The sequence below is a fragment of the Sphaeramia orbicularis genome, chromosome 17 (assembly GCF_902148855.1).
Source record: "Sphaeramia orbicularis chromosome 17, fSphaOr1.1, whole genome shotgun sequence".
Classification (NCBI taxonomy): domain Eukaryota; kingdom Metazoa; phylum Chordata; class Actinopteri; order Kurtiformes; family Apogonidae; genus Sphaeramia; species Sphaeramia orbicularis.
In genome coordinates, this window is record NC_043973.1 from 19,708,675 (window position 1) to 19,828,574 (window position 119,900).

General features: G+C 37.0%; 3 protein-coding genes across 9 annotated transcripts; 1 reads left to right on the top strand and 2 right to left on the bottom strand.

Annotated features, from left to right (window-relative positions):
• The first annotated feature begins 3,700 nt into the window (after window positions 1-3,700).
• LOC115436923 (ephrin type-A receptor 4-like) lies at window positions 3,701-32,159 on the top strand. Its single transcript, XM_030159926.1, has 19 exons — window positions 3,701-3,866; window positions 4,580-4,647; window positions 7,872-8,069; window positions 8,319-8,429; window positions 8,832-9,186; window positions 17,012-17,167; window positions 17,828-18,346; window positions 21,636-21,760; window positions 21,903-22,062; window positions 22,162-22,273; window positions 22,987-23,045; window positions 23,376-23,489; window positions 23,581-23,766; window positions 23,863-23,924; window positions 25,556-25,765; window positions 25,941-26,117; window positions 28,293-28,480; window positions 28,678-28,863; window positions 31,203-32,159. Exons 1-19 carry the CDS (start codon window positions 3,713-3,715, stop codon window positions 31,318-31,320), a joined length of 3,258 nt encoding a protein of 1,085 aa, XP_030015786.1. The 5' UTR covers window positions 3,701-3,712; the 3' UTR covers window positions 31,321-32,159.
• Window positions 32,160-39,446: 7,287 nt separating this feature from the next.
• Window positions 39,447-64,516, bottom strand: LOC115436929 (phosphatidylinositol 4-phosphate 5-kinase type-1 gamma-like). Of its 6 annotated transcripts, none has more exons than XM_030159933.1 (19): window positions 64,174-64,516; window positions 61,219-61,247; window positions 60,921-61,010; window positions 60,605-60,735; window positions 60,398-60,515; window positions 56,630-56,782; window positions 53,888-54,187; window positions 53,417-53,625; window positions 53,252-53,335; window positions 51,793-51,841; window positions 51,522-51,606; window positions 50,791-50,967; window positions 48,031-48,187; window positions 47,370-47,399; window positions 45,303-45,371; window positions 44,668-45,211; window positions 42,435-42,509; window positions 40,793-40,876; window positions 39,447-40,704 (listed from the first exon to the last, which is right to left on the bottom strand). In XM_030159933.1, exons 1-19 carry the CDS (start codon window positions 64,265-64,267, stop codon window positions 40,702-40,704), a joined length of 2,481 nt encoding a protein of 826 aa, XP_030015793.1. In that variant the 5' UTR covers window positions 64,268-64,516; the 3' UTR covers window positions 39,447-40,701. The 6 variants fall into 6 exon arrangements, with proteins under 6 accessions (XP_030015793.1, XP_030015792.1, XP_030015798.1 ...); XM_030159932.1 differs by having other exon boundaries at window positions 40,793-40,879; XM_030159938.1 differs by lacking the exon at window positions 64,174-64,516 and adding an exon at window positions 61,584-61,705 and having other exon boundaries at window positions 40,793-40,879.
• Window positions 64,517-69,972: 5,456 nt separating this feature from the next.
• LOC115436948 (phospholipid hydroperoxide glutathione peroxidase-like) lies at window positions 69,973-76,050 on the bottom strand. Of its 2 annotated transcripts, XR_003937887.1 has the most exons (8): window positions 75,953-76,050; window positions 74,725-74,819; window positions 74,483-74,627; window positions 74,144-74,295; window positions 72,233-72,257; window positions 72,055-72,114; window positions 70,199-71,864; window positions 69,973-70,162 (listed from the first exon to the last, which is right to left on the bottom strand). XR_003937887.1 is itself a non-coding variant. In XM_030159972.1 (7 exons), the coding sequence occupies exons 1-7, from the start codon at window positions 76,016-76,018 to the stop codon at window positions 71,832-71,834; spliced, it is 576 nt and encodes a 191-aa protein (XP_030015832.1). In that variant the 5' UTR covers window positions 76,019-76,050; the 3' UTR covers window positions 69,973-71,831. The 2 variants fall into 2 exon arrangements, 1 of the variants encoding a protein (XP_030015832.1); XM_030159972.1 differs by having other exon boundaries at window positions 69,973-71,864.
• Between the last annotated feature and the right edge of the window lie 43,850 nt (window positions 76,051-119,900).

Below are 119,900 nucleotides of genomic sequence, written 5' to 3' on the forward strand. Positions count from 1 at the left end.
GAGCTATGGTAAATTACTTGATGTATAATTATGTGAGCCCAGCAGATTCTGTCCTCACTGTCTCCTCCTACATCCCATCTGCCCTGTGTGTCCAGAGTGTGGGTGACTGAAGTAGCTGCGGGGGGGTAGGGGATGAGGAATTATTGTGGAAAACTGTAAGAAAACTTGTGATGTAACAGTCTGAGTTGCACTTCTGCTGTTCAAGCCAACACTGTAACATCCACGGCCTCCAACAGAATGAGTTGTAGAAGATGAAGAGGGGAAAATATAGACTGAGAAGACCTCTGTGACATTAGGAAGCGCCCAGAGGTATTTTAGTCTGGCAGAGCTAACTTCTGGCCAGGGAGACTCCGGAGGATACAGTGAGCCAGAAAGAGGTGAGAAGAACAGAGGGGAAGAGCGTCAAGCGGTAGAAAGAGGAGTATTTTTAGGGTGGTCTGTTATCTGTGGAGACGAGGGCGTGCGGTATCACAGCCGGGTCACATCGCTGAGGGGGAAACAGCACGGGCTCTCCGCCGAGATGGCAGATAAGGAGGAAGAGAACAATGAGATCTCTCTCCGTCTCATATACACACACTAGCACGTCCACAAAGCCACACATGCACACTCTGTAACCACATAAACAGGAAGACACACTTATGCTACACACTGTCTTCCAAGTAGATACTTAGAAACATGAGACATGTTCAAAGATCACGTTGGAACGGAGCCTCGGAGCTCCACCGCCGACCTGAGAGTGTTAACCCTCTTCACTCACCTGTTTCACTCTCACTCTGTCTTCCCTGCGCTATTCTTCCCTTCTTCGTCGTAGCTCTCTAAAGATGTAAATGCCAGCAGAACAGATGGATGGAAGGAACATCTCATCACTCTAGCACCATGTTTATGCAATCACACACACGCATGCATGCAAACACGCTACAAAAACACACTCTACATATTCACACACAAGCGCCTGTCAGTGACTTCTTCAGTCTTCAAAATGGGCGCATGATGTACACACAAACACACACACGCATGCACGCGTTTTTGGTGTTTTGGCATTTTTGATGAAACCTTCTGTTCGCTTCTTCCTTTGTTTATACTCAACACTCACATGCATACGCACAGAAGCACATCCACATGCGTACACACTCGCATGTGTGCTTGAGTAATTCACCAGACTAGCAGCTGTTATGGAGAGAGTTGGGTACTAATGAAAACGCCTCAGACATGCTAATGACGCTTTGTCGACCCAAGGAGTTTAACCACACACACATACACGCACACACACACACACACACACACACCATACAGATTTAGAATATCTGACTATTATCTGTCATATAACCCAGAGAATATCAGTCTAGTCGTATGAATATTAAATCGTTTTAGCTCCCAGTGCGATGTAAGCGCTCTGTGTAGGACTGCAAGCCAAATGAAACTCTAACTCGCTCCAGGAATATCTTAACGAGGGTTTGAGGGAAGATCCTTTTTCAACACCCAACACCCCCCTCTACACCACCACCTACCCACCCAATCAAATCCTGGCAGTGCGCTGCTCCTCATCTCTCTTCTCTGCTTCTTTTGTTCATCTCTCTCAACCGCCCACACACCTACCGTCCCTCGGGCTTTTCTCTTTACACTCTCACACACACATGCATGCATTTACATTTGGCTACTTGGTATGTACTTTGTTTTATTTCTTCCTGTCCCTTCCATTCTCTTCATCATTGCAATACCCTTGAGATACAGGTTTACATGTGTGTGTTCGCATACACACAAATACAGACACGCTTTTCCTATATTTAGTGCTTTATAATACAGATGTGTGGGCAGCAGCCATCTGAGGCCCCAACCAGGACAAAAAAAGTCACTGTGTGTTTCTGTGTGCGTAGAAGTGTGTTTGTGCCACATAGGGCTAAGAGCCAGACTTTACGTAGGGGTTCGAGGCTGGGGGCCTGTTGTCGAAACCCCCTCCAGAAAGCTCGAAATCTCAGGGGAGAGTGGGAAAACATCCCGATGGTCATCAATCAAAACTTCGGTGACACAAATGACCAGAAAACAACGGACCATTCTCTATCCATGTCAGTGTGTCACCTCCGCCCCAGAGCCATGTCCCACCCACCTGCGCCGCTGCCCCATAGGCCTTCGCCCTGCATCGCTCGATGTGATTGGCCCATCGGTCCCTGAGCGAAGTCGTGATCCCCTCTTGGCTAATTGGGTCTTTGTGATTGCGCAGTCTTTCGTGGAACTGGTGGAGAATGAAACGTGAAAACGTTATTATGGTGGATGGGGGAAGAGTGGCAGGTCGAAATGGAGAAATCGTTTTTGGCGACTCAAAGCGCCAGATGCTCTTCCTGGGTCCATTATGATGCCTTACAGGGGATCGAGATGGTTTCGGCATAGCAACTGTGAAGACACAAAGCGTGATGGAGACCGGCTGAAATGTAGACCCACACGAACATATACATATAAATGCAGGCGCTTACTGTTTACACATATAGTCCAGTTTGATTAAACATTTTCCCCAAATCTACCCCAGAAACACCAAATATCACCATTTGGTTATATCTTAAAAAAAAATAAGAAACCCTTATTGTAGCTTACCTTTGCAGGGTAAACAAAGGGTAAACAAAATGGAGGACCTGTGTTTTACTTAGTGTGTTTACAATACACAGCAGATATCCAAGAACCCACTGCATCAGTGCAAAGGCAAGTACTTACATATTCAAGCTGTGCTTCTACGCAAATGATTGTTCACTAAGTCTTAGAGCGAGGGAGAGTGTAGGAGGACAGGTCATGAGCCTGCTCTTTGTTTGATCCATCACACTCGAGGCTATAGTCCTTTTGCCTTTTTGTTCCCAACTGCTTCAGTATTAAAGGATGATTCTGCTCCTAAAGCTGGAGTCTTAATTCAGATTTTTTTATAAATGGAATAATCACATTGTATGAGAATAACTGAAACTGATACTGAGATGTTTAGCTCTGTATCTACCAAAAAGAACCTTGATCCTTTATGGGGGTTTCTCCTTGTCTTTTCATGAATTATCGACAGGTGGCGTTGTAGTCACACTGTTGACTGCTCCTCCTCAGGACAAAGACCTTCCAGCTGCCTCAGATTCTGTACAGACAAGCACCTTCAGGCACTTCAGTCCTTTATCAGGATGCGGACTCACATACATCTTATGGAATTTATTTGACAGGTTGTGTGATTCAAAAACAACCCCTGCGGCTGCTGGCATCCTTTAAGGCTATCACTTCTGACATGGCACACAGATAGGCTTAGGTGTCAGTGCGTTTTTGAACTATATCTTTGGGAACTGACCTCGGATCAGTTGTTTTAAGTGCGGTCTTAGAAGAGTTGAGTTTACATGGATAATCAAGTACAAATATGGACATTATTCTATTGATTTAAAGTTAAAAGAGCCATTTAAGTGCAAAAATGCATATTTAGTATTATTGTCAAAGACAAGGTGATTGGAGATATCACATCATCATATTCAGAAACTGCTTAAAATACTATAAAATAAAGCAGTGGAGTCATAAGTTTGCCCTCTGAGACATTGTTAATGTGTTTGGATCTTTCTTCCATGAACCGTAGTATGTCATTTTGCTCATGTCATTTGGATTACCATTAAGGCACGCATCTGAGTGAAAGAGACCGCCCCAGTATCCGCTGCATCCAACTCGCTGTTCACACTTGGGTTCATTCACACACACTTTTCCCACCGGGATGGAGCCGCTCGAGCCAACGCGCAGATCGAACGGGGAACACACACGCGTCCACACGGCACACATGGCAAATATATGGCGATTATTTTTCACCGTCATCTGGATAACGACGAGAGTTTCAAGTTCGAGGACTAGGATTTATCCACCCAACGAAGGTAAGGAGAGAAGATAGACTCATGTGAAGTATGTGACAGATTTCCGCTGGTGGACGCAGGGAGCACCGCTGTGTGCGCTCCGTGTGCGTCCTAGGATGGAGAAGACAACCAGAGGGCCAATTAGGAGGATTTTAATGCAACTTAGAAAACTATAAAGTTGTATTTTTTTGGAAAACTTGTGTAGATCTGTGTCATTTTTTTTTTGACGTTGATGTGTTAGAATGTTAGAAAATTTTTCTAGTGCAGCCATAAAAAAAAACGTTTGTTACTGATTTTATGGCCGCAATTACGCACAGACTAATGTACTGAAAGTGTTAGAGGTTTATCATTTATAGATCATAAATATAGAACGCACCTTGAAACCCACACTTTTATGCATGAATGACGTTTACCACCTTCAAACTAGAATAAAAATGTTAAATATTGGATTTATCCCAGTGTGTTCTGCTGTGACTGATGGTTTGTAAAACTGCTTACACACTGTACAACTCCACTGTACCCCATGTTTTCTGCTAATCCTAAATTTAACCTATAAGCTTAGAAGTGAATACTTTTTTTTTTTTTTTTTTTTTTTTTTTTTAACTTGGGTTCCATAGATGAATGTTCAAAGAGTAAAAAATGCATTTGTCACTGCTTGGATGTGATATTTTGAGATTTTGCTGAACTACCTTAGGCTGTTGGCTTCAACCCACCTGCATGTGCATGCATTTTAGTGACCCTGCTGGACACCAGGACAGTGCCAGGAGAACTGAAATGGGCAGCCAGTCCTTCAGAGGGAGGGGTGAGTGGGAGCTCTTCTCTTTAACATTTATTTATTTTGTACAGAAACGTTCATTTCAACCTGCTTTTTCTTCGGAAAAAAAACTCACACTCTCTCCCTTGCACACACGCATTTGGTCTGGAAACTGTAAATAATCATCCCACAGATTCTGAAATGAGCTGTTGTTCACCAAGCCTAAGTGCTAATATGAGATTGCTGGCATTGTGTTTGGCAAATGAAAAAGCTTTAACCAGCTTGGTGGTGGGTGTCATTTTTTTTGGGATTTTTACTACCATGTAATTGCCAGATTGATTCCTAGAAATATATATTTTCATGTGTCGTCTTCTCTTTGTTGTGATCCGCCATCTGCATGTTCACTCTTCCTCTCTTTCCATTACCCTCTCTTTCTCTCTCTCTTTCACCTCTTTGTTGATTTAAGAGTTATTGGCGAACTTGACTCTTATTTCTTCAGTCACCATGCTCTCATTCTCTCACATGCTGCTTGATTGACAGGGTCCTGGTCTGCACGCACTGAGCTTTTGATTACAGGCACCCCCCACCTTCCACATCCTTTGGCTTCACACACTTAAATACATACACACATACACACACACACACACACCAAAAAAAGCCATCTCTGTATGGTTGGGACAAGTGCAGAGCTTTTTTTTTCATGTGACAGCTGTGATTTCTGTCTACTGACAAAGACTCTAAAGGAGACTAGACAAGGAGGCATCATACCCCATGACAGCTTTTTCCACCCCTCCTCCTCTTTATACACATACTCCACAAAGACACAGAGTCATGTACTGTATATAGTCACGTATAAATACTGTAACACATCAATATGCACTACAGAAGACACAACCGCATATTCAAATCATTGCCATATGTACTTTGTAGTATGTGTCAGTCATATGTTAAAGATGTTACATATTTTTGATTATTTAACCCTTAAAGACCTAGATCTGTTTACCTGGTGACTTTCACATGATTCACTCCACTTTCTCTACATTTAATCTTTCCTAAATGGTTTATCACCATTTACTATAATATTGTCTGTGTTTGCATTTTGCAGTGAAAATCAGATATTTTCCTGTATTTAAGCTAGTGACCATGTAAGTGTTCATTACAGCTCTGAATAAATTTGACGGTTAGAATATCAAAATCAAGAAGAACTGAAGCCAAAGGAACATTTTCAGCAAAATATATCATTAACTGAGCTTAAAAACAAGCATCTACAATCACTACCATTTGTCAAACTTCATGACTTAATGCTGAATCAGTGTTGCCGAAGAGGACGGTGTGTCCATGTTCACCATCCGATGCAAGTTAAAAGCTAAGAAATTGCATTTTACCTGAATTATTTCAGTATATTGATAGGATTAGTATTGCAGTTATCAAACATTGTAGATCAGTTGATGCTTTTGGTTGCTGGTGGCTGTCAAGGTCTATGAGGGTTAAAGAGACAGTATGTACCATTTCCACATTAAAATATTCATTAGAATGAAATGGCATAACGTGACTATACACTACCTCATTAGTAAACACGATTTGTCCCTCAGTCCCCGGAGATAGATTTTCATCAGCAATTGATGAAAACAACTCCCATGATCCTACAGGACAGGAAAAACTCCACATCTGTCCCTACTGTTTTAATAGTGAGCAGAAATATCATGCTGTGTGTCTAAATCTGACAATAAAACTGTAAAACTCATCGACCATTGTGTAAAACTGGCAATAACGCAAGATAAAGTAGATGAATAATTATTATGTAGCTCACTTAAGATATATGAAGGTCAAATATAGTCAAATAATAGTAATTTATTTTAAATATGTGCTAGTTTATATCTCATTATTAGTGTATCTGTGAGAAAATAATATTGGCCAATACAGTCAGGCTCACTGACACATCGATCTGACTCTACCACACACACAGTTACATGCACCACACTCCCGGACACACAACACACACACACACACACACACACACACACACACACACACACACACACACACACACACACACATCCTGTCATTTTGTCATTTTGTGACTCTCTCTTTTTCCCTCTTTCGACACGCCACATTTAGTGTGTATACAGCTCTCACTAGTAGGGAGAGAGCAGATTATTATTCAGTGGCAATAAAAAGCCAATTTAGAGTTGGGAGGCTCAGCGGTCATTTGAAGGGTCACAGTACAAGGCAAATAGTCAACTCTATTGAGATGGATGGTGTAGCGAAGGTTGAGCCTGTTTCACTTGTATGGAAATGTGTTTGTAAAAACCTTGGAGTCGCAACAAATCCAAACCCTGCTGAACACTGCAAACCATTGATACAAGAATGAATGCTGCCCTGAGACTTTTCAGCAGCACATTAGAAGATGCACCCCAGTATTTAAAACCTGTGTGGGTGCGAATTTATGTGTTTACTTTTTTTTCCTGTATTTATGAGGGCAAAAAAAAAAATCTTTAAATGGCTCTTTTTTTAATCAATTTCTTTTTACACTTTGCTGTGTGTCTAAATTGTGTTCTAGAGTTTATTTTGGTTAAGGCACTTAGATTTAGTTGAACTTGCCATCTGGGTCTAAACCTTGAAAAGCTTTGCCTTTTTCTTCTTCTTTTTTTTTTTTTTCTTTTTTTTTTACAATTACTTTGTCCATCAGGGACTGTTTTGAAAAGTCTCCATCAATGCTGCTTTTAAGTGCTCTAAGGAAACTTTGTTGTTTTAAATTTTGTCAGTTGCCAAACAGCAGACTTCCATGTTCACATTATTATTTCAACAATGTCCATGGGTGTGATGTGTGTTTATTTCTTGGGCTACAGTTACTGACATTACTTAAAAGCTCCCCTACTTGGCAGCAACATCTTTAATGTCTTAAGTATATGTCTTAAGTTATTAAGTTTGTTAAATAAATCTGTTCTGAGCTGCTTCGCCACATGCCAGTTTTCTAAGTTTCGCATTCAGTGTTCTCTGATTAATGAGCACTTTGATGCAGCATCTGTTTCAGTGAACCCTCAAGTATCTAAAACCTGCTTTTCACACTGTTTGCATGAACTAAAACCGACAGATGTCTTAAGGGAAAATAAATAATTATTAAAATGATGGTGTGTATTTGAAAACAGTGTAGTAAACACAAGTGTAATGTCATTCTGCGATGAAGTGCATTGGTAAATGTCTTGGCTATAGCTATTGGAGACATTTCCAAGTATAGAAATGCAAATCTAAACGTTTGCCTCCATTTTCAGTGGGAGGAAGTGAGTATTATGGATGAGAAGAACATCCCCATCAGAACATACCAGGTGTGTAACGTCCTTGAACCCAGTCAAAACAACTGGCTGAGGACAGACTGGATTCCCAGGTCAGGAGCTCAACGGGTCTATGTCGAGGTCAAATTCACTCTGAGAGATTGTAACAGCCTGCCAGGGGTCACTGGCACCTGCAAGGTAGATAAATCTTTTTTTATCTCAGGTTTGGAAAGAGAAGCACAAATTAACATAATTGAATGATAAAAAATGATTTCTGGTAGAGGTTCGACTTCCTTAGATTTACGCTTGTAAGTTGTCTGACAGACTGCTGCTAGTGGAGTTTTATATTCATATGTTTTGAGCACGAAATCTCCTTGACTTATTATCATTTTAAGAGCAAACAAGTGGTCTCAGTCTCTGTTTTTGAATCCCTCTTTTGTCTTTTAGGAAACATTCAATCTGTACTACCATGAGTCAAATGATGACAGAGAGAGCTACATCAAAGAGAGCAGCTTCATTAAGGTGGACACTGTGGCGGCAGACGAGAGCTTTACCCAGGTAACACCAAACAACTGAGTCAGGCTCAGACTTCTTTATGCATCCTCCTCCACTCACTTTAATTTGCTTTTGTCTTCACTATAACCCCCTGTGGCACCCAGCTGAATTTTTTTATTTGGTTTATAAGCACTTTTATCTTTGATGATGATTTAGCTACCTAGGAAAGGTTGCTGGGGCAGTTTTGCTTAGTCGTTATTAAAATTACCTCTCATTTTGGCGATGTCGGCATTAAAGCTTATTTTACCTTTGTAATCAATAAAGTCAGCTCAGAAAGCCAAATGCTGAAATTGTGAAGAACGGCATCCTGATTTGATTTGACTTTCTTTTGCAAGCAGAATTTTTAACGGCTGACACGCTGCACATGACATGTTCAATTGGTGTAACCAGTCTATTTCTATCCAGGTGGATGTGGGAGACCGCATTATGAAACTGAACACAGAGGTGCGGGATGTAAAGGTCACAACCCGGAAGGGCTTCTATCTGGCCTTTCAGGATGTCGGCGCCTGCATTGCTTTGGTTTCTGTCAGAGTTTTCTACAAAACCTGCCCCCTCACCATCCGCAACCTGGCAACATTTCCTGACACAGTCACAGGAGCTGACACGTCCTCTTTAGTTGAAGTCAGGGGGTCTTGTGTCAACCAGTCAGAGGAGAGAGAGGAGCCGAAAATGTACTGTGGCGCTGATGGGGAGTGGCTGGTTCCCATTGGTGGATGTCTTTGTAACCCAGGATATGAGGATAAAGGTGGAGCATGTAAAGGTAAGTGATGCTAGTTGCAGAGCATCTGTAGCGTAAGTGGATTTGTTTCTTCTTGTGTCAGTCTGACTCATCTGTTTTGGACTAGTGCTTCACTCTCTTTGTGCTCCTACTTGGAAGTCCCATGTCTCCATGAGTTGCAATTATTAGTGCTCGAGTTAACAAGCTCCCTGCTAATGACAGAAAACATTGAGAAAGAATTGCTTTGTGCACTAATTAACACCTGCGTGATTATTTTGTGGATTGTTTTAATTATTTTGAAGGGTAATGTTCAAAAACATGGCTTTCTCAAAGAGACACAATGGTTGCTGAAGCCAAACTGTAAGCAGCTATTATAAGTGGACATTTTGTGGGCAGAGAATTATTCAGTATGAATGTAGCAGAAGTATGTCTGCAAATGTGGTTTAGAGATCAACTGGGAATGGAAGGCTGCAAGTTACAATTTGTTACAGTTGTATTGATTTTTATAGCTAAAAATAGCAAGGTATTTCGTAGTTGTCAAATGTATTCATAAGGATTCATTGCTTTGGATTTTCATGGTTAGATAATAGCAGTTAATGAATCCAAGTCCTAATAAGTCCCACACTGTTACAGTCATTTTAGTAGAAGCTTTCAGGTCTCAGTGAGAGGTGTGCTGACATAACAACAACCATCTGGACAAAAATGTCTCTATCCTTTACAAATCTGGTCTGAACTTTACAGAAACCAAAGTGCAAGCTGTTCACACCTCTCACCAACGTACAGTACATGTGGCGTTGATGACGTGTAATGTTTGGATGCGACTGTTGTGATAGTGAAGGCTACTCAATGTGCTTGTTGGTGAGAAAGCAAAAGTGGGGTGAACGGGGGCCAACAGACTTGTTGGAGACGGTTTTACAACATGGTGTGACTCCCCCCATTCAGTCACATACGCAACAGACACACAGCATATTCACTCAAACACACACACACACACACACACACATACACAGATGGACAGAGTCCAATGGAGAGATATAGGGGAGCGAGTCACTGATCTGCTTCCTCAGTTTTATTCATGAAGGCTGTCCCAGCAGGCTAATTGTATAACAAACAGACCCATAATTCAAAGAGAGAAGAAGAGATGCTGAGCTAGAGAAAGACATAGAGATGGACATAAAGACTCAAGGTGCCAGTTGGCAATACAGAAAAAAAAAGTTTCCTTTTTTTTTTCCTTTGCAGTAAGAAGAGTGGTAGCCAAAACTCATGATAGATGTTCACCACAACCTCCACCTCATTTGCTTCATTTGGTCCTTTTGTAAAGAGGAGGAGGTTTTGGGGGTGGTCCCTGAGGCCTGAAAGATGTTTCTCCTCAACTAGATTTAGGAGAGACCCTTGACTCTGTTGAACCTCCAGCAGATGTGAAGTGCCATCTATCTATCTGCTGCTTTCTGTTCTCCCTTGCTACTCTCACAGTCTGTCAGGTTGTTGGCTGGGCTCAGCTGCCTCGGTGGAAATCCATCAAACTCAGGATGAATACCGAATGCTACTCAGCGAAAACTCTGACCTCGCAGTATTGGATAGACGGCGAAACACTTCTCCCATTTTAAGTCAAAAATTTGCAGAGAGAGAGAGGGGGAGCGAGATGTGAATAAAACAGACAAGCATAGAAGGGAAAGTCATATAGATTACAAGGAGTTTTAGATAATCAGCCGCTTCTTCCATCGCCAAGGTCAGAAGGTGTGTGGAACTTGTCGATTCATGTGGGTTCATTCAGTCATTATTACAGACTCATTGAGAGCCAAGCGGTTAAGGTTCATGAACATAGTACTCCCAGCCAAGACAAATACTGCAACTTACTCTTCTTTTTGTATGAATTTAACAAGGTATTTGTGTTAAGTAGTGAGTTTTTTGAGGTGCTGTTAGGATTTTTTTTTTTTTTTTTTTTTTTCGTTTTTGAACAGAGGCCCACTCAACATGTTTGGAGTTTTGTATATAAAGCCAAACTAAACCTCTACTGGCTCAAACATAACATTTAGCAGCCAGATTTGTGAGTGATTTATATATATATATATATATATATATATATATATACACACACACACATATATATATATATATATATATGTATATATATATATATATATATACTCTCATCTAGTTTCAGCAACAAAAACCAAAACAGTGAAACTTAAATACATATAAAAATGTGAATATGAGCTTGTACGTATATCCAATTGATACATTTAGTATGAGTCCTAAGTTAGATTTGTGTTCATAGAAAAATAGAGTTTCAGTGTGCAACAGGCACACTTTGCTTCTGGGTAAATATTTTCTACAGTCTGCCATATGCTTATGCATTATTTATGCATTTTAACATCCGTTGAAGTCTAGTTGATTTGAACTGAACAGAGCTGAAAGAGGAGTAGACTTAGTTGTGGTGGTGAAATGTGAAAAGTTCATTTTCAGTGTTGACACAGAGTAATGAGGATGGAGAGGATGAGAGGAGAGGCTCTGGAGAGGAAGAGGGGATTAGGTGTTGAATGGGGGAGAGAGGGATTGAAAGAAGGCCACTGACAGCAGAAGGCATCAATGCAGAGCCGAACCCTCCCCCGCTGGGAGTTCGTCATCGGGTGCAAAGGGGACGAGTAGAGAAACACAAGAGAGGGAACTCCCCCTCTTTTCTAAACCACTGGTTAAGACTGAGGTCATGACTGAGCCTGATGAAGATGTCAAAAACTGTGAGTGACAGCCTCACACACATATACATAGAGAGTTTAGCTTCGGAGTGCAGGGTCATGACCGAGGTAGATGAAGACGTCAAAAGTTTGACAGCTGCGATCCGTCTGGGAGGATCGGAAATGAGGGAGGAGAGACGAGAGGCGAGTGAAGAAGAAACAACAGAGAGAATTTAAAATGTGGACGGCTGGAGAGGCGGAATGAAAGAAGCGCCTTCTCCTTTTTGTTTAAGCGTCTTTCTACTGGCCTCCTTTTTTTGTCTTCTGATTCTGCTCAGTTTTTGCTCACCACCTTGGGAGGGCTGGAATGTTTCTGTGTGTGTTTGCATGTGCATGTGTGTTTCTGTGTTCTCTGTGTCCAGAGAGATTTCATGGTTGCTCATCTTTCCAATGCACCTGCAGTGTCTCGTCAACAGCAGAAAGTGTTTGGATGAGAGGAATGAAAAGAGAGTGAAGGAAAGCCGAAAAGCAGCGGCACTGAAAGAGAGGTTTCATAAAGAAAGAGTGGACGGATGATAGAAAGAGTGCGTAATCGCTGTATTCAGTCCCTCTAATTATTGCATCGCATTGCTGGACTCTGGACATGTTGGACTGGTGATACAGTGTGTGTTTGTGCACACATATATGTGTTGGTGTGTGTACTGTATCTCTGATTTCTGTCTAACAAAGCCCCACTTCCCATGTACTCACAGTTTGGAGGAATGCCCAGGAATGCCTAGAGAAGAGCGTGGTGGGGCAAGCCAAGGGGAGGAATGTGTGTGTGTATGTGTGCATGTGTATGGCAGGTGACAGCACAGGGAAAAACAGGGGAATGGTGGGATTGTCTGAAGAAAGCCAACCCCAGGTGGGGGGAAATGTTTTGCATTCCCCTGCAAAGTGTGTGCGTGCCATTGTCTCCCTTTCCCAGGTTGTTCTTAATGTATCCGAGGTTTGCCAGCTTCCACCCGGCCGTCTGCAGCTTGCTGGCATCAGAAAAAGCGCAGATCTCCCTCCCTGTCTTGCTCTCATTATCGCTCTTTTCTCTTTTCCAACTCTTCTCCCTGATCCACGGTCAGGGGTGGGGGTGTTGGCTGGTGGCAGGGGGTGATCTGTGTGTGATGGGGAGGGGTTTTTGTTGTGGAGGCCCTTTCACATGCTAATGTTCGCACAGTTGGCTTTGGGCAGATACACACAAATCCACACAGATTTCTCATGAAAAACACCATTTTTTCATGTGTGTATATTTTAATTTAGGCAACCTTAAAGCTGTGCCTTTCTCTGAGCACATTCTTAAGGTTTTAAGTGCAAATTGAAAAGCCTGTGCACACATGATATTTGCATACAAAGCTCTGTTGGTATGTCAATTTTTTGTATGTGTGTGTGTGGGGGGTGTCTTTTCAATGAATACATACAGTATGGCAAATAGATAAGGATCATGTGTTACCTCAAGGCCTTCTCTGAGGTTTAATTAAGAGGGCATGACCCTGGTGATTAATAGTGTCCCTCCTTCTCCAGTGACAGTCTATCAATCTGTCCATCCATCCGTCAATCTGTCCGTCCCTCCATCCATCACAGAGACAGGTGTCAGACTGGAACGGTCAGGGGTACTTCCTCCATCTACACCCCTCTGCTGGGAAGGGACAAGGGATGATGACAGATAACATTGGGTCAAGGAGAATACACATACCCACACACACAAATGCATGCTTACAGTGTGCCGACAAGGCTCTCAGTTGGATTCGCAATGAGCTGCATTTGCATTTTAGGTAGAAGAATGCATATGCAAATGCAGATGATGCTGATAGTAATCAAATGGCACCTTCCCCTTCTGTGTCTTCATCTCGCCCTCCTCCTCACTCTCTTTTCCTCTTTGTCTCTAGCTCCTTGTCATTCTTTTTCTCTCACCGTCTTTGCCAATCAGTCTACTTCGTGCTTTAGACACTCTCTGTCACGTTCTCCCTCTTGTTTCAAGCCGCCGAACAGCTGATTACAGTGTATTCTTTCTGCTGCTAACAGGGAGAATATGAACCTTACTCATAAAAGTGTCCAGATTGAGGATCATTAACCATATCTTATCAGTGTGCGTATGTTTGTGTCCACATTCTTTCGCAGAGTTTACCAAGGAGCTGGCTGAGCTAAGGGTCTGCAGAGTCCTCGGTAGCGTAGGGTTAATGTCGGGTTAATGACACCATCATGAGCTCTTATTCCAGGTCAGCACTCTGTCCCCTCCCCTTCTAAAACCAGTTTTAAAGACACAAAAGGCTACAGACAACAGAGAGAATAGAGACATGAGTGGGTGCTGAGGAAAGTTTATGGCTTCAAATGCTCGCTTCTTTCTTTCGTTCTTTCTCTTCCTCTACCATTCTGTCCTCTGTGTTGGAGACAGAGAAAGAGGAGTGGCTGGGACCAGGACAAAGCCAGTGTCCTACCCCCTGGCAGAGCCCTGTTTAGCCCTATAATCAACCCCTGAGTCCTTAGCAGGCCAAATACTTTCAGCCTTTCTGTGTTTAACTCCCTCTCTGTCCCAGCCATGACTTACTTACTTTGATGATTAAAAACAAAAGAGTTTGCGGTTTTGCAGATTGCAGTATATTATCTCTTTTGTGATGAGTCATTTACCAGATGAAAGCCACCCTTATCAGCTGGAGATGTGTTTATGAATTTACAGGTTTCGGTGGTGCAGATTTTAACTGTGTGTTTGTGTGCGCTGTTATTTGAACCAGTGTCATTATCACACTGTAAAAGGCTGCTAGCCAGCTTTAAAGCGATGCAGAAAGTGTGAGAGTTACCAGAGACACAAAGACAGATAAGTTGAGGTCGAGGAGGAAGTGCACAGGGAGCAAATGAGGGTGGTTGTGAAAAATCTGAAAAGGCGAGCAAATGAGTGTGTGAAAGCAAATCTATGGAGGCTCATGCAGATGGGGCAGGATGGTCGTGTAAGTAGATTACAGAGGAGACTTCCGCCCTCTCATCTGCAGAAGAGAGTGTCATAAAGCATGCTGACAGACACACACTCACACTCACACACATGCACATCATTCCCACATTCCAATCCACTCCTACTGGGATGTCTTCATCTCCCTTGGAAATGTAAAACAGCTTGGAAAAAAAGAGCAGAACTGGGAAAAATGGGATTGAGGAAGGAGAAATGAATAGGGCGTGATGATGAACAAGAAGGTGCTGAAAAATGATTGCCGTTGAAACAAATGCAGGATTTCCTAGTGAAATTAAAGAGAAAAAAAATGTCTCTAACCAGCCACGCTTTGCCATCTCCTCTGCTTCACCAGTGGATGTCAAGCAGTATAATTATGCACTCATTTATTGTATTGTTGCTCTGTCAATGCATGAACTCCTTGGTATACAGGGAGAAGATTTTTCTCCCTCCACTCTCCCTCTGTCTCTCTGTCACTCTCTTTCTCTGTTTCTCCTCTTTCTTATGTTTAAATGTCAATTATATTTGTGTGGGCTGCCGACACTGTGGAGTTTTGATATATTCAGTTCTAATGTTTCTGTGTTGCGTGTGGGGGAGCTGATCAGTAAGTGTTCTTTTAGGTGTTTCTTTGTTCATTGGAATCAAAAAAGAAGTCGATGTACACTTTGCCTTTACATGTTTTGTCTTAGTAGTTTGTTTTTTTTTTAAAGTGTGTTTAAATATCCATGAAGAGTGAAACTTCATGTGTTGATTAACTTGTCAACCTTGGCGGTTAGTAGGGGTCAGGGATCAGTTGACCTTCAATCAGAGATAACCAACATTGCCACATGGGAAATGCATTGTTCCAGAATATTAAAGTTAACGCTGAGGGTAACTATTGTATGCAAATCATAACCAAAAGAACAAAAACATAGCCTATATTTATCGAGATAAACAATTTTTTTGACACTGCCTACAACTTTAGCCACATTTGTTATTTACAAAGTAAAGTTGCTAACTTGGTTGTATGGTGCGTGGGGGTTAGTCTTTCAGGACCCACTCAAATAAAAATGTGCTAAGCATAGCAGTTCAATAAACTAAATGCAATAACAGGAGCCTATAACAATCTGATTTATAGCCTGTTTGGCAATTAAATAAATAACCTGCCTACATTATGGTCTTAGGTTGCATCTTGCTTGCTGTTGTTGCTGTCTGCAAATATACATATAGAATTGCTCCCCTTGCATTGAATTAAAAGAAAACAACAACATTTTGCCCAAGAATTATGTTAATCATATGCATAACAAACATAGGTTGATGGACATGTGAGAAGAGATGGTAAACAGATATTAGGAATCATACTTTCTTATCATGAAGGTGTCAGAACGTTAATTGAAGTCCTGAGATAATCTAAACTGTTTACTACTAACTACTAATACTAAATGCTACAAATTTAGAAAATTATCATATATTTTGGCTTCATTGATTGTATGTCATACACAGGGAACAATCATCATGGAATAGAATTAATTATTATACAATTATACATCTGGCAATGCTGATGACTTCTGCTTCTTCAACTTGATGAATTCAAATAATCTGACCAATAATGTGAACCTATGGTACTGTGCAAATGTCTTAGACCAACCTTAGGTTGTATATATCCAGATTGTATTAAGATACAATCTGTATATAAGGGAAGTATGTACAGCATCATAAACAAAAGCTTCAGGGAAATCAACTTCCGTAATCCAAAGTAATTCTATTTAATGTGACCTCCCTTTGCACTTAATATGTCTTTAACCCTTCTGTTCAGACATTAGGAGCTTTATTACAAACATTTTCTGATGTTTTTTACCTTTTTTCATTCAACACATGCCAGATGTTTCTGTTTGTGCCTTTAACCTGTAGATCCCATTTAGTTCAGTATTTTGTTTCTTTCAAAGCTCTGCACATATTTCTAGTATTTTCTTGTTGTATCCGAAGAAAAGAGAATGAGAAATAACTATGTTCAACCCTGCAAAAACAGTGAACCTAGAGGTGGGCTAAGACTTTTGCACAGTACTGTACATAATGTGAATAAAGCAAGCTACAAAAAACACCTTTCAACGAGTTCTTTGCACAGAAAAACCACTATGAAATGTTAAAATTTGACCTTTTCGTTGTTTATTTATTTTTTCCAAGTAGGAGAGGCCCTTTTTAAAGTATTCCTCTTTCTCCCTTTCACTCTGTGTATCTGCAGCTTGTACCGCCGGCTTCTACAAAGCAAAATCTTCAGATGTAGGATGCTCTAAGTGTCCGCCACATAGCCACTCACTCAGAGACGGGGCGACCGTCTGCGACTGCCACTCTGGATACTATCGCGCTGACACTGACCCTCCTGCTATGGCCTGTACCCGTAAGAACACACACAAACACAGATATATGCAAGGAAGACAATGCATAAGTGAAAGCACAGACTCAATGTGTGTGCAAACAAAGGCAAAAAAGCATGCCCATTGTATCCCCTTCTCTCTATCTCTACCAAACAGAGAGAGACACTAACTTGTCTGAATGCCACCTCTGTTTTGTGATGCCATTACTTATGACTAAGCCACCATCTACATCCTGTCTGGGAGCGATAACTAAAGACATTGAGAAGTGAATAAATGTCCTCTATCTCTCTCTCACTCTCCATCTGTCTCTTTCGCTCTCAGTCTCTGAGTAGGTCCTGTGTGACAAACTTGGAGACCTCAGTCTGTGTGTCGTAAACTTAATTATGCCTATATACAGCGCATGGTTTTCTTGGCCTGGGAAAAATGAACGCGCACACATACACGCTGTTTCTCTGACACACACCAAAAAAATACCACAGAAGAAAACATCCAACACATCAAAAACATCTCTGAACAGTATGGTTTTCAGTGTGATGCCAGATGTCTACATTTTAACCCACGCCAACAGCTCACCACACCCCCCTCCTAATCCCAGTCTACTTCCTCTTCCTTTATGTGTGTGCAGTATGTTACATATTGTACTTTTAATCATGCTCAGACTCCCTGTTTTGTTCCCCCCTCAGAGCCGCCATCAGCCCCACAACAGTTGATCTCAGTGGTGAATAAAACCTCAGTGGTGTTGGAATGGAGCCCCCCTCGAAGGCTGGGTGGACGAAGTGACACCAGCTACAGTGTGGATTGTCTCATCTGCCAAACTGGTCTGACCGGCACTAAAATTCTGTCGAGAAATCACAGCGTCTCCCAGCCCGAGGCTCAGCACAGTGGCATGGCAATGCAGTCAGACCAAGGGATTGTGGGATCTGATGTCCAGTCCGGGAGAGGCGTCTTCCAGAGCAGACCCGGAGAATACCCCAGACTCGGTTCGGACTCTGGATCTGGATCTCAGCTCTGTCTGCCCTGTGGGTCAGATGTGGTCTTCTCTCCGGGCCAGACGGACTTGAAGGCCACACGGGTGGTCGTAAGTGAGCTCAGAGCCCACACGCACTACACTTTCATCGTCCAGGCAGGAAACGGGGTCTCCCAGATCAGTGGTGCAGGGACAGCCCAGAGTGTGTCTGTCACTGTTACTACCAACCAAGCTGGTGAGAAGAAGTGTTTTTAATATGTTTGTCATTTTGTTGACTGGTGCAGTAACGCAAAATCTGCTTAGAACCGCTGTGGATGTGAAGTGGGTCAGCAAATTAGAAACTGCTGTTCACTACATGTGGGCCTGCAGGGAAGCACAGCCTCATGGTTGACATTCATAACTAAGGAAGCATGATAGAAACATGCTCTGTATAACATCAAAATGGAAGAAAAAGTTAGTTCACAGCTCAATCATTTCACTGGGCATGGTTGTGTTTGTGACTTTTTTGGCAATTCTGAAAAATAAGAAAAGGTATTTTTGACCTCACCAAATTTATTCTCCAAGGCCTTGTTGAAAAGGTTTTCTGGAAAAGTCTAGAAGACAGTTTCAAAGTTCATCTGTAATCCGTTTTAAAGCTGCGTATGACTTTCGTCACCAATTTTTCATCAGATCTGTAAAACCCAAGTCATAGCCTAAGTATCATAAATCCATAAGTCTTTCTGTGATTACGCACATGAGTCTCTTCCCTCACGGTGAGCAACTTCGAAGTGTACTCCACCATAAACAATCCATTTGTTTACAAACAGAGCCGGTAGGTCACTTGGGCCTTTTCGGAAATTTGTCGCAATGTGCTTTGTGGAAAGCGGAGTTCCATGCAGCTGCAGTAGCAAGAGGCAATGAAGCCGTTACCATGTTTGTTGGTGCTGTGAACATTATGCGGCTGCGTGTAGCTCCACCTCCCACAATGCACGTCATGATGAATTTCTGAAAATGCCCGAAGGACCTACCGGAAATTCGAAAATTCACACAACGTGCATTGTGGGAAAGACTTATGGATTTATGATACTTAGGGTATAACTTGGGTTTTACAGATTTGATGAAAAAATTGGTGACAAAAGTCATACTCAGCTTTAAGAAAAGGGAGAAAAAAAATTACCAAAAAAAAGGTGTGGATTGTTTTTGATTTGTAGTGAATTTTAAATAATAGTGACACATTTTGCAGAAAGTATATTATAAATGTCTGATTTAACAGCAAAGCTGATGTTAAGCAGTCCTGAGGACAGATGAACTCTTAATGCTCTTGAGGAAACACAGCTTCATGACACTTTGTGCTTTCTCTAAAACTAGACACTCTTGCTCTTACTATAACTGTCATAGTTGCCATAGTCATTACTCTGTCCTCCTACACCTAACAACAGCTGAATTAATTGTAGGGATGTTCTCCAGAGGCTGTCAGGAAGCATACTAAAAAATGTAAATCACTGACTAAATACAAATAGACAGAACTGCTCAGGAAAAGAGTAGATACAAGAGAATAGAAAATGACAACACCTCCTTTTCAAAATAACTGAGCAGCATAATGTTGACACATAAAAGCATCATTGTATCTAAGGGTGGGATTTTTCTTGAGTCAGCTCTTGTCCGTGGAAGTGCTTGAAAAATCACACAAATTTTATGGTGTGTTTCATTTTAGCTCAAGAGGTGTCAGAGTGTGTGTAGCGTCCTACACACATGTTCTACATTATTTTGAGCATGTGCTTTTTTGCGTGCTGTTACATCTCAACTGTCATGGTTTTTAAGGCTTTACCGTGGCATTTAGAAACCGGTACACCTGCTTAGTTCCAGGTGCCCCGGGGAAATAACTTAGCAGTGTGTGCACAGCACGAGAGCGTGTCTGGGATATGTCAAGTCCAACCTGCACCACCATATGGCCCGATATCACATAACAGCCACAAAAGAGGACAGACTCCTATAAAGGGACAGAAAATTGAAGGATGTAAGAGGAGAGAATGGGGAGAATGAGACTTTCCTCTGTAGAATAGATAAAAATGAGATTTAGGTCAGTTCTCAGGTACACTGGGTCAGTGGGAGTGTTGACAATCAGACACTATACTTATTGTGTATGAGCTTTATCCAGGAATGTAAAACTATGACGTTATAAAGTATCAGGAGCAGCACAATAGGCCAGTGGTTCCCAGTGTTTTCTGACTACAGACCTCAGCTACACCTTTACCGACCCTTTTATTTCTTCTCATGTGGACTATAAATGAAAAGTTTCAACACTACTAATTATGTTCGCTGTTTTTTTTTTGCATTTTTTGCACACACCCACACATATCAGCTTTTTATTTATACAGTTAGCCAACTAGTTTAATATTTGTTTCTTTAAACTTGGAATAACTTCATAGTTTAACTGACTTAAGCATTTCTCTGTTGCTGTTACATTTAGCTTGCTATATGCAATACTATTCCAACTTCTGTACCTGCAGGCTCAGTGGATTTTTTTTCCTACTTTCAACTGTAACATGTTGAATTAAAAGGGTTCCATTTGACTCATGTTGACTGTCAGCTTCTAGTTATTGTCAATTCATAATGTAGGATAGCTGTTACAGCGTATTAATAATTTGTAATGCTTTGAAGGGGCAGTGTATGAGATCCTCTATTTAAATGAACCTTCTAACAGCTCAGTGTACTCGCGTTAGATCAGTGGTTTCTAACCTTTTTTGGCTCATGACCCCATTTTAATGTCACAAATTTCTGATGACCCAAGACATTCAAACTGAGACTTTTTTTTTTTTGTTAAAATTAGTAAGTTTTTGGTCATGTAATAGTTTACTGTACTATGTTGCAAATGTTAGAGGACATTTAGTCTATGTAATGTATGCTATTATGGATGGAGGCAGTAAAGCCAGGTGTAGATTACGGCACAAAGGGAGAATTTTATTTTTCTTGGTCAGGATATGTACAGCCAGTCCAGCTTGGATTTACAAGGCTGACAATTAGTACTGAACAAACAAGAACTCAAACTATGAATTATGAAAGAGCTGCAGCATCTGAAACTGACCACAATGAACATTTGACAGATAAACAGTACCACAATGCTTCAGTTTTGGCTTCAGTGTTTGTCATGTCTTTTATGGATTGGGATTGTCTCTATCAATTCGCAATATATTTTTTTTTATTAGTAAGTTTTAATTTTTATCCATTACTAGAAATTTCAGGTGACCCCATTTGAATTCCAGGTGACCCCACATGGGGTCCCGACCCCAAGGTTGAAAAACACTGCGTTAGAGTTAAATATGTGAATATGCTCTATCTAAAACAACCTCAAATGTGTGAGGTTTCATGTTTTTGTTGATGCTATTGAGTCTATGCTATTGGGCTTATTTTTTTTTTTGTATTTTTTTTTCATGAAATCTCCTCTACCTTTACCCATGGTTGGAAGTCATTGCTGTAGACAACACAGGATGTCATTGTACAAAGTTATGCCACCAACACTGATTTATGCCTCTCATCTGACTCAGCTCCCTCTCCAGTGTCGTCCATTCAAGCCACTGATGTCACTAGGCACAGTTTGTCGTTGTCCTGGCAACAGCCAGATCGACCCAATGGGGTCATTCTGGAATACGAGGTCAAGTTCTATGAAAAGGTGAGGAGCCCACAGGTTAATGCAGCTCAGGAAGGTGTCTAGAATGTCAATATATTGGCATGCTGTTTGTATTTCACTGATGGTGACAATGGATTTGCAGTCAGGCATTGAAACGAGCCCTTTTTTTGTCTCTTCTAATCAGGATCAGAGAGAGAGGTCCTACCGCATAATGAGGACCTTCTCTCGCAGTGTTGATGTCACAGGTCTCAACCCGCTCACTGTATATGTGTTTCATGTGCGCGCCCGGACAGCTGCTGGATATGGAGAGTTCAGTGCCTCCTTTGAATTCTCCACCAATTCAGGTATTCCATATATAATAGTCACTAGTTTTGTGAGCTATTTTTAAATTTATTATGAGGACAGTCTCATTTTCTGGCTGGTGATTTCTGTGCCCTTCTTAGATCCCTTCCCTCTGATTGGAGAAGGAGTGAACTCGGCCTTCCTGCTGCTGTCTGTCAGCGGGGTTGGGATATTATTGCTGATATCTGCAGCTGTCTTCATCATTAGCCGCAGGTATACACACACAAATATGCACACATTGTTATCCATAGAGCCAGGCATGCTCATCTATAAGCTTGTTAGATGGGCTCAAAGTTTCCCATCAGTACACCTCAACACATCGCTGACGTCAGTTGAATGTATGTGTTACCTCTGCCATAACTACTGCTTTTGACAGAGGTGCCACGATGCATACAGACAACACAAACACAGTTCCTTGCCATTGTGTGTCTAAATAATATGTGTGTTACCTGGAGCTTTTAAAGGGGATTAGAGTGGAGACAGTGATAATCCCTTTGTCCCTGACTTGTCATTACTGTCTCTTCGGCAGCACAGCTTGTGTGTCAGCTTCCGCTGGTGTGCACACACACACGCCCGTGCGTGTGCTCACAAAAACATTCACACACACCTGCTCAACCACAAAGGTGTTTGTGACAGTTTCTTTGTTTAATGGAAAACACCTTTTATCTTGCGCTACCTGAGGTATTGCCCCTCCTCTCTCTCTCCTATAAATGCTTTCATCTGCTCGCTCTGCCTTTCCTGCAGCCGTTGCTCTCTGTTCTCATTGTCATTGCTTTCAATTGCGGCAAATCCTGAAAAACCCAATGAACATACAGCATTAACAGTAAAGTATCACAACAAAAAGATGACAAGTAAAACAGATGGTGACTCTGTTCTCTTTTCTATGCATATCAGTTAAATGTCCATCATTTATTATTTTTCATCAGGAGGAGCAAGTACAGTAAAACAAAGCAAGACTCAGAAGAGGAGAAACACCTTAATCCAGGTAGATACACACACATACACACACACACACATACACACACACACACATACACACACACACGCACACACACACACACACACACACACACACACACACACACACACACACACACACACACACACAAACAGTGCTATAAACGATAGAGACAGATCAGTAGACGCTCTTTTTCACTTTCTTCTCTCCAGTCCACCTGCACACATCTTACACACATATTGCCAAGGACATTTACATAACATATGCAGCAGTTATACAACTCATTTCTCACCAATCTCTGCCTCCATCCTTCTCCTCCCTCTGTTTATCTTCCCTCCCACCTCTCCTCCTCAACAGGAGTCAAAATCTACGTGGACCCGTTCACCTATGAAGACCCCGATCAGGCAATCCACGAGTTTGCCAAAGAGATTGATGTTAGCAGTATTCACATTGAGAGGGTTATTGGCATGGGTAAGCCTGGCATTAAAGCACACACACACACGCAAACCCACACACACATGCTTACTTGGCGCTGACACTGCTGTATGCTTTGTGTGTGTAGGAGAGTTTGGGGAGGTGTGTAGTGGTCGGCTGCGTTTGCAAGGAAAAAGGGAGATTTATGTGGCTATTAAGAGCCTCAAGGCAGGATATTCTGACAAACAGAGGAGGGACTTCCTGTCTGAGGCCTCCATCATGGGACAGTTTGATCATCCGAACATCATCAGGCTGGAGGGTGTTGTTACAAGATGTGAGTTGCTGAAAATAGACTATTACTTGGTTGAGTAATAACAGTAAATTGTGCTTTTTCAATGGATTCAATATTTTTTACTTTTTTTTTTTTTAGGTAAGCCATTGATGATCATCACAGAATACATGGAAAATGGATCATTGGATGCTTTTCTTCGGGTAAATCCAGGCTTTTATGCTGCCTTGTTGGCGCTATTAAAAATAAAACATAGGGGTAGGTGGTGTGACAGATGTCCACAAGCTCACATTACAGAGATTTGTCGAGATTGTGTCATAATATTTTGCCCTACTGATGTTGTCAAATTTCTCATGAAAACTACAAAGAGCATCAAATAACATGAACCACCACTATGTCAACAATAGTACTGTATAGTAGTACTGTATAGAGTTATATACAGCTGGAAAAATTACTTGAAGACCTGCTTATAATATCAATACACTTGTAATTTATCAAGGTGTTATTGAACTCAGCTAAGGCAACCATGACTAAGGTAGAAAAAATGCAAAAGAGAGGTGGATGAGGTGGTCACTTTTTAAAAAAATCCAAATTCTAAGTACCATTTAAAGTGGTAGAGAATGTGGGTTTTAAAAGGCTAATGTGGACTGTAGAGCTGCAGAAGTATTTTTCCAATCCTGCCATTCTCCACCTTTTTGCCAAGTGCTGGCAGAGGATTACTGATAAATGCCTGGTTAAGTGCATGCTGGGATGTTGCTTCCACATTTTCTTCTAAAGAGCAATACTTGAAATATTAGTATTACTTTATTATTCATGAGCAAGGACCACAACTTCAGTGGAATTGGAATTCATTTGCAACAGTTACAAAAGGATGATGTTGATGCATGTGACGATGACAGTTGCTCAGGGGTGGGGGGTCCAGTTCTGCTGATGCCCCTGGGGCCTAAAAGAGAGGATGACAGACAGAGGAAGGAGGGGGGGTGGGGCATGGAAGTGAATACAGACAGGTGTGTAGGGTAGGTAGGAATTTGTAGGCATATAATAGGAAGTAGAGGGTTTGAGCGTGGACCCACTCTGAACTTCATATAAAATGATCTCCAATTAATTTAGTAATCAATTTGTTGGACATCTCTCGATTGACTCATTTTAATGATCTAATAGACATAGCTATTAATAACTTTAACCCTGTAAAGCCTGAACCATCAAAATCATTGACAGAAAATAATATTGGTCCTTCTGAACAACCAAAAACATTTTTTTTCAAATATCAATTTCCATGTATGATTTTCAATTTTGTATTATATTTGATACATCAGGTCTCAATGCTCAAATATTATTATTTTTGAACAAACAAAAAAATAATATAACACAAACCTGTCTAAGAAATTGGTAATTCCTTTCCAAAACTGGCAAAGTTCTGCCTCCTTCCTCATTAATGACAATCCTGTAGTGTCACTGGAAAGGCCTCTGGTGAACAAATTCCTCCCCCCTGGTGGATTATTCGTCCATGTATCCAATTGTATACATCAGGTTTTTCAAGACAAAAAATATCACACTGATCATGTAGAGGGCTTCAAAACTCATGTATCAAATATGATATGTTCTGCATTATAGGGTTAATATGAAAATAATAATTTATAGTGGCGATACGGGTTTGTTTTAGTGTGCTGTTAAGGAATCTGTTTCTAGTCTAATACATATGTGAGCAAAAATCACTACTGATATGATGGAACATTTTGTTAACATCTTTTGTGAGATTGCCCCCACGCAGATTTCATGGCTATACAACTACCGTCCACACTAGCCTGATTTTCCCTCTATTTTAATCTTCCAGAAACATGACGGCCAGTTTACAGTGATCCAGCTGGTCGGCATGCTGCGCGGCATCGCCTCTGGTATGAAGTATCTGTCAGACATGAGCTACGTACACAGAGACCTGGCTGCTCGGAACATCCTGGTCAACAGCAACCTGGTGTGTAAGGTGTCCGACTTTGGCCTGAGTCGGGTTCTGGAGGACGACCCAGAGGCCGCCTACACCACAAGGGTAAGACACATCCTAAGGGTGCCATACTGTTTAAGAACAAGCATAAAATGGATTGGCAGACAAAACAGTTTCCCTTAGTTAGATAAATCATACACTGATTAATACATTTCTTAATTAATTTAATCAATAAACTCTACCATTCACTAATTCAACGTGACTTTTATTGCTATTTTAGGAGGCCACTGGGACTTATCTTTCCCCTGGAGGGAAGATCCCTATCAGATGGACGGCTCCGGAGGCCATCGCTTATAGGAAGTTTACTACAGCCAGTGATGTGTGGAGTTATGGTATCGTCATGTGGGAGGTGGTTTCATATGGAGAGAGACCCTACTGGGACATGAACAACCAGGATGTGAGTAACTGATCTTGGTTTGCACATAAAGGAGTGAGTTAATTTTCTATATTCTTCACCTGCTAAAGTGATACCCACAGCCGGAGATCTAAGCCTTTTAAAGAAAACAGCATAGGAGTGTAAATAAGAAAAGCTCCAGTTTAACCAAATTATAACCCACATTCTCTGAAGTGCAAATAAAAGTGACTCTGCCCAAAAAGTTCTAATTATTCTTGCAAGTATAGTAGGTGAAAGTTGTACCTGGAGGTGACTGCACAATCTAATGAATGTTTTCAGTCAAACTCAATTTTCATTTCCAAAAAAGTGGTTTGAAATATGGTCAAAGTGGGGATTTGCTTAAATGCTATCTGTCTGATTGCTCATGTGGTCACCCCATGCAGTTTGTGTGCAGCTGTCTAGCAGAAGTCTGCAATTTAGTTGGCAAGTACAGTAAGAGGAAATATGTTTATTTTAAAAGTATCCTGATAAAAATAATTTATGTTTCTTGTCAAGACCTGTCTCAACAACTGTTAATTAGAACAGCTTCTGAAGGTTCTGACAATCACCAGCATAGAGCTCAATTAAAATTTATCTGAGTTTGTGTGCAGTGACTTTCTGATGAAGTCAAAATAACTTTACTTCTGTGCAGGCCATCAGCATGGTTTAAATTAACCCAGTTTGAAGAGGAAAAAAAACAATAAAGGCGCTTCTCTAGGATATTTTGGGAAAGGGCTTTTAGAGGAAAATGAACCAGCATGCTCTTGCAAACAGTTGTCCTCTGTTTGACATACAAAATTCCGACCCTGTGTAAGTGACCTCTGCTCCATTTGAAAAACTGCAAAATTTGCTTTTTAAGCAGTAACAGCAGAAAGCCAGAAGACTGCTCACCAGTCACAGGACATTTGACTGAAGATAAATGTTGATACATCATAAAAGCACTAGAAATTGCTGCCTAGTGCTCTCCTCCTGTGACGTGCACACTATATAAATTTAGGCATGACTTAGTTACTCTAAACAGTTTCTGAGACATGAGACAAAAATCCTATTTCAGAGCAAATTTGCAATCACTTTGCCATCAAAGCTGGTTAAGTTTGAGGGGGTCAAAGAGCCAATCTGGCGTATGGAAATTTTCAAACATGATTGACTTCATCTGCAGCACTCATGAGATGACTCTCATGATGAGCTGTACTCTAGATATGCTCATGTTTATTCTGGTGTACAGTTGTCCCACAATGCATTGCTCAAAAGACTTAGAGGAGCTGCCTACAGCTGCAGAACGTTTAAATAAATTGCAGACGGTGGTGAGACAGCTCTGAGAAGATCTTGGAAAACAACAGAAAAGTAATAAATCTTTGGAAAAAGCTTGTGCTTCCTTCTTGTGGAGTGTAATTGGTGGTGGTGTAGATTGTTAGTGGTGTTTTTCATCATTTCCCATTCTAAAGAACATTTATTGTAATTGGTAGTTGCTAACTGACACTGTATTGTGATAAAAGTAGGATGTAGATAAAGTGTCCAACTATACAGCTCTGAAAAACATCAAGAGGTGATTTGTTTTCTTATTTTTAGAAACATAAAATTAACCATTTTGTTTAGTCTATAAACTACTGACAATATTTCTCCAGAGCTCTGAATAAAAATATTTAGAGAATCTATTCATAGAAAATGAACAAAATACAAAAAAAATACCTTAGACCTACTGCAGAGAAAAAAAAAAGACTTTATTCACAGAAATAACAACAGAGAAGAAAGATTTATTTTAGGAAGAGTTCAGAAATCAATATTTGGTGAAATAACCTTGATTTGCAATCACAGCTTTCATCAGCCTTGGCATGCTCTGCACCAGTCTTTCACATCACTGTTGGGGCTGATTGCCACCACTGGCACCAAACCTAAGCAGCTTGGCTTTGTTTGATGGCTTGTGACCATACATGTTCCTCTTGATCAGATGTTATAGGTTTTTAATGGGGTTCAGATCTGGAAATTTGGAGTGGGGTCTTAATTTTTTCCAGAGCTGTAGTAAGAAAAGGAGAAAACACTCCAGCCACCACCAGTCAATATGTGTGTGAAGTACAGTACTCAAATATACAATACTAAGATGGTCCAATCTTATGAGACTCGGACCAAGGTTTCAAGAACATTTACCTGCGATTTGAGTGTGATGAAAACACAAAACCTCTGTGTCTGTGTTTGCTGTAGGTTATTAAGGCGATAGAGGAGGGCTACCGCCTGCCTGCTCCAATGGACTGTCCTGTGGTCCTGCACCAGCTCATGTTGGACTGCTGGGAGAGGGAGCGAGCAGAAAGACCCACCTTCAGCCAGATACTCAACATGTTGGATAAACTAATCCGCAACCCCGGGACTCTGCGCCGAACAGGAGGGGAGAGGTACAATCAAAAGATAAAGAACCAAGCACAAGATTTTACAGACACAGAAACAAATACATGCATCACGCCTACACCTACTGCTTTCTATTATATCACCAGATTCTAACACCATGCAGAGTACCTATTCATTTAATTATAATTTCACACTTCTATTTCAGTAAATTACTGACTCTCTGTCTCTCTGTGTGCACACGCAGACCTACAGCCACCATGTTGGAGTCGGGGGTCGGTTCGGAAGTGTGTGTGTCAGTCGTACCAGAGGTTTGCATGCCCGAATGGTCGGTGTGTGAATGGCTGCAGTCCATTGGGTTGGAAAGGTACAGAGACACACTGGCAGCAGCGGGATACACCAGCCTTGACAGCCTACTGGCTCTCACACACCAGTAAGTTTATTGCAGCTCATTTCTCTGATGCCTTTTTCATCTCATAATGACATAAATGAAACATAAACATTAAAAACTGGATTAAATTAAATGTCATACTCTATACACTTACGATATACTCATCACTAGTAGGGCTGCCCCTGAACAGTCGTGCAAAGGTTAGTTGATAAGAGCCTTAATTAAGCAACATTTGAGTGTCAGTCACGCACAGATAAGATAACATTAAACCAATTATTACCACTTTCACTGGTGTTATTAACCTGTAAGTCCCCTTGAGTGTGCATATACTGTAAAATATATAGGCATAATATAAAGGCAGAGTTCTATTTGTCTGTACAGTTGCACAGATTCCACTGTGTTTAGAACATTCTGTCTCAGCCCTAGAACTCATACCACTTTTCTGGTCAACGGTATTTTAGGTAAAGATGAAAGATTGCAATTTCCAGGAGTAAACACTTGACAGCCTTGGGGTCGTTGTAGAGGGACCAGAGGCTGTGCTGTTTGATTGGAGTCCTATAGGAACAAGTGGCTCAGTTCCATGAACAAACTCGGGTGACTTCAGTAATGATCTGTAACATCTTATCCATAGACAAATTAACAAAATGATTGTTTTATGATGCAAAAGTGACACCTTGAGGTGTAGCAGCAAGTGAAGACCATTTACAGCTGATTTAGAACTGATGCCATTGACTCTCAGAGATACACCAGTGGCTGAGCAGGACTCTCTAGAACAGGGGTGTCAAACTCATATTGTTCTGGGGGCCACATTCAGCCCATTTAATCTGAAGTGGGCCGGACCAGTAAAATAATAGCCGATAAATAATGACAACTTCAAATTGTTTTAGTACAAAAAAAAAAAAGACATTCAGTTATGCCAATATTTACGTTTACAAACTATCCAAACAAAAAGGATGAGAATAACCTGAAAAAAATGAAATTTGTTAAGACATATAAGTACAGTCTTATCAATATTCTGCTTCGACTTATCATTTATACATATGCATTACAGATCAGATCTACAAAGGCACAAAACATTTAGTAACAGGCAAAATATTGTTAAAATTGCACTGAATTTTCTTTAGGCATTTCCGGTTGTTCATATTCTTTCAGGTTATTCACATTTTATTGTTAAAGGACAGTTTGTTAATGTAAACATTTTCATAATTTAATGTTTTTTGCACTAAATCAAAGAGAAAAAAAAATGGTGTTGTCCTTATTTATAGGTTATTATAATAATATTTTTGAGTTTGATGCCCTAACTTGCACTTTGTAAATTCATCCCGCGGGCCGGATTGGAACCTTTGGTGGGCCAGTTTTGGCCCCCGGGCCTCATGTTTGACGCCTGTGCTCTAGAAGAAGAGATCCTGTATCTCAGAGGAACATTCCTTGATAAATAATGGATACAAGAATAAAATATTTATTTATTTGTTTGTTTGTTTGTTTGGAAGAAACAAAGTAAAATGAAGCAAATTAAGACAAAAACAAAATAACATTTCAATGAACAGAATCTATCTTCAAGTAAATGCAAGTCTGAAATTTGCATGGTCGAAAAGGAGTAGGATGAAGTATAAACTTATTTAATCCTACCCCTCAAGTGCTTTTACACCTTTATCGCTAACTTAATACAACAATGAAACAATACATTTTTCCTCATTTTAGCATTCAACCACAACAAATACATAATGCAGTAAAAATAAAATGCACATGATAAATACACATGGATAAAATTGGATTTTTTTGTCTTTGGATAGAATAATGTTATCCTTGTCTCCCAAAATAACATATTTAAATAATGAAATTATCATCAGTGTGCAACATCTAATCAACTGATGACTGGAACTAATGACTACTGGTACTGGTACTGGTACGTTGGGTATGAAAATCATTGGCCTGGGGCAGCCCTAATTATAATGACTACAATCCATGAAGTTTTCTGTAAAAACACTGCATGTCAGGGAGGTGTCACTGAGCATTCTCAGTCATGTGGTTTCTTGTTTGTGCTACAAAATGCAATTTTATGTGTTTTTACAAGTTCCACAATGATAAGTTCTATGGAACAGAAGAATAAATATATCTGAGTAGCACAGAAAATGTAGAATTATGGCTGTAGCTCATCATTAATCATTTGGTTTGTGGTTCAACAATAGTTTAAGTGAAGAGACTTTGACATGAGAATGATGCTCGTTCAGACATCCACAGATCTTATTTTGGCCTATATTTTAACCTCTGTCTAGTTTTAAAGTCTAAAATTGAATTATAATGAAAAGAAATCTCACCCCAGTCCTTTTCTCTGTGCATTGTCACTGTTTGGGTTTTAACATGCATCTTTGCTTTTACAGGGAGATGGACAGACTTGGAATAATCACACCGACACACCAGGACATACTGTTTGCGAGTGTGCAGCAAGAAATGTTGTCTCAAATGCAGCACATGCAACACACAATGGTTCCAGTCTGAGCCAGAAGAATGGATATAAACCTGTTTTGAGAATTTCATTTACCTCATCCATGCACTTTAGAGGGACTTTTCAACAGTGGAAAACAAGGAGTGGAGTAAACTAAAAAGGAGAGGGAGTAAAGCAGCACTTTTGTGAACTTCATCCTGTGGAGTTTCCTAGAACAATGATCTGGACGTGGCCACAGATAACATTGAGCTACTGAGAGTTTAGGCTGAAGCCTCATCCTCTTATCCAGTTTCTATTTCCATTATCTTATTTTCTGTTTTGTGAAGGCTGACATGTAAGGCTGTGCATAAGCAGAATGGCTTCCAACTTTTTATTTTGCTGCTTTGGGCTTGACTTGAAAAAAAAAAAAAAGAAATGTTTTGTGTTTGCTTGTATGTCTTTATGAGTGTGTGAGTGCGTCATGTGCGTAGTGTGAATGGAGACAACATTAAATCTCCCTTGTCAAGGCGTCAGCTATCTAAAAATCTTAATATGCAAAGTTCCCAGAAACAGTGGGAGAAGCCGGACAGAATGTATTATGACTTCTTACTAGTTTCATCCCGGAGGATAATACTAACAAACTGTATGATTTGCTCATTTTTTAGTGTTCATTTGTTGTTTTTTTATTTTTGACTGTATGAATTATTGTTTCTGTTGAATTAGACAGTTAGATTAGAATGTTGTCCATCTGTGTCAAATGTGTATGTCTCTTGTTTGATGCTAAGAATTAGCTACATGGAGCATTTTGTTTATTTATGGTCTTTTTTTATCTAGTTTGTACATTGTAAAATAGAAACACTGAGGAGAAATTGTAATGATTGCCATATTGCATTGCAATAAATGCCAAAACCTATCCATGTATGCAGGTTTTAATCTGGTTTGCGCAGAGCTTTTGCATTTTAATGTATTTAATGTACAGTATACAGTGTAATGTAGACAGAGTTTAAAATGAAGCCTTAAGCGCTTTGTGTTTATCATTTCTGAGTTTGGCAGGAGAATGTGTTCTTTGCGAAACTTGAGACTTAGTCAGAGGCGCCTGTAACAAGGAAAACAACTCCAGAAGAACACCCAGCTAAAATGCTGCTGGTGTAATCTCCCACACGTTGAGGTTTGTATGTGTGAACAAGAGGACAGACAGAAAAAAGAGAGAAGAAAGAGTCAGAGAGAAAACTGAGAGGGGAAAGAGAACTTGAATTAAAAGGAGAAGAAATTAAGAGTGGGCTGTCACCGTGAGCGTCTGTGTGGCATCATGTTTTTTGTCGGCTAAATTGGGCTGAGTTTGCAGCACGGACTTGTCGAATCAGCAAACATCTGTCCCCCACTACCACTCTCGCATACACATAACATATCTACGCACAAACACACACACAACATGCACAGACACACACCAGGGAGTTGATTGGAGAAAGTCTTTGATACATAAAGGAAAGGAATATATGATCTGGATTCTGGCAAAAATGTCAATGTTTTTCCAGCCTAATGAGAGTTGCCTCCATACACACAAGTATACACACAAACACACCGACACACTCATACCACCCCCTGCCTCACTCCCAATACATTCAAATCACACACAGCAAACAAAATGCTGATGGTGGGTAATGAGGCAGATGCCTCTGAGAAAGAGACAGAAAGAGGAAGAGAGACGGAGGGAAGGAGTCGGTTTGGCTCGGGGCAATGAAACAGGCAGCTTCTGTCAAATAATGAGAGACTGACACCACATTTAGTAGGTAGCCTTATGATGTACACAGACTGAGTCCTAAATGGAAAGTGATGGAGAGGCGTCTGTTTTTGTAGGAAATAACTGTTAGACAACCCCTTTGATGAAAGAGAACACATGCAATTATGCACACATTCATTTTGGTGATACCTGATTGGTTGATTATGCAATAGTGAACTGTTCTCTCACCCCTTCTGCCCATTTGCAGTCCCCACTGGAGACGGCAGCACAGTTTTATATTTTTAGACTTGTGACCATTACAGTACCTATGAGCAGTGTCAAAAATAATAAAGGATTTCCATTACCTCCGTGCAGCCTGACTGTAGATGTTCTGAATTGTGATAAAAGAATCAATTATGGGGATGAAAAGGACACAGTTTAGGGCTGAATCCACATCGACTCATGCTAGCCTGAGCAGAGTAATTTTAACCCTAAAAGACACTTGTTATATTGAGAGGGGCAGATCAAATTGAATCTTTCTGTCTCTGTGTCTCAGTGGGAGGCGATTGTGGGTTTTTGTCTCCAGATTAGGGCGGGTATAGAGCTGGCTAATCCTGCCCGCTCTTCCTTGTGGGAGTGGCAGTGGGGTGTCTTTGTTGGGCGGCCAGCCGTAATCTAATGGCTGTGAGATTGAGCTTTATACACGAACACGCTCACTCACACACAGCCGGAGATACACAACACAAAGTCTAGATTTGTTTCAGGATTAAAGGCATCACCTCAGTGACTGACACAATGCCACAGGCATTCCCACGGTAACCCTGATGAGGTCTGTGGATGTGTGTGTGGCTGCATGTGCACAAATATGTGTACCTAGTTGTGTTTAGGTGGTGCTGATGAGAAATGCATTGCAAAAAGGACAGAAGAAGACACACAGACTGGAGAGGAGGCACACACACACACACACACACACACACACACACACACACACACACCACTCAGTCCCTCTAGAGAGGCAGCTGCCCAAGTTGGCAGGCCATGTCCCTCTCATTATGCTGGCCAGTCACTCGTGTCCTGGCTCGCTCTCCCCTGCTGCTGCTGCTGGACAGGTAGCATCTGACACACATTAGCCCGCTATTAATGACTTCTGCCGCAGCCATTATCACACACTTAGGGAGAAACATCCCCAGGGTGCCATTTTTGCAGTGGCATGCATTATAAATCTAAAATCATCCAATTTTCTACAAAGTTCTCCAAGCAAAGCACTGTTGTGTAAGACAAGACTTGGGTTTCTTAGAGTGAAATCTCCTCATGGTTACACTTATGAGTCAATCATCATCCTGTTCTTTTTGTTAAATCATTTGTGTCTCATGGTACTTTAAGTCCAGGATGTCTGTTTTAAGAGGTGTCTATTAAGGAGGGTGGGGTGTGGCCAGTGGACCTCCCACATTAGACTCATTGTGTGTCCGTGTCCCAAAGGGAATACCACTGCGATTAACATTAATCCTACAAGTCTGAGCACAAACAACACAAATACCATCTCGGGATCTCCAAACACAACAGAAGGCTCACCAGATACCTTCCTCTACCCTGCAATTTGTCTTTACATGGTCACAGCTGAGTAGTCAGAGCTGAACGTAAAATGAGTCATGAGTTCAGTGGGAATTGTCATTTTTGCACAGAATTTTCACTCATTCTCACACCACAATACTATGACACATTTTATTTTGTAGAGAAAAAAGTGTAGCTCCTGCAATTTGGGTTTCGTACTTAGCCGTTTTCCAATTTTGACAATATTTTGAGTACATTTTCATAATTCAGTTATACTCTTGTGGTGGCATTTCTTTTTACCCTAAACATATAATTTATTTCTTTCAGTTCATGAATTCTAAAACCTCTTTTTCCATTCAGATTTTCCTTTCCACTGTCAAATAGATTTCTAATTCTGCGACTGAGTAACATAAAAGTACAAACAACCTGTCTGTATGTTCTATTTTGTTATGGAATAGTTTTCCGAAGGGTGATTACACATTTAAGCCTCAGATCTCCATCATTTCTGAACTGTCTTTGTCTTGTCCATCTTCCCACTTCATCTGATATCTATTAACAGGTCAGTTTTTTTTTTTTACCATCATTAGCATATCACAAATCTTTGAAAGTTTCATTTGTGTTATCAGATCATGGCATATTAAATTAACATGTTCATGCACTGTGGTAGTAAATCATTAATAAATCAGGATATTTTTCACTTCACAATAAAGCTTCTTTTTACTATTTATAAATGGTAGTAACTCATTAGCAAAGGGTTTAATATGGCGATTGATAAACTGCAGATAAGTGTGATTAAGTACAAAAAACTGCAGGCAACCTGATCTTGCCAAATAGTGAGCCCAAAGTAATACTATGTAAACTGTGCTAGAACTTCTTTATAAGCATTTATGAAGCATAACTAAGTTAATAACATGATTATAAACCAATTATAGGGTCTTATTACATAGTAGCTCTAGATTTTTTGGTATCAAACCACTTCCACAGCGTTAGACAGAAATATAAACAAAGGAAAGTAATCACTTTCTTGTGTGTGTGTGTGTGTGTGTGTGTGTGTGTGTGTGTGTGTGTGTTGAGGGGGGGCTAACTACACAGCTTCAGTAATATTTGTTCTGAGATCAGGCACATGAAAGAATGATTTTGTAGAAGCAGAGTAGAAGGGAAACAGGTCATTAATGGAGAATATCACAGGGACACAGACAGAAATATGATTACTAGTGTTTGGACTGAAACTCAAACTACTCTTAGTGCGTACGAAGCGTGTGTGTGTGTGTTCAGAGCAATCATCCGTGTCATCCAATTTCAATATTAAAGCTGAGACTTTGCAGAACCTCTACAGCTCTGCAAGCCTCCAGGTTTGATAAAGCTCTACAAAAGTACCATGCCGCATTTATTTTCTATTTCACTATTAGGAACGTCAACTGAGTGAAAGCCCCATGAGCGGGAGAGACAGATGGAAAAGAGATGGGTAAGGCAGCAGCACACCGGTGGAGAAAGTTTTGTCCTTCATCAGCCCTCCATCCCTGTATTCCTCCATCTCATTAAGGATGGATAGATGATCAATAGGAGAGAAGCAGTAGAGGGGGATTAGGATTAGAAATCGATGGCTTTGTTTTCTTCAGCCTGCCAAAGATAAACACTGCCTTAAGACACTGACAACGCAGCACAGAGACTTTCACGGCTTTTCATCTGTGTGTGAGAGGGCACGACATTCTCTCAGTGTGGACAGACAGACATCTGTTTGCAGCCTCTCACACAGAGTTAAAAAGAGACGCTTCGATCCCTTCATGAGACCAGGAATAAGGGGGATGGGCTCAGATCCAACCTAATAATCATCCTCTGTAGTGTGATGCACACCAGACTGCTGTTTTTGGACTTTTCTCTGTCGAAATGTTGAACTGTGGGTAAAAGATGCAGGTTGTGTTTTACATTAGAGATTCTGACCAAGTCACCATTTGAAGAAGAGACTATCTGGAGACAGCTGATGAGGAGCTCATATGATAATGTTCTCACTGCAAAGAGAGATGACGCTCCTAAAAACCTGAGTAGGCTGTGAGGAGCGAGGCAAGGCATTCTGGGTAGGTGAGGCTTCACCTCCCACACAGAGACTCAAAAACATACCCCTGCTTTGATCTCTCTCTGCTCTCTCTCCTCTCCACGCTCTTTTCTTTTCACGTGCACACACACACGTGCACACACTGCACAGTGGCCCTGTTTGTAGTGGCTTTCGGCCCTCTCTTCTTTGAAAGAACAAAGACATTTGTTTATGTTTCCTGCAGATGAAAGCTCAGCTTTGTGACGGCCCATTTCACCCCAGGTACAGATGCCGCAGCTCCATAATTTTTCTTTAACTTCATATTCTGAAGTAAAAATGAAAGAATGTTTCCAACTCTGTCACTGTCAGTTGTATTTACTTCTTTTCTACTAAATATTATGTTATTAAAGTGTTTTCAGTGATAACAAAAACAATGAGATTTTGTTGCAGGTGATTCCTATCCCAGCATGCTCTGAGAGTGGGGCAGGAGGAAATGAAGAACAACAAATAGATGGAGATTCATATATCTTAAAAGTCTGTTAGGAAGGTGTATGAAGAAAACAAAAAAGCCCCAAATGGATGATACTTTTACCTCCAGACCCTTCTATTGTTTGTGCCACCATGATGCTCTAATTTTCCCTCAGTGTCCAAACAAAGTAGGCAATATATTATATGTTTTAATGGTCCCCATAAAAAACAACAATGTGCTAATGTGTCTCTCAACTTACTTGTATTTATTTCCCCAGCCAACTCTGGCTCACAGCCACAAACCTAATTGGATGAGAAATATTCAGTATAAATAGGTTTGAAAAACACTGAACAGTTTCCAAAAACAGTGGGGCAATGTTTTTACCAAACATAACCTTAACAGGAATCAATTATTTGCTGTGAATATAGTGAATTTATTGGAACTGTTTTAAGAGTCAGGCTAATGCACACTATGTGATGAAAATGAATACCCACAGCAGTGCTATAGCTGAAAGTGACGTGCTTTTAGCATCAGTGCCCTGAGGAACCTCATATGAATTTGTCTGCTGCACATACCACTGTGTACACCACAGAGCCTGGAAAAGTTAAATATAAGGAAATCTGAACAATGTGGTAGAAGGAACAAAGCAAGTATGTGCATGTGTGTGTGTGTGTGTTTGAGAAGAAAGAAAAGAGAGGGACAATTTGGTAGGTGGTCGCTGATCCTTGTCCATCACACATTCCATCACAGAACGACATGGCTGACTTGTCACTCTGAGTGGCTTTCGCATCTTGTGCACGTGTACCTATACACGCAAGCACACACACATACACATTCTGTAAGGAATGTGAGGAAATGCTGTTCCCACTCAGCTGTCACACATTTACTCTTGATTGTACTTAATTGTACTAATTTTTGTTCTTTTCTGTGTGGATGACCGAGTGAGAGTGAGAGAGTCTGTGTTAAAGCCAAGTAAAACCCCAGAGGAGTCTTCTGGTTGAGGCCATATTGATCCATGTCTGTTTTATTCCTGTTTATTTTTAGCAGAATAGCCTGTAAAGAAAGAAGAAAACTATCCACAGCAATGCAATCAAGATTCTATACCATTATGTTTGTGTGTGTGATGTGGGGTGAGTTATGAAGGCTTTTAATATGAGCCTTCCTTTTATGGTCCATCAGCGCCTCTATAACATGATTTATGACCTATAGTCAGCTCATATAATGGCTGTCTGTTTTACAGTAAAACTAATAAGAGTCTGGAATTTTATATTGCCCAAAATACCAGTTGGGATTCCAATCAAGATGTGTCAGGATTGAGAAATACAATTCCAGAGACCCTCTGGTGCCATCTAGTGGCCTATTCATGTAAACATACAGTTAACTTGAAATAATCCTTAGTGCTGTGCTCTGACAGTGAGCATTAACCCTTTCATGCATGAATTCTGAAAACCTTAATCAAGATTTTTTATCCTGAGTGTTTTTATTCCTCTTCAGGCATGAAAAAACAATGCAATTGAAATTTTTGTAATCTATCTTTCATGGAGTTATAAAAATGTCCTCTCAGCTGATCACCATGCATTTGATTTTAGAAGCAAAACAATATACTGTGTGAAAACTATGAAATAATAAAAACATTTTTAAGGCTGCTAATCTGGTGTTTTCTCACATTTTAACATACTCTAATACTAGTTATTACTGTCTTCATGGAAATAATATGCAAAAAAAAAAACTGTTAATTACAGTCTAATAACAATTAACAATTGATTTACACTCAAACATGTTTGTGGGTCAAAACACGGTATTCGAAATCTGTCTGACGGGACATTTTAGAGACAATCTGACAGATAAGTGTTGCTAACTGACCCACATTTTTACTTTTAAATTCATTTTTGCTTTAGTTTGACCATGAGGGATTATCCAAAACAAGAAGCTACTTTATACTGAAACAAACATTGGAATGGCGATCAGTTAAAGTTCGCTCTCTGATGGGACATGACTGTGTTTGGACCCTCATGCAGATCAGGTTTATCTAGAACAGCAAAGTTACAGTAATGGTATGAATGTCAGTGTATGGGATGATGCATAAGCGTTCACTGTGCTGTCTGATATGGAATTAAAACGATAAAATCCATGAATGTACAAGAGAACAGATGGAGAGTACCTGTCCACTATAGTGACCACTATGCATGAAAGGGTTACAAAATACTAAAACCACACAATTATTTTTTAGACAATATAATTTATTTTCTTTAACACAGTGATCAGCTACAAACACTGTTGCCTGCAAACAGGCGGGGTAACATCCGCAGACTTCAATAATACATAGTAATGTTAACAGCAGCACCTATCAACAGTCAGGAGGTCAGTGGTATTGCATCACCACGTACAGAAGAAGGAAGGTACTGCCTGTTACCAGAGGTTTTTTTTTATCTGTTCAGTCTCTGTCCTGTTATTTCAGATTAGCTCATTTATATTTATATTAAAAAAATCTATTAATTTATGATCTGTCAGTTAAGATGACTGCATTGTCCCTGTTTAACAGCTGACATGCTTACAGCTGGTGATAGACTTTACAGACAATAACAACTGATGGAACGGACATCTTCTGACAATCTGACATAAAAGCAGTACAAAAAAAAATTACACATTTCCCAGTCACATCATATGCATGCAAAAACATGCACACCGAGACAAATGAGCACATATAAAGATACATGCATGCACACATTTACAATTATAAACATCATTTGGATTATTTTTGTCTTCTTTGTTCTAAATTCCCCCAAAAGTGACCTGATAGCTGCTTGGCTGCTATATTGTTTAAATTCTGAAAATATATTTTAAATGATTACATGTGACCAAAATAAGTCACAGTCAATAAGGCATATTGAACACGACCATTCAATGTCAGATTTTTTTTTCTTTCTTTTTTTTTTTTTTTTTTTTTTTTTCTTTTACATCGGACCGACACACACCACTGGAATAGGGGGACACTGTGCGTATACAGCACACAAAACATTAACTTTCTGCAACAGAGTGTGTTCTCAAACAACAACTTATGACAAAATAACAAAATGTATACAATATACAATTCCAAAAAAACCTCTCAGCCACTTAAAGTGCTAAAAATCAATTATTCACAGCTTCAACATGCCCCTATGACAAAAAATAAATGCTTGAATGAACTCTGAAGTAGTTTTTCAGCATGAGTCAGAGGAATCAATAAAACATATTTCATATTGCATAGCCAAAGCTGGCACAGTGCAGCGCAACCCATGAACACTTAGAAATCTCTACACAATACCTGACTCGAGGACCACATAATTCACAGCATCATTTGTATATATTTCTCTGCATAATATCAGTTAGATTTTTTTATGCTTAATGATTTTTTTTTTTTTTGTGCATATTTTTATCATTGTCTGTCTAGACATTGTTTTGCATGTGCGATTGTGTGCGCATATGTGGTTTTTTTTTTTTTTGTATGCTAGTAATGCATTTAAGTTAATTCCTTTAGTCTCTGTCACAGTTGGCAAAGCAAGCTTCTACATGCAGCCTGGGCAACCCGCATTAAACAGTATTCATTAAATCTTCATAGGTTCTAGTGGCTTTATAAAACCTCACAGCTTCTACATATGGAGACAGCTTCTGGCTCCACCCATCACTGCTGTCTCCTCCATGAGTTACTGAAGGAGCAAACAGAGAGAAACAAAGATGAACAGAGACGAAATACTCAGCGTTTGAGGATAAATCATGGATGAAATGAACACTCACTGTTTCGCTCTCCCCGTCTGAGCCTCTTCTGGACTCTGAGCCATAGTGCAGGGGAGAGTACACCCAGCTCCGATCCTCCTGAGTCTGCTGTTGGAGATTTTAACCGACACACAGCAGCAGCCGAAGAAGAAAAAGAAAAAGAGGACAGATAAGCTGAGGAGCCATGTTCAGTCATGATGAGACACGGCAGACATTGTATAGTTTAAAACTGCACTTTATGCTGTAGAAATATGTCTTGATGTGAGAGGTTAAAGGGAATTCTACAGGGTCTAAGAGTCTATATTCATGATATTTATTCTTTTGTTTTAATGTGAACAGGGAATCTAACAAATTAATCTGATTATTTCTGTTTTTTCTACTGGACATTGTGAAAAATTCTTAAATCCCAATATTAACATTATTCCTCTGGACATGCTTCTTGCTCAGCAAATGTTCTAAATGCAGCCTGTTTGTTTGTTGTGTTGGATTTTCACCTTCTAAAATAACTGCCTGTGTCATTTTTTCAGATTTTTCAGGAACATGAAAAACTTAAATAAAAAATAAATAAAATTAATTTTAAAAAAAGAAAAAAAGAAGAGAAAAAAAAAAAAAAACGTAACCAGACCCCACCCTCTTGACGTAGGCCTGAGGTAAAATCACATGATCTGTTCAATGGATAATTTAAGCGTTCTTTCCCAGAAGTGGCCAGTATCATGAGGAGATGATTTAGGCAAAAAATTACACAGGCAGTTATTTTAGAAAGGTGACGACTTCAAATTTATGACAAACAAATGGTCTGTGTTTAGAATTTATCATTTTTCCAGTTATATATCCTTCTGAGACCCAGGAAAGTGAAAGTTTTGGCTTTTTTTTTTACATTAAACAATTGTCTTGATTGGAAACTGCATAATACAACCGTTTTTTCAGATACGTTTTTTATCATTATTTTTATGTATTTATTTATTTATGGAACGTCCTTTGCAATGAACAGCATTTAAAAAAAAAAAAAACAAAGCTGTGAAATTTTTGTCCCCTACAGAGGACAAAAATGCATTGCTGGGTCTCAGGAGGACATAATTTTAGTAAAGAAAACTACCTAAATATGTTTTGTCTTGATTTCATTATGATAGAGAAAACTAATCAAACAAAACACTGAATAAAATGAGATTCAACTTTTTCATGACATCACTTAGTCCTAGATTTATTGATACTTTATATGCAGGAAGTGCAGCTTTAATAAACAGATCAGGCAGGATGTTTTCATTGCAGCCAAGCACTGACAAGACTAACCAGGTCATGAGCTACAGACCAGATACCTAAGAAACTCACAACTATGCGGACATAGTCAATCCAAGCTACACTAGCCTAACCGGAGATGCAAGAACAAATATTTCAAGTTATTCTTAACTGGTAACTTTTCTACATTTAGAGGCAGCATCATTTAAAATACATAAAAGAAGCAGCAGTATTCATATTTAAAACACTTTATGCAGATTTGAGGCCTAAATAAGTCATATGAAAAGCCCGTAGCTTTTTGCCAAATGATTTCTGAGCATCCATAAGCTGCTGTGCGTGTGATAATGGAACAGTTACCAGCAAAGTGGTTTTACTCTGGAGCACCTGCTAGCAGGATGAATGACAAACTAACTGAGGGGTGACTTACATTGTAACTTGAGCTAGAGTTTAGCTTACGACGGCCAAGAATCGGAGAGTACACCCAATATCTGCCATCTGCATACTGATGAATGAACATACACACACACACACACAGACACACACACAGATGAGGACACAAATGCATAGGGTGCAAAGTAAAGCACTGAAGGAGTTTTATAACAAAAAAGGAAAAAAAAGATGAGATGATAGAGGCAGTTTGTGACAGAAATGAGGAAGGAAAGATTGTGAAAATGGCGACTTCTCCATTATATGACATAAAATTACACAAATGAGGAGAGCTGTGGGTGACACTGAGTGTGTTTACATGTGCACTAGCATCATCGATAGATAGTAGTAAAACCAGAACACCAATATGCATGTAAACGCACTGAGCAAGAATGCAGATTGACAGATAAAAACACACCATGCTGTGGAGGAGAGACGCCCGCGGTGCTTTGCTGATACATTCAAAAGCATGACCTATGACTGGGAGCAGCCTCATGCTTTGGAAGGAAGCATTTTGGACAGCAACAGCAACAGCAACCCTCATGACACGTGCACACGGCAGCACACACCCTCCCCCCTCACCATCATAACTCTATCACGCTGTCCTGACTGGGCCACTGCAAGAGACCCAGTGGATTTGAAAAAAAAAAAAAAAAAAAAAAAACACAGGGAGAATGAAGTCTTCACTGTCTGGAAGAGGACTGACAGCACTAAAAACAACTTCCCACAGCAGAGGTGAGACATACGTTCACTCAGGTACTGTACTTCAAATACACAACTGAGATACTTCACTGTTAAAACTATTAATATTATGGTGTTTTATACTTCCATTCTTCCACATCTCAGAAAAAAAAGATTTCACTTTTAACTCCACCACATTTGTCTGACAACTTTAGTTACTTTGGAGATGAAGACTGTACATAATATATAACAAATAACACATGGCTCAAAATTAATTCAGTGGTTTCTAACATTTCTAGGTTCCAAAGTTTTACAAAAAGCAGTATGTAGAAGTGTCACATTTCAGATTTCTGTTAGGAGCTTAAGAAATAAGTAATCAGATCTTTCAATATCTCACAAAAATGCAAAGATATGGAAGTCCAAAAACCTAAAATGGCTAAAACACTAAACTAATCAAACTAAAATTACTAAAACTTAACTTTAAAAACCTTTTCCTGTTTCCTCTTCCATTAAACAATATATGAAAAATCCTACTTGAGTATGTATTATTAGTAGTACTTAATATTATTATTATTATTATTATTATTATTATTATTATTATTATTATTATTATTATTATTATTATTTATCCAGTTACATAACAGGGACAGCATTTAAATCTGAGTGCTGATCACATGATTAATTATTTCATGTAGAATATGCACTTTTACTCATGCAAAACTTATCTGAATACTGTTCTAATATACAGTGTTGCCCATAAAGTTGGAATAATTTTGTTTTCAGACACATTATTCTTTTTATTCCTATTTATACACATCACTAACCACCTGATCACAATCAAGGTGTACAAGTATATTTGCATCAGTTATTAATCAGTATTGCAAAAAGATACCCCCAAAACCATTCCCAAAATGTTTCTTTGGCCATCTTATTACTAGATCTTGCAATCTTCAAAATTTGAAGAAAATCGGATAAAAACTGATAAAATGGCGACCCAATAAGCGTGAAAACGTGCACAATTTTATTGTTATAAGAGAGCAAAATTATTGTATATAATGTTTTGTAACTAGGTATTAAATGTGGAGGCTATTAGGCTGTAGTGTCCGTACACCGAATAATTTCTGATTTGACAGGGGTTGCGTACAAGCCTGCGAAATTTTTAGTAGACACCATAATACAAAAGTATTTTGGACTTCAAAAGAGAAATATCAGACAAATAAAATGGCCTGTCTGAGTTTTTGATAGAGCATTATTATTTTTTATCTGTATGTGCACCCTTTCTGGTACCCTCACTTTTGACCAAGTACGATGATTACATACTGAGTCCAGTTACACTTTATCTATCAAGATTAAATCATATTGTCATAATCATTTCATGAGAAGAGGTAAAAATATTTTATTTCAACTTTAGAGGCAACAGTGTACTTATAAATTTGCTTTACATAGATACTGATATAATTGTGCCTCAGTTTGTTTATGTGTTTTCAGCCTGTCTTATTATCTATTTTTTGATATTGTGAGAAAAAAAAACGATCACGACAAAAGGCACTTACAAAATAGATGTCGGACACCTGCACCTCCCCATCCAATGAGTTGTGGCTGCTGGACACAGACAGCTGATTGGACGACGTATGAGATGCCTGGCGGGGCACCTGGGGGCTCGGAGGGAGGGAGGAGGGAGGCGTTGAGGGCAGCTGGTGAGAGGAGGAGTGAGGAGATGCGGGGCAGATGGGTATAAACGCCGAAGCAGGAGGGGGGAGGGTGGAGGAGTTTGGAGCCGAGGGAGTTAAAAAAGAGGGTTGTGGAGCTGAACGAACAACCGGGGTGGACAGAGTGTGAGACTGGGCCGCTGTGGGAGAGGTGAGGGGTTTGGTGGACGGACGAATGGATGAAGCAAGTGTCAAGGATGACTGAGCAGATGAGGGAGAGGTGGAGGTGACGAAGGAGGGAGGAAGGGTGGAGGAGGAATGCGCTGAAGACGGACTAACAGAGGGCGGGCTGGATGAATGAACGACTCGGGGCTGATCGTCAGGTGACAAATGGGTGGAGGATGTCATTTCTATCATCTTCGTGAGCTCCGTGCTGTTTGGGATTTTACTGAATAAAAAGAGACAAAAGACACTGTCAAAATACTGCTATGAAGACAGATGTAGTCCAGGTGTGATATTTATTTTGTGTCTGTGTGTACCTGAGCTCAACCTCCACAGTTATGGTGTCCTGCTTTTCCCCATGAACCTCAACGATCTCTCTTTGTGACCTTGAAATGCACAAAAAAAACATCAGTCAGCACGGACGGAGTTTACAGAACAGCTTTGGTAGGCTTCATTTTCTTTTTTTCTTTTTTTTTTTTTTTTGTATACAACAGATTACAGACTACATGGCCTTGACTGGAATGCATAACATACAGTCAGGTCTGTGTATATACTTGGATAGTCACATAAATTTTGTTAGTTTGCTGCTGTACACTGTCTGATTTATTTTTTTTTGGGCTACTTTTCTTGCATTGACACCTTTTTGGATGCCATATTGAGAACAGCTATGCAATTCAACACTTGGAATCAACTCCAGACCTTTTATCTGGTTCATTTATTATAGATTAACCAGGAGAACAGACCATATCTGGACATAAATTGCTTCTGAGTCAGTTATCCCATTACTTTTCAGCCTTTGAAAATGGAGGGACTTTGTTTGAAGTGGTCGTAATCAAGGTTAACAAAATGATGAAAACTAGAATTGTAAAAACATTTTCGTTAACTGAAATAAATAAAAACTAAAATTAAAAGAAAAAAAAAGATAACTAATTGAAAATGTATTGTGTGTTTACAAAACTAACTAAAACAGATAAAAAATTATGGATAAAATTCCCTTCGTTTTCGTCTTTGTCAATGTTGGATTGATATGAAATCGATTTATTTCCCTCAAGTAATTTTAGCTGCTGGCACCATATGATATTTAACGGTCCGTCACATGTCGAAACTTATGGTTTACAGTTGTCTTCTGGTCCCCACTCTACATGGAAACATGGAGACTAAAGTTGGGAGAAAGCAGCAGAGTCCTGTCTGGGATTTATTTGAATACGACGGAGAAGAAGGGAAAAGATATCTAAAAACTAAAACCAAACTACAACTAAGCATTTAGAAAATAACAAAAACTAATAAAAACTAGCAAACCTGCTCTAAAAACTAATTAAAACTAACTGAATTAGAGAAAAAAAGTCAAAACTAAATAAAACTAAACTATAATGTTTGGTTGAAATTCCTAAATGGTTAGTGCAATATGTATGTTTAACACCTTGAATATGAGCTCAAAGTCCACACTGTTTCATTTCCACTCCGCTGTGATTATGTATAGAGGTAAAATTACTAAATTTACCAAAAATGTTGATATCATGTTTGCTGTGGTATTATATTGTCCCTGTAATTTCCCAGTTTAGGATAAATAAAGTACATCATTGTCTGAGGACTCTCAGGAGTAACCATCTCTCCCAGAAACTGCTCGTGTCATTTTTACTGACGTGCCATGGAAAGTATCCTGACGTACTGCATCTGTGTGTGGTATTCGAGCTGTACGGCAGCGAACAGGAAGGCGCTCCAAAGGGTCATCACCATGGCCTAGAAGACCACCAGACCACCAGACCCTTTCTTCCCAGGAGGATCTCTACAGTTCCCACTGTCTCAGGAGGGCGCAGACTATTATAAGAGATCCAACCCACCCTGGCTTTCCACTTTTTGAACTTGTACCCTCTGGCAGACGTTTCCAGACACAAAAGGCCAGCACAAACGGTCTATAAAACAGTTTTTATCCCAGGGCCATAATTGCACTGAATACTGCTGGACATTAATTAATTGTGTGGAATGCTGAATGTTGTCCAGAGTATATGATGATATTTTATGTGTCTTTTATACTTCTAGTAACACTCTTTTTTATGCTGCTTTTTTTTTTTTTTTTTAGATAGTTATGCCGTCAGGGTTTTCTTTTATATTTTAGTTTTTATATTCTTTTATATACATTATTTATACTTTTTTTACGGCACCTAGGACAATTGCATTTTTTAAATTTCGTTGTACCTGTACAATGACAATAAAGACATTCTATTCTATTCTATTCTATTCTATTCTATTCTATTCTATTCTATTCTATTCTATTCTATTCTGTCTCTCTCTCTATCTATCTAGATATTTTGTCTAAAAAAGGATGAAAACCCAATTTTAAATTTGAGTAACATCCAATAAACAACATAAATCTTTTTCCTTACGAGCATTTTGTTGCCTTGGAAATCACAGACCTAAAATATAAATGACAGCAGAGAAGGCTGCAATAAACTTTCTATTTCTTACAGCAAGAAATGAGTATGAAAACATACAACATACTGTATAAATAATAATAACATACATTCAGTGCTCTTTTGATTATGCAACTTGATGCCTGTTGTAACTCCATCCTATAGTTTGTGGACAGAAGCTACACTGTGTGCATCATTTACTATAATGCAGATATGATTATGATTGTGATTATGTGAAATGTTTAAATTCCAGAGTAAATAATGCTAAATAAATGTAATTCAAGTAATTACTGATTTTAAGAATGTACCTGATGTAAAGACCTAAAATAGTGTAAATTAGCACGAAAAAAAAGCATTAACACTGTTCTTGTTTACAAAGTTTTCCAGTTTCTCCACTGCCCCTGTCGCTTATCAAAGTGTGCAGAGAAAAGTCACAAGTAAAAAAATTTAACTGTACTCTTATCATCTATTTAAATTGCAACTATAAGTAGAGCATTTTTTTTGCATTCTAAATACATGTATCCCAGTATTCCACTAAAGAAGAAAAGCAGAAGACAGTGTTTAAAGAGAGAAATTATACTTGTCCTCCTGTACTCTGTGATATTGGTGCTGCATATTCGCATATTATTCTCACCTGGCTACACTTGGGGAGAGCATTTGTCTCCTGTAGCGTGGGTGCTCTGGTGTGTCGAAGGGGGTGGTGGGCAAGGAGTTGTTAGAGGAGAGGGTGGTTGCAATCGACGCTGTGGTAGCATCTTCAAATGAAGGTGGTGTGCATGGTGGCTCTCTTCCTAATTTGTATATACAGAGGATATAAAAGACATTATGAGGTGTGAGGAAAGACGAAAATCACATAAAGTGTTAAAGAAAAAAATATGCTACAAGAGGAATATTTTAAAAATGTTGGGTTTTTTTTTTGCCATTTTAATGTAGTGTAAAAACATATGTGAATTTAATTATTACTGCGCTACTATATATATTTTAACTCACTTAAATGATGCTTTTCTTAAGGTTTTATCCAGACGGATCTAGACTTGTAAAAGTTTTTACTATTCCTGCTGTGCAACTGGGATCAATTGAGGTTCACTTCATTTCAATTACAGAGAAAATAGAGCACTCAACTGCATACAATTGAAGCTGATAGTGTGCCAAGATTCAGACAAGCACAATGAACTGAGGTAGAATGCATCTAAGTAAGTACTTTTAATCAATAACTGCACCTGCGTACACATTTGCAACTTGGAGCTTCCATTTTATGCATCTTTGTTCTTCTGCTCCACCACATCACAGTAGCAAATGTTGTACTTTTTTCTCCATCTAACTCATTACTCTTCAGGTCTCATCCTTTATCCTTTCCCTGCATCTAAATGTGGTGCTGTTTCTTAAAGAAGTCTTGGATAAAAAGAGCTATATGTAGTATTTATACTGTAAAATATTCAAAAATGACCTACAAATATTATTATAATGTATTGGAATGAAGGGTTCTGATGTTATGCTAAAGAATTCAATATACTGATGCAGAAATATGCACTGAATTTATTCACAGCCAACAGCTCATGTGTCACTGTAAATATATGTGGCCACCAGAGGGAGTAATGAGTCACTCTGCTGAAAAATTGATGATACCACAGTATACTGTAGATGTGTGTAATCAATGAGCTTCACACCACATTCAGTGAGTGATACAATCTGTGGAAACGTAGAATTAATTCACTGGAGGCTGTGGTAGCTGTGGGTGATTTGTGCTACACATCATCTCTCCAGTATAAGCCCTTTAACTGGAAAATACCACAGCTGACCTTTTACATAAACATAGTTCATGTAGGATAGTGATACTTAATACATTGGTGATCTTACACCACAGGTGTCAAACATGCGGCCCGGGGTCAAATCTGGCCCGCCAAAGGGTCCATTCTGGCCCTTAAGGATGAATTTGTGAAAGCAAAAATTACACTAAGATATTAACAATCAAGGATGTTAAAATAATTTTAGGTCAGTTCAATCTAAAGTGGGTCAGACCAGTAAAATACTAACATTATAATCTATAAATAATGAAAAAAGCAATTTTTTCCTCTTTGTTTTAGTGTAAAAAAAGTTAAATTACACAAAAATGCTTATATTTACAGACTAGCCTTTTACAAAAAATGTGAATAACCCGAACAAATATGAACAACCTGAAATATCTTAAGAGAAGTCTGTGGAATTGTACCAATATTCTTCCTGTTCCAAAATGTTTTGTGTATTTGTAGATCCTCTATGACCTATAAGTTGTGATTCCCATGTATAAATTATAACTATGGCGCAATATTGTTAAAATTGCACTTATTTTTCCTAAGAATTTTCAGGTTGTTCATATTTGATCATGTTATGTTCAAGTACAGTTCGTAGATGTAAACATTTTCATTATGGAATTTTACTTTTTTCTCTCAAAAGCATAGAAAAAACTTTGGGGTCGACATTATTTATAAGTTCTTATCCTATTATTTTACTGGTCCGGCCCACTTTACACCATATTAGGCTGTATGTGGCCCCTGAACTAAAATGAGTTTGACACCCCTGTCTTATACTGTTGACCAAATGACCTAATAGTAATAAAAAAAATAGTGATGAGCTGAGTTTTAAACATCTACAAGTGTAAAATGCAACATACATTTTAATAAAGCAGTAAAATGAATCCAAAAACATCATACATAATAGTAAAACATTAACAGGGACAATTTCACTGCATTTATCTGAGTTAGTTAATCTAAAAATGTTGACACAAACCAGTGCTTGAAATAAAGCCTCCTATTTTTCACTTGGAATGAAATAACCTCAAAACCCACACACAGTTTCCTATTTCATCTCCTGTATAAACTATCATTGAGTTTAACCTGTTTAACCCTGACCATATTTTCAGGGGAAAAACGCCTAAAAAGACATACCCAAAGTAAATGAAGAATTACTTCACAATAATAAGGTTCATATGGATGTTCTTGGTGTCTATGGACATTTAGAGACCTCACAGAATCTATTCCCATTGTTTAAAATATTGTATCTATTACTATGCCCGAGTAAACTGTAACAAACTAAAAGAGAAATTAGAATTTTTTATCCTCACCTGTTTTTTTTCGGCTGGATTGACGATAATATGCATAAATTAATTGTTCGTGTCGGAGATTTTTAATAGCGTATATTTCACCCCACAAAGATTAAAAATCATGTTTGAACATTAAAGTTTGCACTAAAATACACTTTTGATGTACTTTTCTTAACATTAGGGTCTAAACTTTGAGCAAAAGTTGAAAAAAACATCCATTGTCCTGATTTATTATATTTTTATAGTAGATGAATATTAATATAATTTTTTCAGCCCATGGGCGGGCCGATAGGGCTAAAGGGGAATAAATCTTACCATTATCCTCTAGCATGGGGAAGCTGCGAGCTCCTCGTAGGTTCTCCAGGTTGTCCTGGTTTTCCCGCCTCTCGTCACTGACTGAGGGACGTTGTCCTACTGATCCGGTTCCGTGTGCACTGGACTTGGACATGGACAGAGCCCCTCGTCCCCTCTTGGATGGAGATGGTCGCAAAGCTGTGACATCAGAGAACAGTTAGAGAACAGTGTTCTGACTCAGATTGATGATAATATGGAAGAAAATTTGTGTCCTCATTATTGTCACAAAACATATGATTAACCCATAAAGATCCAGTACTATTTTTGTGGCAGTTCCCAAATGATTTTTTCTTTATTCTTAATTTTTCCTTGTGATTCTTCACCAATTATTCTAATGTTATGTTCAGTATTTGGCATTCTTAAGTGGAAATCAGGTATTTTCTTATATTTAATGTACTGATCATGTAGATGTCCATAAAAGCTCAAATTAAAGTAGAGTTACTATATCAAAAACAGACAAGAAAGAAGAAAAAGTTACATTTTTCAGTAAAATCTATCATTAACTGAACATAAACCAAATATTTCCATCCACTGTCGTTGATCCAACTCACATTTTACACCAGTTATTTACATGGATTGATAGGATTAGTGGATCAACAGGTATTTAACTTTTTATTTCAGTAAATGATTTTGGCTGCCAGTGGATGTTTGGGTCTTTATGGGTTAAAACTGACGCACATCTGTCAACTCACAGCAGCTTTTCTTGAAGACAATGGAGCTGCAGAACTTGTAGAATCTTTCAGCATAGAAACCAGGTCTGTGAACTGACACTGTGTCCTGTGAGGGTGAAGATGAATTAAACAGAGACAGTCAAGGTCATTTTATTCATATCCAGATTGTAATTCACTGACATGTTTAATTTTATGTAGTTAAGAGATCACGTGAATATACTCATCGACTTGGCTCATAATGTTTTCACATGGATACACAGTGTTACATAACAGTTGTGTCAAAACTACTCACTCCATCGTGGATGAGAGACTTCCAAGAGTGCTCCAGTTTCTTAATTAGTCTGTCAGACAAGACAATTAAATTATTTAGTTCATCTCATTCACAGACACTGTGGTTACCTGGCAACTTGGGGGTGAATTATCAGATACAGTCTCACTTACAATGTGGATATACACTGCAAAATGTTGTTTTCAGTGACTCAGCTTTAATATTAGGCCCATAGCCCTGGAAAAACCACCTCAGGGATTAGTTTGTCACCATTATATCTCCTCATGTTTTACACATCTCGCAGACATTACTGTTAGCTTAAAGGAGTGATATTTTGCTTTTTTTTAAAAATGGAATTATGCATTTTAAAACATTTCCCTGTGGTCTACATAAACTGTAAATGCTATGTTTGGGTCTGAATTTTTCATTAATTCAACTCCACGGGTCCATTTTCAACCCTATTTCTGAGTATTGACACCAGAAAGGTCGTTTTGAGCGCTGGCCCTTTAAATGCAAATGAGCCACTTCACGCCCCGTCTTTGTTGTTGGCTGTACTGCTTTAACCCGTTCAACCAACAACTGAACATTTTAGGTAATCGGCTCAAACTTTGGATGTATTTTCAGTTTTTACGACAACCGCTGCTGCTGATAAACAATTATGTCATACTCGGAGAAATGTTCGTCGGAGGTCTTGACCTTACATGTGCAAATGCCGTGACGTAGCTAGTTAAAGACGTAACAAATTAAGCAGGAATTAAAACAAGTTGTAGAAATCCACTCGATTTTTGCCCAAATGAATATAAAGACAGCTTTGCAGCACCTGGAGGGTTCAAATTCAAACTTTTGGAACTATTAGGGTCCAAATACACAAATAAATGTACCAAAGACTAAAAAAAGTGTGTTTAGCAAAATATGACCCCTTTAAGTCATTTACTCACTTTTTAAAGGTACAGTAGGTGACATTTGTGCATGTCTGTGTCCTTATATGAAGTGTGCATTGCCAGATGTTTACAGAATACATTTCTAAGTTAACGGTACCTAATATTGCACATTGTCGCAGTTGCAGAGAAGCAGAATAGACGCTTAAGACACCATAGAAGAAGTATAAAGGGAAATTTGGCCCGATTCCTCCATAGAAATCATTGAACATCTGTTATCACGAATGTAAGTAGTTTTAAGGTATATTATAACCAATTCACACAAACTGTGTAAATTGTAAAAAAAAAAAAAAACAAATAAAACAATAATAATAATAATAATAATAATAATTCACACCTAAATTTCATATATTGCATATTGTACCATTCATAGACTTAAAGTACAAAAAACACTAGTGACTTATCTTTGTCTTTTGAATTAAATCCAGTGTGATGTAAATCCTTATTGCTCGGTTTAAGTTAAGAATCTACTTACCATCCTTACAATGATATATGAATGAATAGTGACACTAATAAATGACTTTAGTGCATTAAGTGATACACACCTGTACGACTGCAGAATGTCAATGATTCCAATGAACAGCAGCAGGTTTTCCCCTTTACTACTCACAGCTGGAATCCCCCCCATACTGCAGACAGAGAGGAAGCATTCCCATCACATATGGATTTAACCAGATAATCAGTGTAAATGTTATGAAACCGTGTCTTACGTGTCATCGTGGTCCAGTGTGTCCCTGCACATGGAGTCTCCCTGTATGGACTCCATGGCAGTGGTGTACAGGGACCTCTGGGCTGCAGGCCTCTTTTCATCCCCACCTCCTGCAGGTGAGCCCTGGGCCTGACGCTCTTTCTCTGACTGGGTTTTATTGTGGACCCCAAGTAGCAAACTATAATCCATAATCTTAAAGCTTTCCAGAACCTGACATGAAACACATAGTTACAAGAATGTCCTCAGCTTCACAGATATAACATGGAAAAAATGAGAATGTTCATTAAAAATAAGACACCTCAAAGCCTTTTTCTATTGCACTTGTTCCTTTTTTCTTAATTCTATCTTTTAATTGATCTGTACTTCACGTTTCATTTCCTCTTCAACTCATCTACTGAGCAGATAGATAGTTTCCGTGAGGCTCTACTGTGCTGCTTTCTTAAAATGAAAAATGGAATTTTAATCTTCTCACCAGACAATCCCTCTGCAGAGTTTTGACCATGGCATTGTATGTGTCCTGGTCCAGTGTGAGGCCTTCGGGAACGTCACTCAGGAAGTCCAGGTCTTTAAAAGTGGGTTTGGATTTTTCTCTTTCCTTCTTTGACGCTCGCCTTTTATATGTTGAGCCTTTCAGGTCAAACTTGAGGTGCATCCGTACAGAGCGTGGCAAAATATTGTTCATTACAACAACTCTGATGTTTTTGCCCCCACATTGGACACAGTAGAGGCCGAAAAACTTTGGCAACAAAGTCCTTGGGTTCTGGTTCAAATTCTGCAGAGGTGTGCATGCAATAATGGAAAAAGAAGAGCAAAGGGAGCAGAATGAGGTGAAAATACAGTAGGTTATTCAGTAAAACAACATGCATTCTGTGCATTTTGTCATCTCTCATCAAATTTGTTAATCATGTTAATGTTTAGTGTTTCATGTCTCGTCTTTGGTTTTCAGTGTTTTGTCTTTGTTTGATTAGTCACTTTATGTAAAGTTAGAGTTTGACATTTTGTCCTGTCTTGCACTTCCTGTTTTATTTTGTACACATCTCTTCCCTCTTGTTTCAGACTCTGACTTCCTCCCTTTGTGTGTTTTCCTGCCAGTGTGATTGTTAGCCCCATCCCTGATTGTTGTCACCTGTCTCCCCCTACCTCATGTTTAAATAGTCCTGTCTCCCTTTGTCTTGTGCCAGTTCGTCTGATTCCGTCATAGTGTTCACATCAAGCGGCCAACCAGGTGTTTTCCATGTCTGTCAGGTTTTTGTTTCAAGTTTTTCTGATAGTTTTTTGTTCATCGTAGAGATAGTTTTTTAGTTTGATATATCCTCCTTGAAAGCACTTTTTGTTAATCACTTTTTCCTTACTAAAATACTTTTGTTAAAACCTTCAGTTTTTGGGAGTCGTGCATTTGAGTCCTCCTTTTTGTATGTCAAGGAGTTCTAACACATTTTTACTGCAGTAACCTGCACCTGCATGACAGCGTGACCCATCCACAGGAGTTAGCCTATGCCTGTGTGCATTTACTGCTGCATGTGTGTCCTGTTAAGTACTACTTAGAACAGGTCTTGGCAAGGCACAATGTCTCTGCTCTTACTTATTACAAAGCCCCTGGCTGGCGTCACTCCCGACCAGGGTCAACAGAGGTAGGATAAAGAGGATAAACCTGACTAGAAGTTTCAGCTGTTACGTTACTCTAAAGCATGCACTCAGACGCTCTTTCATAAAACCTATGGCTCAAGATGATGTTCTGTTTGGGATCGTAAAAGAATAGTAATTATAAAACACTGACCTACCAGAAAAGATCTGAGTGCATTATCTTAGTTTGACTTTTGGGTATGTGGTCATTGTCATTTATCTGTCTGTTGGTGTGTTTAGAGTGTGTGTGACAGACTGCAGTGGGATGAATAAGAGCGAATGGTTGGATGTGAATGAATATTTCATATAGATGGAGTTATAGAAAAGCATTTTACTGTTTTTTTTTTTTAATGCTTTAGTTTTTATTAATGTCTGTTTTTTTAATGATAACATCAGCCTGCCCAGGGACTACAGGTGGAAATTAGCACTAGTGCTACAACCTGGCACACTGCATCTCTCCTTTTTAAGGTTCATGTATATTGTTCATTGTCCCTGTCTAAATAAATAAATAAATTAATTAAATTAAATGAAAATGAAAAAATGTTTATCAGCAGGACACATCATGGACAAACAGGACAAAAACTAAAGCACTGACTTCAATGAAACTTGAAGGAAGGGAGGGATATGGAGCGGATCCATAAAAAGAAACGAGTTTGAAACTGCTTAGAGCAGGGGTGTCAAACTCATTTTCTTTCAGGGGCCACATTCAGCCCAATTTAATCTGAAGTGGGCCAGACCAGTAAAATAATAACATGATAGCCAATAAATAATGACAACTGCAAATTGTTTTAGTGCAAAAAATGACAGTAAATTATGCCAATATTTATGTTTACAAATTATCCAAACAAAAATAAGGTGAATAACCTGAAAAACATGAAATTTGTAAAGAAATATAAGTACGGTTTTATCAATATTATCCCTTTACTTATCATTTATGCATACGCATTACAGATCAGATCTACAAATACAAAAAACATTTAGTAACATGCAAAATATTGTTAAAATTGCACTTAATTTTCTTTTCATTTCAGGTTGTTCATATTTGCTCAAGTTATTCACATTTTATTGTTAGAGGATAGTTTGTTAATGTAAACATTTTCATAATTTAATGCTTTTTTGCACTAAATCAAAGAGAAAAAAATGGTGTTGTCATTATTTATAGGTTGTTATGATATTATTTTTGAGTTTGATGCCCTAACTTGCACTTTGCAAATTCATCCTGCGGGCCGGATTGGAACCTTTGGTGGGCCGGTTTTGGCCCCCGGGCCGCATGTTTGACACCTGTGGCTTAGAGCCAAAGAATAACTATAATAAAAATTAGTTTCACCATTAACTGGAATCTCCTGACAAACTGACCATCTGGTAATAATTTTTTTTTTTTTTTTTTTGTGCTGAACAAGGGAACCTTCCTAAAGTATATGAGGCTCCCCTTGATATTCTTCTGTTGTTTGCTTGTGGCTTAATAATACTGTGGAATGAAAAGAAGAGCAGTATGGGCATTGGTGGAGGTCTAAATCTAGTCATGTGATCAATTATTTATTATGTTCATGGTGCATAATGTAACAACAGTGAGCAGCTTGCATTGACTTACCATGTAGTATCCTGGAAGCAGCTTCTGCAAGAACTCCGCCTCCTTATGTTGAACAGTTTTGATGATAAATTCGTCATCACGTGTTACATAGAATATGGAACCACTGGCTCCTGGATTTGTCAGCTCAATCAGTGGCTCATTACAAAGGGAATACTAGACAGAAAAAAAACAAAACAGAAAGATGAATACAGATTAAAACTGAAACTGCTGCGTGACAATTTAGAAAAAAAAAAAAAAACTTTCAATACATTTCAACATGCTGAAGCTATTAGAACAGAATACATTTTTAGGCTCCCCACAGAGTTTAAACAAATACGAGGCCATTAAAAATCTACTCTAACGTTTCTGTCTGTCAAGTTTGCACTGCAGAGTTACAAAGCTCTGGTGATGCTTGATCTAGTTGAGTATGCAAACCCACTCGCAAAGTAAAAAGGGGAACTTTGTGAAACGAAAGTCTTTTTGGTACAGAGAATAAAAATTGCAATGTGGGTGTGGGTGTGAAAAATTACACATCTAAAGTTTTCACTGTAGTTACTGTTAATAACTCCAGTGTAGTCGCTATTTTCACTGGCAAACTTTCATCCTTTGTGTACTGGGGATGATTACTGGTGAACACATATGCTTGAGTCATATTAAACTGACACCAATTATATTTGCACATATAAGCTTTACATGTGGGTGCATTATCTGGGGATTTCCATCTATCATTAATAAACCGTTTAAAATACTCATATTCATATAGATACAGATGAACTTTATTGATCCCCAGGGGGAAATTCACTTACTTCACATCATGAAATCTGTTTTAGTTAAACTAGAAGCTGCTGATGTTTCCTTAATCTTTTATTATAAAGACTAAGAAGTGTAAAGTTCTTAAGGTTAATACATGTAGATTCAAATAAGTTAACTTTGATGGGTTTGTCTAAATAATGCAGCGGTGATACATAAAAATTGCAACCCCACCCTCAGACAGCACAAACTACTCTGTCGCTTGACTGACAAGAAGTTTAAAAAAGGAAGCTTTAGTCCGTTAATCTCCTGGCACAGGGGCCAATGTGAGCTTAAACGTGCTTCTCAGTGCACTGTACACCAGCATGTGTGACCATGTGTGTATTGTCACATGTTTATTTTTGTTTTTTAATATGTGTATTATTGTCATGAAAAGGACAGAGTTTATTTTTGTTTTTTAATATGTGTATTATTGTCTTGAAAAAGGACAGAGTTGATTTTTGTTTTTTAATAGGTGTATTATTGTTATGAAACGGACAGTTTATTTTTGTTTTTTAATAGGTGTATTATTGTTATGAAATGGACAGTTTATTTTTGTTTTTTAATAGGTGTATTATTGTTATGAAATGGACAGAGTTTATTTTTGTTTTTTAATATGTGTATTATTGTCATGAAAAGGACAGAGTTTATTTTTGTTTTTAATAGGTGTATTATTGTCATGAAAAGGACAGAGTTTATTTTTGTTTTTTAATAGGTGTATTATTGTTATGAAAAGGACAGAGTTTATTTTTGTTTTTTAATAGGTGTATTATTGTTATGAAATGGAAAGAGTTTATTTTTGTTTTTTAATAGGTGTATTATTGTCATGAAAAGGACAGAGTTTATTTTTGTTTTTTAATAGGTGTATTATTGTTATGAAAAGGACAGAGTTTCTTTTTGGTTTTTATAATTGCACTATTAATGCTACGAAAAGGACAGAGTTTACTTTAATGTGAAATGCTGCTGCAAAATGGACAATCTATCCTTAATATGTATAGCAATTTTGTGTTTTGTGTAGGAATTTAGGGTAGGTTGAAGGATGGGGTAAGGGGGCGGGAGATTATAAGTTAAATTTCATCCCGCTCCTTTTTGAATGTTGGACTTTCTTTTATATGATCCTTTTGTTGTTTGGTTTTAACGCAAATTTGAAATAAATAAATAAAACAAACAAACATGCAAACTTTGCTAAAGCTGCTGTGCAATACAACAACAATATGATTCCCTTTCAGCATATTGTGGTTCATGTGGTCTCAGAGGACATGAGACTCCTGCATTTATGCATTTAGCCTTTGCCTATGCATTCAGGCTGTAGAAAATCTACCCTGTGATGCAGATTTTGGTGTTTTCACACTTAGGTTAAATAGCATAAATGACAGCTGTAATTACTAGTCAGATTCTGTCAGATACAACCTGGATGCAATTCTATGCCTCTATTCCATGTGTCACTTTTCCATTTCAACAGGAAACGACATCAGGTCATGTATATTTATATTTAGCTTTTCTTCTTGAACTGAGAGAGCTGCGGATGGGAGGTGTGTATTTTCAGATTCTGGTGGGTTTTTTTTCCCTTTGATTTTGACTCCTGCAGCTTCAAGGTGTTGTAACACAGAGTTTATTGTATCAGGGTTTACAGTTTTCTTTTTCTGAGGATGGACATTTAATCTTTATCTTCAGAGCATCATTGAGAGGCTCTTTCTTTGATAAAAAGAAAACATCAGACGAACCTCTCACAAAGCTAAACCAAGATCTGCTCAGTGATATGATAGTGTATAATCTGTATCAGATGAAATGCCACAAATGAAATGGATTCTTCAGATCTCTGAAACAAATGTAAATGAGCAATGATGTTTGGAGTAAGAATTATTATGGATGCTTAGTTACATTTTGTGTTCATTATAGTCCAAGATGGTTGAATTGGCAAAACAACAGGGTACTTTGAGAACAATTAGGCTTCTGAAAAGAAAGAGAAGATGAACGTCTTTTGACTTCTTGTGCTCCAGTAAACCCAAACGTTTCAGTTGCACTAGAACAGGGTTGTCAAACTCATTTTCTTTCAGGGCCCATTTTCAGTCCAATTTGATCTCAAGTGGGCCAAACCAGTAAAATAATAACATAATAACCTATAAATAATGACAATTACAAATTTTGTAGTGCAAAAAATAACCAATAATGAAACTATTTCTATCCAAAACAAACAAAAAAAAAGATGTGAATAACCTGAAAAAAACTGAAATTTCTGAAGAAAAATAAGTAAAATTTTATCAATATTATGCCTCAACTTATGATTTATACATGTGCATTACAGATCAGATCTACCAAGACACAAAACAGGCAGAATATTGTTAAAATTGCACTTATTTTTCTTCAGACATTTCAGGTTGTTCATATTTGTTCAGGTTATTCACATTTTATTGTTGAAGGATATTAGAATTTAATGTTCTTTGCAATAAATCAAAGAGAAAAAATTGGTGTTGTCATTATTTATAGGCATAACTTCATATGATTTTTTTCACTTTAAACCAAGAAGAAATTTTAGAGTCATTATTTCTAGGTTATTATGCTATTATTTTTGAGTTTGATACTCTTGACTGTTAATATCTTAAAGGTAATTTTTGCATTTTGCACTTTGTAAATTCATCTCGCGGGCCAGATTGGAACCTTTGGCAGGCCGGTTTTGGCCCCCGGGCCACATGTTTGACACCTGTGCACTAGAAGATAGAGACTATGTTTTCAAGTGATTATAATATTAACGAGAAAAGCACTCGGAGAGCGCAGACCTCCACCAAGGCAGATCAGTGCCCCCCCAACCCCATCACCACCAAAATTTAATCATTTGTTCCTTGTGCCAGTATCAACATTTCCTGAAAATTTCCTGAAAATCCATCCATAACTTTTTGAGTTATCTTGCTAACAGACAAACAGACAGACAGACAATCCCCAGTGAAAACATAACCTCCACCATTACACTTGGTGGAGGTAAAAATAAGCAAAATCTCTCACCAGGTAGTCATCTGGTCGGATCCCAAATAGCTCCCGGAAGTAGCGGAAGGCCACAGGGGCGTAGGTTTTAAACCTGAAGTCTGGGTAGTGGTGGGCTGGAGTGAGGTTACTGCCCTCGCTATGTGGAGAAAAACACAGTAATGACAGATCTAGTGGGGTATCCACCCACAGAAGCACATAAATATACTTTCACATAAACACACACACCTGGGGAAGAAGATGCTTTCGACCACATAGAAGTCCTGCATCAACACATCCCTCTCAGGTTTAGAGCTGAGGTTGCCTACTGTATAGCCAATACCCAGCTGGATGGCCCCTTTCAAGGCTGAGGAGGTGGTCTGTGGGTGGCAGACAAAAGAACAAAAGAGTGAGGCGTGGGTGGAAGGTGGCTGATGAAACTGCGAGACCAGGAACGTACTAAACATAACAGATGCACACTGACTTCAAGCAGAGAGAACGTCACACAACAAGAAACAGACAAAAGAGAGACCGAACAGAGACAGCTGGAAAGGTAAAAGCCTGCCTTCTTATATGTTGTCTCTCCAGAAGCATCGACCCTCCTGTGGCCAATCTTCTTCTCGTGAGCTTGGCCTGCTCCGAATGGGGACGGCATCTGTCGCAAACAACGAAAAGGGAAAGAAAATGCATATGTAGCGTATAATGCCCTATCACAAGTAACATGGAAACAACGAATCGTCACACACACACACACACACACACACACATGAAGTACACGCAAAGAAGGCTGGAATGACAAGAAAAAGAAATGAGAAGAAGAAAAACAAACAGAGACAAATATATAGTGTGAAGTAGCCTCTCACCTCTGTTATCTGACCCTTCCTGGATGGATCTATGCACAGAGATATAAAGAGAAGGGAAGGAGGAACAGGTTAAGAAGCCTCTACATCAGTACATTATTCAGTGTGGTTTAACAAGTAAATATTTAACAGGGAAGGCCAACTTCACACTGTGTTTGGCCATGATTCACTCAAAAGGAAGAATTAAGTGTGTTTAAAGAATGTATTCCAGTCTACAAAAGTTAAACTGCATGATTTTCTCTGCAAACTTTGTAGGATTTTAGTTCCAATATCCTCAACGCTAATTTAACCAAAATAATGTACAAAATAAGGACTAAAATAGTGTTAATTTAACAATGTCCACACCGATAAATTCAAGATAAACTCACCAAGAGAAGGGTTCGGTGCTTACAGGTTATTAAGTATTTCCAAATCCACAAAGGAAAAAAAAATTTATATATGCACCCACAAATTCAGTGAGACCACTGTAATGTGCAGTCAGTGTTTTCTATTCCTGTCCCACTAAGATTTGTTCTGAGAAGGTAAAAAGTCTATTGGATTGACATCCTCTCTAATCTGAGTGTTGCCATTGGCCGATGTCTCCAGATAAGGTTGTGAGCCAATCACAAATGAGGATTAGAAAGCGACAAGAAGGATGTAACCTAACAGAATTTGTTTGCGTCTGTACGGAAAAGAAGATGATCTAGTGACAAGGGGGTAAGACGAGTGACAGAGATGTACACAGAGCCATTCATGGTGCTTTGACAGACTACTACGTTTGCCTCATCATCATCATCATCATCATCATCATCATCATCATCATCATCATCATACTAAATTTCCGGTCGTGTGAGGGGAAAGATTAAGAAATGGCTGCTGACAGAGCAGGGATAAAGAACCTTTAAGCCATGTTAAAGTCCAGCACACTGCAGCAGATGTTCCACCACTAACAGAATACAATAACAATCCCTATCCCTATTATACCAGAGATGTTGCAAAAATTGCACAGAAATATTATTCCTATTATTTTAGTGTTTGGTTCATGGTGTATACAGGGTGGGGAAGCAAAATTTACAATGAACATTTAGTTGTTTTTTCTCAGCAGGCACTACGTCAATTGTTTTGAAACCAAACATATATTGATGTCATAATCATACCTAACACTATTATCCATACCTTTTCAGAAACTTTTGCCCATATGAGTAATCAGGAAAGCAAACGTCAAAGAGTGTGTGATTTGCTGAATGCACTCGTCACACCAAAGGAGATTTCAAAAATAGTTGGAGTGTCCATAAAGACTGTTTATAATGGAAAGAAGAGAATGACTATGAGCAAAACTATTACGAGAAAGTCTGGAAGATACTATTAAAGAAGAATGGGAGAAGTTGTCACCCGAATATTTGAGGAACACTTGCGCAAGTTTCAGGAAGCGTGTGAAGGCAGTTATTGAGAAAGAAGGAGGACACATAGAATAAAAACATTTTCTATTATGTCAATTTTCTTGTGGCAAATAAATTCTCATGACTTTCAATAAACTAATTGGTCATACACTGTCTTTCAATCCCTGCCTCAAAATATTGTAAATTTTGCTTCCCCACCCTGTATTTGTGGTCCTTTTTCCAGAAATGAGCAAAATATACTGAATTGGCACTAGCAAATCCAAACACACCCTCTTTATTTGAATGGTTTGTGTGTCTGTGCCATGTCATTCAGTCACAGAACAAGCATGGCTGTCCACACCTGCAACCTGCAGATTAAAGCCTGTCAGACGGAACAATAGGAAGGAGTATCCTGGGACAGGCGCGTACACAAAGAGTCTCCGAGGGATTAGGGTCAGGCCAGCATAATGTGCCACTGAGCTGCAAACAACAAACACGAAAAATGCATCGTATTGTGCCTGATTATTACTGTGCTAAACAGACTACCTGCAAGACTTTTCACAGTATGTGTGTTTGCTTTGTGACTGGATGTATACTACCTAATAATGGAACAATTATGTCGACTTACAAGAGGTATGGCTGGAAGGCCGTGTGTGCCAGACTAAAGAGGATTAGAACTCTCCCTTATCAGTTGAGTAAATGGCGGCCGGTTGTTTTGATATTAGTGAGATGCTAAACACAGGAGTAGATTTTGATGCCCGGAGGCTAAGAACATTTCACTCCCTGCACATGCATAATCTGTTGGATTTAATAGTAATAATAATCATCATCATCATCATCTACTCATAAACATTCAACATAAAGCATGCACACAATACAATTTATTAAAGCTACAAAGCTCTTGGGGACAACAGCTTCCTTTTGTAACATAACTACAGTAAATCTGTCATATGTGTCTTCGTATTTGTAGTCATGACATCCATAGTGATTCTTGGAATTGATACCCCCAGGGGATTAGTGCATGGTTTATGTTATAATTCCACATCAGATTATGCAAGGCACTCTTCAGATTTAGCTAAGAGGAAGATGGAAACAGTATTATGAATTATGAAAACATATAGAGAGGTAAAGCATGCTGCAAAGTGACATCAGCTCTTATGGCTGCAGGTCAGGTGTCCCCTACTGTGGTTCTACCTTCAGAGGACTGTTTATGGGTGCACACTTAACCATGGGAGGCAGTTATTTACAATGTTTATCCTTAGGTGCACCTCTGCCTCTCAGTTACTGAACCTATGGGAGTTGCAGTGACTTGAATCTTGACACTGTTATCTAACCATCAATTTATTATTAATTTCCACAGCTTAGGTTCCTCTAATTACAGTTTTCTAGATCTGCTTTTATGTCTTAGTGTTGTTGTTTTTTTAATAAAACTGCCTTCAAAAGCCTAATATACCCACATGCTTAATGCCCACTTATTTCCAACTTTCTACACCCACCCCCCCTCCTTCTGCTGCTGGTACTGGTCACTGGCTTTGCATTTATTCGCACCAAAATATTGACAGCAGAATGAAATATGCTGATACCAACTAAACATACGCACCGGTGTCCCCCAGGTCAAGCTGTAGACAGAGGCCGGATGCCGTTGCTTCACTCTGACTCCCATCATCCCCGGTTTCCGCAGTCCTTCCGTCCATCTCCAGGACGGTTCCTGCCGACGACGCGCGGCCGTGTCCTTCTCACTGAGACCCAGATGATGAGGCGGTGCGCACGGAACTGCAGTGAAGATGTTCTAGAATGTCACCAAGCTCAGCATTAACCGCTAGAATTACTGCGTATCCCCATGGTTGCATATCTATCGGTTTATGTTGCCAAACACTGCGAGTCTCATCCAGAGCCAGCGGTGCTGATCATCTCTGCCGCTGCTGTGCGTCATCATCCAGACGCAAGAGCGGCTGAGCGTACTGCCGCTCCAGCGTCACTCACCAAGGAACAGTCTGCGATACTGTCAACATGCTTATAACAGACATACACGTCATGCAGTGAATGAAAAGAAGAAAATCTCCCTCAGAGGTAAAGCAGTATGGAATTCAACTTTTTCTAAAAATTGAGTGGTCAAAAGCATGGTCATTATCATATAAATACTGTGTTACAAATAAAATTAGAATTTTACATCTCAAAATTTTACATAATATATATCCCTCCAACGCTATTTTGTGTCGATTTTATGATGTGGAAGAAATATGTAACTTCTGTCAATCTGAATCTGAATCTACTTTACACTTATTCTTTTTATGTGAACATTCTTCTAATTTTTGGTCCAAAATTGAAAATTATATCATATCTAAATGTAACATTAAAATAAATATAACATCCCAAAATGTAATTACTTATTTTAAACATGATACTAACAATCTAGAATTTATTGTAAATTTATTCATAATATTTGGAAAATTTCACATGCAAAAAAACAAATATAATAAAATGCACCCAAATTTTAAAATCTTCCTATTAGAATTTGAAAATTATATTAAATCTTTAGAATTCATTTATAATAATAATAATTTTTTAAAAAGCATTAACATATTGGCTATTTATAAACAATTTTTCAATACTGACTGAACTCTCTGTTGCATTTATTTATTTATTTATTTATTTATTTATTTATTTATTTATATTTGTTAGATTTATTATTTATTTACTTTTTCTTTATTATTATTATTTGTATTTTATGCCTTGTATTTTTAAATCTATGCATTAGTTTCTTAAACTTATATGTTCAAATGCTTTTTCTCTTTTGACATCTTGATGTTTGTTTAAAATTTTGTACTGTATACTCAAATGTTGTTAATAAAGTTGTTATAAAAAAAATACTGTCAACATGCTCTACACTTATTCTTCTTATGTGAACCTTCTTTTAATTTCTGGTCCATAATTGAAAAATATATCATATCTAAAAGTAATAAGATAACTATAACATCTCAAAATGTAATTACATATTTTAAACATGATATTCACAATTTAGAATTTGTTGTAAATTTGTTCATCTTATTTGGAAAATTTCATTCATAAAAATAAATATACTAAAACACACCCATATTTTAAAATCTTCCTATTGGAATTTGAAAATTATATTAAATCTTTAGAATTTATCTATAATAAAAAACTCTAACACCCTGGCTATTTATAAACAATTCTTTAATATTGACTGAACTCTCTGTTGCATTTCTTTATTTGTTAGATTTCTTATTTTTATTTATTTATTTACTGTTTTTATACTATTATTTGTATATTATGCTTTGTATCTTTAAATCTGTGCATTATTTTCTTAAACTTATATGTTCAAATGCTTTTCCCCTTTTGATATCTTGTTGTTTGTTCAAATTTTTGTACTGTATACTCAAATGTTTTCAATAAAGTTGAAAAAAAAAAATACTGTCAACATGCACGGTACACCATGGACTTAGACAAGCAGTTTCTGACAGTTTTTTTTTTTTTTTTTATTGTTTCAAATATAAATGGTGCACAACAGGCTGCATCTGTTCCTCATTCATTCATCTGCACTTATAATAACATTAATTCTACATGTATGTGTCAGTTAGTTTCCAAATATTTTTTTTTTTACATTAAATAACTGTCTTGATTGGAAACAGCATGATGCAACAGTTTTTAAGATACTTTTTTAAATTTACATAATGTCCTTGACTTTTGATTATTATTATTATTATTATTTTTTTTTTAAGGTGTGAAAGTCTTTTCTCCTACAGAGGACAAAATGGATCTCAGGAGGATTAATGCCTTTAGTGTGAAAAACCTAATCCTAATTTCCTTCCTTCCTTCCTTCCTACTTTTATGGAAGTTACAAAAATATTTTTTTCTCTCCATGAAGCCTTAAGTGTTTTATCACCATTTATTACAATATGATCCTCTGCATTTTGCATTATTTAAATGAAAATCAGGTATTTTCCTGCATTTAATTCACTAATGATCATAAAGATGTTCATAAAAGCTCAGATTAAGGTTCAAGGTTCACTTTTATTGTCATTACATGTAGTGTGTACATGAAACAAAATCAATACTCAGGTCCAGCAATGTACATGGTAAAAATCCTATAAAATGAATCCTATATTAAAGATAATAACAATAAAATCTAATAATACCAGTAAAACCTAAAACTAAATAATGAATAAATATGCATTAAAGTTGAGGGTTATTATATTAGAAACAGAGAAAACTGAAGAAAAATTGACTTTTGCAGAAAATCTATGATAACAAATTTGAACTTTGACCTACCTTTCCCAAATTGTAATGACATCTATTCTGGGTCACTGGCAATCTATAAACCCAATTTGGTATGAATTGAACCAATAGTTTTGCTGCTAAAGTGTTAATAAGCCAAGAAACAAACTGAACCAAAAACAATATCCCTTACCTCCCTTTCAGGGGGCGGGGTAATTATGTCAAAACAGAAAAAAATGGAGAAAAAGTGACTTTTTCAGCAAGCAGCATTTGCAGCATTGCTAACTGAACATAAACCAAACATCTGCATCCACTGTCATTAATCCAGCTCCATAGGTTTTACTGGTGAATCAATGTTGTAGAAGATGACAGTGTTTCCACGTTCACTACAGAACCTCTGAATGTCCAAATGGGTCATATTTGATGACCATGAAAAGATGACAAACTGTATTTTACACCAATTATTTATATGTATTGATAGGATTAGTGAATCAACAGGTAATAAACGGTTTAGACTGGTAGATGATTTTGGTCACCAGTGGTTGTTTGGGTCTTTATGGGTTAAATTCTACAAAACTAAAAGTACAGTCGTATAAAAGTTTTAAGGACATCCTTTTCATTTTACACGATCTCAAATATTGTCAAGACTTATTTGTGGAAACATCTTTTTTGTGTTTCAAAAGGTGTGGCTGCATCAGAAAAACACAAACAAATGCAAATGATTTTGTTGTTGCTGTTTAATGTCAACAAGGAAAAAATAATAAAAGTAAATTCTTGTGTTTCAACATGTCATGTCCTGGATCTGTTTCATTATTTAACTGAAACATCCAGTTTTGACGTTGATGGAACAGAGCATGTGCAGAGGGGAACATGTGGGTTTGGAGAATGGAACAATACTGGCAGAGTTCAATGACTTAAGAATGATTCTGAAACTTTTTTCCACCACAAATGCAAGATATTTTAATTTTTCCTACTTGATAGAGTTGTTATTTACCTATTAGACACTGGAATAATGTAACTGTTACTTTGACTTTCTTCTATTATGACAACAGAGGACATGCCTTGGTTTCCTACATGCTGTCTAATAACTTATTTTACATTGAGTTGATATTGTTGATGGTCAGACTTATCAGACTTGACTTGAATTATGCTCCAATCTCTCTTTTATGGCACTACATTACCTTTACGGCATAGTCATATATAAAGGTGACTACATTCAATAACATTGTCCAAAATACCACAGAGCAAAATCATCCCACCTTCACAACAAACGAGTCTTTACTCTGACAGAAAAACACATTAACTGTTCATAACACTGAGCATAATTTTGTAAGTTTAAGATTTCAAGTTTGATGTTAATTATCCCATAAATTTCCCCATGTGGGACAAATAAAGGCATATCTTATCTTATAAAAACCCAGACATCCACTGGTGACCAACAGCATCTACTGATCTAAAATGTTATATAACCTCTGACTCACTAATCTTATCAATCCATGTAAATAATTGTTGTAAAATACAGTTTGTCATCTTTTCACGGTCATCAAATATGACCCATTTGGACATTCAGAGGCTTTGTAGTTACCATGGAAACACCATCATCTTCTCAAACATTGATTCACCAGTAAAAACCATAGAGTTTGATCAATGACAGTGGGTAGACACACTGGGTTTATGTTCAGTTAGTGATATATTTTACTGAAAAAGCCACATTCTCTTCAGTTTTCTGTGTTTTTGGTATAATAACCATCAACTTTAATCTGAGCTTCAATGAACATCTACATGATCACTAAAAATACCAGATTTTCAGTCAAAAATTGCAAAACACACAGCGTAATATTTGAGTAAAAAGGTGAGAAATCACTGAAGAAAAGTTAAATATAAAGAAAAAACTATTTTGAAATTGCCACAAAAGTAGCACTGGGTCTTTATGGGTTAATGTTTCCATATCATTTTCATTACTTTGGTACATACACACAGATTTACGTTGATCAAATGTGCAGTTTCACCATCCTTCCAACAGAGAGCACTATCTAATCATAGAACCAACCGTCTGACAGCATTCATAACTGTTAATGAGGCAAAAGACTGAGACACAAACATGACACTGTGTTTAATATTAAGGCAGTTATAAATTCTAATTGGATCATATCTATCTGATAAGTTAATGCTGCTGTCAATTGCACTGCCTTTTCAGAATCCATTTTTTATAAGGTTTTGGGTCAACTTCATTAATTTTTGATCCCAGACAGGAACATTTCACTCCCTGCGCAGAGGTGCAATTTGTTGGATTTGATAGCAATAATCGCTGTGCAAACATCCCACACAAAATATGCTCTCAATACAACTTGTTGGCACTGAGGGAACATTTCTACAGATGTACAGGTTAATAAATTTGACATGTGTGTCTGGATAGATTCGTCATCACCACTCACTTATCCGTACAGTTGGGATAGTGTTTATTATATAATTACATAGATGGTAGAGGTTTCTATCATTTGTACTAACAGTTACAGTAGTGGTATATCCACTGTTAATACTTGTATTTGTAGTAGTAGTATTAATAGTTATGGAGATTTGTTCTAGTTATTGGTAATTATACTAACACCAGCTAATCTACTTTTTAACAGTTCAAGTTCAGTTTGTTATGCATCAATTGAATCCGTGTGTCTCCCCCTACTTTGCCCCCTTCTCCCCCAGTCTCCTCCTTTAACCCCAACTGGTCAAGGAAGATGGCAATCCTCCAGGAGTGAGGGTCTGGAAATTGGCTTGAGAGTCTAGTTTGGACCAGCTCCATATGTAAAGTGTCATGAGGTAACTTTTGTTATGATTTGATGCTTTATAAATAAAATTTGACTGATTGCTGGATTGAAGTTCTGTCAGTTACTGAGTCAAAATGTGCTTTCTGTGGTCATAACTTTGACCAAAATCTAATAAGGACATTCTTGAGTCCAATTCAATGTGTCAGATTTTCCAACATTCTGTCCAACTTTTCTCAAAAAATCTTGTTTGATATAAGTTGGACTGAACAGACCAACACACCTAAGACATGTATTTTGGACACAAAAAACAGATACAATGGTCACCCTCACACAAAACTACTGCTAAACCTGAATGCAGCTGAGTCACTGGAGCACACAGAAATCAAACAAAAATAATATTCAGCAGAGCATTTATTTTCCAGTGTCAGTCACATGATGAGCAAAATAACGATCTTAACATGCAGCAGTGTTCCCTCCCAAAGGTTAAGTGTGAATAATATCAACAGCTACAGATACAATGCTCAACAGAAATGAGTACACCCCAACGGATTTGTCAGAAAACCTTTAGTTTCCTTTCAGAATTAATATTTTCTATGGGACATGATAAAAAACAAAAAACAAACAAACAACAAAACAAAATAAACAAACTCAGAAATATGGACCAATGATTGCAAACACCATTTGCTGATTTGCACACAAAAAAGTAATTAATTCAAGACCATGTTGTAAAAATACACCCCACTAATGTTTTTGGAGCCAAGCTATATTTTAGACTATGAAATTCTCATTAATTGTTTAACTATTCATTAAAGAGGCATCTAGCAGATAGTAAAGTAGAAAATTAAAAACGCTCCCATGTCTCACTGTCAATAATTCCACCATATGGAAGACAAACGTTACAAGACCTGAGAAAGCGAATCATTTCTTAAATAGATCAGAAACACTTCATTTATCAGTCAAAATACTGTAACAAAAGTGATACATCACTTCCAGGCCAATCACAGAAGTTAACGCCTCAACAGGAGCATTTTCTGATGAGAGGTGTTGAAGAAACTTGCTATAAATGTTCACTGCAGTTAGATTAAGAATGAAGGAGTCGGAGTGGGGTGTTTCCCATGATACATTGCAGCATCCACTGCAGAGGAATGACATGCATGACTCATCCATGACGGAAGCCTCTCCTAAATCCTTTGCACAAAAACACCCACCTAGAATCTGCCAGAGCCCATGCTGAAAACAATAAAGACTGGTGGGACTCTATATTCTGGAGTTATAAGATAAAGATGAATGTTTTTGGAACTGATGGCTTCAAAACTGTATGGCATCATAGAGGTGAGGAGTGTAAAGTAAAAACACATGGTGCCTACAGTGTCAGTGTCCTTATGTCAGGCAGCTGCATTTCACTGATGGCATCATGAATTCTCAAACATACTTCTCTGTATTGACAAAGAAGATGCTACCGTCTCCACATGCCCTCAGTAGTTGTGCACTTTTCTAATGTGACAATAAACCAAAATGCACATCTAAGTCCACTGTTGGATTTCTGAAGAAGAGTGGAGTGAAAGTAATTCAGCGTTTCCTGATCTGAACCCAATCGAACACATGTGGGTGAATTCTGAAAAAGAAGACACTCTTAAAGAACAGAAAGAACTGAAAACTTTCATATCATTCTGGGCCATCCTTAAAAATCATGGAGATCATACAAAATACTAGATGTAGTAGTCTTCTGCATCCACTAATATGAGTAAAACTGAAAATTTAAGCTACATTATTAACCTTATTTTCATGTTATGATGTAAGAAGAGGTTCTATAAAACTCCCTCACGTCAAAATTTAGGAAATTACTGTGTTCTTTGAGACATTGATTCAAATCTTACTTCTGAAAGGGGGTGTACTCATTTATGATGAGCGCTGTCAATCAGAATTTTAGTGCACTGTATGTTCAGAAAATACATATGAACATTCCCTTAACATTCAAAAAGGACTGGACAGCATTTGTACCGGACACAAGGAATGGCTGTTTTTAGTTTGACACGAGACGCTAAAGGTTTCCTCTTGATTAACTAGTGATTGTCCTCTCTTATGGTCTTGGAGGCTTTGGTGTGTGTAACATCTGGTTAAGTTGCACGCTAAGATCATCAGGCCTGCCTTCCCCACTTTTGGGTTTACAGACAAGCCGTCACAGGTCAGACACACACACACCAACACCAAAAGACCATCAGAGAAGTCAGGAATCAAAGAAAGACATCAGACAGGAGTTTTACAGGTATGTGGGCAGGTCCTTCTCCACCGCCTAGAAAGAAAAATATGCACGACTTAGACTTGGTATGAGTAAATACAGTTCACCTCAATAAATGTCAAATAAAAAAACCCTGGATAAATCTCTACAAATCAAGAATAGTAAATAGACACAAGATATCATTACAAAATATGCAGCATTTTAAAGTCATGTGCTTCAGAAATGTATCATGAATGTCACTTACAGATGGATCTTCATTAGGACCATATCTCTTCACCACTTGTCCCTCTCGATTTATTAGGAACTGTTGAGGAATTAAATTATAATATTAACTCATAATGTTCATGCAAGCAAAGCAGGAAAAGTGTCGACTAAAAGGCTTCTTAAAAAAAAATACAAATACCGACTATAATGAAAAATACCTTTGTGAAGTTCCACTTGATGTTACTGTGGAGAGAAAAACAACAACTGTCACAACAGAGCCTGTACATAATACCTTGAAAACTTATGACTATTGTAGTTTATTTTGGGATTTATTGACAGAAATAAAGCTCATGGGATGTTGAAAAATCCTTAAGCTCCACGGCAAATACTTTTTAGTTATGAACGTTTGAAATCCAGCCCTCATTTTATGTGTGCTCTGAATCTCACTAATTATTTTTCCACTGGATTGGTACTGAGAAAAGAGAAGGAAAAAAACCCTCTAAGGATAATTTGAAACATGTAAATACATCAATAGCTGAAATTAAATTTGTAAACATAAATAACTACTTCGGTGGAAAAATTAAAGGTGTTTAATCACTACTTTTCACTTTCTTACAAAACAGACTTTGCCTGTGTGATATCAATATAGTTCAATCATATCTAGGCGATATAAGGTCGTGCATAAAAAAATGACTGCTGCAAATCTTAATAAACAAAGCTTCAGAGGTGAAATACACACATTTATTTATCCCTGAAACATCCTTGAAACATTAAAGTGTTTCTACTCATTGCAGATAAATATGCAATATTACTTCATTTAATGTTCTTAAAAATAGCAAACTTTTCTACTTTTTATTGGCGACAACATCAACTTGTCTATTGCATCTGGACAAAATATTAATCAATGAGCTCAATACACCAGTGATGCAGATATATTTCAGGGTATGTGCAGTTTTGATTAAGCCATATGTATACCCTTATAAAGTCTTTTTTCAAGACGTCCTTTATCAAATTTAAGTCGTTACATTGACAAAAGTAACAATACTACAGGTCTTGTAGTTATTGCCTTGAACCAGTCAAAATTTCCATCCATTTTGACTTGATCATCTCCAAAAAGACATTAATATATGAAAGCATAAAGAACATCTTCAATTTTTTACATATCTGTAATGAATATTAACATTTCCCCTAAAAAAAAATTGTGAGTGACATTCAAATAAACCTCTTGAGCAAAATACACTGTTAAAATGTGAGGTTTTCAGCTGCAGATCTCTATTTAGGTTTAGTCATTTTTTAAATGCAGGACCAAATAACTTGAGTGACAGAGCAAAATTAATGTTACACAAAATCAATACTTGGTTGCAACAGAGTGAGAACTTGTAGAAATAATTTAAGACAAAATTATGTGGAGAAGCCACACTGGTTATAATATAAAACAGACAGTTATTTATTTATTTGTTTGTTTGTTTGTTTCAAAGTCTAGACAATGTCAGAATTAATCACAAATGTGATTTCCAGCTACCGTACTTCAAAACTGAATGAAGTTCCTGCCTTTGTGATGCAGATGAGAGGCAGGCAGTGTGTCTAGGCATTAGAGACACATTAATGAGGAAACTTAGCTCAGGTCAAGCCTCAAATTTGCTTAAAAAAAAAAAAAAAAAAAAAAAAAAAAAAAGAGTATTTGAAAAAACACTTTAGAACTTTTACAAAAGGTCCACTGAACTTTACAGAAGTTTAACATAATTTTTTCTAGTGACATTTTTAAGAAAACCAATGACACAAACTGGGAATAACTGCAGATTTTATTGGATGTTTTTTTCTTCCTTTTCTTCTTTTTTTTCCCCCCCTTTGCACTGATGAGGATGAGCTGTACTCAGTTTTGTTGTATAGCCATTGTACAATGACATTAAAATCTATTCTATTCTAAAAGCAACCTTTGAAAGCAACATTAAACAAGTGTTCGATATGAAGAGCATAGATACTGCTCTGGCTTTTACACTTGATTAACAGGTTATTCAATTGTATAGCATAGAGCAGATTGTACAAATATTGTTAAGATGTAGGTACTGAAATCATTTAAATGTCCTTTGAGCCAGAAAAAGAAAGTAAAACAGAAAGAGTCAACTCACTTTCCCAGAGTTCCTTTGCCTTTAGGCTGTGCTTTCATCCACTTCCACAGTGGGTGAGCGTTGTCTCCATTCACCTCAATCTTACTGAAGAGATCAAACTCGACATTGTAACCTTTGGCAAACTCTTTAATGTCTGCTTCAGTCCCTGGTTCCTGAATTATACCAATACATAAAGAATATAGATTGGCATGACACATGAAAATGATCAGGGAATGTATCAGATATACAAGAAAACAAATGTTTGTTTGAACTGCCAAATTAAATGTCAAAGGTTATAGTAATGTCAGCACATAAAAAACATTATTACATATTGTGCTGACATCAGGAAATCTCACTAACCTGTCCTCCAAACTGGTTGCAGGGGAAACCCAGGATGCGTAAACCTTTGTCAGCATAGGATGCGTGCAAACCCTGTAGCTGAGTGTAGTTTACCTTGGTCTTTCCTCATTTAGAGGCTACATTAGTGATGATACACACAAACCCTCTGCAAAAAGAACAGACAGGACAAAGCTGTAATTCTACAAAAGCACAGAACAATTACATACAAAAATCTCTTTAACTGAGAAGCCCTTCTATTTTACCTGTACTTTTCAAGAGATACTTCATTGCCATCGATATCTTTGGCAGAAAACTCATAGATTGATTTGGCACTTTGCCAATCTGCTGCCTGGGCACACTGCAAAAAACATGAAACATAAAAACAGTAAGTGTGATACTGAAAGAGTCATTTAGAGGTAGAGGTTTGTAAGGGCTAAAGTCTGTGAAAGCAAACCAAAGGGCATAGCCCAAGAGAAAAACAAAGATGACTCAAGAAACATGACAGGAGAAGCAAGGAGGTTAATCACTGCTTTAAATGCTCACTGCACTTTGACTCAGTTGAGTCATTACACTATTCAAGTCCCCACCACTGAGCTTTTTATCCTAATAGGTTTATCCGAGCAAAGTATTATTTCTGAACCAGATCTGACCGTTCCAGTTAAACCTATAGTGGATTGTGGATCCTGGACCATGGAGGGAAATAGTCTGTCAGGGGTAAAGTCTATGAAACCAAAGGGCAAGAGTGTGCTTTACTTCAGAAGACGACATGCAAGGAACAAAGCAAGGAAGTTAGAGGTTGCTTAATTATCAGTGAACTTTGTCCCATTTCCTATGTCATAATAGTATTATCTCTGTCATAACCCCGTGCATGTCCCAACAATTACGGTGTCAAACTAAACCTGTTTAGCAAACGTCGTACCAGATCAATGTTAAAACAAAATAGTGTTTTTACCTATAAAGGTAGACAGCACTTATAAATTACTGGTGATTATGCCAGGGATTCATTATAAAAAATAAAGGTTAAATGAATGCTGGTGGGTGTCTTTATTTTTACATTCATTCGCGTTTGTAGCATCAGATTAAAACCACTTCGGCGGTGTCTTTATCCCTCTCATTACAGCTAACGTTACCGACACAATAAGCTAGCTAATCATGCTACCATAAGAGGAAACGGGGATTTCAGGTAAATTTCCATGACTGGGCAGATAAGTCTGAGTGAAAAGGCTATTTGTTGCTTAAATTATGTCCTTATATTTTATATATTAATGCCTAAACGCTGACATTTAGCCTCAGGTGTTTATATGAAGATAGCGTTATCTTGGTCTGCGCATCGACATCGGACACATTTGTCTGTTACACCCCGTTTAAAAATAGAATCCTGGATGTGACCTACAACAACAGGCGGCAAACAGCAAACATATTAGAGGATTAAAATGCATCACACACACATACACACACAAAAAAAAGGTACTGTCAATTCTGTGTACTTACCATGCTTCTCACTACGCCTCTACTCCCCACTAAACCCAATAACACTGTGGATCTCCAAACCCACATGGCGGCCACAGTGACGGTAGGTGTCACATGACCCGTAGGTCCCGCCCCTTTAAACCGAAAAACCATGCATGAAATCTCACTTTATCTGTATAGATTTCCAGACCTATTTTGTCTTTGCTTTTCATAAAATGAGATATATAGATTTTTTATTAACATTTTTAAATATTAGAAATGACCTAAAAGTGCAAATACGGGGTTTAGAATAAAGAGTTCTTCATGTTTGCAGAAGCTCCGCCTTTTCCGGTGTTGGCACCTAATTTGGGGAATTAAAACAAGTGGTGGTAAAAATGTATTTTTTTAAATCCCGTTTCCGTAGTGTCCCCATTTACACATATGATATTTATTAATTTGAAAGATAATTTTATGAGTAAAAAAGATAACATAAAAAACCTTTATTTGTCCCACAATGGGGAAATTGCAGCGTTACAACAGTACAACAACATCAGTGGAAATAAGAGTTACAGGAAGATGTGGTTTGAGGTGAAGATAATGAAGTAATGTGTAGTTGTGTGTTTAGATAGATAGATAGATAGATAGATAGATAGATAGATAGATAGATAGATAGATAGATAGATAGATAGATAGATAGATAGATAGATAGATAGATAGATAGATAGATAGATAGATAGATTCATCACCTGGTTCATCACCTGTTTTTTTTATGTTAACACATTTGTTGATTGTATTATAATCATTCTGATTCTTCCTTTTTTATTTTGTTCTCAGTGCTTTTATCAGGGATTGACTCTGTACATCTGTTTATAATGCAACTTGCGTTATTTCGCTGTACTGTGGACTACAATGGACTGTGTGACTGGGTTTTTTTTTTCCTTGTATTGTCACTTTTGATTGTGACCAATCATGCAGCAACATGTACTGTTGTCCGAGTCAAATTTCCCATGAAGAGCAATAAAGTTTGATTTATTCTATATATTTATCTCTCGTCACATGTGACACACATTAACAGTTCCAAAATGGCTGCTGCCTTGGCACATTTTACCTCAATAATTGAAAGCAAAGTTAAAAAAAAAAAAAAAAACTATTATAAGAGATGAAAATCACTACAGTCTGGTTATGTTGAAACTGCAGAAACATCTTCACTCTAAATGGATCATAGACAGAGACAGTTATGGTGACATCACCGTGCAACTTTCTGGTGTGTAGTCTATGTATTTACTTATTTTCACAATCTGCTAAATTAACATATCGTTGTCTGTTACTACTTTTCGCTTACTACTTTTGACTTACAATAATAATAATAATGATAAATAATAATAATAATAATGGATTACATTTATATAGCACTTTTCTATGAACACATACTCAAAGTGTGTACAGTGGATCCATTATTCATTCACTCACATATTCACACTGCGGTACTGGTAAACTACATTTGTATCCACAGCTGTCCTGGGGCAGACTGATAGAGGCATGGCTTCCAGTCCGTGCCTACGGCCCCTCCACCACCACCGAACATTCATAGGCATTTATACACCAGTATGAGTAGCAGCACTGGAGGCAAGGAGGGTGAAGTGTCTTGCCCAAGGACACAACAGCACATGAGTAAGACAGACCGAGATTCGAACCACCAACCCTTCGGTTATTGGACCAACCTGCTCCCCCTTCTGAAGCCTATGAAGGTATAGAGTTATTTTGCTGAGTTTGCTTTCTATTCATACACAGATCACAATAAACAGTGACATTTCTGACCTTGTCTGGACAATTCAAATCCGGTGTGACCTATGCGACCTAGATTTGGCCAAAAATATGAACTATGGGTTGAATTGTGTCACTATTTACACATATGATGTTTGCCACATTAAAAGATAAAGACACAAAAGTAGCATCTAGTCATCAAGTGGATTTCTGGTTGTAAGTAACACATCACCAACACCAAAACTGGTGTTAATTCAACACATTTCACCCTGATCTTCAAGAGTGATGAGGGAAAGTATTAATATGGGCAAAAACTACCACAAGTGTGGTCATGTTGAAGCTGCAGAGACATCTTCAGCCAGACAGAGTATGTAAACACTGAGCAATGATATCATAATCTATAGTTTGTTTGTGTTTAAATATATGGTGGAATGTGGAGTAGAGTGGACTTTTGGGCTTCGTGGAAGTCTGTACTGTCTGAGTGGACCTGTGGGTCTGTTCTTGTGGAAGCAACTGGTGCCAAGGATACTGGCTGCAAGGAATTTTCTTATCACTTTGTCCAGTTACACTTTGTTCTTTCATCTTCTTCGCTGACCTCAACAATTTATGTGAACTGTGGAGGCGAGTGAGTTTCTCTCCCCACCAACAGATAATGATGACAGATGATGGACTACTGTATGAATCACTTTTCTAACTTTTTGACTGTTTGAACTGCTTTGTTCTGTCTTGATGACAATGTTCACTGTACTTTTCTTCAGGTGCAAAGACTCAAACTTCTCAAAGACAAACTCTTGTGCTTGGACAGCATTTATTTCACACCAGCAGTAATCAAGACATACTAATCTCCGTGATATTCTGTAATAAAAAAAAAAAGAAAAATGTTAGTTGCCCCAGAGGCTTCCTGCAGGTCATTTTTCTGACCATAACACTATGATAAAGACTGAGGACAAGATGAGAAAATGCTACAAACAGAGCAGGTGGAATTTTGAGATCAGCCAGTAATTGGCTTTGAATAATTTGTAGACTGGTCATTTTTTCTTTTCATACAATTAACATTAAATAATTTAACTCCAATATATACAGCTAAATTAAAAATAATGTGAATAGGTGATCATGTGAATTGGTAATGTAAGAATTTACAAAATTGTCATTGGTTTCGCATAAAAATATTTAATATTTGTTCTGTTTGCTGTGCTGCTTTAGGCCTATATGAAAATGCACTGTCACTGAAGGTCAGACGGAGGGTCTATGTGTGAATGTGATTATTTTCAGGTACAGTCAGTGTCAGTATTACATGATGCATGGTCTTTATGTGTCCTGGGGACTGAAGGCTTGGACTTTTAATGAACAATGTGTCCTGGGTGCCAGAGCAATGAGAAGTAGAGTGAGAAATGTCAGTGTTCAGCACTCCTCCTCTTCCTCCTTCTTATCCTCCTTCCCTCTGATTCACTACCTGTGTTACTCATCAGCCCACGGAGACATGTTCACTTGATTCATGTGACATGTAAGAGGGTGACAAGTTGATTACTACCTGACTTTTGACACATGAATACAGTGCATATCTGTGACTCCGTGTACCTCCAGACACCTCCTCATTCCAGCAGGAAAATAACCCTGGCTTATCCTGGCCTCTGCATGTGTTTACATACACTGCATACTGATGACACTGTCAGTCAAAAGGATTGGTCTGACCGGTAATGAAAATGTGCAAGGAGTGGAATATTCTGACTACCCTCACCAGACAGAGTCACAAATCTTAAAGCTTTCACTCGTCATTTCTTGTTGTACACCCATGTTGGATGTTCTGCCTTGTCCACCTATAGACTAATGCACAGACTTAGTTGTTTCTATAAGTCCATCTTCGGTCTGCTTCTATCATATCTTATGTTATTACTGACCCCAGGAAGAGTAGCTGTTGTGGTGTGCAGCAGCTAATGGGGATCAAACCTAATAAACTAATCATATCTTCAAACTACATCAGTCAGAAAAGTAGTTTCAGTCTTCAATCCCAGGCTTTATTCGTATTATTTATAGTAAAAAATCACTAAATATTCATTATATTCACTATATTGACCTATTCATTGAAATTCACTGGGAATAAAGGTATTCACATAGGATGCTGCCTCTGCAAAATGACCTAAAACATAAAGAATTTGTCTCATTAAACACATTGAAAGTGATCCTAAATGATTCGGAGGCAGAAACTTCTGGTTGTAGGTGTTTTGCTTTATTTAAGTGGCATCTTATTGTCATGTGATTTATATGACGTGTACAGTTGCAGAAAAAATTATTAGACCAACCTTGTTTTCTTTAATAAGGTACATTTGTTTGGGACAAATATAATGATAACAACAAAAAATAGCTCATAGGAGTTTAATTTCAGAGCCGATATCTAGCCATTTTCCATGGTTTTCTTGATAACAACCAAAATCACTTAAGTTCTTACATCAATATCTATGGCATTGTACTGACAAAAACAGTGCTTTTAGGCATTCCATGTTTTCTTTTCTGTCTGTTTTAGTCCCATGATACACACAGGAGTTAGTACTTGATTGCATAACCATTGTTTTTGATGACTTTTGATGGGCTAATAATTTTTTCCGCGACTGTATGTACTGCATGTATTACTCAGCTGCTTTTTTTCTCTTATCCTGTCATTTATGCTGCTTGTACTGGCCAGGACTCACTTGAAAAAGAGGATTTTTATCAGTTGAACAAGCCTTTTTCTGGTTAAATAAGGTTTATATACAGGGTGGGGAAGCAAAATTTACAATGAACATGTAGTTGTTTTTTCTCAGCAGGCACTACGTCAATTGTTTTGAAACCAAACATATATTGATGTCATAATCATACCTAACACTATTATCCATACCTTTTCAGAAACTTTTGCCCATATGAGTAATCAGGAAAGCAAACGTCAAAGAGTGTGTGATTTGCTGAATGCACTCGTCACACCAAAGGAGAGTTCAAAAATAGTTGGAGTGTCCATAAAGACTGTTTATAATGGAAAGAAGAGAATGACTATGAGCAAAACTATTACGAAAAAGTCTGGAAGTAGAGGAAGCAACAAAAAACGTACCAAAGCTTTTATTAAAGCTCTCAAATCCAAAATCCTAAAGGATCCAACCAAATCCATGAGAAAAATGGCAATTGAACTTGAGGTAGACAACAAGACCGTTAGAAATGCAGTAAAATATGATTACCTCCGCCAAGGAGGTTATGTTTTTGCCAGGGTTTGTTTGTTTGTCTGTCTGTTTGTCTGTCCGTTAGTGTGCAACATAACTCAAAAAGTTATGGACAGATTTTGATGAAATTTTCAGGGTTTGTTGGAAATGGGATAAGGAAGAAATGATTAAATTTTGGTGGTGATTGGGGGTGGGGGGGCCCACGGTGGGGGGCCACTGATCAGCCTTGGCGGAGGTCTGCGCTTTCCGAGTGCTTCTAGTTTGAAGTTAAACTCTTACACAAGAACACCAAAACACTTGTTGACAACAGCAACAAATCCAACTTAAGCAATTTCTGGGAATCATGTTTATGGCCGCCTTCTAGCCCATATCTAAACCCTCTGGATTATGCTATTTGGGGCATTTTAGAACATGCTACCAATAGAACATCACACAGCAATGTCAACTTTCTTAAAGATACTATTAAAGAAGAATGGGAGAAGTTGTCACTGAATATTTGAGGAACACTTGCGCAAGTTTCAGGAAGCGTGTGAAGGCAGTTATTGAGAAAGAAGGAGGACACATAGAATAAAAACATTTTCTATTATGTCAATTTTCTTGTGGCAAATAAATTCTCATGACTTTCAATAAACTAATTGGTCATACACTGTCTTTCAATCCCTGCCTCAAAATATTGTAAATTTTGCTTCCCCACCCTGTATTTTAAAAAGGTAACTTAAGTGTAAATGTTCCTCCCATCATGATGAAATACTCTGCAGTGCTATACGTCTCTACTGTCCTCTGACTACATGCATGTTGGTGTTAATGGATATTGATCTTTCTGATTGGATGAAAGTAGATACAGGTATCCTGTTGTTTTATTCCTACACTGAATCTAAATCTCCCATTATTTGACTCCAAAAAATCATTTCCTTTTTTTCCCCTCTCTCTTGCATACCTGTCATGAATATTTAGTAAATGTCACATCCTCTCTATTCCTGTGACTGTGTCCTGAATAATCTGACCCAGTGCTCATTTTTGGCCACAGTACTATTGGTTTCTTTCTCTTTATCCCATAATATTGTTATAAAAGAGAGATGAGCATTTGGGTAACATCTGGCCATATATTTAGTTTTATGTCTCATTTCATAGATGATTATTTTCTCTATGAAGAAATGCATATGTTTTGTTGTGGATCAAAGCCCCATAAACTCCACTGGTCTTAAAATAACTTGTTTCCTTTGCTGAATCCACAGCTGTTTTCTTAATCTTTCATACTTTGCACAGAGGTGTGATTACATGTATGACTAATGGTAAACCTTTGTATGTTTAACAGAAAAAGGCAATAGCAGAGAGAACATAGGAGCAGACTATTTATCAAGTCACATATAAAGACTTATTTGATTTGGAAACATTATTTATGTGGAAAGCAAGAAATAGAATATAACCTGAGGATATGCAGCATATTTTTTTATTTTGACAAGGTTCATATAAGAACATTAAACAAATTTAATAAAACTATAATGAATGGAATTTAACTGAAAGTTAACATCAAATATGAGATTTAATAATTTAAAAAAAACCAAAACACCCTGTTCTGCATCTGTTTAAGCCTTAAGTTGAGTCTGAAGTTTCCTAAAAATAATCATGAAATAAAAACAGCCTTTCTTTTTTATTTTTTATTTTTTATTTTTTTTTGTAACCCTTTATGTTACAGGCCACAGTATGTATTCTAGATACCTACAAATAATACTAATGGTGTACAAATAGAGACATAGAAACAGAGTACATATAATACTTCTATGTAGGTACTGGGGAACAGGATGAGGATAACTAATCTAAATCTTACCAAAAATGTATACGGTAGTTAATTTTTTCATTGCTCTATAATTATGAGCATGCGTGACCAACTGAGTAAAAGTCTACATGTTAGGCAGGAGTGTAAAGAAAATTACTCTTTTTTTTTTCCAGTTACACTATAATCGTAAAATTGAAGGATAAAATCTAACTCAACCACATTTGCTGAACAGGAACAGATAAATCATTAGTGAGAAAAATAAATGACCCTGACAGAGCATGCTCACCATTAGTAATCAATCCATCTAATTTATAAATGCTTATTTGTGTTTCCTGTAACTATGTGCGATTTGGTGTAAAAACACACCCAGTTTAGAATTCTGATGTTAGAGCTGGTTTGTTTTTGCCTAAGGCACTGAATGTGAATGAGGATCAGGGTCTGGAAACTCACTTATTGATTCAATAGTTAAAGGGAAAAAGCCTACAGCCAGATTTGTGTTCATGTTGGAAGATGTTTAATCACATTTTAGGAATGTTGAAGCTGATGTGAATCTCTGAACCTCACTGAGCCATCCATATCAGATGCACTGTTCTGTCTATAAGTTACACAGCCACCCCCCCACCCCTTTTTTTTGTTTTTTTTGCTTTTTTTTCCATTTTACATTTTTTTCGTGAATGCTTTTTGAAGATTCTACAACAAACTTTGGTGTATAATATGGTTGGGCTGTGGACAAATAGGTTTGCAAATGAAATCAATAATGTTTAATGTTCCTGAATTGTGCTTGAGTAAAAGTACTGTGAAAATACAAATAACGGATTTGCATTTAAAAAGTTACTTAGGTAAAAGTATGTAAGTATTATCAGCCAAATATAGCTTAAGTGTGGAATGTCAAAGAAATTATTATGAAGGGAAAATAGTCATGTTTCACTAAAACTACAAACAAGTAAAAGTTGGTAAAGCACTGAAAATGGTACTTAAAAAAGGATGTAGTGGTAAGATTAAAACCCATCTATTGTCTTATTTTGTTTTTGTTTTTTTTTTACTTTAAACAGCATGAACTTAAACCATTTCATGCTTTGTCTAGTCAACTTCATTTCATTTGTAAATATACAGCCAATCCCCACATTCAGACTGCAACACATTAAAGAAAAAGTTGGACCAGAGGCAATTTAGGGCTAATAATGGGATGAAATAATAAAAAAAATAATGTGATTTGAAATCTTGAAATGTTTTGTCCTTTAAAAACAAAGACGATCTGATGTTTATCAATGAACAATGTTCTGGAAAGAAAGAAACCAAGGGATTTGCATATATCATCCTCTGATGGTGAACAGAATTAAGATTATAGGATAAGGGAGCAATCTTAAACAGAATGCTGCAATCTTTGATTCCAAAAACAATCCTATCTATAGAATTCTGAACTCCACACACATTCAATTCAAGGTCGTCTTTGTGTGTTCACACCAAGGTTATTATCGTTAACAAAAACTGACGAAATGACGAAAACTAGAATTTTAAAAACATTTTCATTAACTGAAATAAATAAAAACTATAATTAAAAGAAAAAAATGATAACTAATTGAAACTATAATGTGTGTTTATAAAACTAACTAAAACATATAAAAATTCTGGATAAAATTCCCTTCCTTTTCATCTTTGTCAATGTCGGATTGATATAAAATCGATTTAATTCCCTCAAGCAATTTTATCTGCTGGCACCATATGATATTTAACGGTCCATCACTTCTTGTCACTTGTCGTTTAGGCGTCTTCTCGTCCCCACTCTACCTGGAAACATGGAGACTAAAGTTAGGAGAAAGCGGTGAAGAAGATTAAAGATATAAAGAAACTGAAACTAAACTAAAACTAAGCATTTAGAAAATAATGAAAACTAATAAAAACTAGCAAACCTGCTCTAAAAACTAAATAAAACTAACTGAATTAGAGAAAAAAAGTCAAAACTAAATAGAACTAAACTATAATGAAAAATCCAAAACTATTATAACCTTGGTTCATACAACACTTTCCATATGTTCCAGTCGCTCCAAGAACTTCAGCTCCATCAATTTCCTGTAAAAAATTCTGAAATCTGTCTTTGTAGAGACTGTTCTTGTATTTGAGACCGCCTGCCCTCTCTGTCTCTGTCTACCTGTACATTTCCTACATTTGAACTCTCAAAGAAGAAAGAAAGCCTCTTGTCAACTTGTCCAATTTGTGTCAGAGTGCTGCATTTGGGTTCAGACTTTTCACCCATCGCAATGACAAGTTAACATCATTTTATTTCATTCCTTTCACTGCATTGCAGCAAGTTTCTGAGAATATTGTACAGGTTTGTAAAGCTTGTGATGTCCTCAGATTTAACTACAAGCCAAGCCAGTGTTTTGACTCATTAGGGCTTGGTTAATTACCATGGAGTCCCTCATTTGTTTGCTGTACGTCCAGCAGCAGAAGACAGTTTTAGGATCGGTGGAGCAGTTTGGAAGAGCTCTAACATCACTGACTTAGAGCCATCCTCATCCTGATAAGAATTAAAGTCAGGATAAAGGTCTATGAAATGAATGACAATCCTGACAGTGTGTCGGTAAGTTTATCTGTATGTTGATAGTGCAATAAAATGCAGCTCTGGAAAAAATTAACCCTTTCATGCATGAATTACACTGGTCTACAATTTTTAGAAATGATTTGCTTCAGAGATTAAATGAGCTAAATGTTACATATTTTAATAAGATTAATTGGAAAATAAATGACAAAAGTGCCGGTTTGCTGATGTTTTCAAGGTATATGATTAAGTGTTATTACACATATATATTGGTTTATGTACATTTATATAATAGTTTTATAAATCTTCCACTAAATAGAACCTGTAAAGTGAATGTATTCTCATGTGCAGACAGTGTTTTGAAGTAGATCTTGTAGCTCTGAGACAAATATTCCTTTTGAGTCAAACCCATTCTCTCGTTAATTCTTGAATCTCACATTTTGTCCCAAGGCTGTATCTTGGAAAGTTCAGCAAACCAGCATTTTTTACTTGATTTTTCTTTATCAGTGACTCTCATGTGGTAAAATTTCATTACTTTTATTCTGGAAGCATTTTCCTTGCAGACCAGTGTTATGAGAACCTTAATCAAGATTTTTTATTCCTCTTCAGGCATAAAAATAAACAATTTGATTGATTTTTTATGAACATATTTTTCATGGAGTTACAAAAATGTCCACTCAGCTGGACACCATGTGTTTAATTTTAGGAGCAAAGAAACATGTATTTACTGATATACTGTGTGAAAACTATGCCATTAAAATGCTGCTAATCTGATGTTTTCTCACATTTTAGCATACCTGCATGGAGCTAATATGCAAAAAATAAATAAATAAATAAAAAACTTTTGGTTTAACCCTTTCATGTATAGTGGTCACTACAGTGGACAACTATTCTACAGCTGTTCTCTTATATATTCATGGGGTTTGTTGTTTTAGTTCCATATCAGCCAACACAGTGGACACTTATGCACCATCCCATACACTGCAATTCACACTATTATAGTAACTTTGCTGTTCTTCATAAACCTGATCTGCAGTGACATGTTTGAGTGTAAATCAATTGCTTGTCATTATTATCAAACAGTTTTGGGTTTTTTTTACATAAAGGGTTTTTTTTGTTTGTTTGTTTTTTTGCATATTATCTCCATGAAGTGGGTAATGACTAGTATTAGAGTATGTTAAAATGTGTGAAAACATCAGATTAGCTGCATTAAACGTGTTATTTCATAGTTTTCACATGATCTATCAGTAAATACATGCTTCTTTGCTTCAAAAATTAAATTCATGGCGTCAAACTGAGTGGACATTTTTTGAACTCCATGAAAAATAGATTCATAACAAAATTTTCAATTGCATTTTTTTTTTCCATGCCTAAAGAGGAATAAAAACACTCAAGAAAATAAATTTTGATCAAGGTTTTCATAATTCATGCATGAAAGGGTTAAAAAAAAAAAAAAAAACACTATCAGTCTAGTAACAATTAGCAATTCTTTTTTTACACTCAAACATGTTACTGCAGATCAGGTTTATCTAGAACAGCACAGTTACAGTAATGGTATGAATTTCAGTGTATGGGATGATGTATAAGCATTCACTGTGTTGGCTGATATGGAACTAAAACAACAAAATCCATGATTATTCAAGAGAACCCCTTTGAACAGCTGTCCACTGTAGTGACCACTATGCATGAAAGGGTTGAAAGACTACTGCAATTTCCTCTTAAATCAGCATGTCTGCATGTATGACAGCTATTCCATTCCTCTGTCTGTTGAATTCCAACACAAGTACACCTTATTCTACTAATAAACATCTGATCCATGTCTTATTTAAGAAGGAGAAATAGAAAAACCACCACTTTGGCCATCACTATCTTCTTACAATAGACAAAAACAGTGCTGTTAGTACCACAAAAGTAATTGGAATCCAAAAATAACTATTGAAAACTACTGGACTTCTGCTCTGATAATGTTCCCAAACTCTGAGGACTGGTTTTTCTATCAGGACAATGCTCCTGGCCTCAGCTAGGTATGGATGACAGACCATCAGATGAAGACCCTGTCATTGCCAGCCCAATCTTCAAACCTGAACCCACTTTGAAAACTTCTGGAGGAAGATGGACGGTCACAAGCCAAGGAACATGTCTGATCTTCTTGAATTTCTATGTCAGGAGCTGCATAAAGTCTTCCAACAGCAATGGAGGAGAGCCAAGACATGTGAAAAAGGTGTCATTGAAAATCAGGTTATTCCACCAAATATTGATGTCTGAACTTTTCCCAAGTTACAACATCAGTATTGTGTTGTTTCGACATGAATATGAACTGGTTTTCTTTGCATCATTTCAGGTCTGCATCTTTTTGTTAATTTGACTGTGTGTTGTTCTGCAAATACATGCTCTAAAGAACAATATTTGGAATATGGGAGAAATGTTGTCGGTAGTTTAGAGAATAAAACAAACAAAAAAAATCCATTTTGCTCAAACACATACCTATTAATGGTCAAATTAGAGAAAGTGATCATTTTGTCTCTTATTTTTTTCCAGAGCTGTATCTCAAAGAGTTACCTTTCTAACAACAATGAAAGGGGCAATGGTATATCTTTTTCCTTATAGCAGCAAGAACACAATGCCATCTGTCCTCACTGGGGAGTAGCCATGTGACATCATTACTCTGGGAATATGACATTTGACTTCTTGTCTAAACATGTTAGAGTGGTTAAGACTCAACTTCCTTGGATACACTGGATAGCAACAGAGAGTATGTCTGTACAAACATGACAGCTGTACACTTACCGTAACTGCACCTCCGATAACAGAAATATTCATAAACACATGGTTTTCACTGACAGGTTAATGCAGTGGTTTGGCTCAGATAAGTCACGTGTAGGTGATAACAGAAATTTTAAGGAATGTGTGAAAGTATGTGTGAAAGTGTGTGTTTAAAGCAGCATATATGCCAAATATACCAAAGTCTATAAATAAAGACACAGATATGAAGAACTGAAAAGAGTGAGAGTAGAGCTGAATTAACCCATAAAGACCCAAACAGCCACCAACGAATAAACCATCTATTGTTCTAAAATGTTTAATAACTTCTGAACCACTAATCCTATCAATACATGTATAAAAATTGTTGTAAAATACAGTTTGTCATCTTTTCATGGTAATCAGATATGACCCATTTGGATATTCAGAGTAATGAACACCATCATCTTCTACAACATTGATTCACCAGTAAAACCCATGGACTTGGATCAGTGACAGTGGATGGAAACACTTGGTTTATATTAAACTATTGATATATTTTGCTGAAAAAGTCACTTTTTCTTCAGTTTTCTCTGTTTCTGTTAAAATAACCATCAACTTTAATCTTAGTTTTTATAAACATCTATCTCCCTCTACAGAGGCCACAATTAAATAGTATGGCCTACTCCTCACTTTTAGCACGGCGACTCATTCTTTTAAATTGGAAGAATGACAAACCCCCTTCCTTTGGCAGATGGATATGTCATGTCATGTTTTTCCTTATAATAGAAAAGATTAGATACACATTGAATGGATTAATGGGGAAGTTTAATGTGGTATGGAAACCTTTTATTTCTTATGTAGAACAGCTGACAATGCACCTTGGCTCTGGTTAATGTGTGTTGTGTACAAAGTGATTGGATAATTACATAGTGGATGAAAAAATAAAGTCTGATGAAGGGTGTCAGCCCGAAACGTCACACGTGGTAATAAATTCTTTGGGAGCTCACGGGTTGTGTGGACCTTATTTTATTTTTTCATCCAATTTTTTGGGATCCTGCACACCTTTCATTTTCTGGATGTGTGTGTCGATCACCTCTCTCCATAATTACATAGTGGAACCTCTGATTTATTTATTTATTTTTTAAATAATTTTTATTTATTCATTTTTTGGGTGTCTTATTCCTCTGTTATACATCTCAGTGTTTGTCTTACTTTTTGTATGTTTGAAAGATTGAATAAAAATACATTGATCAAAAAAAAAAAAAGAAAACATCTACATGATCAGTGAATTAAATATAGGAAAATACCTGATGTTCTCTGAAAAAACACAATATCCAAAGGAATATGTTGCAATAAATTGTGATAAATCACTTAAGAAAAGTTAAATATAGAGAACAAAATATTTTAGAACTGACACATAAATAAGACTGGGTCTTTATGAGTTAAATGGGTGGTCAGACATTCTTAGATAAAGCACTGTGAGCTATAACATTTGATTCCCTCTTTGATATTTACAATCCCAATATACAGACTGTGCATTATCTGCAACTATCTCTGTTTCAATACAGCAGCAGTTGAGATGAGTAGAATTATAAGCAGAACAAACAACACACTTTCCTCTCAGTCAGTATTCGTACCATACACCATTTCAGCAGTGTGTCTCTTAGAACTTTCCCCAACAGCACTACATAACAGACATTTAAGTCAACATTTTATCATTATAGCTCGACTATGTTAACTGATTATAATACTAATTCTAATTTTTAAGGCTGAAGCTCAAAAGAATCAGGTTGATGGAAACAATTAAGTTAAAAAGCACTTTAACATTTGCATTTATTAACTTCACATCTGTTTAACAGTTGAAAACGTATGTACATTACTTAAAGTAACTGGGGTGTACTGTGTTATGTGGTTTAACTTGACTCAAGATGTGAAATTTCCCCCTGGCATAATGAAATTATGGAAGTAGTCTGTTACATGAGTTTGTAGTTATAAAACCTGCAGTTTGTTATCTGTTCAATAGAAGGCACTGTCTCACCACAGAAACTACTGCCTCAAACGCTTCAACAACATTCGTGTCCTTGGATACAACGGTTATTTGAGGTAGAAGGTTGAAGATGAGCTTTAAGGAAGATAAAAAAGAAAACTATGTGAAGTCTTCAGACAGGTTGATAAAATTATATTGCACAAGTTGTGATTTAATGCATGCATATAACTGTTGAAATGGATTTGATGGATGCATTTTATGACATTTAATTACAAAGTTCTTCATTACAGGAAGGATTTATTTCTGAAGAGAGAATATTCAGAAAGTTATTTAGTTTTACAGATCTGAAGTTCTTTTGCTTTGTGTACTATGGGAATTCTAAAACACTTCCATTTCCTTTAAACCGGTTTAACCATAAAAACCATGGAACATTGATTCTATTAAGTGAATTTCAAATAGGCCAAGAGCTCATTTTATTGTACTTGATCTGGGGCATTGCTTTGAAATAGATTTCAGGGGTCTGACGTCAGACTGTTGCCACAATTAAAGTCCCTGTGAAACACCACCTTGCTTCTTTAATTGGATGTATTCCCTGTTGAAAGTGAATATCAGAGATGTGAAAAAAAACAGAGATCCTTTGAAGATGCAAACTATAAGATTCTATGTTAGAGGGACGGCTAATGGTTAAACTTTTAGTTGTGCATGCTGTATAAATGCACAGCTGTAACTGAGGACAGGCATATATAAGAACCTCAACGTCAGGTTCACACCGACTACAGCAAAGACACGTCTAACCCTGTATCCGAGTGCCACTTTAGTTTTAATGAAAAGGAGTTAAGTCAGCTCCTTTCCATGAAATGATTTCCTAATGTTGTGCTTCATTAATTACTGGTGACTCAAGAAACTAGAAGTTGTTGACAGTCATTCAGTTTCTGCTAAATGAAAAGCAATTAGTTGTTATCAGAGATATATCAAGTGTTTTCATTACACAGGCAGAGTCAATGCAGTTTACATATTGTGAGATCGCATCATGACTTAGGTTTGTTTGACCAAAGCAACATGATGTACTGAACTGCACTGTCTCGTACGATGGTTAATAACTGCTGCTGATAATTAAAGGGATGCTGTGTGCAGACCTGCTTGTTAGTAGAATCAGCAGGTTGTCTGCTCCCTAACATGCACAGATGCATACAGGCATGCACAACAGGTGTGCTTGGGTGATGTGGAGGGCATGTCTTTTGAGGGAGATGGTTTTAATTAGCGCATCACAAAATGCAGAATCTGCCACAGGTTTTCACCTGAAACATCCAGTTCAAAGCCTCTAATTAAACACCACACACATCGCCAATTAACTCAAATCAAAAGAGTTCTACTGTAAGAGACATCAACACAGTCAAAGCCCTGTGTGTGTGTGCGTGTGGAGGAGTATGGGTAGATGCTGTATAATTAGCTGCTTTTGCCTCTACTGTCAAAGTAAACTATGAAATAATACAGTAGGGTTTTGCTGTTGCGGCTTTTTTGTTTTTCCACTCCGATGTTCTGACATGAACTGCTGTTTAATCAGAACACACAAAATTCTCACTGCTGATTTACTACTATTTAAATCATAAGACTGAAAAATGGTTTGGGTGTGAAATATTGCACATATGCACTGACTCCCACATGCAGCTTTAATTAAAAAGATGAGTTTAATAAGGTCATGAGATGACATTTCAACCTGCTGTATGACAAGGACATGTCTTCTTCACAACCACACGGACGATGTGGTGGCACATGGAAAAAAGAACTGAAGTGAGGTGTATTTTTTTTTTTTCTTTTTTGCATTATTCTTTACTTTGTCACTGAATAACTGCTGTAATTAAATGAACTGCTCCTTTCTTTCTTGGAAACACTGGATGTCACAGCTACTGTGATAGTGCTATTTCAGCATATGTTCACAACAAAAAAGTAAAAAGAAACATTTTACCTTTATGATGACCTAAAATAAGCAAGTTACAGCTACAAGCAGTTTTATCAGTGCATATCATTTTCTTCCTCAGAGTTTTATTCGATTGTACACTGGAGTCAGTTAACCCTCCATAAATGATCAGAGATTCTATTTGTGAACAACTGCCATAATGAATAATATGGAAAACATGGAAAAACAAACAAGTCTCATAAAAAAACAGTTGCCTAGAAACAACCTCTGCTAAACCTGACTTCCCCTGCCACCCCACCCCCCACAACTCGCAAACACACACGCACACATACATGCCCACACACACAAGGACTTGCACACTAACAGCTATGCGCACCATGGGAGATAAGATCAGATGCTTCAAGAAAAGTTAGGGTTATTTCTCACTGTTCCTAGGCAACACATTGGCTGTTTTCTTGCATTCGCCATATCTCCGCTGGCTCCACTGGAGATTAATAGACAAAGACAGAAATTAAGTTTATCTCCAAACTTTGCCCGTTTGTCATGAGTTCGTTCATATTCGCAAGCAAAGTCAAAAGTTCCTTCACCTGACTTTTCGGAGAGAGTAACAAGTATTTTGGGGTGTATTTTTTCATATACTGTGCACTGTCACATAGTTTACAGTCTGGTAATTATTGCACATTGTCCTCACACCTGTGCTGATAAAACATGTGTTCACAAAGAGCTCACATATGGTTGTGATCATACCCTCAGTGCCTTGAGAGCCATATTTATGGCCTTGTAATTACTACCCAGGTATCCATGTGGTACCAGGCATTAATCTCACATCAAAATTTTGATTAGGAATATGCAGAAAGCAACTCCTGATCTGAACACCTACACTACTACATCACATTGTTGCATGTTTTAACAAAGGAGTGTAATGAAAACAGATGGCAACCTATATTTGCATTGGCATCTTTTACATTTAACCCTCACTCTGAGGGGCTTGGTTGGCAAGGCAACAGATTCTGCAGTCTGCTTCCCATGACTGCATTTCAATGGTCTAGATCAGCCTCCTTATCCCTCCATCTACCCTGAGACACACAAGTAAGATCAGGGAAGCGTGTCATGTGGCCACACCTTTAGTGATGAGTCGATGGACATCCCCCCAGTTACATCTCACACTCATGTATTTCAGATTCATCCACAAAATTGATTTACTACATCATGTACTGCGGATCGGGTGCCAATGCCCTGTCATTTCAGCCTTGAATCAATCACATTTTGTGTGAGAGCTTAGTTAGATTACAATCCTTAATCTGCCTTTGACACATCCTTATTTATTTGGAAAGCTACTGTGTGTTCCTCAGTGGACTCAAAATCCAGTGGCTGCAAGATCCTCATCCAATTGAAATGCTTTAACACTGTTGCACTGCCAATTTCACAATATGCGTTTTCAATACTTTTTTTTTTTTTTTTTTTACATTTCTCACTCTCAAACACTATAACATTTTTGTTCTCTTAATTTTTTTTGAATAATTTTTGTCACTTTATATTCATATTGGACATATATAAAAATCATACAGTTGTGATTTTCTAACAAAATATTTTATTTTGTTTGTTGAAAACACACTAACCCTTTCATGCATGAATTATTAGAACCTCAATCAAGATTTTTTGGGTTTTTTTTTTTTGAGTGTTTTTATTCCTCTTTAGGCATGAAAAAAACAATGTGATTGATTGTTTTTTTATGAACCTATTTTTCATAGAGTTACAAAAATGTCCTCTCAGCTGGACACCATGCATTTAATTTTTGAAGCAAAGAAACATGCATTTACTGACATACTGTGTGAAAACTATGAAATAAAAGCATTTTTGACCTCCTGAGACCCAGCAATGCATTTTTGTCCTCTGTAGGGGACAAAAGTTCGACAGTTTTCCTTACAAAAAATGCTGTCCACTGTAAAAGACATTCCATTAAAAAAAAAAAAAAAAAAAAAAAAAAAATTAAAAAATGTCTCGGAAAAAAAAAAACCCTGTTGCATTATGCAGTTTCCAATTAAGACAATTGTTTAATGGAAAAAAGCTTAAAAAAATTTACTTTCCTGGGTCTCAGGAGGTTAATGCTGCTAATCTGATGTTTTCTCACATTTTAACATACTATAATACTAGTTATTACTCACTCAGGTAATATGCAAAAAAAAAAAAAAAAACTCTGTTAATTACAGTCTAATAACAAGTAGCAATTGATTTAAATAAAAGAACAGGAAAGTTACTGTAATGGTATGAATGTCAGTGTATGGGATGGTGCATAAGTGTCCTCTGTGTTGGCTGATATGGAACTAAAACAACAAAACCCATGAATATACAAGAGAACAGCTGGAGAATAACTGTCCACTGTAGTGACCACTATGTATGAAAGGGTTAATTCTACTTGAAAGCATGTATATGAAGTTCATTTTGTGTATTCAACATAACAGTTTAGTCAAACTAGCATTAATGCAGGATATAAGTTAATTCATGTCGACTATGTTGTGTGATATTCAGTATAAAGTGTTTTTATTATCTCTTATGTGTCTGATCACCTAGTATATGCAGCTTCCTTTGTCCATACATCCATTTTCTGAGCCACCTAGTCCTCATGAGGGTTGTGGGGGTGCTGAAGCCCATCCAGGAACACCGTGGATGTGAAGGTGGCAGACATATACAGACAAACAATCCTTCTAGATTGAACTAGTGAGTGTATGCCTTTGGATGGTGGGAGGAAGGCAAGTTCCCAGAGAGAAACCACCGGCAAACTACTTTCAGAAATGCTCTGGAATTGAACCTAGGACCTTCTTGGTGTGAGATGATAGTTCTAACGAATGCATCACCTTCCTATCCGAGCCCCCTTTGTGTATTAGGTCACCTGAGTTCTGTCATGTCTCTGTGTTACATCACTTAGTTTGTTTAGTTACTTTTATACTGGCCTGAGATCAGTTCATTAAAAGGCTAACTTGCCTTATCAAACCCATACGGAAATTCAGAGTCTGCATTTTACCCACCTAGCATTAGCATTACTACATAGGACACATGCATTAGGAGCAGTGAAACACATTGACAGGAATATTAACCTATATACAAAGGTGTCAAAAGTATTCACATTCATTCCTCAGGTAGAAGTATAGATACTAGGGTTTAAAAAGACATCTGTAGAAGTTAAAGTAACAACTCAAAATTTTTACTCAAATAAAAGTGTAAAAACTGGTTTCAAAACTACTTAAAGTATAAAAGTATAAGGCTCAGAAGTTAAAGTAATTTATGTTGAAGAAATGTAAGGTTGAATAGTGGAATAAGTTACAAGGAATAAGCGAATTCATGTATTTGTTGAAAATATATTGACAGTGTTTACCCAATTAACTATTTACATTTATGTTTGCAGAATTACTATTTACACATTTACACATTTAAATATTATAATTTGTAGTGTACAAGCAGCTAAAACAATCTGTTGAATGTGCCTTTCTAAATCACTTACATTTACCGATCTAAGTACTGCTAACTCCTGATTGGTTTGTTCAGTCATGTGAGATGATGTTTCAGGAAATGTTGGGGCAGTAGCTGCGGTGTGTGAAAAAGTTAAGAATTGTTTAAGAAAAAATCTGTCTCCATCTGGCAGTCTCATTTTATAAAAAATGAACCATTAACCATGAACGAACCCTCACGTTACAAAAGTAAATGTAAGGGGAAAAAATGCCTTTAGGACAAAAGCTTAGGCAGTGGCATAGGGGCCTATGATGCACTACCCCACCTCCCCAAAAAACATTTTTCTAAAGGCCATAATGACTGTAATGTTATATTAAAATGTTAATGTTGAAATATTTGGGATGCACTAGGCTACCTGTTTCAGCCACATATATGCCCATTGAAAATGAACACATTTTAGTCCAATGCAAATGTATTAAAGAACCATATATGTGCACTACTGAGCATTAACATGTGTTTCATGGAGCAGAAGATATAATGACTAGTGTGAAGCACTGCCCTCAGCGGTGCTACTAATTTATGTTTGTTGGTTTCGTTCATTTCCTGTTTTATTTTGGTGAGGGGTTTGGTTCGTTTGTGTGCACTGTGTCTGTCTTGTCTGTGTCTTCACACGGGGCTCATTACCTCTACCCTTTACATACCCTCCTCTCCTCGTGTCTGTTGTCAGTGCATCTTCCATGCTTTGCCAAGACAAGAGCTCCTTTGACATTCTCCTGTGCTGCTACGCTTTGTAAGTTTTTTTTTTAATCCACGTTTGTGAAGTTCTTTCTTTTCTGTTTTTTTGATTCCTCAACTGAGAAGATTTTTTGTGTTCATTTTTGAAACCACTTCTTGTGAAGAACTTTTTGTTAGATTTTTGATACCTCGTTAGAGAAGACTTTTTTTTGTTTACTTTTTGATACCACGTATGTGAAGATCTTTTTGTTAAACTTTGATACCTCGATTGAGAAGATTTGTGCTCATTTTTGATTCCACAATTGTGATGACATTTTTGTTACTTTAATTCTTTGAGTTAATAAATACTCAAACTAAGCTTGTTTTGTCTCTGTCTTGTGCATTTGGGTCCAAGCCTTGTGTTTTCGTAACAGACTAGCTGCCAATAAGGATTGGAATGGTGCAAAAAGTCAGGAGCATATAAACCAATAGGGTGTCAGAATGGTGTGTTTATACTTATCATCCAACCACAATCCAATTCATGCAATTTATCTAGATAGATTTTTTTTTTTTTTTTCTTTTTTAAACAATAACAAGCCAGAATGAAAACAAGCCAAAATGAAATGGGAGTAATGAGGCTATTCTTAAAATGTAAGGAGTAGGAAGTACAGAGAATGTGAGTAGAAGTAAAAAGTCAGATGAAAAAGAATTACTCCAGTAAAATATAAACAAAATTTCAACTAAAGTAAGCTAACGAAGTATTTGTACTTTGTTACTTGACACCTCTGCTTATACTGTATGTGCCTGTTTGTAATAGTGGGGGAAACCAGAGGACCCAAAGGCAGGTAACCTCAACACAGGTAGGCTCCGATCCAGGACATGAATCTGGAGACTTCTTGTTGTGAGGCATATTTGACCTCTTTTATGGGCCCACAGCCTCATTTTGGCTTTTGTACATTGATTTTCATACATTTTTAATTTAAATAAAAACCCGTTTTTGTCCTCATGAACAGTCTGCATTTGATAGTCATGTGATACTAAACAGGAAATAACACTGAACAAATTTAACCCAGATTAAGAACTGAATTTGGAACATTGGGATGTGTCTTCATTTCATTGTGTATAGATTAGGTTTACTGTACACCAAAAACAATCACTTTCACAGACATGAAGTGATACTAGTCCAGGGCTATTTCTTTCTTAGGCTAGTTTTAACCCATATCAGAACCATAGTGTTTTTACCACAGAAGAAATGACAGATGCAACAGATGCCGATCTGGCTGGTGCTCATTTCAAACGCCTGATAGCAGGTGTTTTTTCAGAAAAGGTGATGATGATGAGGCTTTATTGTCACTCTATATACAGTGAAATAATGAAAGGCATCTTGTCATCTGTGCAGCAGAAACAGCAGAACTCTGAGAGATGGGTGAGAAACTTCAAATATATGGTACCATGACAAAAGATGAAACAAGAATCGAACTCTTCTGCTGGGTTTTAAAGTGCTATGTCTGGGAGAAGGCAGACACAGCTCATTAACCATTTAACATAATCCCCACTGTGAAGCAATGAAGTGGGGGTATCATGCTGTGAGGGAGTTGATGTTGAGAAGTGGGGACTGGGACGCTTAAACGGAAGATAAAAATCAAATGGAGTTACCTATTCTATAGGCTGCCCCTCCAAATATTTCACTGTGACAAAGTTTTGTCACAGCTCAGATTATCTTATTCCAAATTTTCTCCCCTAATGCACAAGTTATACCTTTTACAAAATGTAGTGTCTGGGATTCCTGAATTATTTTTTTTTACACTGTATTTTTGACAGATTTTACATTTTTTAAAACAAGCAGACAATAAAATGAAAACGCAAAGACTAAAGAAGAGCATCAACAAGCACAGACAGGGAAGTATTAATGGCAAGGCAAGTTTATTTATATAGCACATTTCATGTACAGGACAATTCAAAGTGCTTTACATAAAAAATAAAAGCATCACAGGAGAGACATAAAAATACATTTAACTTGAGAGAAAGTTAAAATATAAAAACATTAAAATTAAAATAGACATTATAATCATCAGAAATAAAATGTGATTTTAAAGTTAATTTAAAAGACATTATTTAAGAATTTAAGGGAAAGCTTCAGTAAACAATAATGTTTTCAGGCCTGATTTAAAGGAGCTGACAGTTTGAGCAGACCTCAGGAAAACTTGAAGTACAACGGTAACGAAGTGGGTCAATGAGTCACAATATTATGCCATTATGATAAGAAGGTTGAGTTAGCTTAGGTATTGCCCTGTTTCAGTCCATGTCAGATCAGTCAGATTTATTCTCATGTTGTGTCACATCATGTTCACGTGTGCAGAATGGTTCCTCTGTGACATCACTTTGCAAGCATTGAAATAGCATAGAATGGGCCCCTGTACCTGTCAGCTAGAACTGACTACTGTATTTCAACATTCATTAAGGAGTTTCATACATTTTGCTATTATATGTGTTAGATTTGTGTTCTCATATGCAAACATTATGTATGCATATCTGACTTCTTGGTTTTTCTCTATTATTTATTTTTTTGTAAATGTACTTTATATTTTGTATACTTTTAAGGTGAAGGTCAGTGTTATGTACTTCCTCCTGATGACCTCACTTCCTTCCTTGCCTCCTACCAGAGAAAGTGAAATGCTTCTACTCAGTGGTGTAGTGGTCCCTGGAGAAGTGGGTATACTCTCAATTTTTGGCTTCTTCTTTTTTTTTTTCAAGTCCAGAAAAACACCATTTTGGAAACAGTGACATGTCAGACTACTCTATTTAGTTTACCCAAAAATCCATCAGTAGTATTTGTTCACTATTATAAAATTATCATGACTTGATCAGGAGCAGTTTGTAGGTATTACTGGTCACACAAGCAACTGCATGAATGTAAATGTATTCAACATGAGGCAAACATAGGATAACATTAGCCTTTCATAACATTAGCCTACTCACACAGTTTAACTAAGTGTGCAGTCTAAGTGTGCAGTTATAATGACAGTAGTTTAAAACAGTGACTCATTCTGAAACCACCGTAAAGCTTACCTCAGAATTATGTATTCCATGAAAATAGGTTCTCTTGATATGTGTCACTCATTTGAAAGACATTTATGCTGCCTTTCTCATTCACATTTCCATTAATCGTGCATCTTTCAATGAGACGTGCAGTGACCCGTCAATCAACTGGGATAGCACTGGCACCTGAGGTGTCCAATCTGGTTCCAGAGGTGGCTGGCGCTAGTTAGCCATATTTTCCTTGGCATAACCTGCCTTACTCTGCCTCTGATGGGCTGATCAATCCTCATGCCTAAAGTTAACCAATCTAATCAGTGAAGGCAGTGAGTACCAGCCAATTAGAGGAAGCGTAGGGTGGGTGATGGCTTCACAATCCTAGGGAAAGAAAATGGGCAATTTGGCTCAGATACTACTGAATGGTGCACATCAGGGGGATTTAGAAGTGGGTATACCCAGTGCTGACTGAAAAATAAGTGGGTATACTCCATGTACCGCCGTATACCGTGGACTACACCTCTGCTTCTACTCTATACGTTTCAATAAAGTGAAACAAGGAAGAAATTACATGTATTTTCTTATTGAAACATGTCAGAAGAAGAGGGGGACAGTACTACGAGCTAAACAACTTGTATTTGAGGACATACATCCACCTTCAAGTCTACAAATACAAGCATGTGTACAAAATGTTGTTGCACACAGACGACTACATATTGGTATCTCAATAGATACACATACACCTGCTGACATGATTGTACTTCCACTATTTTTCCTGAATTAATTTTTACAGTGTGTTACATTTTCCTTCATGTTGATTGCTAAAAATTGGGATGTCCCATAAAACCTGCCTCATCAATGTGCTCTATCACAGAGAATATTAATGTGTTTCAGAGTTCCGTTCAGTGAGTGATAATACAGTTGGAGTTGTTCTTCTGTTGGAAGTTCCAAGAATAAGTCCAGATTCTTTTAGGTCTCATTTCAATAAATTTTATTTTTGACTTGATCTGACCACAAACAAAGCAATACTTAGTACTGAGGAGCCACACCAAGGAGGAAATGGATCCAGACATTCTGATGCACATCACTTTTATAATCCTTGTAAACTGATCTTCAAACTATGGGCTGACCCCCTTGTGTGAAAAGGGCTGGGTCACAGAAAATAGACTGGTGTCATCTGACTCTAAAGTCAAGCAGATGTGATACGTCAGCTCTATGTAAAACCCTATTACTGACAGTGTGTTTACATCTTATCTGCCTTGGTTTACAATCTTATGTGGGCATGTGTATTTAAAAGTGTGCCTGAGGTAAAACCTAAGTCCTGTGATCATAAATCTGTCAGTTTAGTATGTTGACCAAGATGTGACCTATCCTAAGAACTTTACCACTCACTAGTGAAACAAAGAAATCTAGTGAAACAAAGGAATTATCTTAAAACATTTACTACTACTGACTAATATGTGATTAAACTTAGGACTTCAACAATCTAGATTAAAATAATATTTCAGAGTGCTGGATGCCTGGTATAGTCTTCTCTGTAATCTCATCATGACAACAAAATAACTTTCAAAAAGTTCCTTAGAGACTTAACGTTCTTTGTATGGCTCTTCTAACTGAACCATTTGCCAGCCATAAGCATTTTGCATTTAACCACCATGTTTTCCTTATTATGCAGCAAGTGTTAGAATATTCTTCTGCTACTTGGGAGGTTTTGAAAAGGCTTAAAGTTGACAGTACTGTTGCAGATATGGACCAAACAGAATGAGCTTTGATTTTCATTACTACCTGTGGTAATGGTGCAGACAGGCTTAACACTGATCCTGGATCACCCCTGATTGGCATCGCATTCACAAAACGAGACCAATGTGGGTGAGAGTGCTTCAGTAGAAAAGCTCTATGACATCTTGTTACAGAAAATTGACTTCACCGGAGGCTGAATCTATTTCCTATAATTCAATTAACAGATGAATATGGCTGTTAAGCATATGTTTTGTAGTGTCAAGAGACTTAAAGTAGCATCACTGGTACAAAAGTACAAAGAGAACGTGGCTTATGATAAACAGTGGAAAGACTGTCACAGTTGGAAATGCACTTGTGTTGATTCATGGCATTTAAGATTATAAAGACATATGATGCAGTGCTGGCTATCACAGCTCTACACCGCTGCTTGAGATGTGAAAAGGGGGATGAGTGTAACAGCAATATCACAAAGGAGAGAGTAAAAGAGCTGTGTTCACCCGCTGCCTCATGGCAAGACCGGCCTCTGCATCTGTCTTTTAAAACGGCCTTTCACTTTCATGTCTGTCCATTTATTTCTTTTTCCATTTTTCCCTGTTATTATTCCCCCTTGTCTTCTTTAGTCAGTTATGTCTGTCTACCATGTCCTCTCCCTTTCTCTTCCATTTTTTTCTCATCAAATTACATACCCTGCAGTGCTTTCTGTCTTACCATCATATAAATTAGCGCATTATAGATTTTTCTTTTATTGATTCTCACTTCTGGTTCAAGACTTGTATAAAATAGTGCAATTAGGCTTTGTGTATGGATGGACCTGCCACCCTGCCCTGATAAATTCAGTGTGACCTGTGTAACCATAGAAGCAGAGGATTTTTTTTTATTTTTGCAAAATAATGAAAAAAAAAACGTATAATAATAATAATAATAATAATAATAATAATTATTATTATTATTATTATTATTATTATTATTATTATTATTATTATATATTATTTCATAATATGCCTATGAACAAAATGTATTCTTTTTAGCTGATAAAAAATATGTTCTATGGGTTTTAACCAAGTAGCTAGTACTCCAAAGCAAAGCCAATGCAGAAGTGTATAAAAGTTGTAATACAGTTTATGGCCTCTAGGGGTGGCTTTGGAAAGCCCTCTCTCCCATCGACTTATACTGAAGTTCTCTATGAAAATAATAAGTCAATAATTTTTCACAAGGACACATTCTCATCTCATTTGTTTCATTCGGACCTGATGTGGTGGTCCATCTCTACAATTTTCCTTCATTAGTCGCTTTTCCATTGGACATCTGCGCAAAACCAGACTGATATTTACTAAATGTCAAAAAAACTGATGTGCGTAATGTCGGTTTTTCCATTAAATCACAAATGTGATAATTTGTTTATTTATTATTGCGAGATGTCACGAGAAGTCATTCCATAAACATGGCGACGAATGTAAATATAATGTTGATTTACAGATATATTCATTATTATTATATATTACCCTGCTAATATAATACAGCTATATTGCTGTATTTAAAAACGCACTTTTTCTCTTTAGCTTTTAAGTGACATGTCTGGTTTTTTTTGTTTGTTTGTTTTTTTATGCTGTTTTTAACAGATTTTAACTTGTTTTTGTTTTTGTGATGTTTGTATTGTGTTGTTCGTAGCCCACTTAACACCCTGTGTTTTCACTAGTTCTATTTACTTATTTAATCCCTTGTTTTATGTTTGGTGTACGGCACTTTGGCCAGCTGTAAAGTTCTTAAAGTGCTTTATAAATAAAGTTGGTATGGTATGGTATTACCCCTCTATCTCATTCTAAATTAAAAAATGATTGGGTTTCCTGGTGTGTCCACACATACTGCGTCATGTTTCTTCTTCTTCTTCATCTCTTGTAACGTCCGTCAACATTGAGTTTTTTAATTCACCTGACTCTAGTTGCGAAAAAAGGTCTTTCCATTGCAGTTTTGCGTGATATACCACTTATGCTACGCCTGAAAGACTACCTCTTGCCACCGCAAAAACTTTTAATCGAAAAAGACTTTAAAAGAGAGAACAGGCAAATTTTACGCACAAGTTATATTTGTGCAATTTGAGGGTCAATGGAAAAGCAACTATAAGATCTGTGATTTTGACAGATCTGGGTGACTGTTTGTTCATCTGCTTAGTCTAACTTTGAGAGTTTCCGTTTATTTTACAAAAAGCATTTTTTCCTAACAGATGTCTCGATTGTAATTACGGTTATTAAGTTCCTGTGACACAAAATGTGTGACGAAGTTTCTTCTTTACAAAGTAGACTAGCATCAACTCACCTCTGACTCTTGTAGTTCTGCCTCTATTGTCCAAATATGGTCACTTCAGGCTTTAAAAGAAGAACACGGCAATGGCCAAATTATCAAATTATAAACTACTGGCCTCAAAATGACAGTTCAGAAACCAAAGGGTGACGGTTTTGGATGACACAGGTCCTTATTGCTGATTGCAACTTAATTATGAGGTGAAATGTCCCTTAACATGTTGTTTGCTATGTTTTAACTAGTAGTTCCTAAGCATACGTATGTTTTTCTTTAATTTGTATGTGTTTTTATGGGTTTGGGTCTCAGGAGGATGTCAAATGTATGTTTTGTGTTTTGGGGATCCCTGCTTTACATAAATAAACACATTACTACCATAAGCTGAGAGGCAGGAAAATGAAGTGTTCAAGACCCAAATACCAGATCTACCCACTGTGTCCCTCCCCAAACAAAACATCCCCTCATGCATTATTGTATCCCACTGCATATATATTGTTTAGAAAAGTATGCAAGACTTTTTTACATACACAGAACAACAAACTAATACACTGGAAAGAAAACTGATGATAGCAATTGCTGCTGCAGATCTCTAAATGTCCTCCTGGCTTTCCCACATTGACACAGATGAAAAGATACCGACTCACTGGGAACACAATATCAATAAATCCTGTCTCTCTACAATCGTCTAAGCCCTTTCTAGATATTAGAAATAACTTGGTAAATATCAGAAGTCTCAAGGGATGCTGTCGGCACATAACCTTTGATTTTTATCAGTTAGGTCCTCAGGTTTACTCCTGTTAAATCAGAACAATTACACAGATTTTGCAGCTCAAAATAAAAATCTGTTTAAAGCTTTTATGTGTTATACAATAGACCCTGTGATAATACATGCACAATCCCAATTTGGTGAACAAAATGAAATTTCTGTTCTGTGATAATGGCACACGGACCAGTTGAGCTTAAAGGAGGACTACTGCTGAAGCTGCAGAGTATTTACACACACCTGTGGCTCTAAAGCATAACCAATAGAACAGGCTTATGTTTGTCATGCTATAAATAAAACTTGATGGAATGGATGATTGTTTGGCAGCAAATTTCAGCAAGATCAACAAATACAACTACACATTTTAAAATAGGCCAACCAATACACTGCATCCAGTTCTCTAGGATGACATCCTTAATTCACATACAACCACAAAACCATGGCAACGGGACACACAGAAGTAAAGTCCAAGCAATTTGTTTTGCAAATTATCTCATATAGAACAGATGCAATTTGTTTGAATTTATTCAATATATCTTCAGTCCCCTGTAGAGTGTGATTTAAATTGTGACTCTCATTATAATGATCTATAAATATAGGGGTGATGATGACGTAGCAAGTATGAGCTCTAACTTGAATTCATTTATAAAAGGTTATATGTTTCACACAAGTCATCATGTCTGCAATTATTTTAGATTCAGCAACAAAATAGTAAAACATTTCAGTGAAGTAAACATTTCTGATACATCTTTATGAATTAACCTGTCATAAATTTTATAAATGCTCCCTCATTAGGGGGAAAAGAATGTCAAAATCAACCAACTTTCACTTTGCCTCCTTTTTTTTTTTTTTTTTTTTTTTTTTTTTATAATTGCCTATAGTTACATAAATGTCAGTATGCACAGACAGACCTCTTTGACAGTCTGAGATGTCAGAATTGAACAGATACAGTACATAGGTGAAAGGAAACGTTGATCTTTCTCTGTTTCCCCCCTGGTTCAGGATCACTCAGCTGCATATAGCATGCCATTTCTCTGTTGCTTTAGCAACTGAGAAGAAAGTGTCCCCCTCCTTTCTCCCCAGGATAAATATTTCTATATTTCATCTTAAGTCACCACATTTACACTGTGTATGTGTATGAAGGAGCAGTATGTGTGAAAACAATGCAATAGAATATATACTTTAAGTATATTTGATTTTTTGTGATTCATTGTAAGGGACTCATGTGGGTGGTTATCACCAATTAAATCTATGCTTCATTGGCTCATAGTATTTATAATTTGCATAACAAGAAGAATAACATCGACAGGTTCCATGAATCACACTTTCCATGATGTTTAATTTTTTAATGAGCACTTTATGACCCAATTCTTTTGCATATTGAAATATATAGAATATGTGAGAGATAACTTGAATTCTCTGTGCATTAATGAATATAATCCATAGTCCACATAGACTCTATAACAATGGTTTTGTAATGACGTCCAAGTTTGTTGTCACCTGTATCCCACAAACTGGAGGATAAGAAGTTTCCAACAGTAGATTGTGGGAGTGTTAACAGTATAAATAAACACAGGCTCTGTATTGTGGCCTGTTTTTGTCTCGGATCCTCCTCCATTTAGGACACACTGAACTGCTAAGTTGCTATATAAGTGGCATAGTACTATCATGGTAAAATAATTAAATTAATACAACTTAAATATCAAAGACTGTGAGTAACAGAACTTGTCACCTTTACCACGTTTGTGTAGGTTTGTTTTAGGCACAAATGATGATTCTGTGGTTGTGATTCATTAGTGAATAACAGCAAATATAAGGCACATCAGTGCATAGAACAAGCCAGAAACTTAGAAATACTCTCAAACAATCAAGGACAGACAGTTTTTGGATTCTTTTTTTTTTTTTCAAATTCATATTCACTGAATGACTTTTCAGGCTCATCGAATAAGACAGGTGCATTTCTCACAGTTACATCACATATTGAGCAACAAGCCGATCACTCTATGGTTTAATGCAGCCTGTCAAATAAAATGTTTCAGACGGCATTTGTTCATTTCAACATTTCAGTTTGTCTTCACTTGTCTCATCTTTATTTCAGCATTGCACCCTGACAAGTTCTTGTCAGGGTGCAATGCTTAAAATACACTGAAACTCTGTCACATATTTGGTGTTAAAGAGAAATTTGCTGATGAAAACTTTGGCTAGAGCTTTAATGTAGATGGAAATATGCAAATATCTGTTCCTCAGAAGCTGGAGGATATAATGATTTTCAAAAACCAAAACTTGAAATGATTGAAATTGATTGGTTTTGCTCTGATTTTGATGTGTAAAAATGCAAGAGTTTCATTTGTTTAGATTGTTGTTATATAATGAATATTATGGCATCTAGATGTGACAGACTGACAGTCATAGAAATTGGCAATCCTATGTTGAGTTTGAAGAGCATATTTAATCATAAGGATGTTTTTTTTTTTTTTTTACCAATGACAATGTTACAAAACTTAGTATTATTTATAACATGCCTCATAGAAAAAGGCCGGAAAAATGGTAAAAAAAAAAAAAAAAAAAAAAAAAGAAAGAAAAAAAAAGGAAACTTTTGCAACTAATTAGGTAAACTGCCAACAGGTCAGTAAAATGATTGGGCATAACAAGACCATCATTGAGTCTTTTAGAGGTAAAGAGGGGCAGAGGTTCACCAATCTGTAAAAAATAGCATCTATGAATTACAGAATGATTTCAGAATAAGATTCCTCAACATAAAATTTCAAACACTTTTAGTATCTCATCATCTGTAGTACATAATATAATTTCAAAATCTGGAGAAATCTCTGTGCATATGGGACCATAAGGACACAAATGAAGAGTAAAACTCTGTTAGATAAAGAAGAAGCCATATGTGTAAGTCACTCAAAAACACCTCCAAAAGCTCATGAACTAAGGGAAAGGGGAAAATTGTTTTATTTTTTATTGAATCAAAAGTTTAAAATTTTTTGTAATTTTTTGGGAATACTGAATGCAATGGTCTCTTGGCCTAAACAGCTTGTTCTTGCACTAACTTCCAAAGCCTGCATCTCTGATGGTATGGGGGTGCATGAGTGCCCATAAAATGTCAGCTTAGACATCTGGAAAGGCACCATCAATGCTGAACGATATACACAGGTTGTAAAGCCACATATGCTCCCATGTCAAATTCAGGGAATCTTTGCATGTCTCAGCAGGACAAAGCTAAACCACATACTGCATCTGTAACAACACCTGCAGCAAAACATTTGCCATATCACAAAGTGAAAAATACCACAAAGAAGACCCAGGACTGTTGAGCAGCTAGAATGGAACAACACCCCTCCTCAAAACTCAAAAGTGGTCACCTCAGTTCCCAGACGTTTACAGATTGTTGCTGAAAGAAGAGGGACTTCCCACTCTGAAGTCTAGTGTGAATAAAACATGTGATTTGCACATCTTGGCATTCTGTTTTTACCTTTTGCACAACCTTTGGTATTTGAGTCAGTATAACAAACATATTGCTGTGATTATTATTATCATTCACAGATTTACATTATGAGTCAAGTGGGAGGGTAATTACTACAGTTGTGTATACATAAATGCAACAGGCTGAAAAACTGAAAGGCTGGAAATGAGACATTTAAAATTGAATGTAAGTTATTACAATATATTACATATACAGTCAAAAATCAATCTTGGTCATGACTCACTGGTGCAAAGACTGGGTCCTATCCAAGTATTTTTGTTAAAAAAAGAAATAAAATTGAATAAAAATACATAAATAAATGAATGTTTCCACCATGCTGTTATTATATAGCCACTTCAGTTCTGTGCAATAAATGCCAACAAGCATTTGTATTTAGATGGTACAGCAAGAGCAATGAGTCATCACCGTGATGCACTTATTAAAGTCCAGTGAAAGCAATTCATTTTAGCAGAGAGATACACCATTTGAAGCCTGAAGGGTCCACGTTTCGCTTAATTCTTCCTATTAGTACTTCCTCCCGTCATTTCCTCCATCTTCCCTCAGGCTCAGTGTTGACACTCAGAATAACCATTTCAAAGAAGGATGATTTTTCATGCTGTACAGCACTGTGTAGAAGTCTTAAAAAGCTGACAGATTTGTTTGCTGTTGTAATGAGCATTCTCCTTGTTAGGATACAGCAAAAAAAAAACAAGGAATGTGTGTGCACAGTACTAAAACACACAAGAAATCAGATAATCTGGTCTGCCCAGAAAAGTTCAAGGCATGCCGACTGTAAAGGGACAGTCAGTTCTCGCAACTGTGGTCTGTTATGTTTATTGTTAATGCTGTTCACTTCCAGTGTATTTCACAGAGACTGGTTATTCTAACCTTTATATATATAAAAAAAACAAAATAAAAATAACAGTGGCCTGTGCCTTTTGTACAGCACTGTATATGCAGCACAAAACACAATGTGCAGAGGAAAAGATAATGTCCTACTACCTCTTGTTGCATGATGATGTGTTCCTAGAGATGGTTGCATTATTTTTATTTGTTTCTTTCTATGATTTTTTGATGTGCAAGCTAAGCTGTGCATTAAACACAATGGTTTAGATTTGATAGTGTTTTCTGAATCAGTAGAAAGCATTAAACTTTCCTTTTCTTATGAACTCACATGAGGTGATGTATAAACACAGGAAAGATTATGTGATTTCAAGATGTATTGACAGGTTTTAATTGTGGAACTAAACAAGCTTTTCTTGTCGCTGAGCCAATCAGTGTCTGTCATGATTCATTCATCGATTTATTTGTATTACCGATGAACCCAGGCTGCTGTGTTTATCTTCTTGTCAAAAATGTAGAGTGTACCATTTGGTCGTTCCTTCTTTTCTCTCGGTCTGTTTTGAGAGACGCTGTTCACTGCCAGCATATTGTGTAAGGATTCATCATTCTGCTGTTGTTGACAGATCTGACTGTCACACACTTGTCAAAATGCCAAGCAGCCACAAGGGATGGAGAGAACACACTCACGAGCGCACACACTCAAGTGTAAATGCAGGGAGCGGGGAATCAAAGTGGCCAAGAAACTGAAGGATTTCATCTTGTCTTTCAAATAGAACATCTACTTGAAAAGCAACAGAAATGGACATTTTAACAATGCATTGTATGATAACACCTGTGGAAAAATTCACAACATTCACAGCTAATACATTTCTAAACATGTTTTGATAAGAGTAAAAAAGTAAAAATGTGTCTTGAAGTCTTTCTGGGAAATGCTTTTTGAAATGACTGAGGGCATTATGACTTTCACAATTTCTAAGGACTTCAAGGTTTTTTTTGCTGGGACTGCTACCTGGAGATGTATTAGAGAAAGAAGACAAAGACCTCTTTAAAATTCTTATAATTACTTCCAAAAAGGCCATTAAAAGGAACTGGCTCAAAACTGATGAAACCCGTGAGGATCAGTGGCTATAATAGAATAAATCTAATCTATGGAAACAGTGACTTATTACCTACAGCTCAAGGAACATATCAACATAAAGAGCTGTGTGTGTTTTTTACATAGGTATTATTGTTATGAAATGGACAGAGTTTATTTGTGATTTTATATAGGTATTAGTGATATGAAATGGACAGAGTTTATTTGTGATTTTATATAGGTATTATTGTTATGCAATGGACAGGGTTTACTTGTGTTTTTTTCCTATGGGTATTATTGTCATGAAATGGACAGAGTTTTTTTGTGTTTTTTTCTATGGGTATTATTGTTATGAAATGGACAGAGTTTATTTGTGGTTTTTTTATATAGGTATTATTGTTATGAAATGGACAGAGTTTATTTTCACTTTTTATATAGGTATTAGTGATATGAAATGGACAGAGTTTATTTGTGTTTTTTATACAGGTATTATTATTATGCAATGGACAGGGTTTACTTGTGTTTTTTTCTATGGGTATTATTGTTATGAAATGGACAGAGTTTATTTCTGCTTTTTATATAGGTATTAGTGTTATGAAATGGACAGAGTTTATTTTCACTTTTTATATAGGTATTAGTGTTATGAAATGGACAGAGTTTATTTGTAATTTTTTATATGGGCATTATTATTATGCAATGGACAGGGTTTACTTGTGTTTTTTTCTATGGGTATTATTGTTATGAAATGGACAGAGTTTATTTCTGCTTTTTATATAGGTATTAGTGTTATGAAATGGACAGAGTTTATTTTCACTTTTTATATAGGTATTAGTGTTATGAAATGGATAGAGTTTATTTGTGTTTTTTTATATAGGTATTATTGTTAGGAAATGGACAGAGTTTATTTGTGTTTTTTTATGTGGGTATTATTGTTAGGAAATGGACAGTTTATTTGTGGTTTTTTTATAGGTATGGTTAGGAATTGGACATAGTTTATTTTTGATATGTATATTACTGCTAGGAAATGACAGATTATTTTTGTGCATTATTGTTATGAAACGGATAGCGTACTTTTGTTTTTGATATGTGTATTATTGTCATGAAAAGGACAGAGTTTATTTTTGTTTTTTGATATGTGTATTTTTGTTATTAAATGGACAGAGTTTATTTTTGTTTTGTTATGTGCACCATTACTGTTTCTGTAAATTGGCTTAAAATTTGATTTGATTTGATCTATCTCCCCTTTATGTGAAGCACTTTGTAACATGTTGTTTTAAAAAGTGCTATATAAATAAAGCTTTACTTACTTACTTACTGTTATGGAAAGGACAGAGTTTATTTTAATGTGAAATGCTGCTGCAAAATGGACAGTCTATCCTTGATATGTACAGCAATACATAGTCAGAATTTAATCTGATATGTGAGGATTTTTGAGTTACTTAGGGAATCTGACATAAGAATTTAGAGTAGGTGAAGGATGGAGTATGGGGGCGGGAGATTGTAAGTTAAACATCATCCCACACCTTTTCGAATGGTTTACTTTCTTTTTATATAATTCTTTTGCTGCTTGATTTTATTGCAATATTCAAAATAAATAAACAAATAAACAAGTGCTGGAGAAAATGGTTAGACTATAAACAAAACAATGCATAATTACTACTGTGTGTCATTTAAATATTTTGTGTTCAACCAATGAGCCCTAGTTTCTGTGTCATATTGTCTGTTGATAAAACAAATAAAAATAAAGTATAAAAAATACAAAATGCAAAAAAAAAAAAAAAAGTGTCTTGAAATGACTAATTCAGTGACTTGATGATCTTAATTGATACATCAAATCCAAAAAGGTTGAGATGCTGTGTAAATCATCATAAACTTAAAAATAGAACATAGAATGTGACAGCAGCAATACATCTCCAAAATGTTGGGACAGGGGCAACAAAAGGCTGGAAAAATAAATGGCACTAAAAAAAAAAAAATGTCAGTGTGAGGAACATTTTCCAACTAATTAGATTAACTGGAGACATGACTGAGTATAAAAATAGCTTTCAGTTTTTATTGACATTTTACACTTTGTCCCAGCTTTTCTGGAATTTAATTAACCCATAATTAGGATCTGTACGCTGTACATTGAGCTGTGAAAATAACAACAAATAGGATTCACAGTGATTTCATGTAAAAGTTAGATTTTTTAAAGATATTTTAACCTTTTCATGCATAGTGATCACTAGAGTGGACAGCTACTCTACAGCTGTTCTTTTGTATATTCATTAATTTTGCTGTTTTAGTTCCATATCAGCCAACACAGCGGACACTTATGCATCATCCTATACACTGCAGTTCATGCCGTTACTGTAAATTTGCTGTTCTTTATAAACCTGATCTGCAGTGATATGTTTAAGCGTAAAAAAAAAAAAATTGCTTGATATTGTTAATAGACTGTAATTAACAGCTTTTTTTTTTTTTTTTTGACAAAAAGGTGTTTTGTTTTGTTTTTTGGATGTTATCACCATGAAGTGAGTGATAACTAGTATTAGAGTATGTTAAAATGTGATAAAACATCAGATTAGCAGCATTAAAAATGTTTTCACACAGTATATCAGTAAATACATGTTTCTTTGCTTCAAAAATTAAACACATGGTGTCCAGCTGAATGGATATTTTTGCAACTCCATGAAAAATAGGTTCATAAATGTTTTTTTTCCAATTGCATTGTTTTTTAATGCCTAAAGAGGAATAAAAACTCTCAGGAAAAAAAAAAAAAATCTTGATTAAAGTTCTCATAATTCATGCATGAAAGGGTTAAATTCTGTGGTCTGTTTACTACAATAAACATGAAATACTTCAACACACAAGAAGTTCAGTTTACATAAATATGACATCTGTTGAGGTTGGTCGGTCTGTCTGTCTGTCAGCCAGCAGGATCAGAGAAAATCTACTGCACCAGTTTTCATGAAACCTGATGGTGTTTAATGGTTGGACACAGGTCAAGGAAAGCTGCAGAAACTAGAAGAGTCTCAAGCAAACTTAGGACCTAGAAGTGAAAGTAAATACACCCAATCTATAAGTAAATTTAACCCCTTGACAACACAATAATGTAGTAAAGATCAGATGTTTTTCCTTCAGCAGACTTAATGTACTGTATATGTGAAATATACATGGTCTGTGTGGGTGTAAATCAATATAAATGTATGTTTTTGTGTAGGTATATGCAGATAGTTTTATTGTTTTAACTGAGGCATCGTGTTTTATATAAAATATGAGTCACAGCGCTCCTTTTTTCCAACTCCATGCAGTGTAGGTGTCTGAATATATTTTGTGTTAAATCATATCAATCAAAATATTAATTTTGACAAACATGATGAATATTGTATCGATTTATTCCAAATTCACTCTTTATCAACGTGACTCAACTCAATATGATACAATAAATAACAAAAAATAAAGCCACCGCTTGCACCCATTAACACTGCATGTACATTTATATGAGTAAAATGTGGAATAAACATCCATCAAATCATCGGCCAAAATGTGAAGTGGAAACCTCATATAGGACTCAAACATTTACATTCAGAAATGCTATGACGTGTAAAACCAGAGCTGCTTTTAATATCATAACTTAATTGTTTTGCAGAAAATAAATATCATAGGTCACAAGACTTGAGGAATATCATTTAGCGTGCAGCCCTTTTTAGTGCCCCATGTCTGCTGTTAACCCTTTCATGCATGAATTATGAGAACCTTAATCAAGACCCCACACACACACACACACACACACACACACACACTTATTCCTATTTAGGCATGAAAACAAAAAAAACAATGCGATTTATTTTTTTTTTATTAATCTATTTTTCATGGTGTTACAAAAGTGTCCACTCAGCTAGACACTATGCGTTTAATTTTAGAAGAATAAAAACATGTATTTACTGATATACTGTGTGTAAACTGTGAAATAAAAACATGTTTAATGCAGCTAATCTGATGTTTTCTCACATTTTAGCATACTCTAATACTAGTTATTAGTCATTTCATGGAGATTAAATGCAAAAAAAAAAAAAACTTTTTGATTAAAAAAGCAAAAAAAAACAACAACAACCTGTTAATTACATGTCTAATAACAATTAGCAATTTTTTTTTACACTCAAACATGTCACTGCAGATCAGGTTTATCTAGAACAGCAAAGTTACTGAAATGGTGTGAATTGCAGTGTTTGGGATTATGCATCAGCGTCCACTGTGTTGGCTGATATGAAAACAAAACAACAAAACCCATGAATATACAAGAGAACACCTTTGAACAGCTCTTCACTGTAGTGACCACTATGCGTGAAAGGGTTAATATTGTCTAACAACATGTTGTAGACGTAGAGCTGAGGTGGTGCACTGCATCTGCTGGAGGGTTTGTTATTTCCTGCGCGGTCATCAAGGAAAATAACTCTAACTTAAAGAAAATTGTGGTAATGACTTCGCATTAAACACAGTGAAATCACTTGTGTAATCAGAAAAAAAAGTTTCTGCATTGCTCCGTGTGCTTGTTAAGACTATTAATTCACTGTGTTGTGTTTGTGTAGGATTAAACAACATAAAGTTGTACCTTATCCACTTTGGCTTCAAAAAACAAACCAGCTGCTAAATTATTTACCCAACTGCTGTACTGCTTTACCACCTCCCCGTCTGAATAAACACTTCCATGACGACCAAGAAAAAGTCCACTCATGCATCTTGCAGAAAATCTGTTTGTTTGGTAATTGCTTAACTCTTTAAAACCTGACGTGTCATCGCTGACACACCGTGTACATATGCAGTTTGGATGGCTGCAACTATGTCACTGTTCATGCAGTTGGAAAAATTCCAGTGGTTTCTGAAACCTGAGATGTTGCGATTTATAGGTTTTATGGGGTCATTATGGTAATTTCACTCATGCCCGTACTAGAAGCTGGAGAAAAGCTGTATCAGCAAAATTATAACATACATCAAATTGTAAATCATTGCTAAATTTTGAAAGATCTGGAGAAAAAAAAGTGATCTGGAAAAATGGACAAATGGACTCATTCACAACATATTTTCTAACCTTTTAGTTAGCTAAAATTAGAAAAAAAAACAAACAAAAAAAAAAAAACAGGCGGAACATTTTAGGCTTAGGGTTTAAAGCACAGGTGTCAAACATGCGGTCCGGGGGCCAAATCTGGCCCACCAAAGGTTCCATTCCGGCTGCAGGATGAAAGTGCAGAAATTAACCTGAACAGTCAAGACTGTCATAATCATTTTGGCTCAGGTTCCACATACAGACCAATGTGATCTCAAGTAAAAAATAACAACACAATAACCCATAAATAATGACAACTACAAATTTTCTTTGTGAAAAATTATGTGAAAAAAATTTAAGTGAAAAAAATAACATTACACTGTGAAAATATTTACATTTACAAAACTATTCTTTCACAATAAAATGCAAATAAATACATAAATAAAAACAAAGATGAACAACCTGAAATGTGCAATTTTAAAAATATTCTGCCTGTTACTAAATGTTTGGTGCATTTATGGATCCACTGTGATCTGTAGTTGTGTTAATAATAAGAGATGGAATATTGTAGAAAGTGTTCAAATTTTAGTTCCAAACTCCAAAATTTTAACAATATTATGCCTGTTACCACATGTTTATGGAACACTGTGTTTAATGTACATGTATAAATAATAAGTCGAGGCATAATATTGTTAAAATTGCACTAATTTTTCAAATGAAATTTCTGTCTTTTCAGGTTATTCGCATCTTTTTTGTAAAATGTAAATATTTTCACAATTTAATTGGGGGTTTTTTGTACTAAAACAACATGAAAAGCTTTGATTTGTCATTATTTATAGGTTATTAAGTCATTATTTTACAGGTCTGGCCCGCTTGAGATCAAATTGGGCTAAATATGGCCCCTGAACCAAAATGAGTTTGACACCCCTGGTTTAAAGGGTTAAAGAAGCATATGACTTTCACAAACTTTTCTTCAGATTTGTAAAACTCATGTAATAGCCTAATTATCACTAATCAGCTAATCTTTCCGTGCTCATGCATCTAAATCACTTCCCTCAGACAAGTCCATTACAAGCAGTCTGTTTGTTTACATTCCAAACCGGTACGTCACTCTGGCCATTTCAGAAACTTTGTTGCACAGTGCATAGTGGGAAAGGGAATTTCACAGCAGCAACAAACATGGAGACACCAAGTAATGACCACTACCGGGTCAGAAGAAATGGAAGAAACCACTGTAAGTTAAATGTCATCTTATAATACAGGGTGTGTGATTATGAAAAACAATACTTACACATCACTCTTATGGCATTTTTAGAATATGTCATTGTGTAGGCTTATCATACAGGCCTCGCTAGCAGACAGGGTATGGCCGGGCACTCACCACTCACTTGCTCCTGACAGTATGTGTATGATAAGCCTACACAACCACATATTCTGAAAATGCCATGAAACTGATGTCTAAGTACTGTTTTTCATAATCTCACACCCCGTATTATGAGATGACAAATGTCAATTATCTCCCACTTTGTTATTTTCAGGATATTTAAGTAATCTTTTTTTGAATCATGCATATTTTGCGTAACAGTAATGGTTTATGTGGGTGTGTAGGTTGAACAAAGATGACTAGATTTTTTAACTTTTTAAAAACGACATGTTTATGTATTGTATAGGATATACTAATTAAAGGAACATAGAGACACGGCACAGGGAAGGTTGTCTTCTTATTTTCTAAACAGTGCAGTTCAGTAAAAACCGCAGCCTGTATCAAAGCATATGAAACAGTAGAAAAGGCTGTTAGAGGAAGCTGTGCCTCCAGAGGATTTTAATGATTTCAAACAGAGATGCTTTGGTTTATTTGCTGCAGAGAAGTGGGAACATCTGCTTTATGCGTTGACTGTGCTTAGAGTGGTCAGGATGACACATAAAAATAAATGACTTTCTCCTTTTTGGTTGTTTTTCTTTTCCCGTTCTTCTCGTTCTCTTGTTCTGCAGGCTATTTCTCCCGACTGTTTTACAGATGGTACAGGTCCACTCTTCATTTTGTACATACTCAATCTTGCACTGTCTTCACCCCCTCTCCATCTGTCTCCTCTATTTTCTGTTTTTCATGTTTACTTGGTCTGTGTACACTCATGGCTTCTTATCCATTGGTTCATGATCATTTGCTTGAAAAAAAAAAAATAAATAAATAAATAAAAATGTATCATCACAACTTTACAGACTGTTGCTAAACCACATAGAATCCACTCTCTCCTTAGTAAGTGTGTGCTCTCTGTTTGTTTACCTTAGTGCCCAGTGGCTCCATCCAGATGGATCAGTTGTCTCAAAGCCATAAAAAGGATATCAGAGCAGGAGCATAATAATCCTCATGCCAAGCAACACAACTGATGCTGTGTGTATTCTCTGCTCACTGAGACAGTATCTTACAACTTACAAACAGGTTTACAAGCGAGATTCTTTCCAACTCAAAAGGATAACACCTTCGCTGAGGGAGAGAACAGCCTGCAGCAAAAATAAATATCACAGTGTATTAATAATCAGTTGGCCCTGCAATATGTTTATTCATTATTTGGTCCATTTGTACAATAAGGCACTTTAGAGTAAAATATATATATATATATATATCCATGTATACAGTACTGGGCAAAATTTCCATGACAACAACAGGTTTGTTGGTTTAGTAAAATTATAATCACCACACATATGCATTTTTCAGTGTCTGTATTAAGATTCAATCTGGATACATGTGAAGTATGTACAGCAGTAAAAATGAAAAATTACAAGGAAAAAGAAACAGCATCCATAATCCAAAATGGTAATATTTAGTGAAACTTCACTTTGGACTTAACATGTCTATAACCCCCTTTTGTTCAGTCAATATGAAATTTATTGCATTAATTTCCTGATGTTTTATATCAGGTTTCAGCTGTTTGTGCTGCTTCTTGTCACAGGGCCATACTAAATACTGACTTTAACCTTTAGAACCCATTAAGTTCACTTTTTTTGTCTCATTTAAGGCTTTGCACGTATTTTCTGTATTTTTTTGTTTTTGTGTCTGAAGAGAAAAAAATAGGAAATAAATATGTAAGCTCATAGATAGAGATAGATAGATAGATAGATAGATAGATAGATAGATAGATAGATAGATAGATAGATAGATAGATAGATAGATAGATAGATAGATAGATAGATAGATAGATAGATAGATAGATAGATAGATAGATAGATAGATAGATAGATAGACAGACAGACAGATAGACAGATAGACAGACAGACAGACAGACAGACAGACAGACAGACCGATAGATAGATAGATAGATAGATAGATAGATAGATAGATAGATAGATAGATAGATAGATTTCAACCCTGTAGAAATAATAAAGGTAAATGTAGCCTAAAACTCTTAAACAGTACTGTATATTACATTACATTGCATTTAGCAGATGCTTTATATCAATATAATATATATCAGTATATGTCAGTTATGGCTGATCTGAGTCTTTCTGGTCTAAATATATGTGCTGTATCAGGATACATATACATATATTTCCCACAATGCAAACATGCCTTGTAAATGACACTGCAATTTCTAAATTGTGTTGGTATTTGTTGTTGTTGGTTGATTTGCTGTTCGGTTAATGCCTGTTTATTTCTGCTGGCTGCAGATCAAACTGCCTACAGGGGAAAATGGAGATAACCTATAGAAATATACTTAATGATTAAATTGTCAACAGGAGATTTAGAACAAAATATACATTAATTATATTTCACTAAATTTACAAGAGGACAGAAGCAAAAAAAGGTCAGAAAAGATTGTTTGACTTCCTTCCCCTGCAAATTTCATTCTTTAAATGTATTTTATAGATGACAGGTTACCTAATGAATAATCTTTTCATATAGTCTTAAAACTATTGATTTTAATGCTCATTTCCATTTTTAACCAATAAAAAGCCAAACCCCCACTGGCGACCAAAACCATCTACTGATCTAAAATGTTTAATAAAACTCTGATCTACTAATCCTATCAATACATGTAAATAACTGGTGTAAAATGCAGTTTGTCATCTTTTCATGGTCATCAAAAATGACCCATTTGGATGTTCAGAGGCTCCGTAGTTATCATGGAAACACTGTCATCTTCTACAACATTGATTCCCCTTTAAAACCCATGGAGTTTGATCAAAGACTGTGGATGGACACATTTGTTTTTATGCTTAGTTATTGATATCTTAGCTGAAAATATCACTTTTTCTCGAGTTTTCTTTGTTTTTGATATAACATTCTTCAACTTTACTCTGAGCTTTAATGAACATCTACATGATCAGTAAATTAAATATATAAAAATACATGATTTACACTGAAAAAACACAAAATAAGGAAGATAACATTACAATCAGTGGTGATAAATCACTTAAGAAATATAGAGAAAAATTAATTTGGGAACTGACACAAAAGTAGCACTGGGTCTTTATGGGTTAATATGACACAGATCCATCAGGTAATACTATGAACAAGCTAATACATCACTGACTTTAAAAGGAACAGACAAACTTATTAAATGTTATTATTTTGGATGAAATGGTCTGATCCTCTCATCCCTCTGGGAGATTGAAAACAATGCAGCCTCTGACATTCAATAACTAATAACTTGATATTAATTAGTTTACTCATGCTGTTTTGACACCAACTGCTTCAGTGTACTGAGAATTAGGTCCTTTAGTTTCAGATCACACTGGATACCAATAATTTTGCTGAAAATAAATAAGAAAATAAGAAAAAGAAAAATAGAAAAATATCTGATTCACCTAAACTGATGCAAGCTCAAATCAAATTTTCTCCATCGTGTCAGGATTTTGAGTTTTAAATAAATTAACATGTAACCATTAGCAGCAAATCACAGAAGCATTTTAGTTCTACGAATTCCAAGTGATCAAAATTCATGTGCTTTCAAACCTGAAAGAACATTTTAGTGATGCAAAATCCCCCCAAAGCAAAGAATTAGCAGCTTGAGATTCATTTGAGCAAGTGTTGCAAAATTTTTTGGGCAAGAACAGTTGTTTCAGATTATGATTCAGACATGCACATGAACAGAGACTTTGCAGAATGTCACAACCCACAAACAGAAGAGATAGTATCTAAAACATTTGGGAAAAACTTTGAGCCAAACTGAAGGCCTGTGCTACATGGGTTCATTTTGCATTTGGTTGCATGTTCAGTCTTTAAGGAAACTGTCCCAGCTAGTACATATATTTGTGAAAACACATTAAAAAGAAAAATTAGCATGTTCACATATAGTAACTCAAAATGCTGATATACACACACACACACACACACACACACACACACACACACACACATTTATATATATATATGTATATGTTTGCATTTCACCTATAATGTATTTAATCATTTAAAATATGATGGTTCCATTTTTTCCTCTTTGCAGTGTAAGTGGCTGAACATATTTTGTTTCAAATCATATTAATCAAGATATTAATCTTGACAAACATGATAAATGTTGTACTGATTTATTCCAAACTCAGTCTGTATTGAAATGACTCAACTCCAATCCATCCTTTCATTTTACTCTTCTCACTCCAGTGGAGTCCATGACTCACACTGAAAGCTTTTTGACTTTATTACAAGCTATTATCACATCAGATCCTATTATA

Bases quoted from the DNA above. Each gene is read 5' to 3' on its own strand.
- LOC115436923 (XM_030159926.1), top strand. From the start codon at position 3,713: ATGGAGCCGCTCGAGCCAACGCGCAGATCGAACGGGGAACACACACGC. The intron at 4,648-7,871 runs GTGAGTGGGAGC...CTCCATTTTCAG, and splicing joins CCAGTCCTTCAGAGGGAGGG to TGGGAGGAAGTGAGTATTAT. The intron at 21,761-21,902 runs GTGAGGAGCCCA...TCTTCTAATCAG, and splicing joins AGGTCAAGTTCTATGAAAAG to GATCAGAGAGAGAGGTCCTA.
- LOC115436929 (XM_030159932.1), bottom strand. From the start codon at position 64,267: ATGGACGGAAGGACTGCGGAAACCGGGGATGATGGGAGTCAGAGTGAA. The intron at 60,516-60,604 runs GTGTGTGTGTTT...TTCTCCACATAG, and splicing joins GAAAGCATCTTCTTCCCCAG to CGAGGGCAGTAACCTCACTC. The intron at 48,188-50,790 runs GTAAGATTTATT...TATACAAATTAG, and splicing joins CCCCATGCTAGAGGATAATG to GAAGAGAGCCACCATGCACA.